This window comes from Oncorhynchus keta, unplaced genomic scaffold, assembly GCF_023373465.1.
Source record: "Oncorhynchus keta strain PuntledgeMale-10-30-2019 unplaced genomic scaffold, Oket_V2 Un_contig_13747_pilon_pilon, whole genome shotgun sequence".
Classification (NCBI taxonomy): Eukaryota; Metazoa; Chordata; class Actinopteri; order Salmoniformes; family Salmonidae; genus Oncorhynchus; species Oncorhynchus keta.
Window position 1 is genome coordinate 58,005 of NW_026278332.1, and position 122,881 is coordinate 180,885.

Here is a 122,881-nt window from a genome sequence, read left to right on the forward strand (position 1 = left end):
AGTATCTGTAAGAGTCTACCTGGTGGTTCATAGTATCTATAAGAGTCTACCTGGTGGTTCATAGTGTCTATAAGAGTCTACCTGGTGGTTCATAGTATCTGTAAGAGTCTACCTGGTGGTTCATAGTATCTATAAGAGTCTACCTGGTGGGTTCATAGTATCGATAAGAGTCTACCTGGTGGTTCATAGTATCGATAAGAGTCTACCTGGTGGTTCATAGTATCGATAAGAGTCTACCTGGTGGTTCATAGTATCTATAAGTCTACCTGGTGGTTCATAGTATCGATAAGAGTCTACCTGGTGGTTCATAGTATCTATAAGAGTCTACCTGGTGTATATCTCCATGGTTCATAGTATCTATAAGTCTACCTGGTGGTTCATAGTATCTATAAGAGTCTACCTGGTGGTTCATAGTATCGATAAGAGTCTACCTGGTGGTTCATAGTATCTATAAGAGTCTACCTGGTGGTTCATAGTATCTATAAGAGTCTACCTGGTGGTTCATAGTATCTATAAGTCTACCTGGTGGTTCATAGTATCTGTAAGAGTCTACCTGGTGGTTCATAGTATCTATAAGAGTCTACCTGGTTGTTCATAGTGTCTATAAGAGTCTACCTGGTGGTTCATAGTATCTGTAAGAGTCTACCTGGTGGTTCATAGTATCTATAAGAGTCTACCTGGTGGTTCATAGTATCTATAAGAGTCTACCTGGTGGTTCATAGTATCTATAAGAGTCTACCTGGTGGTTCATAGTATCGATAAGAGTCTACCTGGTGGTTCATAGTATCTATAAGAGTCTACCTGGTGGTTCATAGTATCGATAAGAGTCTACCTGGTGTATATCCCCATGGTTCATAGTATCTATAAGAGTCTACCTGGTGGTTCATAGTATCTATAAGAGTCTACCTGGTGGTTCATAGTATCTATAAGAGTCTACCTGGTGGTTCATAGTATCTATAAGAGTCTACCTGGTGGTTCATAGTATCTATAAGAGTCTACCTGGTGGTTCATAGTATCTATAAGAGTCTACCTGGTGGTTCATAGTATCTATAAGAGTCTACCTGGTGGTTCATAGTATCTATAAGAGTCTACCTGGTGGTTCATAGTATCTATAAGAGTCTACCTGGTGGTTCATAGTATCTATAAGAGTCTACCTGGTGGTTCATAGTATCTATAAGAGTCTACCTGGTGGTTCATAGTATCGATAAGAGTCTACCTGGTGGTTCATAGTATCTATATAAGAGTCTACATGGTGGTTCATAGTATCGATAAGAGTCTACCTGGTGTATATCTCCATGGTTCATAGTATCTATAAGAGTCTACCTGGTGGTTCATAGTATCTATAAGAGTCTACCTGGTGGTTCATAGTATCTGTAAGAGTCTACCTGGTGGTCATAGTATCTGTAAGAGTCTACCTGGTGGTTCATAGTATCTATAAGAGTCTACCTGGTTGTTCATAGTATCCATAAGAGTCTACCTGGTGGTTCATAGTATCTATAAGAGTCTACCTGGTGGTTCATAGTATCTGTAAGAGTCTACCTGGTGGTTCATAGTATCTATAAGAGTCTACCTGGTGGTTCATAGTATCTGTAAGAGTCTACCTGGTGGTTCATAGTATCTGTAAGAGTCTACCTGGTGGTTCATAGTATCTATAAGAGTCTACCTGGTGGTTCATAGTATCCATAAGAGTCTACCTGGTGGTTCATAGTATCTATAAGAGTCTCCCTGGTGGTTCATAGTATCTATAAGAGTCTACCTGGTGGTTCATAGTATCTATAAGAGTCTACCTGGTGGTTCATAGTATCTATATAAGAGTCTACCTGGTGGTTCATAGTATCTATAAGAGTCTACCTGGTGGTTCATAGTATCTATAAGAGTCTACCTGGTGGTTCATAGTATCTGTAAGAGTCTACCTGGTGGTTCATAGTATCTATAAGAGTCTACCTGGTGGTTCATAGTATCTATAAGAGTCTACCTGGTGGTTCATAGTATCTATATAAGAGTCTACATGGTGGTTCATAGTATCTATATAAGAGTCTACCTGGTGGTTCATAGTATCGATAAGAGTCTACCTGGTGGTTCATAGTATCTATAAGAGTCTACCTGGTGGTTCATAGTATCTATAAGAGTCTACCTGGTGGTTCATAGTATCTATAAGAGTCTACCTGGTGGTTCATAGTATCTGTAAGAGTCTACCTGGTGGTTCATAGTATCTGTAAGAGTCTACCTGGTGGTTCATAGTATCTATAAGAGTCTACCTGGTGGTTCATAGTGTCTATAAGAGTCTACCTGGTGGTTCATAGTATCTGTAAGAGTCTACCTGGTGGTTCATAGTATCTATAAGAGTCTACCTGGTGGTTCATAGTATCCATAAGAGTCTACCTGGTGGTTCATAGTATCTATAAGAGTCTACCTGGTGGTTCATAGTATCTATAAGAGTCTACCTGGTGGTTCATAGTATCTATAAGAGTCTACCTGGTGGTTCATAGTATCTATAAGAGTCTACCTGGTGGTTCATAGTATCCATAAGAGTCTACCTGGTGGTTCATAGTATCTATAAGAGTCTACCTGGTGGTTTATAGTATCTATAAGAGTCTACCTGGTGGTTCATAGTATCTATAAGAGTCTACCTGGTGGTTCATAGTATCTATAAGAGTCTACCTGGTGGTTCATAGTATCTATAAGAGTCTACCTGGTGGTTCATAGTATCTGTAAGAGTCTACCTGGTGGTTCATAGTATGTGTAAGAGTCTACCTGGTGGTTCATAGTATCTATAAGAGTACCTGGTTGTTCATAGTGTCTATAAGAGTCTACCTGGTGGTTCATAGTATCTGTAAGAGTCTACCTGGTGGTTCATAGTATCTATAAGAGTCTACCTGGTGGTTCATAGTATCGATAAGAGTCTACCTGGTGGTTCATAGTATCTATATAAGAGTCTACATGGTGGTTCATAGTATCGATAAGAGTCTACCTGGTGTATATCTCCATGGTTCATAGTATCTATAAGAGTCTACCTGGTGGTTCATAGTATCTGTAAGAGTCTACCTGGTGGTTCATAGTATCTATAAGAGTCTACCTGGTGGTTCATAGTGTCTATAAGAGTCTACCTGGTGGTTCATAGTATCTGTAAGAGTCTACCTGGTGGTTCATAGTATCTGTAAGAGTCTACCTGGTGGTTCATAGTATCTATAAGAGTCTACCTGGTGGTTCATAGTATCCATAAGAGTCTACCTGGTGGTTCATAGTATCTATAAGAGTCTACCTGGTGGTTCATAGTATCTATAAGAGTCTACCTGGTGGTTCATAGTATCTATAAGAGTCTACCTGGTGGTTCATAGTATCCATAAGAGTCTACCTGGTGGTTCATAGTATCTGTAAGAGTCTACCTGGTGGTTCATAGTATCTATAAGAGTCTACCTGGTGGTTCATAGTATCTATAAGAGTCTACCTGGTGGTTCATAGTATCTATAAGAGTCTACCTGGTGGTTCATAGTATAAGAGTCTACCTGGTGGTTCATAGTATAAGAGTCTACCTGGTGGTTCATAGTATCTGTAAGAGTCTACCTGGTTGTTCATAGTATCTATAAGAGTCTACCTGGTGGTTCATAGTATCTATAGAGTCTACCTGGTGGTTCATAGTATCCATAAGAGTCTACCTGGTGGTTCATAGTATCTATAAGAGTCTACCTGGTGGTTCATAGTATCTATAAGAGTCTACCTGGTGGTTCATAGTATCTATAAGAGTCTACCTGGTGGTTCATAGTATCTATAAGAGTCTACCTGGTGGTTCATAGTATCTATAAGAGTCTACCTGGTGGTTCATAGTATCTATATAAGAGTCTACCTGGTGGTTCATAGTATCGATAAGAGTCTACCTGGTGTATATCCCCATGGTTCATAGTAAGAGGGGAACACTCCAAGATGGCAGCCTCTTACAAACTCTTCATAATCCATCGGCAGGAGGGGAGAGGTGGAGGACAGGAACTCTGGGTGGAAGATCACCTAAAAGGATAATGGGTAACACAAATGAAGCAGGGGATGAGGACAGAGTTGACCAGATGAAAGAGATGCACTTCCACCATATTATTTACACCAGTTTTACAAGTCTTCCAATCAGTGCAGAAAGGGGAAGAGAGGAATTATTTTGAAGCAGTTGAACCCATTTGACCCCCAGCTCTGCAGCGGGCTGAGCAATGGTTTCTAGCCCAGACTGGCCTGTGCATCAGTAGTAGGATAGTGTTATAGGAATGACATTTGTGTGACGGGAGGGACCAGAGCAGAGCACAGTGTGACGGTTATGTATTTGTAAGTATAGCCCACATGCCATCTCACTAGCAAATAAGGACAATGGCAATGAGCCTCTGGCCTTGGTGTTTTTATCCTGGAGGATTGTTGACATAGACGACGTTAATAATATAATAATAATATAATATAATAATATATGCCATTTAGCAGACGCTTTTATGTTGTGGGTACAGATGGGAGGCTGGACTTACAGTCATGTGTGCATACATTCTACGTATGGGTGGTACAAACCAGCACAAAGGAATTTTCGTAAAATACAAACCCACTACCCTGGCGTAAAATACAAAGCGCCATGCTCAAACCAGCACTGAGCTACAGAAGGATTTTACGTTACAAGCCAGCACGGCTGGTAAAATACAAACCAGCACTAGATTTTACCTAATACTTTTAATTATCTAATTACTTAAATCAATCAATCTACCTTGTAAAATACAAACCAGCACAAAAGGTCAAGAGGCAGAGCTGTTGAACAAGCCGATGCTCTCTTCCAGTAATAATGGGCGGTGAATGCAAGTGAGGATGGGGATTCATATGAGTTTGCTGTCCTCCAGCATGTTGTGGGTACAGATGGGAGGCTGGCACTGCCTCTGGGTGGCAAAGATGGCACGTTTCATCATGGTGAAGTCGTCCTTACTCAGCATCTTGGACACGTCCGGCAACTGCCCACTAATCCAGCACAAAGGTAGATTTTACTAAGGGTGTAAAATACAAACCAGCACAAAAGCTCTGATGAAGGCCAAGAGGCAGACACATAAGCGTGAATCAAATGTTTGTGGGCTTCCCTTCATTTTAACTAACACAAAGTAATTCATACAAACTGTCGTCTATAAGCTCTCTTCCAGTAATAATGGTTTACAGGACAGTGATTCATATGTGTTTACAGGACAGTGATTCATATGTGTTTACAGGACAGTGATTCATATGGGTTTACAGGACAGTGATTCATATGGGTTTACAGGACAGTGATTCATATGGGTTTACAGGACAGTGATTCATATGGGTTTACAGGACAGTGATTCATATGGGTTTACACCAGCAGTGATTCATATGAGTTTACAGGATAGTGATTCATAGAGGTCCACTTACACCAGCAGTGATTCATAGAGTTTCTTTCCGAAGCGTTCCTTCACTGTTTGAGCGGTATCCCTGCCATGAGGATGTCAAAAACAAAGTAAAGTTATTAGTCACTAGAAATACATACGTTTTATTATTTTCTCACATGCAAGTGTCTCCCTCTGTGGCAGGAAACAGCCGTGGTGGTGTTGTCATTACCAGAGCTGCTTCCTGACTGCTTGGCCTTTCAGCGTCTCCACGTTGAAGTTGTTGGTCCGTGCAGGCATGATGAAGAACGCAACGACAGTCACATCGCTGTGGTTGACCTGGGGGAGAGAGAGGAGGCAGGGAGGGAGTAAATACATCTAACTAACCGACAGACAGGTAGACAATGGACTCACACAGACACACAGTGCATTCAGATCCCTTGACTTTTTAAGTTACAGCCTTGTTCTAAAATGGATTTAAAAAACCCACAATAACCAATAATGACAAAGTGAAAAATAGGTTTTTAGAAATGTTTGCAAATCTATAAAATAATATTTAAAAAATACCTTATTTGAGACTAAACAGAAATAGCTTATTTACATAAGTATTCAGAACCTTTGCTATGAGACTCAAAATTGAGCTCAGGTGCATCCTGTTTCTATTGATCATCCTTGAGATGTTTCTTCAACTTGAAGTTCACATGTGGTAAATTCAATTGATTGGACCTGATTTGGAAAGGCACATACCTGTCTATAGAAGGACCCACAGTTTACAGTGCATGTCAGAGCAAAAACCAAGCCATGAGGTCAAAGGAATTGATTTGGAAAGGCACACACCTGTCTATAGAAGGACCCACAGTTTACAGTGCATGTCAGAGCAAAAACCAAGCCATGAGGTCAAAGGAATTGATTTGGAAAGGCACACACCTGTCTATAGAAGGACCCACAGTTTACAGTGCATGTCAGAGCAAAAACCAAGCCATGAGGTCAAAGGAATTGATTTGGAAAGGCACACACCTGTCTATAGAAGGACCCACAGTTTACAGTGCATGTCAGAGCAAAAACCAAGCCATGAGGTCAAAGGAATTGTTTGTAAAGCTCTGAGACAGGATTCTCTGGTCTGATGAAACCAAGATTGAACTCTTTGGCCTGAATGCGAAGTGTCACGTCTGGAGGAAACCTGCCACCATCCCTACAGTGAAGCATGGAGGTGGCAGCATCCTGCTGTGGGGATGTTTATCAGGGGCAGAGACTGGGAAACTAGTCAGGAACGAGGGAAAGATGAATGGAGCAAAGTACAGAGAGATCCTTGATGAAAACCTGCTCCAGAGCACTCAGGACGTCAGACTGGGGCAAAGATTCAACTTCCAACAGGACAACGACCCTAAACACACAGCCAAGTCAATGCAGGAGTGGCTATTGTAAAATGGCTGTTCCACTGGATGTCATAAGGTGAATGCACCAATTTGTAAGTCGCTCTGGATAAGAGCGTCTGCTAAATGACTTAAATGTAAATGCTTTGGGACAAGTCTCTGAATGTCCTTGAGTGGCCCAGGCAGAGCCCGGACTTGAACCAAATCAAACGTCTCTGGAGAGACCTGAAAATAGCTGTGCAGCAACGCTCCCCATCCAACCTGCCACGCACATACACACAGCTTACTCTCAGTAGATAGTTGAGTCTGGCCAAAGCCTCCAAGAAGATATCAGCTCCTTTGTTGCTGAACTCATACCTCCCAGCGATGAACAGGAACAGACACTTGTCCAGGTTGAAGTCCAGGTGCCTGGCGGGTGCGACAACAACAACCATTCAAGATGAGACCCAATGATGCAATCCTGACATCACCTGACCACATGTCCAGACCAGGGTTGGGGTCCGTTCCATTTCAATTCAGTCAATTCCAAAAGTAAACCGACATTCCATTTGTCCTCAATGCTTCTCTATGAGAATTGATATTGGAATTCAGGTCATTTCCTGAATTGAAATGGAACGGACCCCAACCCACATCCAACCACATCATTAATTTGTTCATGTGTTCTCCAGAATCAAGATTTAAAGCATTAAAATGAAGGGGTATGTAGAATTAGATAACGAGATTGAGAATCTTAGCAAACTAAAGAAAAATACCACAAACTATATTTTGTCATTTGTTTAATTAGTCCACTGTTGATACAGTCTCAAAATGTCAGAAATCAAGTTTTTATTTGGTGTTGTTTGCCTTTAACTCAGGTGAGCACCAGCCAGACAGTTGTGTTTGGCTAACTGTGTTTCTGTAGTCACTTGTGATGCAGTTTTCAAAACAAAGGCCACTGGATTGATGCAAATCATAATGATTCTGCCAGGTGGTTATAGGCTACTTTGTATCGACCTTTTAATAGTCTTTCCATCTACAACAAAACGGTTAGACGCTCATTAGCACCGCTAACGGCTAAGCGCACAGCAGGGCTTGACATTCTGGTAAAGACACACTGGGCCAGTGCCAACTGAAAGCTACTGGCCCGAAGAAAAAAATACAAGATCTGACAGCAGGTGATTTTATATTAAATTTGTGGGCTGAGTAAGTCGCCTATACAGGGTTCATACAGACATTGGAAAGTCAAACTCAAGGACTTTAAATGTTTTTTTTTAAAGCACTTAAATTGTAGGCAAATTTTGAAGGAGCTACATTTTATGTCATTGTTGTAATAGCCTATAGAAGAAGACAATTCCCCCAAAGCGTTTCCACTATGAATAATGCATTCTGTTTTTAATAGGCCTAACCAATAGTATTATGCATTGACATTGACAAAGCTTTTACATTCTAAAATGTCACAATAATGTGGACATTGCCTGACTAAATAGACAGCATGCTCCTGACACAAACACAACAGCGTGTCTGTACATGTGGTAGCTAGTCAGTCTCACCACTTTAAAAATAAATAAGTGAACCTACTAATCGAGTCAGTTAAGAACCAATTCTTATTTACAACACCGGCCAAACTACCTTTGTATAGAAAACCAAGCTGAAGCAAACATAATAACCGCATAGGGTTTTACCGCAACAGGCTTCAATTGAAACAGCGGGAAACAAACAAAAGCAACCGAATCTCATAAAAACTGATCAGAAATTAAATCACGTAATAATTCTATTGGAGCAGTAGAAGTTGTAAATCGGCTCCCATAACCAATGACTTCAACAACCAAATAGTCGAGAAGAAATGTCTGATTTTCAAGGTAGGCTATTCCATGATGACTGAATTGTGCATCGCTAATATTCAAACAAGACTTTGAACGTTTTACCTGGGTTGCATACCCATTTTGGCCTTAGCATTTACTGCTAGATATAACTTGTAACATCTTTCCTACTGCTTTCCTCAACACAACAACCAGCTGTTTCAGAGCTGCGCGTTCTTTCTGCGCATCAGATCATCTATAGGCCGTGTGCAGCGCGAGTGATAAATAACCGACATAACGAACGAAAAGCTTTGGGAATCAATTACATTTTTATATAGCCTAGATTAAAAATAGCATTATTAAAATATGTTTTCCACAGATGGAGGGGTTCTAAACCTCTCCTGTATGTCCTGACACACACAGACAGGGGCTTTCCCGTGACGATGTTGCCTCTTCAGAAACTTCATTTATTTTTGGTCAATTGCACATTACTGTTTGAATAAATCATGATATAAAAAGATATGCAACTGGCACCCTTGCGACCAAAACATGTGTTGCACTGTTTTGGCCACAGTATCAAACCCTGAAAATGACAGTGTCAATAAGGTTCAAGCAACAGCCTGTTTCTATGGTTGTCTATTAATACGATAAGTAACACTCCCATCACTCGGCAAAAACTGGTTAAATTAACATTGTTTCCACATAATTTAATCAAAACAAATGTGATAATGTTGAATCAACAACAACAAAAATCAACATAAGGGTATTTCTTATTTTTTCCACCCAACTTTGAACCTAAATCCAATGTGATGGTGATCATGTTTTGTTGAAATCACATTGAATTCACATTAGTTGACAACTCAACATAATGACAATCAAAAATAGACATTGAAATGACATCTGTGCCCAGTTGGTCAGCAGTATGTATATATAGTATATTTGTGTTTGGGTGGTGACCCCACTGACCCATAGAAGTGACCTCTGATGAACTCCTGGATACGGTTCTTGCTCTGGGCGTGCAGGTTCTGGAACTCATGCATGGCAGAGAACTTCTTCACGTTCAGCCCGTTAGGGGTGATTATGTCTGTGGGGTGGCGGGGGAGAAGGAGAGAGAGGGAGAGAGAGAGAGAGAGAGAGAGAGAACAGGCGACGGAGAGGTAGAGATAACAAGAGGAGAGGTAGAGAAAGAACAGGAGATGAGGGGTAGAGATAACAAGAGAGAGGAGAGGTAGAGATAACAAGAGAGAGGAGAGGTAGAGAAAGAACAAGAGATGAGGGGTAGAGATAACAAGAGAGAGGAGAGGTAGAGATAACAAGAGAGGGGAGGTAGAGATAACAAGAGAGAGGAGAGGTAGAGATAACAAGAGAGAGGAGAGGTAGAGATAACAAGAGAGAGGAGAGGTAGAGATAACAAGAGAGAGGAGAGGTAGAGAAAGAACAAGAGATGAGGGGTAGAGATAACAAGAGGAGAGATAGATAAAGAACAAGAGATGAGGGGTAGAGATAACAAGAGGAGAGATAAATAAAGAACAGGAGATGAGGGGTAGAGATAACAAGAGGAGAGATAGATAAAGAACAAGAGATGAGGGGTAGAGATAACAGGAGAGGTTAGCCAGACAGTCAACTAAGAACAAACAAAGAGGTTAAAAGGTTAAAAAAAAAACAGAGACTTGAGAGGAATTCCTGTGACAGACATGCACACACCTGGTTTCCTCTTGAGCAGGTGCTCTGCCTCAACGGCTGTGATCTGAGAGACGGTGGTGAAGACATGAGCGCAGCGTGCCGCTGTCCTCTCCAGACAATACCGATGGTAGATCTGTCTATCCCCCGCCTCCTTATCCACGTTGAACTGAGACAGAGAGGACAATTCCACATCCTCAATTCCACTCACCAAGTCTAAGCTATTACCTCCTATGAGATAAAGTTAATTGAATAAATAACTTGCAAAAAAAATTATTCTCAATTATTTTTGATCATAAAACAAAGCCTATCTGATCTAGAGTAGTGGCTATGGTGAAGAGGCTGGGAGACACTGACCCACAACGTTCAGCAGTTGTGGGTCAAGTAAATAGCACATCAAATAAGTGTTTCACTGTTTTAGTGGAGCAATCCAGGGTCGATGAAACAGGACAGACTAGATGCTAAAAACCAACATGCTAAAAATGCTAAGGTCCTGCCCGCCCCACCTTCCACACACTTGCATAACTGTGGAAGGATCACATTGTTATCATCAGTCTGGTAACAGTTCTCCACTAACTCTAGAAGCATCAGATTGGTATCATCTGGTAACAGTTCTCCACTAACTCTAGAAGCATCAGATTGGTATCATCTGGTAACAGTTCTCCACTAACTCTAGAAGCATCAGCTTGGTATCATCTGGTAACAGTTCTCCACTAACTCTAGAAGCATCAGATTGGTATCATCTGGTAACAGTTCTCCACTAACTCTAGAAGCATCAGATTGGTATCATCTGGTAACAGTTCTCCACTAACTCTAGAAGCATCAGCTTGGTATCAGTCTGGTAACAGTTCTCCACTAACTCTAGAAGCATCAGCATGGTATCATCTGGTAACAGTTCCCTTTCAGATCTACACTAGTGAATACTAAGTAGGGGACTAGGGGTAAGGGGTTGATTTAGGACCAGGGCAAAAGATACTAGCTAGGGTGATACAACTGACCTTCAAACAACCTAGAATGACCCACAACGCTTACTGTGAGGTCAGTTACCTGTGAATGATGGTGAAGATGCACAAAGACAGAGCAATCAGAACAAGGTAAACATGACATCCCAACCCTGACCAACACACACCACAGATCATGACATCACCACATGTGTACACACAAACACACCCACACAGATACACTCACATCGGCGAGGTTGTTGTAGAAGTCCACGCTGCCGGCACACAGGTAGCGTCCCAGCAGGGTGGCGTGGGTGGTGAAGATGGTTGCCACGGGCAACTGTCTCTGTCTGCATAGCGCCAAGCCCAGGCCTGCCAGCCACTCATGGAAATGGGCCAGGATATGGGGAGGCTCTTCACACTGTGCTGCATACTGGAGGAAGACAATGTGGGGTTAATATAATGGTCCAGCATACTGGAGGAAGACAATGTGGGGTTAATATAATGGTCCAGCATACTGGAGGAAGACAATGTGGGGTTAATATAATGGTCCAGCATACTGGAGGAAGACAATGTGGGGTTAATATAATGGTCCAGCATACTGGAGGAAGACAATGTGGGGTTAATATAATGGGCCAGCATTCTGGAGGAAGACAATGTGGGGTTAATATAATGGTCCAGCATACTGGAGGAAGACAATGTGGGGTTAATATAATGGGCCAGCATTCTGGAGGAAGACAATGTGGGGTTAATATGGAACCTTATACGGAATACTGTTACTAATGAATTGCAACCTTGAACTGACACAAGCCATTATTAATCTGGCTAGAACAGTGGTCGCCAACCGGTCGATCGCAATCTTCAAAACATTCCTAGTCGATGAAATACTTCTGTAGAAAAGCCAACGAACGATAAAGGCTTGCGCTCCTTTTTTAGATCGTGTTGAGCTGTTGCTGGTAGGTGCACTTGATTCAAAAGTCCTGCGCACCGGGTAAGCAAAGTGTTCCCATGAAACAAACTCTGCATACCCGGTGACTAAGTCGAGTGCACCTACTGCGCTGCCCAATCGGAAAGCTCAAATCACCGTGGCTACAGAGCTTCCATGACCCTGGCCAGCGCCAAGTTTAATAGGCTACTAGTCTACGTAAGATTTAATCACTTTTAAAACCATGACAACCGAGACTGTCAACGAATACAGCAAAGAGCTGCTGTTTTTATGAGTGTTTAAGTTTCTATTCAGCTCTGTCACTATTAGAAAACGCACATCTCCGTACTTCTGCTCGGGCTGCAGCTGTAATGAACGAGTAACCAAGTATCAACAGCCCTGCCTTTTATTATTATTATTATTAGCAGCTCGTCCTGTCCATTTTAATATTAAGGAATACTTCACTTTCTCTGGTCATAGGAACATCATGAATTTGTTTATGAGGCAGATGCGATGCGACCAAGTTTCACCATCAGGTGGAAGATGGTGTCCCCTCTCTCTGGTCAGTCTCACCGGAGGAAAGGAAGGAGAAAGCAGGGATCATGAGAGGTGGTTGGGAAAAATCTTTACAACGGTCATCTAACTCAGAATTCCAAGTCGGAAACTCGGGCATCTTTCTAGAGCTCCGACTTTTCGACCTGAAGATCACTGACGTGGTGATTTGACCTCGTTGACCATCAGCTGCAGGTACCATCAGTCCAGTAAAATGAAAAAGACAATTATTTAAATTCATGCTCCACAGTGACTCACAACTGCTAAACCAACTGATCTATTTTGTTATCAAAGCTCGAGTTTTGAAATATAATATGGTCTGATTAACAATATTGGCAGGCCAATCATATAGCCAGTATCCTGTGATAATGTATAAGGCCTACTGCCCAAACCTCATTCCTACAAAACTGTTTGTGTGAGGTTAATGTAAAAAATAAATCTGAGCAGTAGATCTCAGCTTGCTTTGACTGCGAAAGTGATCTTGACTCAGAAAAGGTTGGTGACCACTGGGCTAGAACCAGCTACTTCACCATTCAACCCATTATCCCTGACCCTCCCTGGCAGCAACCCACCTCTCCTAGTAACCCATTATCCCTGACAGCAACCCACCTCTCCTAGTAACCCATTATCCCTGACAGCAACCCACCTCTCCCAGTAACCCATTATCCCTGACCCTTCCTGACAGCAACCCAGCTCTCCCAGTAACCCATTATCCCTGACCCTCCCTGGCAGCAACCCACCTCTCCTAGTAACCCATTATCCCTGACCCTCCCTGGCAGAAACCCACCTCTCCTAGTAACCCATTATCCCTGACCCTCCCTGGCAGCAACCCACCTCTCCCAGTAACCCATTATCCCTGACCCTCCCTGGCAGCAACCCACCTCTCCCAGTAACCCATTATCCCTGACAGCAACCCACCTCTCCTAGTAACCCATTATCCCTGACCCTCCCTGACAGCAACCCACCTCTCCTAGTAACCCATTATCCCTGACCCTCCCTGACAGCAACCCACCTCTCCTAGTAACCCGTTATCCCTGACAGCAACCCACCTCTCCCAGTAACCCTTTATCCCTGACCCTTCCTGACAGCAACCCACCTCTCTCAGTAACCCATTATCCCTGACCCTCCCTGGCAGCAACCCATCTCTCCTAGTAACCCATTATCCCTGATCCTCCCTGGCAGCAACCCACCTCTCCTAGTAACCCATTATCCCTGACCCTCCCTGGCAGCAACCCACCTCTCCCAGTATCCCATTTTCCCTGACTCTCCCTGGCAGCAACCCACCTCTCCCAGTAACCCATTATCCCTGACAGCAACCCACCTCTCCTAGTAACCCATTATCCCTGACAGCAACCCACCTCTCCTAGTAACCCATTATCCCTGACAGCAACCCACCTCTCCTAGTAACCCATTATCCCTGACAGCAACCCACCTCTCCTAGTAACCCATTATCCCTGACAGCAACACACCTCTCCTAGTAACCCATTATCCCTGACAGCAACCCACCTCTCCTAGTAACCCATTATCCCTGACCCTCCCTGGCAGCAACCCACCTCTCCCAGTAACCCATTATCCCTGACAGCAACCCACCTCTCCTAGTAACCCATTATCCCTGACCCTCCCTGACAGCAACCCACCTCTCCCAGTAACCCATTATCCCTGACAGCAACCCACCTCTCCCAGTAACCCTTTATCCCTGACCCTTCCTGACAGCAACCCACCTCTCTCAGTAACCCATTATCCCCGACCCTCCCTGGCAGCAACCCATCTCTCCTAGTAACCCATTATCCCTGATCCTCCCTGGCAGCAACCCACCTCTCCTAGTAACCCATTATCCCTGACCCTCCCTGGCAGCAACCCACCTCTCCCAGTATCCCATTTTCCCTGACTCTCCCTGGCAGCAACCCACCTCTCCCAGTAACCCATTATCCCTGACAGCAACCCACCTCTCCTAGTAACCCATTATCCCTGACAGCAACCCACCTCTCCTAGTAACCCATTATCCCTGACAGCAACCCACCTCTCCTAGTAACCCATTATCCCTGACAGCAACACACCTCTCCTAGTAATCCATTATCCCTGACAGCAACCCACCTCTCCTAGTAACCCATTATCCCTGACCCTCCCTGACAGCAACCCACCTCTCCTAGTAACCCATTATCCCTGACCCTCCCTGGCAGCAACCCACCTCTCCTAGTAACCCATTATCCCTGACAGCAACCCACCTCTCCCAGTAATCCATTATCCCTGACCCTCCCTGACAGCAACCCACCTCTCCTAGTAACCCATTATCCCTGACCCTCCCTGACAGCAACCCACCTCTCCCAGTAACCCATTATCCCTGACAGCAACCCACCTCTCCCAGTAACCCATTATCCCTGACAGCAACCCACCTCTCCCAGTAACCCATTATCCCTGACCCTCCCTGACAGCCACCCACCTCTCCTAGTAACCCATTATCCCTGACAGCAACCCACCTCTCCCAGTAACCCATTATCCTTGACCCTCCCTGGCAGCAACCCACCTCTCCCAGTAACCCATTATCCCTGACCCTCCCTGGCAGCAACCCACCTCTCCCAGTAACCCATTATCCCTGACCCTCCCTGACAGCAACCCACCTCTCCCAGTAACCCATTATCCCTGACCCTCCCTGACAGCAACCCACCTCTCCTAGTAACCCATTTTCCCTGGCAGCAACCCACCTCTCCCAGTAACCCATTATCCCTGACAGCAACCCACCTCTCCCAGTAACCCATTATCCCTGACAGCAACCCACCTCTCCTAGAAACCCATTATCCCTGACAGCAACCCACCTCTCCTAGTAACCCATTATCCCTGGCAGCAACCCACCTCTCCCAGTAACCCATTATCCCTGACCCTCCCTGACAGCAACCCACCTCTCCTAGTAACCCATTATCCCTGACAGCAACCCACCTCTCCCAGTAACCCATTATCCCTGACCCTCCCTGACAGCAACCCACCTCTCCCAGTAACCCATTATCCCTGACCCTCCCTGGCAGCAACTCACCTCTCCTAGTAACCCATTATCCCTGACAGCAACCCACCTCTCCCAGTAACCCATTATCCCTGACCCTCCCTGGCAGCAACCCACCTCTCCTAGTAACCCATTATCCCTGACAGCAACCCACCTCTCCCAGTAACCCATTATCCCTGACCCTCCCTGGCAGCAACCCACCTCTCCTAGTAACCCATTATCCCTGACAGCAACCCACCTCTCCCAGTAACCCATTATCCCTGACCCTCCCTGGCAGCAACCCACCTCTCCTAGTAACCCATTATCCCTGACAGCAACCCACCTCTCCCAGTAACCCATTATCCCTGACCCTCCCTGGCAGCAACCCACCTTTCCCAGTAACCCATTATCCCTGACAGCAACCCACCTCTCCCAGTAACTCATTATCCCTGACTCTCCCTGACAGCAACCCACCTCTCCCAGTAACCCATTATCCCTGACTCTCCCTGACAGCAACCCACCTCTCCCAGTAACCCATTATCCCTGACAGCAACCCACCTCTCCTAGTAACCCATTATCCCTGACAGCAACCCACCTCTCCCAGTAACCCATTATCCCCGACCCTCCCTGACAGCAACCCACCTCTCCCAGTAACCAGGCGGTCAAGAAGCCAAAGAGGACGGCGTCGTTGGCCTCGCGGTCGAACCAGGGCACCCCGATAGAGAAGTTGTCCCACAACTCTTTTTTCCACTTATCCAGGTTCCAGGCAGTGAACGCCACATCTATCAGCACCACGTATGGACTGCCCTCAATCAGCCAACGACCAAAGTACACCTGGGGTGAAGAGAGAGGGGGTGGGGGGGGGAGAGAGAAAGAGAGAGAGAAAGAGACTGGGGTCAGTGTTTTTAAAGTAGCTTGCTAGCCAGGCAGGTGCTGTTAGCCATAGTGTCGCAACACAACTAGCATATTTTCAATGTGGTCACAGTCTGGACATAGAGTGTTTGACATGTAAATGTTTATTTGTCGTGGCCCAGTACAGAGAATTAAAAGACCATTTCCTGTTGTTTATACCATAAAGAACTGGGAGCTTACACAATGATTTACACATATGTTCCACAACTTCCAGTCCTGAAGTGAGGACGAATACAGCACAGTATCGCTCTCATCCAATCAAATGATCTGACCTCACTACACAGGGCTTTCCCATGGTGCACTGCACTGCTATGACAATGCACACCTGGAATGCCAAGGAGTGACTCAGTATGGCGCACACACTTACACATATGAACTACACATGCACACTACACACACGCTACAGACTGCCTACCAGAAATAGACAGCAGTGTGTGTGACACTGATACAGCCTTTAACCTTTTAACAGAAATACCAGAGATTAGAACGACAGGGGCAGAGTGAAGGATAGAGTGAAATAAATAGAGAGAAGGAGGGACACTGTGTGTGTGTGTGTGTGTGTGTGTGTGTGTTCAACTATACTTGTGGGGACCAGAAGTAAACAAATGTATTTTTGACCAACTGGGGACATTTTGTTAGTCCCCACAAGGTCAAATACTATTTCTAGGCGGTTTAGGGTTAAGGTTAGAATTAGTGCTCGGGTTAGAATTAAGGAACTTAGGAACTAGGGTTAGGGTAAGGGAAAATATGATTTTGAATGGAACTGACTTGTGTGTCCCCACAAGGTTAGTTATACAAGACTGTGTGTGTGTGTGTCCTGGGGAAAGGCCAATGCCATGGACCAGTGTTAGGTGGGGTCTTGGGGTGCACAGGGGCTTCTGAGGCAAGGCTGACGTCATCAAGTAACTGATCAAACCTTTTTACAAACTGAAGGACACTGCTTAGAAATGCCTAAAATGGAATAATACTGCTTTTAACCTCATCATAATCCCCAAAAAACTTAAATTGCAAGGACGTGAATAAGTTATGTATTGCTAATGTTTTTTTCTGTTGTTGTCAACGTCACGATCGAGAACCAATGGTAATTCAGGAAGCTGCACACACACAGGCTCGTTGAGGTACGAATTCTAATTAGTAACTTCACACTGGGTTCTAAAAATCACATTTTAGTCTCATGGATTTATGCTCCTTTGTTGCATTTGTTGCTAATGTTACATGCAGCTCCTTTAAAGCGACAATCTGCAGTTTGGTAAAAAGCTGAGGGGTGGGGCTGGGGAAATGTAACCACTCTCAAACAGAGCTATAGACGCAAGGACTGACCATCCACGATATCACACTGATAGTTTTAACCATGTTTGATTTAAATGGTGTTTGTTTATGTTTACAAACATTGGAGTAAATCAAGCTTATATTTTGGGTTGTGGTGGGTTACGACAGTTAAACTAAGCTCATGAGGCATTTATATAAGTTATATTCTTAAAGAATCAAAAATGGATGAAGCAACTGCAGATTTCCCCTTTAAGTACTTTAACAGTGCCAGCAAACTGGTGTGGGTCTGTACCTTACATCCACTGGAATTCATCTTGTCTATGGCTCTCTTAAGGGCAGGGTTGGTGGGCTCAATCAGCTCCACCTGGGTACGGACGTTACTCTCCACGTACGGACCAACCAGGAAATAGTTTTCACCCCACTCTTCTGCTGTCAGACGGGCTTTGGTCTGGATCACTGTGTAAATCCCACCAACTGCACAGAGGCACGGACCAAGAGTTATTACTAATATACTGTCGTTACACACAGAACCAAGAGTTATTACTAATATACTGTCGTTACACACAGAACCAAGAGTTATTACTAATATACTGTCATTACACACAGAACCAGGAGTTATTACTAATATACTGTCATTACACACAGAACCAGGAGTTATTACTAATATACTGTCATTACACACAGAACCAGGAGTTATTACTAATATACTGTCATTACACACAGAACCAAGAGTTATTACTAATATACTGTCATTACACACAGAACCAAGAGTTATTACTAATACTGTCGTTACACACAGAACCAAGAGTTATTACTACACACAGAACCAAGAGTTATTACTAATATACTGTCATTACACACAGAACCAGGAGTTATTACTAATATACTGTCGTTACACACAGAACCAAGAGTTATTACTAATATACTGTCGTTACACACAGAACCAAGAGTTATTACTAATATACTGTCATTACACACAGAACCAGGAGTTATTACTAATATACTGTCATTACACACAGAACCAAGAGTTATTACTAATATACTGTCATTACACACAGAACCAAGAGTTATTACTAATATACTGTCATTACACACAGAACCAAGAGTTATTACTAATATACTGTCATTACACACAGAACCAAGAGTTATTACTAATATACTGTCATTACACACAGAACCAAGAGTTATTATTACACACAGAACCAGGAGTTATTACACACAGAACCAAGAGTTATTACTAATATACTGTCATTACACACAGAACCAGGAGTTATTACTAATATACTGTCGTTACACACAGAACCAAGAGTTATTACTAATATACTGTCATTACACACAGAACCAAGAGTTATTACTAATATACTGTCATTACACACAGAACCAGGAGTTATTACTAATATACTGTCATTACACACAGAACCAAGAGTTATTACTAATATACTGTCATTACACACAGAACCAAGAGTTATTACTAATATACTGTCATTACACACAGAACCAAGAGTTATTACTAATATACTGTCATTACACACAGAACCAAGAGTTATTACTAATATACTGTCATTACACACAGAACCAGGAGTTATTACTAATATACTGTCATTACACACAGAACCAGGAGTTATTACTAATAGACTGTCATTACACACAGTGATACCTTTGTTGGCCACCTCCCATGCGATCTCGAAGAGGACAGCGTCCTCCAAGTCAAACTCCTCATCCCACTCCTCCAACCCCGACAGGGAGGTGATGGACAGGCTGCGAGCCAGAGGCATGCTGGGAAAGAACAACACACATGGTTTAGACATGTCATGAGACACACACATTGTTTTTTGTAAATGAACAATAAAGTAATTTCTTATTCTTATCATTAGCGTACCGCTGTCAGACAGCCTTTAATATCTGCTGGTTGAATATACACTATTTTAAAGCATCATAGCCTAGTGGTTAGAGCGTTGGACTAGTAACCGGAAGGTTGCAAGTTCAAACCCCCGAGCTGACAAGGTACAAATCTGTCGTTCTGCCCCTGAACAGGCAGTTAACCCACTGTTCCTAGGCCGTCATTGAAAATAAGAATTTGTTCTTAACTGACTTGCCTAGTTAAATAAAGGTCAAATAAAAATAAAATAAAATAAATTAGAAGCTATACACAGCTTGTTTACATTGTCTCATATGACAAAGAGTATAATGCAGTGGTGAGAGAAAGATGCAAAAGAAAATGTCAATGTTTGCTGCCTCAAAATGGAAAGGAAGAGTTTACATGAAAACACTGTATGACTTGACGGACTCAACTCACAACCCAGGTCATCTAAGAGCGAGAGAGCGAGAGAGCGAGAGTGTGCACAGTACTGTATCCAAATCTGAAAACTTGATCAAATGACATCAATGATGCTGTAGGCCCATATACCACAGTATTTGGTCAGTGGTACATGGGGAACTTTCTAGACGTACAAAGACATGAGTCATCACCATGTTCTTTACCCCCAAACAACCACCCATAAACAACCAGACCCTGGGAGTGGTCTCCCTAGGCAGATGGGTTGCCTCCCACAATGTGAACAATGTTCCAGCATAGGTCTGGGATTTTTATTTTACCTTCATTTAACTAGGCAAGTCAGTTAAGAGCAAATTCTTATTTTCAATGACGGCCTAGGAACAGTGGGTTAACTGCCTGTTCTGGTGCAGAACGACAGATTTTTACATTGTCAGCTCGGGGATTCGATTTTGCAACCTTCCGGTTACTAGGCCACCTGTCTCCGACCACTAGGCCACCTGTCTCCGACCACTAGGCCACATGTCTCCGACCACTAGGCCACCTGTCTCCGACCACTAGGCCACATGTCTCCGACCACTAGGCCACATGTCTCCGGCCACTAGGCCACATGTCTCCGGCCACTAGGCCACATGTCTCCGGCCACTAGGCCACATGTCTCCGGCCACTAGGCCACATGTCTCCGGCCACTAGGCCACATGTCTCCGGCCACTAGGCCACATGTCTCCGGCCACTAGGCCACATGTCTGCCACATGTCTCCGGCCACTAGGCCACATGTCTCCGGCCACTAGGCCACATGTCTCCGGCCACTAGGCCACATGTCTCCGGCCACTAGGCCACATGTCTCCGGCCACATGTCTCCGACCACTAGGCCACATGTCTCCGGCCACTAGGCCACATGTCTCCGGCCACATGTCTCCGACCACTAGGCCACATGTCTCCGGCCACATGTCTCCGACCACATGGCCACATGTCTCCGACCACATGGCCACATGTCCGACCACATGGCCACATGTCTCCGACCACATGGCCACATGTCTCCGACCACATGGCCACATGTCTCCGACCACATGGCCACATGTCTCCGACCACATGGCCACATGTCTCCGACCACATGGCCACATGTCTCCGACCACATGTCTCCGGCCCATGCCACATGTCTCCGGCCACATGTCTCCGGCCACATGGCCACATGTCTCCGGCCACATGTCTCCGGCCACATGTCTCCGGCCACTAGGCCACATGTCTCCGGCCACTAGGCCACATGTCTCCGGCCACAGGCCACATGTCTCCGGCCACTAGGCCACATGTCTCCGGCCACTAGGCCACATGTCTGCCACTCATGTCTCCGGCCCGGCCACATGTCTCCGGCCACATGGCCACATGTCTCCGACCACATGTCTCCGACCACATGTCTCCGACCCATGTCTCCGACCACATGTCTCCGACCACATGTCTCCGACCACTAGGCCACATGTCTCCGACCACATGTCTCCGACCACTAGGCCACATGTCTCCGACCACTAGGCCACATGTCTCCGACCACATGTCTCCGACCACTAGGCCACATGTCTCCGACCACTAGGCCACATGTCTCCGACCACTAGGCCACATGTCTCCGGCCACATGTCTCCGACCACATGGCCACATGTCTCCGACCACATGGCCACATGTCTCCGACCACATGGCCACATGTCTCCGACCACATGGCCACATGTCTCCGACCACATGGCCACATGTCTCCGACCACATGGCCACATGTCTCCATGGCCACATGTCTCCGACCCATGGCCACATGTCTCCGGCCACATGTCTCCGGCCACATGGCCACATGTCTCCGGCCACATGCGGCCACATGTCTCCGCCACATGTCTCCGGCCACATGTCTCCGGCCACATGTCTCCGGCCACTAGGCCACATGTCTCCGGCCCACTCCGGCCACATGTCTCCGGCCACTAGGCCACATGTCTCCGGCCACTAGGCCACATGTCTCCGGCCACTAGGCCACATGTCTCCGGCCACTAGGCCACATGTCTCCGGCCACATGTCTCCGGCCACATGTCTCCGGCCACATGTCTCCGGCCACATGTCTCCGACCACATGTCTCCGACCACATGTCTCCGACCACATGTCTCCGACCACATGTCTCCGACCACTAGGCCACATGTCTCCGACCACATGTCTCCGACCACATGTCTCCGACCACATGTCTCCGACCACATGTCTCCGACCACTAGACCACATGTCTCCGACCACTAGGCCACATGTCTCCGACCACTAGGCCACATGTCTCCGACCACTAGGCCACATGTCTCCGACCACTAGGCCACATGTCTCCGACCACTAGGCCACATGTCTCCGACCACTAGGCCACATGTCTCCGACCACTAGGCCACATGTCTCCGACCACTAGGCCACATGTCTCCGACCACTAGGCCACATGTCTCCGACCACTAGGCCACATGTCTCCGACCACTAGGCCACATGTCTCCGACCACTAGGCCACATGTCTCCGACCACTAGGCCACATGTCTCCGACCACTAGGCCACATGTCTCCGACCACTAGGCCACATGTCTCCGACCACTAGGCCACATGTCTCCGACCACTAGGCCACATGTCTCCGACCACTAGGCCACATGTCTCCGACCACTAGGCCACATGTCTCCGACCACATGTCTCCGACCACATGTCTCTGACCACATGTCTCTGACCACTAGGCCACATGTCTCTGACCACTAGGCCACATGTCTCTGACCACTAGGCCACATGTCTCTAACCACTAGGCTACCTGGCGCCGAGATTGCTAAGACCATTGAGAGAGTGGATGGTTACAACTACCTCAGTACACTCAGCTTAGAGAGAACTGGGACGTCGTGGTCTAAAAATATGTCAGTCAAAAATGATTATTTATATTTTATTTCACTTGGTCCCCACACCCCCTCAATGGTAATTTAGTCTGCTGCTCTCCCTATGGTCCCCCCCCCCCGACAGTCTTTACTCTGCCTCCACCCCAATGGACATGTATTTATTCATCACTGCTACAGTTGTTACTGTGTTCCTATCTATGCTGCTATAGTCTATGTGGCGGGGGATATATATATTACACACACACCTCTCTCTCGTGGGACTTTTTCCACATTGCTTGCTCTTTGGGGATTTTAGGCTGGGTATCTGTAGAAGTATTTGTGTCAGCTGCTGATGTCAAAAGGGATTTATTAAATACATTTGATTGACTGACTCACTGGTCTACTTTGCAAACTGAGAAGGCTGGATAAAAATTACGTCAGAATGGGAGAGTTGGTTTATGTTCAAATAAGATTTGTTGAGACCAGGATATCGGTTGGAGAGCAGCTGGGCAGCTGAGTGTTTGGCAATCTCCTTCACAGCCCAAAGAACTGCCAGACTGGCACACACCTTCAGTCTTTAAAAAGCCAATGAGAAGAGGCTGTTCCAACTAGCTCCTCTGTGTCTTATGGGGTTCTAGGAGTGTGTGTGAGAATGAGAGAGACAGTATGCAGTGTTGTGTGTGTGCATATGGGTGTGTGAGAGAGAGAGAGAATGTGATTTGTGTGGTGCGTGTGTGAGTGCGTGAGTGTGATCTGTGTGTGTGTGAGAGAGAGTGAAATATTTGTGGAAGTACAGTCATCAACTGTAATGTAAAGTAGTGGAAGACAAGAGGGGGAAGGTAGAAGAGGTGGACGGAGGGAGAGGACAAGGAAGAGAGGGGTAAGGTAGAGGAGGTGGACGGAGGGAGAGGACAAGGAAGAGAGGGGTAAGGTAGAGGAGGTGGACGGAGGGAGAGGACAAGGAAGAGAGGGGTAAGGTAGAGGAGGTGGAGGGAGGGAGAGGACGAGGAAGAGAGGGGTAAGGTAGAGGAGGTGGACGGAGGGAGAGGACAAGGAAGAGAGGGGTAAGGTAGAGGAGGTGGAGGGAGGGAGAGGACAAGGAAGAGAGGGGTAAGGTAGAGGAGGTGGAGGGAGGGAGAGGACGAGGAAGAGAGGGGTAAGGTAGAGGAGGTGGAGGGAGGGAGAGGACAAGGAAGAGAGGGGTAAGGTAGAGGAGGTGGAGGGAGGGAGAGGACGAGGAAGAGAGGGGTAAGGTAGAAGAGGTGGAGGGAGGGAGAGGACGAGGAAGAGAGGGGTAAGGTAGAGGAGGTGGACGGAGGGAGAGGACGAGGAAGAGAGGGGTAAGGTAGAGGAGGTGGACGGAGGGAGAGGACAAGGAAGAGAGGGGTAAGGTAGAGGAGGTGGACGGAGGGAGAGGACAAGGAAGAGAGGGGTAAGGTAGAGGAGGTGGACGGAGGGAGAGGACAAGGAAGAGAGGGGTAAGGTAGAGGAGGTGGAGGGAGGGAGAGGACGAGGAAGAGAGGGGTAAGGTAGAGGAGGTGGACGGAGGGAGAGGACAAGGAAGAGAGGGGTAAGGTAGAGGAGGTGGAGGGAGGAAGAGGATGAGGAAGAGAGGGAAGGTAGAAGATGTGGAGGGAGGGAGAGGACAAGGAAGAGAGGGGTAAGGTAGAGGAGGTGGAGGGAGGGAGAGGACAAGGAAGAGAGGGGTAAGGTAGAGGAGGTGGAGGGAGGGAGAGGACAAGGAAGAGAGGGAAGGTAGAAGATGTGGAGGGAGGGAGAGGACAAGGAAGAGAGGGGTAAGGTAGAGGAGGTGGAGGGAGGAAGAGGACGAGGAAGAGGGGGGTAAGGTAGAAGATGTGGAGGGAGGGAGAAGATGAGAGAGGTGCAGGTGGGCTCTGAGTAGAGCCTAGGACCAGGAAGTTACTACACTAGTTTAGTGACATGTTCTGACCAGACAATCCTGTCATGCCAGAAAAATACTGAATGTGACACACACCCCTCAGCTTTTGTGAAATAGCTTGGACAACAAACGATGCTGGTGACACACAGCACCATGATGAAATATTGCAGGGTGATTTACGACACTAGTTGCAGCAACCCAAGGCTGGTTGACTGTTGGCATGCTGTGGCTCGGGCAAAACCAACTCCTATGGTTTCAGACTGTTGTTGGAAATGTAGAGACATGTCATATAGAGCAGGTCATAATACTGTAGTGTAACACACTTGTGATGATCGAGAGAATGCTCTCCCCCTTTTTTTCACACACACAACACACACACACACACACACACACACACACACACACACACACACGATGAATGATAGAGCTGTAAAAGACAGATGAGACCCACTTAGCCAGGGCAGGGTAATATATATCATACATGATAGTCTGTCACACTGACCATGTCTGAGGCTACTTTCTCTTCCTGACTATGAATGAAGTCCATTATACATCCTAAAGAAGCCTATAGGGCTGCCTGGGAACAGGTTGATGGCTACTAGTACTGTCTGAGGCTACTTTCTCTTCCTGACTATGAATGAAGTCCATTATACATCCTAAAGAAGCCTGTAGGGCTGCCTGGGAACAGGTTGATGGCTACTAGTACTGTCTGAGGCTACTTTCTCTTCCTGACTATGAATGAAGTCCATTATACATCCTAAAGAAGCCTATAGGGCTGCCTGATGGCTACTAGTACTGTCTGAGGCTACTTTCTCTTCCTGACTATGAATGAAGTCCATTATACATCCTAAAGAAGCCTGTAGGGCTGCCTGGGAACAGGTTGATGGCTACTAGTACTGTCTGAGGCTACTTTCTCTTCCTGACTATGAATGAAGTCCATTATACATCCTAAAGAAGCCTATAGGGCTGCCTGGGAACAGGTTGATGGCTACTAGTACTGTCTGAGGCCTCCTCTTCGCTCGTGCCGCTCAGTCACACCTCCAACACAGACACTCCAGCAGCGAACAACACACTATCATTTAGACATATGAAACACCGCTTTGTTACTAATAATGATAACAATGTAACGTGTTTACTGTCATCCGTTACATTGCGACGACACACTGTATCAGGAAAGACTGCTTGCCCAGCCAGAACACAGTGCGACTATGACAGCAAACACATCGCGAAGCAGACGACGCTCTCCTAACCTCGGCAATAATACACGTCCTCATAGGCTATACGTTCCAGAAAACATGGAATTATCATCACTGAGGTGGTGAAGGTTACTTACCCTAAACCGGTGTCGTACCAAGTTCGGTAAAGCAAGCTACGGCAACGTTAGCATCTGTTTCAATCAATCAACAAAACAACTTGAGATAGCAGAGGGGGCGGAAGCCTCATGCGAATGCTGGAGATCCACATTGGTTTAATGCACAGTATGTCATGTTGATGGACAAAATGAAATAACGTCTGTGTGCGGTTACTGCACGTAAGGGGGCGGGGTTGTATCGGCTAAAGTACCTCCTCCTTTCACATTATTCATGAGATGGCGTTCTTGACCCCTTGATTTCTATGGGGTACAGGCCCCGCCCATGGGAAATAGGTCGAGTTCACTAACACGTACTGTGGTTGGTGGACTTTGTTGTCAATCGAAGGAGAGGGAATCGTGAGCAACGTGAGCAACTGGTCTGTCTTTTTTTATTTTTCAAAGAGGAGAGAAAAGGGCAAGCAAGTTATTTATAATGTTCGTTGAGTGTCAGATTGGAGTATAGCGGAAAGTACAACCGACAACGTGACTACAGAATGACATTTGACCATGCAGCAAGCCCCGCTCTCAGTTCTTATATGCTGTGAAACCTTACCGAACTTATAGTTTTTCCTCTTGCATGTCTCTCTGTCTCTCCCCCCCACACACACACACACACACGTCATTGCCCACATGGGGCATGTGCGCCCTCAGATTTGCAGGTAAAAAATTAAAAAAATACTACTAGCCAACTAGCAATTCTATAAAGTTGGCTTTAGCTAGCCCAGATGGGTTCCCAATCTCCCAACCCCCAAGAAGCTAGATGCTTATAGCAACGGTAGTATTTACATACTAGCCTTGTTAGGAATTAGCTTGCAAAGCCAGAAGTTCAATTTCAATTTACTATGTAGGGTCGGTCCTAATGCAGTGGGGAAATTGAGATTTAAAAAAAATAGAACATAAATTAAACAGACTTTTCAAATGTCTGTCTGTTGTATACCCACTTCCTCTCCGCTTATCTTACGTCATAATTAAAGTTCTGCAGGTGCGCCATACCTGCAACAACAAAAAAGTCAGAACTTGTGGGGAACTTTTATTTTGAAATGAGGAAATCCGAAAGGAACTGATTTTTGCTGAGGAACTGCATGGGTCTACAACAGACCCACGTTTGGAAAGTCTGTTTAATTATAAGTTCCACTGATGCAATCTCTATTGCACTCCACACTGCCCTTTTCCACCTGGACAAAAGGAGCACCTATGTGAGAATGCTATTCATTGACTACAGCTCAGCATTCAACACCATAGTACCCTCAAAGCTCATCAATAAACTAAGAACTCTGGGACTAAACACCTCCCTCTGCAACTGGATCCTGGACTTCCTGACGGGCCGCCCCCAGGTGGTAAGGGTAGGTAACAACACATCCGCCACACTGATCCTCAACACGGGGGCCCCTCAGGGCTGCGTGCTCAGTCCCCTCCTGTACTCACTGTTCACTCATTACTGTATGGCCAAGCACGACTCCAACACCATCATTAAGTTTGTCGGTGACACAACAGTGGTTGGACTGATCACCGACAACGACGAGACAGCCTATAGGGAGGAGGTCAAAGACCTGACCATGTGGTGCCAGGACAACAACCTCTCCCTCAACATTATCAAGACAAAGGAGATGATTGTGGACTCCAGGAAAAAGATGACCGAGCACACTCCCATTCTCATTGACAGGGCTGCAGTGGAGCAGGTTGAGAGCTTCAAGTTCTTTGGTGTCCACATCACCAACAAACTAACATGGTCCAAGCACACCAAGACAGTCATGAAGAGGACACGACAAAACCTAATCCCCCTCAAGAGACTGAAAAGATTTGGCATGGGTCCTCAGATCCTCAAAAGGTTTTACAGCTGCACCATCCTTACTGGTTGCATCACTGCCTGGTATGGCAACTGCTCGGCCTCCGACCCCAAGGCACGACAGAGGCTAGTGTGAACGGCCCAGTACATCACTGGGGCCAAGTTTCCTGCCACCCAGGACCTCTATACCAGGCGGTGTCAGAAGAAGGCCCTAAAAATTGTCAAGACTCCAGCCATCCTAGTCATTGACTGTTTACTTTGCTACCGCATGGCAAGTGGTATTGAAGCGCCAAGTCTAGGTCCAAGAAGCTTAGAGGTTAAAAGCTTCTTAACAGCTTCTAACCCCAAGCCAAAAGACTCCTGAACATCTAATCAAATGGCTACCCAGACTATTTTGCATTGCCTCAATCCCCCATCCTCTTTCACACGGCTGCTACTCTCTGTTGTCATCTATGCATAGTTACTTTAATAACTCTACCTACATGTACATATTACCTCAACTAACTGGTGCCCCCGCGCATTGACTCTGTACCGGTACCCCCCTGTATATAGTCTCGCTATTGTTGTTTTACTGTTGCTCTTTAATTACTTGTTACTTTAATTTCTTATCTGCATTTTTTAAAACTGCATTGTTGGTTAGGGGCTCGTAAGCATTTCACTGTAAGGTCTACTACACCTGTTGTATTCGGTGAATGTGAATAATAAAATTAGATTTGATTAGATGTTTTTTCTCTCTCAAATCTCCCCTGCATAAAGACCAAGCCTACAGACAATCAACAAAATAAGTTGAAATGTAATTTTATTAAACTTTTGGCTTTGGCAGATTATTCCGTTTTTTTGCAAGCTAATTCCAAGCAATGCAATTGTGTAAATGCTGGCGTTGCTAAAAGCAGCAACCAAGAAGACATTTCAGGATATCAATCAAGTTAGAGTAGGCAAGGTTGGTTTAGAAAATCAAGTAATAGCTAAATGTATCGAATAAGACTCAAATTCCTTGAACTCTTTTACCTAGATTTGATCAGAGATGCAGAGAAGAATATTTAGTTTCTTTAAAAAAATAACCACCAGTCAGGAGGAGACAGACAGCTTAAGAGGTATGCAAAACATTTGAGATATTCGTTTACACAGAATTAAGATTATGGCTGTAGATTGAGGTGCCCTCCGCACCACCTCCCCAGCCATCTTCACGTACTTTGTGCCCCCTCAGATTATTGCGGTGCATGATGCACACACACACACACACACACACACACACACACACACACACACACACACACACACACACACACACACACACACACACACACACACACAACCCTTTAGTAACGCGCTGCAGCTGTACATAGTCTATCGGTAAATAGCCCACCCATTTTTACCTACCTCATCCCCATACTGTTTTTATTTATTTACTTTTCTGCTCTTTTGCACACCAATATCTCTACCTGTACATGACCATCTGATCATTTATCACTCCAGTGTTAATCTGCAAAATTGTAATTATTCGCCTACCTCCTCATGCCTTTTGCACACAATGTATATAGACTCCCTTTTTTCTACTGTGTTATTGACTTGTTAATTGTTTACTCCATGTGTAACTCTGTATTGTCTGTTCACACTGCTATGCTTTATCTTGGCCAGGTCGCAGTTGCAAATGAGAACTTGTTCTCAACTAGCCTACCTGGTTAAATAAATGAAAAAAAAAATGGAAAAAAATAAACGATAAATATATTACAGTGAACCACATTGCTTGTTAACAATATAATAATTGGAATAAGATCTATTTCACCTATTGGTTTAGGTTATTAGCTTCATAGAGATCTCTCTTCTCTGTGATTAGACTTCAAATTGAGTGTCACCACAATGTAAACATATCGTTATGATAGATATCTAACACAGCTCACACAGAGTTGTCAGTCTCTGAGCCACACCAAATATGGCCGCTGCTTCCATCCCTTTTTTCAGCCACGGGTTTCCGCTCTATTGACCAATCACCACGTGCGCTGTGGAAATCCTCCGCTCTTTCCGGGGGTGGAAGTTCACGAATTAAACGCACAAGTGGCGGGAGTTGTTGTCAAGTAGGATCTGATCGAAGTCACCACATTGAACAAAGGTAGCTACAACATTTTATTGCCAAGTAGCGAGAGCTAGCTAACCATGTCACATGTGTCCGATTGCCAAATACATGCGGATAATAATTAATTGGTATACCCATTTGTTTCTTTGTAACTAGCTATTTACAATTGAAACAGTGCTAGCTAGTTAGCTATAGCTAACCTGCAGGCGTGTTGTTGTTCAACGACGTTGAGAAGTTCACATTGCAGCAAATAAACACCTAAACGGCGGCTTGTAACTATTAATATTGATAGGTACTTACTAATGATGCCTGCTCCTCTTCCAAATGTTACCAGTGTCTCAACCTCATCAGCGGATAGCTAGCTATGAAGTTGGAAAGTGATATTTGGATTCGGTTATTGTAGCTAGTTAACGTTAGCTGTTAAAGACACAGTCCTTCATTCGTGTTTCAGCCAAACGGCTTGGTTCCTATAGTTAGTGGTGTAAAATACTTTTAAGTAAACTACTTAGGTCGTTTTTTTTGTTAGTTACTATTTATATTTGACAACTTTTACTCCATTCCTTAAAAATTGTGCTTTTTACTCCATAAATTTTCCCTGACACCCAAAAGTACTCGTTACATTCAGAATGTTTAGCAGGACTGGAAAATTGTCAAATTGACGCACTTATCAAGCAAACATCCCTGGTCATCCCTACTGCCTCTGATCTGGCGGACTCACTCAACACAAATGCTTTATTTGTAAATAATGTTGGCGTGTTGAATTGTGCACTTGGCTATCCGTAAATTAAAAACACAAAAACACCGTGTCGTCTGGTTTTATCAATATTAGACATTTTAAATGAGTTTTTACTTTTGATACCTAAGTACATTTTATCAATTACATTTGCTTTTCATACTTAAGTATATTTAAAACAAATACTCAGACTTTTCCTCAGCTACTATTTTACTGGGTGACTCGGTTTTATTTTAGTAATTTTCTTTTAAGGTATCTTTACTTTTACTCAAGTATGAAAATGTTGTACTTTCTCCACCACTGTAGTTAGTTCACAGGAATAGCCAGGGCTGGATACATGTAGATAACTTTGTAAAAATGAGGGAGCTACTGTAGCTAGCTAGGTAATACTCAACTTCATAGATGGAGCTATGAACCTAACAAGTCCCAGTCTACATGAGATTAGAGTGATAGCTAGTTTGACACATACTTTGAAGCTATAGCTACATTGTTTAAAAGACATTGTAACAACCTTATATTTTGGATTATGGTGGGGTAAGACCGTTCTACTAAACTCATGAGCCATTTCAAGAATCATTGGGCATTGAAATGAAGTGGCCTAAATATTGAATTCTATGAGGGTAGCTGGCTAGCAAGCTAACACAACAACCTTCACTGTCCACCTGACTGATGCCCAGGCAGCCACTGCGCTAGAAAGCTCACCATAGCTTCATCAGCGACAGTTGAAGTCGGAAGTTTACATACACTTAGGTTGGATTCATTAAAACTCGTTTTTCAACCGCTCCATAAATTTCTTGTTAGCAAACTATAGTTTAGGCTTGTCAGTTAGGACATCTACTTTGTGCATGACACAAGTAATTTTTCCAACAATTGATACATACAGAGTATTTCACTAATAATTCACTGTATCACAAATCCAGTGGGTCAGGCGTTTATATACACTAAGATGATTGTGCCTTTAAACAGCTTGGAAAACTCCAGAAAAATGTTGTCCTGGCTTTAGAATCTTCTGATAGGCTAATTTGCATCATTTAAGTCAATTTGAGGTTTACCTGTGGATGTATTTCAAGGCCTACCTTCAAACTCAGTGCCTCTTTGCTTGACATCATGGGGAAATCAAAACTAATCCGCCAAGACCACAGAAAAAAATTGTAGACCTCCACAAGTCTGGTTCATCCTTGGGAGCAATTTCTAAGCACCTGAAGGTACCACGTTCACCTGTACAAACAATAGTACGCAAGTATAATTTTAATTTTAATTTTACCTTTATTTAACCAGGCAAGTCAGTTAAGAACATATTCTTATTTTCAATGACGGCCTGGGAACAGTGGGTTAACTGCCTGTTCAGGGGCAGAACGACAGATTTGTACCTTGTCAGCTCGGGGGTTTGAACTCGCAACCTTCCGGTTACTAGTCCAACGCTCTAACCACTAGGCTACGCTGCCGCCCCATAAACACCATGCACCGTGCAGCCATCATACCGCTCAGGAAGGAGACGCGTTCTGTCTCCTAGAGATGAACGTACTTTGGTGCGAGAAGTACAAATCAATCCCAGAACAACTGCCAAGGACCTTGTGAAGATGCTGGAGGAAACCGGTACAAAAGTATCAATATCCACAGTAAAGCGAGTCCTATATTGACATAATCTGAAAGGCTGCTCAGCAAGGAAGAAGCTACTGCTCCAAAACCGCCATAAAAAAGCCAGACTACGATTTGCAACTGCCCATGGGGACAAAGATTGTACTTTTTGGAGAAATGTCCTCTGTTCTGATGAAACAAAAATAGAACTGTTTGGCCATAATGACCATCGTTATGTTTGGAGGAATAAGGGGGAGGCTTGCAAGCCAACGAACACCATCCCAGCCATGATGCACGGGGGTGGCAGCATCATGTTGTGGGGGTGCTTTGCTGCAGGAGGGACTGGTGCACTTCCCAAAGTAGATGTTATCATGAGGCAGAAAATTATGTGAATATATTGAAGCAACATCTCAAGACATCAGTCAGGAAGTTAAAGTTTGGTCGTAAATGGGTCTTCCAAATGGACAATGACCCCAAGCATACTTCCAAAGTTGTGGCAAAATGGCTTAAGGACAACAAAGTCAAGGTATTGGAGTGGCCATCACAAAGCCCTGACCTCAGTCGTATAGACAATTTGTGGGCAGAACTGAAAAAGTGTGTGCGAGCAAGGAGGCCTACAAACCTGACTCAGTTACACCAGCTCTGTCAGGAGGAATGGGACAAAATTCACCCAACTTATTGTTGGAAGCTTGTGGAAGGCTACCCAAAACATTTGACCCAAGTTAAACAATTTAAAGGCAATGCTACCAAATACTAATTGTGTGTATGTAAACCTCTGACCCACTGGGAATGTGATTAAAGAAATAAAACCTGAAAAATAATTATCTTTACTATTATTCTGACATTTAACATTCTTAAAATGAAGTGTTGATCCTAACTGACCTAAGACAGGGAATTGTTACAAGGATTATATGTCATGAATTGTGAAAAACTGAGTTTAAATGTATTTGGCTAAGGTGTATGTAAACTTCCGACTTCAACTGTATAATCAAAGTGGCCAGATGACAGTGAATTATATCAATCAGAATGAAATAGGCCTGGCTATATAATACACATGCTATTTAACTAACGTTTTTATCCAAAGTGACTTACGGTTTTGGGTCCATTTTTTTATTGATGGCTTTAGCAACAATCAAACCCACGACCTGATGGTGCCAGCGCCATGCTCTACCAGCTGAACCAGTTGTAGCCTATTTGGTTGAATAGAATACACTGGAATTACTTTAATTTTCCAGAAGGAACTTAAGTTGTTGCAAATCAGATAAGATAAATATATAGTACTAAATATATAAACAACATTCACACGTGACAGATACAAAGTGACAGATACAAATGCTTACAAGGTGTGTAAAGTACTAATCGTTGGCCCATTGATGTCTCCTGCAGATGGATGCTAAAAGGCGGAATAGCGGTCTGCCGAGGGGCGGGGCGTCCCAGGCCAAGCGTGGTAAAACTGCCGGGGATTGGGAAGACAGCCCGTCGATCTTCGAGGAGGAACTCGCCCTGTTCGAAGAAGCCGATATGGAGGCGGAGGAGAGGGAAGGACAGGCGGGGCATGACGTCATCCCTGTTGGTGAGAGGATGAGAGGAGAGTGCATGGTGATGTGCATTGTGCAGGCTTTAGTCTTACCAGGGATTCCTATTGTCTGGAATGACTGACATGTTTAGGATTTCTGCCATTTAATTAGCCTGAAATCCAGAACCTGTTTAAAACCAATCATTCCACTCCATGTAGGCCAACTACATGTTTAGCATGACAAGGAGTGGAATAACTCAACACACTGGTACCCAGGCTACCATTTGACGCCGGTGGTGGAGTTTAATTCATTTTTCACCAACCTGCCTCTTTAACATCACACTGACTGACCAATCTCCTGTCTTCTGCATGTGACCCTTGACCCGGTGGCAGGTGAGCTGTTCTCTGCTGACCTCAACCCCCGATGGCGTAGGCCGCAGGCCGCCCCTCTGAACCCGGACTCTGACACCCTGGTCTTCCAACAGATTGACCTCGACTACTATTTAGGTAAGCTATGTCACTGAAATGTTTAGGGTTTCTGCCGTTTGACTAGCCTGGAATCCAGAACCTGTCTAAAACCATCATTCCACTACATGTTGGCCTACATGGAGTGGAATGTTGCAATAAAGCTCAGGGATGAGGCTGGAGAAATGTAACCACTGTTGAGATCATAGATGGATATATAAAGGCAATGCCTGACAGTCCATGGGACCAACAGGTTCGTTTTAGTTGGAGCATATTTAGGCTGCCATGGACTTTTAAAGGCCATTTTTCTGTCACGTTTTAAGGCAGGAGTGCGAGTCATGACACCGACCTAAACTGTTTGTGATGGTCTGTTCAACAGGGGCTGTTGTGGCTGGCATGCCAGGTCAGTCTCAGGGGAATGTTCCAATCATCCTAAACTGTTTGTGATGGTCTGTTCAACAGGGGCTGTTGTGGCTGGCATGCCAGGTCAGTCTCAGGGGAATGTTCCAATCATCCGCATGTTTGGGGTGACTGACAGTGGGAACAGTGTGTGCTGCCACGTGCACGGCTTTGCCCCCTATTTCTACATCCCTGCCCCCAATGGTGAGTTTTCTCTGAAAATGAGCAATATAATGATACGCAACATTACTCTACATATCAGACCTATTAGTGTGAGCTAAGCATGGCATGAACGTGTGGGATACGTGTTTTCTTGGCATCACAGTAGTAATGTCGTGGTCACTTTAAGAAGCAGAAGACTACATTATTATTTCGGACTAAATCTGAGGGCCAAACACAAATGACATGAAAATAATGACTTTCATTTTGTCCTTCGAGTTGGTGGAATGGAGTAACAATATCAAATTCATCTACCCCTTTTTCTCTCTCACTTTCCTCCTTCCTTCCTCTCTCTGTCTCAGGGTTCACCAGTGATCACTTGAGTGAGTTCAAAAGGGAGCTTAACTCTGCTGTGCTGAAGGACATGCGCTCCAACAAGGACAACATATCGGTCACTGTGCTGGCGGTGGACATCACACGCAAAGAAAGTATGTATAGTGCCCATGTCTGGTCTAGTGGTGGCACTGCAATACGCTAGTAGTGGCACTGCAATAGGCTAGTGGTGGCACTGCAATAGGCTAGTGGTGGCACTGCAATAGGCTAGTGGTGGCACTGCAATAGGCTAGTGGTGGCACTGCAATAGGCTAGCGGTGGCACTGCAATAGGCTAGTGGTGGCACTGCAATAGGCTAGTGGTGGCACTGCAATAGGCTAGTGGTGGCACTGCAATAGGCTAGTGGTGGCACTGCAATAGGCTAGCGGTGGCACTGCAATAGGCTAGCGGTGGCACTGCAATAGGCTAGCGGTGGCACTGCAATAGGCTAGCGGTGGCACTGCAATAGGCTAGTGGTGGCACTGCAATAGGCTAGTGGTGGCACTGCAATAGGCTAGCGGTGGCACTGCAATAGGCTAGTGGTGGCACTGCAATAGGCTAGTGGTGACACTGCAATAGGCTAGTGGTGGCACTGCAATAGGCTAGTGGTGGCACTGCAATAGGCTAGTGGTGGCACTGCAATAGGCTAGTGGTGGCACTGCAATAGGCTAGTAGTGGCACTGCAATAGGCTAGTAGTGGCACTGCAATAGGCTAGTAGTGGCACTGCAATAGGCTAGTAGTGGCACTGCAATAGGCTAGTGGTGACACTGCAATAGGCTAGTGGTGGCACTGCAATAGGCTAGTGGTGGCACTGCAATAGGCTAGTACTGGCACTGCAATAGGCTATTAGTGGCACTGCAATAGGCTAGTAGTGGCACTGCAATAGGCTAGTAGTGACACTGCAATAGGCTAGTAGTGTCACTGCAATAGGCTAGTGGTGGCACTGCAATAGGCTAGTGGTGGCACTGCAATAGGCTAGTAGTGGCACTGCAATAGGCTAGTAGTGGCACTGCAATAGGCTAGTGGTGGCACTGCAATAGGCTAGTGGTGGCACTGCAATAGGCTAGTAGTGGCACTGCAATAGGCTAGTGGTGGCACTGCAATAGGCTAGTGGTGGCACTGCAATAGGCTAGTAGTGGCACTGCAATAGGCTAGTAGTGGCACTGCAATAGGCTAGTAGTGGCACTGCAATAGGCTAGTAGTGGCACTGCAATAGGCTAGTGGTGGCACTGCAATAGGCTAGTGGTGGCACTGCAATAGGCTAGTAGTGGCACTGCAATAGGCTAGTGGTGGCACTGCAATAGGCTAGTGGTGGCACTGCAATAGGCTAGTAGTGGCACTGCAATAGGCTAGTAGTGGCACTGCAATAGGCTAGTAGTGGCACTGCAATAGGCTAGTAGTGGCACTGCTGACTCCTGGATACACTTAGGGTGCATTCCAGTAGTCATTTGAGGCAAAGGAAAGTTCAGAATGGTAACATGGACATGTTTTGGACAGGTAGCAAAGAAAAGAGTGTTTGAATTGGTTGAATGAACGAAGTAAAGACGCTCTATCAGTCCTTACCTCCTTTTACCAAGGATGCAGAGGAGTATCCTGTGTGTAAACAGTTGAACTGTTGTTTTTGGTTGTGTGTGTGTGGTAGCTTGAAGTGCTGTGGTGTTGACTAGGCTGACAAGGTAGTTGATAACTTCCTCCCCATCTCTTCTCCAGGTATGTATGGTTACCATGGGAAACGGATTGCGGACTTCCTGTGCATCACTATGGCAATGCCTCGTCTGATTGCCCCGGCGAAGAGGCTCCTGGAGCAGGGATTTAAGTTTGGACCTTTCCCCATTCAGAGCTTCTCTTCCTACGAGGCTAACATCGACTTTGAGATCAGGTGTGCGTGTGTGCGTGTGCGTGTGCGTGCGCGTGTGTGTGCGTGCGTGCGTGCGTGCGTGAGAGAGAGAGAAGTAAAGAAAGAAGCAGTCCTGGTTTTCCCTTGACATTTTAACCCAGTTCATTCCCTAAACTGCCGGGCCTCTCTTACTGCCTCAACGAGCTGCAACACTCTGACAGTCTAATCAATACAGTTCATATATGCTATCGAAAGAAATGATCACTTGGTTGTGTTTATGACGGTCATGAGTAACATTAGAATACAGAATGTATTTAATTTCAAAGAACTCATTGTCATTAGTTTATGTTACTGTAGGTCATCTGTTGCAGCGTGGTCACTTGTGGAGGGCATGAAACAGCGTTTATTCTTGTTAAACATTTTTATTTTGAAATAGTTGTTCATCTTTTAATTTTGAGAGTTAATTCACAATGGTAAGTGTGTTGGACACCTCCGAATGTGCTCTTTCTGATACTGTATAGAAATCAACACGTCTTACCTGCGTGTGACTCTAGCAGGGTTTGAAAAAGTCACTTTTTGGCGCTCAGTGTAACAAAATGGCGCGTCCTCCTGAAACGGCTTCTAACACTAATGAAATAGACTTATTTAGGATGAGTCTAGGAACTAGTGGAGCAGGACTTTAAAAGGAGATTAACATGTTTTATTGATATGCAGCCAAAATGACTTCCTCAGGGCTTCCAGTGTTAAACTATATAAACCAATTATTGAGACCTTTTTGGGAGAAATGTATTTTCAACCAAATTCACACAGTAAGCAGTTGTTTTTCATGAGAATGAACAAATTAATTTGTACAGATGTTGTTAAATGAGGTCTGCTGTGTCCCGTGGTGCTAGGTTTATGTTGTTAAATGAGGTCCGCTGTGTCCCGTGACGCTATAGGTTTATGTTGTTAAATGAGGTCCGCTGTGTCCCGTGGTGCGAGGTTTGTTGTTAAATGAGGTCCGCTGTGTCCCGTGGTGCTAGGTTTATGTTGTTAAATGAGGTCCGCTGTGTCCCGTGGTGCTAGGTTTATGTTGTTAAATGAGGTCCGCTGTGTCCCATGGTGCTAGGTTTATGTTGTTAAATGAGGTCCGCTGTGTCCCGTGGTGCTATAGGTTTATGTTGTTAAATGAGGTCCGCTGTGTCCCGTGGTGCTAGGTTTATGTTGTTAAATGAGGTCCGCTGTGTCCGGTGGTGCTATAGGTTTATGTTGTTAAATGAGGTCCGCTGTGTCCCGTGGTGCTATAGGTTTTTGTTGTTAAATGAGGTCCGCTGTGTCCCGTGGTGCTATAGGTTTATGTTGTTAAATGAGGTCCGCTGTGTCCCGTGGTGCTAGGTTTGTTGTTAAATGAGGTCCGCTGTGTCCCGTGGTGCGAGGTTTGTGTTGTTAAATGAGGTCCGCTGTGTCCCTTGGTGCTATAGGTTTATGTTGTTAAATGAGGTCCGCTGTGTCCCGTGGTGCTAGGTTTATGTTGTTAAATGAGGTCCGCTGTGTCCCGTGGTGCTAGGTTTATGTTGTAAATGAGGTCTGCTGTGTCCCGTGGTGCTATAGGTTTATGTTGTTAAATGAGGTCCGCTGTGTCCCGTGGTGCTAGGTTTATGTTGTAAATGAGGTCCGCTGTGTCCCGTGGTGCTATAGGTTTATGTTGTTAAATGAGGTCTGCTGTGTCCCGTGGTGCTATAGGTTTATGTTGTTAAATGAGGTCCGCTGTGTCCCATGGTGCTAGGTTTATGTTGTTAAATGAGGTCCGCTGTGTCCCGTGGTGCGAGGTTTGTGTTGTTAAATGAGGTCCGCTGTGTCCCTTGGTGCTATAGGTTTATGTTGTTAAATGAGGTCCGCTGTGTCCCGTGGTGCTAGGTTTATGTTGTTAAATGAGGTCCGCTGTGTCCCGTGGTGCTAGGTTTATGTTGTAAATGAGGTCCGCTGTGTCCCGTGGTGCTATAGGTTTATGTTGTAAATGAGGTCCGCTGTGTCCCGTGGTGCTATAGGTTTATGTTGTTAAATGAGGTCCGCTGTGTCCCGTGGTGCTATAGGTTTATGTTGTTAAATGAGGTCCGCTGTGTCCCGTGGTGCTATAGGTTTATGTTGTTAAATGAGGTCCGCTGTGTCCCGTGGTGCTATAGGTTTATGGTGGACAGCGATGTGGTGGGTTGCTGCTGGATTGAGCTGCCCAAAGGGAAGTACCGGGTGAGGGAGGAGAGGATGTTGGGGGAGACGGACGCTCACCACCCAGGCAAGGTAAGAGAATGGAGACCTCTGGGCCTTTACACACCCAGGGGTGTTCCAGATTTACAATACCTCCCTCCTCTCTCCTAGGTGTCTCTGTGCCAGTATGAGGTTGATGTGGGATGGACCCAGCTGATCAGTCACCCAGCAGAGGGAGAGTACCAGAGGATCGCTCCTCTCAGGGTTCTCAGCTTTGACATTGAGTGTGCTGGAAGAAAAGGTTTGTGCTCTGTACTGCATTGTACTATATTATACTGTATTGTACTGATTGTGTGTCTGTGGACTGGAGAGACTGTGTTTACTGGCTTGTCCTCTGGCTCCTGTCAGCAGAGCCATGTATTTAGAGAGTTGGGACATTGAGGTTTCTGCATTATGATGCATTTACATGACACTACAACATTCTATGACAGCCATGTTAACTCCTCATTTACATGACACTACAACATTCTATGACAGCCATGTTAACTCTTCATTTACATGACACTATATCATTCTATGACAGCCATGTTAACTCTTCATTTACATGACACTATATCATTCTATGACAGCCATGTTAACTCTTCATTTACATGACACTATATCATTCTATGACAGCCATGTTAACTCTTCATTTACATGACACTATATCATTCTATGACAGCCATGTTAACTCTTCATTTACATGACTCTATATCATTCTATGACAGCCATGTTAACTCTTCATTTACATGACACTATATCATTCTATGACAGCCATGTTAACTCTTCATTTACATGACACTATATCATTCTATGACAGCCATGTTAACTCTTCATTTACATGACACTATATCATTCTATGACAGCCATGTTAACTCTTCATTTACATGACACTATATTATTCTGACAGCCATGTTAACTCTTCATTTACATGACACTACAACATTCTATGACAGCCATGTTAACTCTTCATTTACATGACACTATATCATTCTATGACAGCCATGTTAACTCTTCATTTACATGACACTATATCATTCTATGACAGCCATGTTAACTCTTCATTTACATGACACTATATCATTCTGACAGCCATGTTAACTCTTCATTTACATGACTCTATATCATTCTATGACAGCCATGTTAACTCTTCATTTACATGACTCTATATCATTCTATGACAGCCATGTTAACTCTTCATTTACATGACACTATATCATTCTGACAGCCATGTTAACTCCTCATTTACATGACACTATATCATTCTATGACAGCCATGTTAACTCTTCATTTACATGACACTATATCATTCTATGACAGCCATGTTAACTCTTCATTTACATGACACTATATCATTCTATGACAGCCATGTTAACTCTTCATTTACATGACTCTATATCATTCTATGACAGCCATGTTAACTCTTCATTTACATGACACTACAACATTCTATGACAGCCATGTTAACTCTTCATTTACATGACTCTATATCATTCTATGACAGCCATGTTAACTCTTCATTTACATGACACTACAACATTCTATGACAGCCATGTTAACTCTTCATTTACATGCCTCTATATCATTCTATGACAGCCATGTTAACTCTTCATTTACATGACACTACAACATTCTATGACAGCCATGTTAACTCTTCATTTACATGACTCTATATCATTCTATGACAGCCATGTTAACTCTTCATTTACATGACTCTATATCATTCTATGACAGCCATGTTAACTCTTCATTTACATGACACTATGTCATTCTATGACAGCCATGTTAACTCTTCATTTACATGACACTATATCATTCTATGACAGCCATGTTAACTCTTCATTTACATGACTCTATATCATTCTATGACAGCCATGTTAACTCTTCATTTACATGACACTATATCATTCTATGACAGCCATGTTAACTCTTCATTTACATGACACTATATCATTCTATGACAGCCATGTTAACTCTTCATTTACATGACACTATATCATTCTATGACAGCCATGTTAACTCTTCATTTACATGACACTACAACATTCTATGACAGCCATGTTAACTCTTCATTTACATGACACTATATCATTCTATGACAGCCATGTTAACTCTTCATTTACATGACTCTATATCATTCTATGACAGCCATGTTAACTTTTCATTTACATGACTCTATATCATTCTATGACAGCCATGTTAACTCTTCATTTACATGACACTACAACATTCTATGACAACCATGTTAACTCTTCATTTACATGACACTACAACATTCTATGACAACCATGTTAACTCTTCATTTACATGACACTATAACATTCTATGACAGCCATGTTAACTCTTCATTTACATGACACTATAACATTCTATGACAGCCATGTTAGCTCCCCGTTTACATGACATGAGGAGAATTGACACTGTTCTATGTAACTGAATGTCTAGGATCAGAACAGTTTTCACTGTTCTAAAGGTTGGCCCAACTCTCTTGTCTTCTTGTAGGGATTTTTCCAGAGGCAGAGAAAGACCCAGTGATCCAGATCGCCTCCATGGTGCAGCGACAGGGAGAGAAGGAACCCTTCATCCGCACCGTCTTCACCCTCCAGTCCTGCTCCAGCATCGTGGGCTCCCAGGTCCTGTGCTTCACTAAAGAGAGCCAGTTACTACAGGTAACATATACACACACACACAAACACACTTGTGGGGAGTTGAGCTTGGCTGCTTTAAGACCAACAGCAGTGGAGGTTCCCCCCTGATTGGCTCTTTGTATTCCCCCTGCAGAGCTGGGCTGAGTTTGTGAGGACAGTGGATGCAGACATCATCACTGGGTACAACATCCAGAACTTTGACCTTCCTTACCTGCTGAACAGAGCAGCTACCCTGAAGGTCAGTACAGACAAACTGGCCATGGTTCTTTGGAAACTTCTAGAATCAGAACGTCCAGATTCTAAGTCTAACCTGCCAGATTAATGTCTGTTGATGCAGTATTTGTTGTATATTGCCTTGTTGTATGTGGACCTGTCAGTCTAACTACTGGAGCTGTACCTGCCTGTCAGTCTAACTACTGGAGCTGTTAAATGTACCTGCCTGTCAGTCTAACTACTGGAGCTGTACCTGCCTGTCAGTCTAACTACTGGAGCTGTACCTGCCTGTCCGTCTAACTACTGGAGCTGTACCTGCCTGTCAGTCTAACTACTGGAGCTGTACCTGCCTGTCATAAGATACTAGAAACCACTTACATTTACTTAGAAAATAATATATATAAAACAGTACATCATATAACATTATTACACCACTACTTCTCTACAGTACAAAATGTACAGTACAGAATGAATAATACCACCATTCAACAATATTTCAATGTATGTGCATGTCTTCACAGTCCCACTGTATTTATATCCTGCTGTTTACATCTGATTCTACTGCTGCATCAGGTACCTGACGGGGAAAAGACTTCCATGTAGTCATGGCTCTATGTCGTACTGTGGAATAGAGTTCCATGTAGTCATGGCTCTATGTCGTACTGTGGAATAGAGTTCCATGTAGTCATGGCTCTATGTAGTACTGTGGAATAGAGTTCCATGTAGTCATGGCTCTATGTAGTACTGTGGAATAGAGTTCCATGTAGTCATGGCTCTATGTAGTACTGTGGAATAGAGTTCCATGTAGTCATGGCTCTATGTCGTACTGTGGAATAGAGTTCCATGTAGTCATGGCTCTATGTAGTACTGTGGAATAGAGTTCCATGTAGTCATGGCTCTATGTCGTACTGTGGAATAGAGTTCCATGTAGTCATGGCTCTATGTAGTACTGTGGAATAGAGTTCCATGTAGTCATGGCTCTATGTAGTACTGTGGAATAGAGTTCCATGTAGTCATGGCTCTATGTCGTACTGTGGAATAGAGTTCCATGTAGTCATGGCTCTATGTAGTACTGTGGAATAGAGTTCCATGTAGTCATGGCTCTATGTCGTACTGTGGAATAGAGTTCCATGTAGTCATGGCTCTATGTCGTACTGTGGAATAGAGTTCCATGTAGTCATGGCTCTATGTAGTACTGTGGAATAGAGTTCCATGTAGTCATGGCTCTATGTAGTACTGTGGAATAGAGTTCCATGTAGTCATGGCTCTATGTAGTACTGTGGAATAGAGTTCCATGTAGTCATGGCTCTATGTCGTACTGTGGAATAGAGTTCCATGTAGTCATGGCTCTATGTCGTACTGTGGAATAGAGTTCCACGTAGTCATGGCTCTATGTAGTACTGTGGAATAGAGTTCCATGTAGTCATGGCTCTATGTAGTACTGTGGAATAGAGTTCCATGTAGTCATGGCTCTATGTAGTACTGTGGAATAGAGTTCCATGTAGTCATGGCTCTGTGTAGTACTGTGGAATAGAATTCCATGTAGTCATGGCTCTATGTCGTACTGTGGAATAGAGTTCCATGTAGTCATGGCTCTATGTAGTACTGTGGAATAGAATTCCATGTAGTCATGGCTCTATGTCGTACTGTGGAATAGAGTTCCATGTAGTCATGGCTCTATGTAGTACTGTGGAATAGAGTTCCATGTAGTCATGGCTCTATGTAGTACTGTGGAATAGAGTTCCATGTAGTCATGGCTCTATGTAGTACTGTGGAATAGAGTTCCATGTAGTCATGGCTCTATGTAGTACTGTGGAATAGAGTTCCATGTAGTCATGGCTCTATGTCGTACTGTGGAATAGAGTTCCATGTAGTCATGGCTCTATGTCGTACTGTGGAATAGAGTTCCACGTAGTCATGGCTCTATGTAGTACTGTGGAATAGAATTCCATGTCGTCATGGCTCTATGTAGTACTGTGGAATAGAGTTCCATGTAGTCATGGCTCTATGTAGTACTGTGGAATAGAGTTCCATGTAGTCATGGCTCTATGTAGTACTGTGGAATAGAATTCCATGTCGTCATGGCTCTATGTAGTACTGTGGAATAGAGTTCCATGTAGTCATGGCTCTATGTAGTACTGTGGAATAGAGTTCCCTGTAGTCATGGCTCTATGTAGTACTGTGGAATAGAGTTTCATGTAGTCATGGCTCTATGTAGTACTGTGGAATAGAGTTTCATGTAGTCATGGCTCTATGTAGTACTGTGGAATAGAGTTCCATGTAGTCATGGCTCTATGTCGTACTGTGGAATAGAGTTCCATGTAGTCATGGCTCTATGTCGTACTGTGGAATAGAGTTCCATGTAGTCATGGCTCTATGTAGTACTGTGGAATAGAGTTCCATGTAGTCATGGCTCTATGGAGTACTGTGGAATAGAGTTCCATGTAGTCATGGCTCGATGTAGTACTGTGGAATAGAGTTCCATGTAGTCATGGCTCTATGTCGTACTGTGGAATAGAGTTCCATGTAGTCATGGCTCGATGTAGTACTGTGGAATAGAGTTCCATGTAGTCATGGCTCTATGTAGTACTGTGGAATAGAGTTCCATGTAGTCATGGCTCTATGTAGTACTGTGGAATAGAATTCCATGTCGTCATGGCTCTATGTAGTACTGTGGAATAGAGTTCCATGTAGTCATGGCTCTATGTAGTACTGTGGAATAGAGTTCCATGTAGTCATGGCTCTATGTAGTACTGTGGAATAGAGTTTCATGTAGTCATGGCTCTATGTAGTACTGTGGAATAGAGTTCCATGTAGTCATGGCTCTATGTCGTACTGTGGAATAGAGTTCCATGTAGTCATGGCTCTATGTCGTACTGTGGAATAGAGTTCCATGTAGTCATGGCTCTATGTCGTACTGTGGAATAGAGTTCCATGTAGTCATGGCTCTATGTCGTACTGTGGAATAGAGTTCCATGTAGTCATGGCTCTATGTAGTACTGTGGAATAGAGTTCCATGTAGTCATGGCTCTATGGAGTACTGTGGAATAGAGTTCCATGTAGTCATGGCTCTATGTAGTACTGTGGAATAGAGTTCCATGTAGTCATGGCTCTATGTAGTACTGTGGAATAGAATTCCATGTCGTCATGGCTCTATGTAGTACTGTGGAATAGAGTTCCATGTAGTCATGGCTCTATGTAGTACTGTGGAATAGAGTTCCATGTAGTCATGGCTCTATGTCGTACTGTGGAATAGAGTTCCATGTAGTCATGGCTCTGTGTCGTACTGTGGAATAGAGTTCCATGTAGTCATGGCTCTGTGTCCTACTGTGGAATAGAGTTCCATGTAGTCATGGCTCTGTGTCGTACTGTGGAATAGAGTTCCATGTAGTCATGGCTCTATGTAGTACTGTGGAATAGAGTTCCATGTAGTCATGGCTCTATGTAGTACTGTGGAATAGAGTTCCATGTAGTCATGGCTCTATGTAGTACTGTGGAATAGAGTTCCATGTAGTCATGGCTCTATGTAGTACTGTGGAATAGAGTTCCATGTAGTCATGGCTCTGTGTCGTACTGTGGAATAGAGTTCCATGTAGTCATGGCTCTATGTAGTACTGTGGAATAGAGTTCCATGTAGTCATGGCTCTATGTAGTACTGTGGAATAGAGTTCCATGTAGTCATGGCTCTATGTAGTACTGTGGAATAGAGTTCCATGTAGTCATGGCTCTATGTAGTACTGTGGAATAGAGTTCCATGTAGTCATGGCTCTATGTAGTACTGTGGAATAGAGTTCCATGTAGTCATGGCTCTATGTAGTACTGTGGAATAGAGTTCCATGTAGTCATGGCTCTATGTAGTACTGTGGAATAGAGTTCCATGTAGTCATGGCTCTGTGTCGTACTGTATGCCTCCCATAGTCTGTTCTGGACTTGGGGACTGTGAAGAGACCTCTGGTGGCATGTCTTGTGGGATATGCAGGGGTGTCCAAGCTTTGTTGTAGTATTTTAAACAGACACCTCTGTACATTCAGCCAGTCAACACTTCTTACAACAACAAGTAGTGATGAAGACAACCTCTCTTCCACTTTGAGCCAGGAGAGATTGACATGCATGTCATTAATGTTCGCTCTGTGTTCTTTTAAGGGACAGCCGTGCTGCCCTGTTCTGAACCAACTGCAATTTTCCCAAGTCCCTCCTTCTGGCACCTGACCACACGACTGAACAGTCGGCAAGTTGCGACAAAAATAATAATTGGATCTTCCTCAAATGAAATTCACAAAAATGTTGTTTTCATAAACAATGACCTTTAAAAAGGCTGATGGAGTAGCGTGGCTGTCTCTCCTACCTGCCACGTCTGTCCTCTATTAAAGTCATGGAAAGAGACATCTGGAGTCTGTCTCTGTGCTTCTGTCTCTGTGCTTCTGTCTCTTTGTCTCTGTGCTTCTGTCTTTTTGTCTCTTTGCTTCTGTCTTTTTGTCTCTGTGCTTCTGCCTGTGCCTCTGTGCTTCTGTCTCTGTGCTTCTGTCTTTTTGTCTCTGTGCTTCTGTCTCTGTGTCCCTGTGCTTCTGTCTCTGTGCTTCTGTCTCTTTGTCTCTGTGCTTCTGTCTTTTTGTCTCTGTGCTTCTGCCTGTGTCTCTGTGCTTCTGTCTCTGTGCTTCTGCCTCTGTGTCCCTGTGCTTCTGTCTCTGTGTCCCTGTGCTTCTGTCTCTGTGCTTCTGCCTCTGTGTCCCTGTGCTTCTGTCTCTGTGTCTCTGTGTCTCTGTGCTTCTGCCTCTGTGCTTCTGTCCCTGTGCTTCTGTCTCTGTGTCTCTGTCTCTGCTTCTGCCTCTGTGTCTCTGTGCTTCTGCCTCTGTGCTTCTGTCTCTGTGCTTCTGTCCCTGTGCTTCTGTCTCTGTGTCTCTGCCTCTGTGTCTCTGCCTCTGTGTCTCTGCCTCTGTGTCTCTGCCTCTGTGTCTCTGCGTCTCTGCTTCTGCCTCTGAGTCTCTTGCTCTTTGGGGTTTTAGGCTGGGTGTCTGTGATGCACTCTGTGGCTTTATAAAAGGGCTTTCTAAAAATGTATTTGATTGCTATGTCTGATTCCAGGTCAAGCTGTTCCCCTACCTGGGCAGAGTACAGGGCATCAAGTCAGTCCTGAGAGACTCCAGTTTCCAGAGCAAACAGATGGGCCGCAGAGAGAACAAGATCCTCAACATGGAGGGACGAGTTCAGTTTGACCTGCTCCAGGTAACTGGCCGGCCGCTGACCTCTGACCTTATGTATAGGAACATATAACATACTCTCATCCAGTGTTGGAACCCACAGAACCATACGTTGCGTGCTGTCCAGCTACTAGATTATCTAGGTTCTGGGAGTAGAGGTTTTCAACTGTAGACCAGCGGAGCAGACAAGACGGAGTCAATATTGTGAGTGTTCTATCTGACTGATCCTGGACCATAGTTAGAGGACTCATCATGGATTCATGTTCTATCTGACTGATCCTGGACCATAGTTAGAGGACTCATCATGGATTCATGTTCTATCTGACTGATCCTGGACCATAGTTAGACTCATCATGGATTCATGTTCTATCTGACTGATCCTGGACCATAGTTAGACTCATCATGGATTCATGTTCTATCTGACTGACCCTGGACCATAGTTAGACTCATCATGGATTCATGTTCTATCTGACTGACCCTGGACCATAGTTAGACTCATCATGGATTCATGTTCTATCTGACTGACCCTGGACCATAGTTAGACTCATCATGGATTCATGTTCTATCTGACTGACCCTGGACCATAGTTAGACTCATCATGGATTCATGTTCTATCTGACTGACCCTGGACCATAGTTAGACTCATCATGGATTCATGTTCTATCTGACTGACCCTGGACCATAGTTAGACTCATCATGGATTCATGTTCTATCTGACTGATCCTGGACCATAGTTAGACTCATCATGGATTCATGTTCTATCTGACTGATCCTGGACCATAGTTAGACTCATCATGGATTCATGTTCTATCTGACTGATCCTGGACCATAGTTAGACTCATCATGGATTCATGTTCTATCTGACTGACCCTGGACCATAGTTAGACTCATCATGGATTCATGTTCTATCTGACTGATCCTGGACCATAGTTAGACTCATCATGGATTCATGTTCTATCTGACTGATCCTGGACCATAGTTAGACTCATCATGGATTCATGTTCTATCTGACTGACCCTGGACCATAGTTAGACTCATCATGGATTCATGTTCTATCTGACTGACCCTGGACCATAGTTAGACTCATCATGGATTCATGTTCTATCTGACTGACCCTGGACCATAGTTAGACTCATCATGGATTCATGTTCTATCTGACTGACCCTGGACCATAGTTAGACTCATCATGGATTCATGTTCTATCTGACTGACCCTGGACCATAGTTAGACTCATCATGGATTCATGTTCTATCTGACTGACCCTGGACCATAGTTAGACTCATCATGGATTCATGTTCTATCTGACTGACCCTGGACCATAGTTAGACTCATCATGGATTCATGTTCTATCTGACTGACCCTGGACCATAGTTAGACTCATCATGGATTCATGTTCTATCTGACTGACCCTGGACCATAGTTAGACTCATCATGGATTCATGTTCTATCTGACTGACCCTGGACCATAGTTAGACTCATCATGGATTCATGTTCTATCTGACTGACCCTGGACCATAGTTAGAGGACTCATCATGGATTCATGTTCTATCTGACTGACCCTGGACCATAGTTAGACTCATCATGGATTCATGTTCTATCTGACTGACCCTGGACCATAGTTAGACTCATCATGGATTCATGTTCTATCTGACTGACCCTGGACCATAGTTAGACTCATCATGGATTCATGTTCTATCTGACTGACCCTGGACCATAGTTAGACTCATCATGGATTCATGTTCTATCTGACTGACCCTGGACCATAGTTAGACTCATCATGGATTCATGTTCTATCTGACTGACCCTGGACCATAGTTAGACTCATCATGGATTCATGTTCTATCTGACTGATCCTGGACCATAGTTAGACTCATCATGGATTCATGTTCTATCTGACTGACCCTGGACCATAGTTAGACTCATCATGGATTCATGTTTTGTCTGACTGACCCTGGACCATAGTTAGACTCATCATGGATTCATGTTCTATCTGACTGACCCTGGACCATAGTTAGACTCATCATGGATTCATGTTCTATCTGACTGATCCTGGACCATAGTTAGACTCATCATGGATTCATGTTCTATCTGACTGATCCTGGACCATAGTTAGACTCATCATGGATTCATGTTCTATCTGACTGATCCTGGACCATAGTTAGAGGACTCATCATGGATTCATGTTCTATCTGACTGACCCTGGACCATAGTTAGAGGACTCATCATGGATTCATGTTCTATCTGACTGACCCTGGACCATAGTTAGAGGACTCATCATGGATTCATGTTCTATCTGACTGACCCTGGACCATAGTTAGACTCATCATGGATTCATGTTCTATCTGACTGACCCTGGACCATAGTTAGACTCATCATGGATTCATGTTCTATCTGACTGATCCTGGACCATAGTTAGACTCATCATGGATTCATGTTCTATCTGACTGATCCTGGACCATAGTTAGACTCATCATGGATTCATGTTCTATCTGACTGACCCTGGACCATAGTTAGACTCATCATGGATTCATGTTCTATCTGACTGATCCTGGACCATAGTTAGACTCATCATGGATTCATGTTCTATCTGACTGACCCTGGACCATAGTTAGACTCATCATGGATTCATGTTCTATCTGACTGACCCTGGACCATAGTTAGACTCATCATGGATTCATGTTCTATCTGACTGACCCTGGACCATAGTTAGACTCATCATGGATTCATGTTCTATCTGACTGATCCTGGACCATAGTTAGAGGACTCATCATGGATTCATGTTCTATCTGACTGATCCTGGACCATAGTTAGACTCATCATGGATTCATGTTCTATCTGACTGATCCTGGACCATAGTTAGACTCATCATGGATTCATGTTTTGTCTGACTGATCCTGGACCATAGTTAGAGGACTCATCATGGATTCATGTTCTATCTGACTGACCCTGGACCATAGTTAGACTCATCATGGATTCATGTTCTATCTGACTGACCCTGGACCATAGTTAGACTCATCATGGATTCATGTTCTATCTGACTGACCCTGGACCATAGTTAGACTCATCATGGATTCATGTTCTATCTGACTGACCCTGGACCATAGTTAGACTCATCATGGATTCATGTTCTATCTGACTGACCCTGGACCATAGTTAGACTCATCATGGATTCATGTTCTATCTGACTGATCCTGGACCATAGTTAGACTCATCATGGATTCATGTTCTATCTGACTGATCCTGGACCATAGTTAGACTCATCATGGATTCATGTTCTATCTGACTGATCCTGGACCATAGTTAGACTCATCATGGATTCATGTTCTATCTGACTGATCCTGGACCATAGTTAGACTCATCATGGATTCATGTTCTATCTGACTGATCCTGGACCATAGTTAGACTCATCATGGATTCATGTTCTATCTGACTGACCCTGGACCATAGTTAGATTCATCATGGATTCATGTTCTATCTGACTGATCCTGGACCATAGTTAGACTCATCATGGATTCATGTTCTATCTGACTGACCCTGGACCATAGTTAGACTCATCATGGATTCATGTTCTATCTGACTGATCCTGGACCATAGTTAGACTCATCATGGATTCATGTTCTATCTGACTGATCCTGGACCATAGTTAGACTCATCATGGATTCATGTTCTATCTGACTGATCCTGGACCATAGTTAGACTCATCATGGATTCATGTTCTATCTGACTGATCCTGGACCATAGTTAGACTCATCATGGATTCATGTTCTATCTGACTGACCCTGGACCATAGTTAGACTCATCATGGATTCATGTTCTATCTGACTGACCCTGGACCATAGTTAGACTCATCATGGATTCATGTTCTATCTGACTGATCCTGGACCATAGTTAGACTCATCATGGATTCATGTTCTATCTGACTGACCCTGGACCATAGTTAGAGGACTCATCATGGATTCATGTTCTATCTGACTGATCCTGGACCATAGTTAGACTCATCATGGATTCATGTTCTATCTGACTGACCCTGGACCATAGTTAGACTCATCATGGATTCATGTTCTATCTGACTGATCCTGGACCATAGTTAGACTCATCATGGATTCATGTTCTATCTGACTGACCCTGGACCATAGTTAGACTCATCATGGATTCATGTTCTATCTGACTGATCCTGGACCATAGTTAGACTCATCATGGATTCATGTTCTATCTGACTGATCCTGGACCATAGTTAGACTCATCATGGATTCATGTTTTGTCTGACTGACCCTGGACCATAGTTAGACTCATCATGGATTCATGTTCTATCTGACTGACCCTGGACCATAGTTAGACTCATCATGGATTCATGTTTTGTCTGACTGATCCTGGACCATAGTTAGACTCATCATGGATTCATGTTTTGTCTGACTGATCCTGGACCATAGTTAGACTCATCATGGATTCATGTTTTGTCTGACTGATCCTGGACCATAGTTAGACTCATCATGGATTCATGTTTTGTCTGACTGATCCTGGACCATAGTTAGACTCATCATGGATTCATGTTTTGTCTGACTGACCCTGGACCATAGTTAGACTCATCATGGATTCATGTTCTATCTGACTGACCCTGGACCATAGTTAGACTCATCATGGATTCATGTTTTGTCTGACTGATCCTGGACCATAGTTAGACTCATCATGGATTCATGTTCTATCTGACTGACTGTCCTGGACCATAGTTAGACTCATCATGGATTCATGTTCTGTCTGACTGATCCTGGACCATAGTTAGACTCATCATGGATTCATGTTTTGTCTGACTGTTCCTGGACCATAGTTAGACTCATCATGGATTCATGTTCTCAGGTCTGACTGACCCTGGACCATAGTTAGACTCATCATGGATTCATGTTCTGTCTGACTGATCCTGACCATAGTTAGACTCATCATGGATTCATGTTCTGTCTGACTGACCCTGGACCATAGTTAGACTCATCATGGATTCATGTTTTGTCTGATCTGTCCCTGGACCATAGTGCTAGGGACTCATCATGGATTCATGTTTTGTCTGTTCTGTCCTGACCATAGTTAGACTCATCATGGATTCATGTTTTGTCTGACTGATCCTGGATCTGTCCATAGTTGGGTCCTTCATCATGGAGGGACTTCATGTTTTTGTTCTAAGGGTTCTGACTCCAGACTGTTCTGACCATGTTTAGTTCTGTCTGACATCATGGATTCATGTTTTGTCCTGACTCAGGTCCTGAGGGACCATAGTTTAGAGGACACATCATGGATGTTCATGTTCTTTGCTGACTGGACATTGCCATTGAGGGCTGCTGAGGGACCACTGTTCTGTTTTTAAGGGTTCTGTTCTGAGTCAACTGGGTTGGGGTTCTGTCTGACTGACAGATCTGTCCATAATGGAACACATGCAAAGATGAGGCCTGTAACTGTTCTGTTGTTCTAAGGGTTCTGTCCTGACTACAGACTGTTCTGACTGTTCCAAGTGTTCTGTCTGACTGACTGGATCTGTCCATGTGGGTCCTTCAGGTGCTGCTGAGGGACTACAGACTGTTCTGTTGTTCTAAAGGTTCTGTTCTGACAGACTGTTCTGACTGTTCTAAGTGTTCTGTCTGACTGACTGGATCTGTCCATGTGGGTCCTTCAGGTGCTGCTGAGGGACTACAAACTGCGCTCGTACACACTCAACGCTGTCAGCTTCCATTTCCTGCAAGAACAGAAGGAGGATGTTCAGCATTCTATCATCACAGATCTGCAGGTACATCTCTCTTTCTCTATCTCCTCTCTCTGCTCTCTCTCTCCTCTCTCTGCTCTCTCTCTCCTCTCTCTCCTCTCTCTGACAGACTCTCTCTGACTCTCTCTCTCTCTCTCTACAGACTCTCTCTGTTCTCTCTCTGACTCTCTCTGCTCTCTGCTGCTCTCAAACTCTCTCTCTGCTCTCTCCTGCTCTCTCTCTCTCTCTCTGCTCTACATCTCTCTGCTCTCTCTCTCTCTCTCTCTCCTCTCTCTGCTCTCTCTCTCTGCTCTCTCTCTGATCTGTACATCTCTCTTTCTCTCTCTCTGCTCTCTCTCCTCTCTCTCCTCTCTCTGCTCTCTCTCTCCTCTCTCTCCTCTCTCTCCTCTCTCAGGTACATCTCTCTCCTCTCTCTGCTCTCTCTCTGCTCTCTCTGCTCTCTCTCCTCTCTCTCCTCTCTCAGGTACATCTCTCCTCTCTCTCCTCTCTCTGCTCTCTCTCCTCTCTCTGCTCTCTCTGCTCTCTCTCTCTCTCTCTCCTCTCTCTGCTCTCTCTGCTCTCTCTCTCTCTCTCCTCTCTCTGCTCTCTCTCTCCTCTCTCTGCTCTCTCTCTGCTCTCTCTCTGCTCTCTCTCTGCTCTCTCTCTGCTCTCTATCTCCTCTCTGCTCTCTCTCTGCTCTCTCTCCTCTCTCTGCTCTCTCTCTCCTCTCTCTCCTCTCTCAGGTACATCTCTCTCCTCTCTCTGCTCTCTCTCTGCTCTCTCTCTGCTCTCTCTCTCTCTCTCTGCTCTCTCTCTGCTCTCTCTCTTCTCTCTCTCCTCTCTCTCCTCTCTCAGGTACATCTCTCTCCTCTCTCTGCTCTCTCTCTCTCTCTCTGCTCTCTCTCTGCTCTCTCTCTCTCTCTGCTCTCTCTGCTCTCTCTCCTCTCTCCTCTCTCAGGTACATCTCTCTCCTCTCTCTGCTCTCTCTCCTCTCTCTGCTCTCTCTCTCTCTCTCTGCTCTCTCTCCTCTCTCTCCTCTCTCAGGTACATCTCTCTCTCCTCTCTCTGCTCTCTCTCTCCTCTCTCTGCTCACATTCTGTCAAGTGGAGGCCTATTAGTTCCTATTAGGACTTTCCCCCAGATACTGACAGCGTCTCATTCATGTTTCTTCTCTTTCCCTCCCTGTCGTCCTTCTATCCCAGAATGGTAATGAGCAGACCCGGAGGCGCCTGGCGGTGTACTGCCTGAAGGATGCCTACCTGCCCCTGCGTCTGCTGCAGAAGCTGATGTGTGTGATCAACTACATGGAGATGGCCAGAGTCACCGGGGTTCCCCTCACCTACCTGCTCTCCAGAGGCCAGCAGATCAAAGTGGTGTCCCAGCTATTGCGGCAGGTGAGACACACACTCTTTCTCTCAATACACATTCCTAGAACACACGTTCTCACCTAAATGCTTGGGACCGAGGAAATAATGTCAACTCTGTGTGCGTGTTAGGCAATGAAACAGGGTCTGGTCATGCCAGTGGTGAAGCCTGAGGGAGGTGAAGACTACACTGGAGCTACAGTCATTGAGCCAGAGAAAGGGTGAGTAACACTGCTCTGTGTTTTAGGGTGTGTTCTGACATGGTTTTTACTTGTGATTTTAGCTTGAATGTTTTGTTTGTGTATTAATGTAATCTAATATTGATTAGATTTTTATTTGACAATTCAACAAATATACACACAGTACATACATGCTGTCAGCGATATCACAGTACATACATGCTGTCAGCGATAACACAGTACATACATGCTGTCAGCGATATCACAGTACATACATGCTGTCAGCGATATCACAGTACATACATGCTGTCAGCGATATCACAGTACATACATGCTGTCAGCGATAACACAGTACATACATGCTGTCAGCGATAACACAGTAAAGTCAATGACTTATTTCCATTGTGGTCCCTTTATGTATTTCACTGTCTATGACTGCTATGTGGGTAAAAACATCATCTTGACGTAATCTCTCTCTGGGTTCTCCAGATACTACAGCGTCCCCATCGCCACCCTGGATTTCTCCTCTCTGTATCCCTCCATCATGATGGCCCACAACCTCTGTTACACCACCCTGCTTCAGAATGGCTCAGCGGAGAAGCTGGGGTGAGAGAGTCACTGTTGTTGTCCCACTAACCAGGGCTCACCAACCCTGTTCCTGGAGAGATACCTTCCTGTAGGTTTTAACTCCAACCCTTGTTCCTGGAGAGATACCCTCCTGTAGGGTTTAACTCCAACCCTGTTCCTGGAGAGATACCCTCCTGTAGGGTTTAACTCCAACCCTGTTCCTGGAGAAATACCCTCCTGTAGGTTTTAACTCCAACCCTGTTCCTGGAGAGATACCCTCCTGTAGGTTTTAACTCCAACCCTGTTCCTGGAGAGATACCCTCCTGTAGGTTTTAACTCCAACCCTGTTCCTGGAGAGATACCTTCCTGTAGGTTTTAACTCCAACCCTGTTCCTGGAGAGATACCTTCCTGTAGGTTTTAACTCCAACCCTGTTCCTGGAGAGATACCTTCCTGTAGGTTTTAACTCCAACCCTGTTCCTGGAGAGATACCTTCCTGTAGGTTTTAACTCCAACCCTGTTCCTGGAGATATCTTCCTGTAGGTTTTAACTCCAACCCTGTTCCTGGAGAGCTACCCTCCTGTAGGTTTTAACTCCAACCCTGTTCCTGGAGAGATATCTTTCTGTAGGTTTTAACTCCAACCCTGTTCCTGGAGAGATACCCTCCTGTAAGGTTTTAACTCCAACCCTGTTCCTGGAGAGATACCTTCCTGTAGGTTTTAACTCCAACCCTGTTCCTGGGAGATACCTGTAGGTTTTCCTCCTTCCTGTAGGTTTTAACTCCAAGATCCAACCCTGTTCCTTCCTCCTGTAGGTTTTAACTCCAACCCTGTTCCTGGAGAGATACCTCCTGTAGGTTTTAACTCCAACCCTGTTCCTGGAGAGATACCTTCCTGTAGACTCCAACCCTGTTCCTGGAGAGCTACCTCCTGTAGGTTTTCATTCCAACCCTGTTCCTGGAGAGCTACCCTCCTGTAGGTTTTAACTCCAACCCTGTTCCTGGAGAGATACCCTCCTGTAGGTTTTAACTCCAACCCTGTTCCTGGAGAGCTACCCTCCTGTAGGTTTTAACTCCAACCCTGTTCCTGGAGAGCTACCCTCCTGTAGGTTTTCATTCCAACTCTAATCTAGCTACGACAGGGCTCTGCAACAGGTGGCTGTGAAAACCTCAGCCAGTTTTGCATGACTGCATCCTTTATTTGGTCGACCAAGGTTGATTTTGTAAGTGACATGGGTGTCTTGTCTCCTTAGTCTGACCCCAGAGGACTTCATCAAGACTCCCACAGGAGACCTGTTTGTTAAGAGCTCGGTGAGGAAGGGACTTCTGCCTGATATCCTGGAGGACCTGCTCTCTGCCAGGAAGAAGTAAGCACTGACCTGGAGTCAGCTGAAACGAGGGTCTATGCACATCTCCTAGGTTTCTCAATCTGATCTAGGATCAGTAACACTGCTATAGAGTATATGAGGGCTGTCTTTATGCCTCTTATAATTTTGGGTTTGTTTGCTTCTTTGTGTTTCCTGTCTTGATTGAACTGTTTCTGTTAGTAACTTAATGTGTAATTGCTTGCTGGGTTTGAGATGCAGGGCTCCCTTGCCAAATAGACTTGTTTCTCTATGGGACTCCCTGCTTAGATAAAGGTTACATAAATATAATGGCCAAAAGATGGCCTGGGGATGACAGGTGGTTCTTGTATATTTCTGACATTTTAAGTGTGCTCCTAAACCATTTCACTCGCACAAAAGATAATTCAACTGTTGTGTCGTCAAGTGACCAAAGCTGAGTTGTGTATGAACCAATTCATCCTGGACAAAAGTCAGTCCATGCAAACAGTGAACAGACAGTGAATGAACCGTGCTTAACAAACAGTGAACAGACAGTGAATGAACCGTGCTTAACAAACAGTGAATGAACAGGGCTTAACAAACAGGGAATGAACAGTGCTTAACAAACAGTGAATGAACCGTGCTTAACAAACAGTGAATGAACAGGGCTTAACAAACAGTGAATGAACAGTGCTTAACAAACAGTGAATAGACAGTGCTTAACAAACAGTGAACAGTGCTTAACAAACAGTGAATGAACAGTGCTTAACAAACAGTGAAAACAGTGCTTAACAAACAGTGAATGAACAGTGCTTAACAAACAGTGAATGAACAGTGAATGAACAGTGCTTAACAAACAGTGAATGAACAGTGCAGTGATTAACAAACAGTGAATGAACAGTGCTTAACAAACAGTGAATGAACAGTGCTTAACAAACAGTGAATGAACAGTGCTTAACAAACAGGAATGAACAGTGCTTAACAAACAGTGAATGAACAGTGCTTAACAAACAGTGAATGAACAGTGCTTAACAAACAGTGAATGAACAGTGCTTAACAAACAGTGAATGAACAGTGCTTAACAAACAGTGAATAACAGTGCTTAACAAACAGTGAATGAACAGTGCTTAACAAACAGTGAATGAACAGTGCTTAACAAACAGTGAATGAACAGTGCTTAACAAACAGTGAATGAACAGTGCTTAACAAACAGGGAATGAACAGTGCTTAACAAACAGTGAATGAACAGTGCTTAACAAACAGTGAATAGACAGTGCTTAACAAACAGTGCTTAACAAACAGTGAATGAACCGTGCTTAACAAACAGTGAATGAACAGTGCTTAACAAACAGTGAATGAACAGTGCTTAACAAACAGTGAATGAACAGTGCTTAACAAACAGTGAATGAACAGTGCTTAACAAACAGTGAATGAACAGTGCTTAACAAACAGTGCTTAACAAACAGTGAATGAACCGTGCTTAACAAACAGTGAATGAACAGTGCTTAACAAACAGTGAATGAACAGTGCTTAACAAACAGTGAATGAACAGTGCTTAACAAACAGTGAATGAACAGTGCTTAACAAACAGTGAATGAACAGTGCTTAACAAAAGTGAAAACAGTGAATGAACAGTGCTTAACAAACAGTGAATGAACAGTGCTTAACAAACAGTGAATGAACAGTGCTTAACAAACAGTGAAAACAGTGCTTAACAAACAGTGAATGAACAGTGCTTAACAAACAGTGAATGAACAGTGCTTAACAAACAGGGAATGAACAGTGCTTAACAAACAGTGAATGAACAGTGCTTAACAAACAGTGAATGAACAGTGCTTAACAAACAGTGAATGAACAGTGCTTAACAAACAGGGAATGAACAGTGCTTAACAAACAGTGAATGAACAGTGCTTAACAAACAGTGAATGAACAGTGCTTAACAAACAGTGAATGAACAGTGCTTAACAAACAGTGAATGAACAGTGCTTAACAAACAGTGAATGAACAGTGCTTAACAAACAGAATGAATGAACAGTGCTTAACAAACAGTGAATGAACAGTGCTTAACAAACAGTGAATGCTTAACAAACAGTGAATGCTTAACAAACAGTGCTTAACAAAATGAATGAACAGTGCTTAACAAACAGGGAATGAACAGTGCTTAACAAACAGTGAATGAACAGTGCTTAACAAACAGTGAATGAACAGTGCTTAACAAACAGTGAATGAACAGTGCTTAACAAACAGGGAATGAACAGTGCTTAACAAACAGTGAATGAACAGTGCTTAACAAACAGGGAATGAACAGTGCTTAACAAACAGTGAATGAACAGTGCTTAACAAACAGTGAATGAACAGTGCTTAACAAACAGAATGAATGAACAGGAATGCTTAACAAACAGGAATGAAATGAACAGTGCTTAACAAACAGGGAATGAACAGTGCTTAACAAACAGGAATGAATGCTTAACAAACAGAATGCTTAACAAACAGGGAATGAACAGTGCTTAACAAACAGTGAATAGAACAGTGCTTAACAAACAGAATGAACAGTGCTTAACAAAGTGCTTAACAAACAGGGAATGAACAGTGCTTAACAAACAGTGAATGAACAGTGCTTAACAAACAGTGAATGAACAGTGCTTAACAAACAGGAATGAAATAACAAACAGTGAATGAACAGTGCTTAACAAACAGGGAATGAACAGTGCTTAACAAACAGTGAATGAACAGTGCTTAACAAACAGGGAATGAACAGTGCTTAACAAACAGGGAATGAACAGTGCTTAACAAACAGGGAATGAACAGTGCTTAACAAACAGGGAATGAACAGTGCTTAACAAACAGGGAATGAACAGTGCTTAACAAACAGGGAATGAACAGTGCTTAACAAACAGGGAATGAACAGTGCTTAACAAACAGGGAATGAACAGTGCTTAACAAACAGTGAATGAACAGTTCTTAACAAATGAAGGTTGTTGTGGTGGTTGTTATTTCTGACCCCCTTTCGATGTCTTCAGGGCCAAAGCGGAGCTGAAAAAGGAAACAGATCCTTTCAAGAAACAGGTCCTTGACGGTCGACAGCTCGCTCTCAAAATCAGCGCCAACTCCGTCTATGGCTTTACAGGGGCTCAGGTGGGCAAGCTGCCCTGCCTTGAGATCTCACAGGTGAGCACCCTGCCCAGTTTCCTCAAGCATAGTGTCTCAAAGTGGAAACTGGGACCAGGACCCCAGGCCAGTGGAGCTGTAGGACTCCAGACAATGTCCTGTTTGTATTTACATACCCAGCCAACACCATGTCTTCAGACCTCTTAAGACATAAACATGTCTTGATGTCTTTGGACAAATCTTAAGACGTCTTGGAAATACCAGTGTTCCTAACCTCTCCCTGTGTTTCCAGAGTGTCACCAGTGTTCCTAACCTCTCCCTGTGTTTCCAGAGTGTCACCAGTGTTCCTAACCTCTCCCTGTGTTTCCAGAGTGTCACCAGTGTTCCTAACCTCTCCCAGAGTGTCACCAGTGTTCCAACCTCTCCCTGTGAAGTGTTCCTAACCTCTCCCTGTGTTTCCAGAGTGTCACCAGTGTTCCTAACCTCTCCCTGTGTTTCCAGAGTGTCACCAGTGTTCCTAACCTCTCCCTGTGTTTCCAGAGTGTCACCAGTGTTCCTAACCTCTCCCTGTGTTTCCAGAGTGTCACCAGTGTTCCTAACCTCTCCCTGTGTTTCCAGAGTGTCACCAGTGTTCCTAACCTCTCCCTGTAACAAACAGAATCACCAGTGTTCAAACAGGGAATAACAGTGCTCCCTGTGTTTCCAGAGTGTCACCAGTGTTCCTAACCTCTCCCTGTGTTTCCACAGTGTCACCAGTGTTCCTAACCTCTCCCTGTGTTTCCAGAGTGTCACCAGTGTTCCTAACCTCTCCCTGTGTTTCCAGAACAGTGTTCCTAACAGTCTCCCTGTGTTTCCAGAGTGTTAACAACCCAGCCAACACCTGTGTCTCCAGAGTGACCTCAGTGTTCCTAACCTCTCCCAGTGTTTCCAGAGTGTCACCAGTGTTCCTAAACCTCTCCCTGTGTTTCCAGAGTGTCACCAGTGTTCCTAACCTCTCCCTGTGTTTCCAGAGTGTCACCAGTGTTCCTAACCTCTCCCTGTGTTTCCAGAGTGTCAGTGTTCCAGTGTTTCCAGAGTGTAAGTGTTCCTAACCTCTCCCTGTGTTTCCAGAGTGTCACCAGTGTTCCTAACCTCTCCCTGTGTTTCCAGAGTGTCACCAGTGTTCCTAACCTCTCCCTGTGTTTCCAGAGTGTCACCAGTGTTCCTAACCTCTCCCTGTGTTTCCAGAGTGTCACCAGTGTTCCTAACCTCTCCCTGTGTTTCCAGAGTGTCACCAGTGTTCCTAACCTCTCCCTGTGTTTCCAGAGTGTCACCAGTGTTCCTAACCTCTCCCTGTGTTTCCAGAGTGTCACCAGTGTTCCTAACCTCTCCCTGTGTTTCCAGAGTGTCACCAGTGTTCCTAACCTCTCCCTGTGTTTCCAGAGTGTCACCAGTGTTCCTAACCTCTCCCTGTGTTTCCAGAGTGTCACCAGTGTTCCTAACCTCTCCCTGTGTTTCCAGAGTGTCACCAGTGTTCCTAACCTCTCCCTGTGTTTCCAGAGTGTCACCAGTGTTCCTAACCTCTCCCTGTGTTTCCAGAGTGTCACCAGTGTTCCTAACCTCTCCCTGTGTTTCCAGAGTGTCACCAGTGTTCCTAACCTCTCCCTGTGTTTCCAGAGTGTCACCAGTGTTCCTAACCTCTCCCTGTGTTTCCAGAGTGTCACCAGTGTTCCTAACCTCTCCCACCAGAGTGTCACCAGTGTTCCTAACCTCTCCCTGTGTTTCCAGAGTGTCACCAGTGTTCCTAACCTCTCCCTGTGTTTCCAGAGTGTCACCAGTGTTCCTAACAGAGTGTCACCAGTGTTCCTAACCTCTCCCTGTGTTTCCAGAGTGTCACCAGTGTTCCTAACCTCTCCCTGTGTTTCCAGAGTGTCACCAGTGTTCCTAACCTCTCCCTGTGTTTCCAGAGTGTCACCAGTGTTCCTAACCTCTCCCTGTGTTTCCAGAGTGTCACCAGTGTTCCTAACCTCTCCCTGTTTCCAGAGTGTCACCAGTGTTCCTAACCTCTCCCTGTGTTTCCAGAGTGTCACCAGTGTTCCTAACCTCTCCCTGTGTTTCCAGTGTCACCAGTGTTCCTAACCTCTCCCAGTGTTTCCAGAGTGTAACCAGTGTTCCTAACCTCTCCCTGTGTTTCCAGAGTGTCACCAGTGTTCCTAACCTCTCCCTGTGTTTCCAGAGTGTCACCAGTGTTCCTAACCTCTCCCTGTGTTTCCAGAGTGTCACCAGTGTTCCTAACCTCTCCCTGTGTTTCCAGAGTGTCACCAGTGTTCCTAACCTCTCCCTGTGTTTCCAGAGTGTCACCAGTGTTCCTAACCTCTCCCTGTGTTTCCAGAGTGTCACCAGTGTTCCTAACCTCTCCCTGTGTTTCCAGAGTGTCACCAGTGTTCCTAACCTCTCCCTGTGTTTCCAGAGTGTCACCAGTGTTCCTAACCTCTCCCTGTGTTTCCAGAGTGTCACCAGTGTTCCTAACCTCTCCCTGTGTTTCCAGAGTGTCACCAGTGTTCCTAACCTCTCCCTGTGTTTCCAGAGTGTCACCAGTGTTCCTAACCTCTCCCTGTGTTTCCAGAGTGTCACCAGTGTTCCTAACCTCTCCCTGTGTTTCCAGAGTGTCACCAGTGTTCCTAACCTCTCCCTGTGTTTCCAGAGTGTCACCAGTGTTCCTAACCTCTCCCTGTGTTTCCAGAGTGTCACCAGTGTTCCTAACCTCTCCCTGTGTTTCCAGAGTTCACCAGTGTTCCTAACCTCTCCCTGTGTTTCCAGAGTGTCACCAGTGTTCCTAACCTCTCCCTGTGTTTCCAGAGTGTCACCAGTGTTCCTAACCTCTCCCTGTGTTTCCAGAGTGTCACCAGTGTTCCTAACCTCTCCCTGTGTTTCCAGAGTGTCACCAGTGTTCCTAACCTCTCCCTGTGTTTCCAGAGTGTCACCAGTGTTCCTAACCTCTCCCTGTGTTTCCAGAGTGTCACCAGTGTTCCTAACCTCTCCCTGTGTTTCCAGAGTGTCACCAGTGTTCCTAACCTCTCCCTGTGTTTCCAGAGTGTCCCAGTGTTCCTAACCTCTCCCTGTTTCCAGAGTGTCACCAGTGTTCCTAACCTCTCCCTGTGTTTCCAGAGTGTCACCAGTGTTCCTAACCTCTCCCTGTGTTTCCAGAGTGTCACCAGTGTTCCTAACCTCTCCCTGTGTTTCCAGAGTGTCACCAGTGTTCCTAACCTCTCCCTGTGTTTCCAGAGTGTCACCAGTGTTCCTAACCTCTCCCTGTGTTTCCAGAGTGTCACCAGTGTTCCTAACCTCTCCCTGTGTTTCCAGAGTGTCACCAGTGTTCCCTGTGTTTCCAGAGTGTCACCAGTGTTCCTAACCTCTCCCTGTGTTTCCAGAGTGTCACCAGTGTTCCTAACCTCTCCCTGTGTTTCCAGAGTGTCACCAGTGTTCCTAACCTCTCCCTGTGTTTCCAGAGTGTCACCAGTGTTCCTAACCTCCCTCCCTGTGTTTCCAGAGTGTCACCAGTGTTCCTAACCTCTCCCTGTGTTTCCAGAGTGTCACCAGTGTTCCTAACCTCTCCCTGTGTTTCCAGAGTGTCACCAGTGTTCCTAACCAGTGTTCCTCCCTGTGTTTCCAGAGTGTCACCAGTTCCCAGTGTTAACCTCTCCCTGTGTTTCCAGAGTGTCACCAGTGTTCCTAACCTCTCCCTGTGTTTCCAGAGTGTCACCAGTGTTCCTAACCTCTCCCTGTGTTTCCAGAGTGTCACCAGTGTTCCTAACCTCTCCCTGTGTTTCCAGAGTGTCACCAGTGTTCCTAACCTCTCCCTGTGTTTCCAGAGTGTCACCAGTGTTCCTAACCTCTCCCTGTGTTTCCAGAGTGTCACCAGTGTTCCTAACCTCTCCCTGTGTTTCCAGAGTGTCACCAGTGTTCCTAACCTCTCCCTGTGTTTCCAGAGTGTCACCAGTGTTCCTAACCTCTCCCTGTGTTTCCAGAGTGTCACCAGTGTTCCTAACCTCTCCCTGTGTTTCCAGAGTGTCACCAGTGTTCCTAACCTCTCCCTGTGTTTCCAGAGTGTCACCAGTGTTCCTAACCTCTCCCTGTGTTTCCAGAGTGTCACCAGTGTTCCTCACCAGTGTTCCTAACCTCTCCCTGTGTTTCCAGAGTGTTCCACCTCTCCCAGTGTTCCTAACCTCTCCCTGTGTTTCCAGAGTGTCACCAGTGTTCCTAACCTCTCCCTGTGTTTCCAGAGTGTCTAACCAGTGTTCCTAACCTCTCCCTGTGTTTCCAGAGTGTCACCAGTGTTCCTAACCTCTCCCTGTGTTTCCAGAGTGTCACCAGTGTTCCTAACCTCTCCCTGTGTTTCCAGAGTGTCACCAGTGTTCCTAACCTCTCCCTGTGTTTCCAGAGTGTCACCAGTGTTCCTAACCTCTCCCTGTGTTTCCAGAGTGTCACCAGTGTTCCTAACCTCTCCCTGTGTTTCCAGAGTGTCACCAGTGTTCCTAACCTCTCCCTGTGTTTCCAGAGTGTCACCAGTGTTCCTAACCTCTCCCTGTGTTTCCAGAGTGTCACCAGTGTTCCTAACCTCTCCCTGTGTTTCCAGAGTGTCACCAGTGTTCCTAACCTCTCCCTGTGTTTCCAGAGTGTCACCAGTGTTCCTAACCTCTCCCTGTGTTTCCAGAGTGTCACCAGTGTTCCTAACCTCTCCCTGTGTTTCCAGAGTGTCACCAGTGTTCCTAACCTCTCCCTGTGTTTCCAGAGTGTCACCAGTGTTCCTAACCTCTCCCTGTGTTTCCAGAGTGTCACCAGTGTTCCTAACCTCTCCCTGTGTTTCCAGAGTGTCACCAGTGTTCCTAACCTCTCCCTGTGTTTCCAGAGTGTCACCAGTGTTCCTAACCTCTCCCTGTGTTTCCAGAGTGTCACCAGTGTTCCTAACCTCTCCCTGTGTTTCCAGAGTGTCACCAGTGTTCCTAACCTCTCCCTGTGTTTCCAGAGTGTCACCAGTGTTCCTAACCTCTCCCTGTGTTTCCAGAGTGTCACCAGTGTTCCTAACCTCTCCCTGTGTTTCCAGAGTGTCACCAGTGTTCCTAACCTCTCCCTGTGTTTCCAGAGTGTCACCAGTGTTCCTAACCTCTCCCTGTGTTTCCAGAGTGTCACCAGTGTTCCTAACCTCTCCCTGTGTTTCCAGAGTGTTACTGGGTTTGGCAGACAGATGATTGAGCAGACCAAACAGCTGGTGGAATCCAAGTACACCATCGCCAACGGTTACCAAGCCGATGCCAAGGTGAGAGGAGAGCGAGGAGGACAGTCATTTCATCATCCTAACCTGTTCTTTCTTCTTCTTCTCTTTTAGTTGTTCTACTTTCACAACCCTCCTTGATTGTCTGTGTGTGTGTCAGGTCATCTACGGGGACACGGACTCCGTCATGGTCAAACTGGGCGTGGACACTGTGAGCAGGGCCATGGAGGTTGGGAGGGAGGCAGCAGAGTGGGTCTCCTCCCACTTCACCCCTCCCATCAAACTGGAGTTTGAGAAGGTACCAGTTCACCATTTAAAACACAGTTGCTAATAGCCCTGGGTCATGTTCAGTTGATGGGAAACGTTTTAAAACGGAGTGAAACTATTGTTTGAAAACCCTAACCCCTGGGGGGGAAATGATGAAACCAGAAGGTACTACCACGGAGACCCTATTAAAATACTAAATTATATTATTTAATTATATGGGTACAACCTGGAGTTGTCCAATTAGGAAAAACAACATTTTTGATGTTGCATCGACAGTGTTCCCGAATGAACATAACCCAGGTCAAGTGCTAGAGCCAGCTAGCTTGTACTACTTTGTCTTTTGTTTAGTCTGGAATAAAGCTATGCTCATCCTCTCTTGGATGGTCAAATAACTAACATCCATACTCTCTCCTCTCTTCTCCCTTCAGGTGTACTACCCCTATCTGTTGATCAACAAGAAGCGCTACGCAGGCCTCTACTTCTCCTCCAGCGCCGACACTCACGACAAGATGGACTGCAAGGGTATCGAGACGGTCCGCAGAGACAACTGTACCCTGGTGGCCAATCTGATCAACACCTGCCTGCAGACCATTCTGATAGACAGGTAGGTACCATCTAGAACAGTCTGATAGACGGGTATGTACCATCTAGAACAGTCTGATAGACGGGTAGGTACCATCTAGAACATCCTGATAGACAGGTAGGTACCATCTAGAACAGTCTGATCAACACCTGCCTGCAGACCATTCTGATAGACAGGTAGGTACCATCTAGAACAGTCTGATCAACACCTGCCTGCAGACCATTCTGATAGACAGGTAGGTACCATCTAGAACAGTCTGATCAACACCTGCCTGCAGACCATTCTGATAGACAGGTAGGTACCATCTAGAACAGTCTGATCAACACCTGCCTGCAGACCATTCTGATAGACAGGTAGGTACCATCTAGAACAGTCTGATCAACACCTGCCTGCAGACCATTCTGATAGACAGGTAGGTACCATCTAGAACAGTCTGATAGACGGGTAGGTACCATCTAGAACATCCTGATAGACAGGTAGGTACCATCTAGAACAGTCTGATCAACACCTGCCTGCAGACCATTCTGATAGACAGGTAGGTACCATCTAGAACAGTCTGATAGACGGGTAGGTACCATCTAGAACATCCTGATAGACAGGTAGGTACCATCTAGAACATTCTGATAGACAGGTAGGTACCATCTAGAACAGTCTGATAGACGGGTAGGTACCATCTAGAACATTCTGATAGACAGGTAGGTACCATCTAGAACAGTCTGATAGACGGGTAGGTACCATCTAGAACATCCTGATAGACAGGTAGGTACCATCTAGAACAGTCTGATCAACACCTGCCTGCAGACCATTCTGATAGACAGGTAGGTACCATCTAGAACAGTCTGATAGACGGGTAGGTACCATCTAGAACATCCTGATAGACAGGTAGGTACCATCTAGAACAGTCTGATCAACACCTGCCTGCAGACCATTCTGATAGACAGGTAGGTACCATCTAGAACAGTCTGATAGACGGGTAGGTACCATCTAGAACATCCTGATAGACAGGTAGGTACCATCTAGAACATTCTGATAGACAGGTAGGTACCATCTAGAACAGTCTGATAGACGGGTAGGTACCATCTAGACTTCAGTTGATGGGAAACTTTAAAAACCCCTGAACATCCTGATAGACAGGTAGGTACCATCTAGAACATCTAGAACACCTGCCTGCAGACCATTCTGATAGACAGGTAGGTACCATCTAGAACAGTCTGATAGACGGGTAGGTACCATCTAGAACAGTCTGATAGACAGGTAGGTACCATCTAGAACAGTCTGATAACAGGTACCATCTAGAACATTCTGATAGACAGGTAGGTACCATCTAGAACATTCTGATAGACAGGTAGGTACCATCTAGAACAGTCTGATAGACAGGTAGGTACCATCTAGAACAGTCTGATAGACAGGTAGGTACCATCTAGAACAGTCTGATTAGACAGGTAGGTACCATCTAGACCATTCTGATAGACAGGTAGGTACCATCTAGAACAGTCTGATAGACGGGTAGGTACCATCTAGAACAGTCTGATAGACAGGTAGGTACCATCTAGAACAGTCTGATAGACAGGTAGGTACCATCTAGAACATTCTGATAGACAGGTAGGTACCATCTAGAACATTCTGATAGACAGGTAGGTACCATCTAGAACATTCTGATAGACAGGTAGGTACCATCTAGAACATTCTGATAGACAGGTAGGTACCATCTAGAACATTCTGATAGACGGGTAGGTACCATCTAGAACATTCTGATAGACAGGTAGGTACCATCTAGAACATTCTGATAGACAGGTAGGTACCATCTAGAACATTCTGATAGACGGGTAGGTACCATCTAGAACATTCTGATAGACAGGTAGGTACCATCTAGAACATTCTGATAGACAGGTAGGTACCATCTAGAACATTCTGTTAGACGGGTAGGTACCATCTAGAACAGTCTGATAGACAGGTAGGTACCATCTAGAACAGTCTGATAGACAGGTAGGTACCATCTAGAACAGTCTGTTAGACGGGTAGGTACCACCTAGAACATTCTGATAGACGGGTAGGTACCATCTAGAACAGTCTGATAGACAGGTAGGTACCATCTAGAACATTCTGATAGACGGGTAGGTACCATCTAGAACAGTCTGATAGACAGGTAGGTACCATCTAGAACATTCTGATAGACAGGTAGGTACCATCTAGAACATTCTGTTAGACGGGTAGGTACCATCTAGAACAGTCTGATAGACAGGTAGGTACCATCTAGAACAGTCTGATAGACAGGTAGGTACCATCTAGAACAGTCTGATAGACAGGTAGGTACCATCTAGAACAGTCTGATAGACAGGTAGGTACCATCTAGAACAGTCTGATAGACAGGTAGGTACCATCTAGAACATTCTGATAGACGGGTAGGTACCATCTAGAACATTCTGATAGACGGGTAGGTACCATCTAGAACAGTCTGATAGACAGGAACCATCTAGAACATTCTGATAGACAGGTAGGTACCATCTAGAACATTCTGATAGACAGGTAGGTACCATCTAGAACAGTCTGATAGACAGGTAGGTACCATCTAGAACAGTCTGATAGACAGGTAGGTACCATCTAGAACATCTGATAGACGGGTAGGTACCATCTAGAGAACATTCTGATAGACAGGTAGGTACCATCTAGAACATTCAGGTTCTGATAGACGGGTAGGTACCATCTAGAACATTCTGATAGACAGGTAGGTACCATCTAGAACATTCTGATAGACAGGTAGGTACCATCTAGAACATTCTGATAGACAGGTAGGTACCATCTAGAACATTCTGATAGACAGGTAGGTACCATCTAGAACATTCTGATAGACAGGTAGGTACCATCTAGAACATTCTGTTAGACAGGTAGGTACCATCTAGAACATTCTGATAGACAGGTAGGTACCATCTAGAACATTCTGATAGACAGGTAGGTACCATCTAGAACATTCTGATAGACGGGTAGGTACCATCTAGAACATTCTGATAGACGGGTAGGTACCATCTAGAACATTCTGATAGACAGGTAGGTACCATCTAGAACATTCTGATAGACGGGTAGGTACCATCTAGAACATTCTGATAGACAGGTAGGTACCATCTAGAACATTCTGATAGACAGGTAGGTACCATCTAGAACATTCTGATAGACAGGTAGGTACCATCTAGAACATTCTGATAGACGGGTAGGTACCATCTAGAACATTCTGATAGACAGGTAGGTACCATCTAGAACATTCTGATAGACAGGTAGGTACCATCTAGAACATTCTGTTAGACGGGTAGGTACCACCTACTACAGAACGTTCTCATAAACCAGGTTTCCATCCAACCATTTCATGCGGATGAATTACCGGGCTCAGGAAAGAAGTCATGACGCGGCTGATGGAAACAGGAAATGCCGGTACAATTTTATTAATGCCGACAGACAATGTGTTTATTCAACATGGAATCTTTTTGTGTCTGTAAAATGAATTGTGTGATAAATTGCGGTGGGAAGTCTTTACCCAAACATATGTCGTGTGGTCCTCCCACTATGACTCAGGAAAGCATGCAGTTTATTAGTGTCCAGATGCACTATGTGATGAACTTCACAGGGTGCTGACAGTACAAGGTGATGAGCTTGATGCTGCTTTCCAATAAATAACTAAATGTTTTACCCAAATTAAACAATTTAAAGGCAATGCTACCAAATACTAATTGTGTGTATGTAACCTTCTGACCCATTGGGAATGTGATGAAAGAAATACAAGCTGAAATAAATCATTCTTTCTACTAATATTCTGACATTTCACATTCTTAAAATGAAGTGATCTTAACTGACCTAAAACAGGGAATTTCTACTAGGATTACATGTCAGGAATTGTGAAAAACTGAGTTTAAATGTATTTGGCTAAGGTGTATGTAAACTTCTGACTTCAACTGTATGTAACAGAGTTGTTGTCCTGGGTCCTGTTCAGTAGGTCTGGAACAGAGTGAAACTGGGAGGCACTATCTTAACGTGTCCAATAAGAAACTTGTAGATCTAGATATTTTTGTTGTGTACATGTTTGTTACTGACATGCTGCTTGTTGTATTGATGTAAGTTTTGCCTGGTTGATGTCATGTCTGAATCTGATGTTGCTTCTGTCTTGGTCCAGGCCCCCTGAAAAAGTTTTATTTCAACGAGACTAACCTGGTTAAATGAATCAAATAATTCACTCTGCTCTTTCTCTCCCTCATCTCTCTACCCTCCCTCCTGGTCTCTCTACCCTCCCTCACTCCACTCCCTCCTGGTCTCTCTACCCTCCCTCACTCCACTCCCTCCTGGTCTCTCTACCCTCCCTCACTCCACTCCCTCCTGGTCTCTCTACCCTCCCTCACTCCACTCCCTCCTGGTCTCTCTACCCTCCCTCACTCCACTCCCTCCTGGTCTCTCTACCCTCCCTCACTCCACTCCCTCCTGGTCTCTCTACCCTCCCTCACCCTCCCTCCTGGTCTCTCTACCCTCCCTCACTCCACTCCCTCCTGGTCTCTCTACCCTCCCTCACTCCACTCCCTCCTGGTCTCTCTACCCTCCCTCACTCCACTCCCTCCTGGTCTCTCCCCCCCTCCACTCCCTCCCTCCTGGTCTCTCTACCCTCCCTCACTCCACTCCCTCCTGGTCTCTCTACCCTCCCTCACTCCACTCCCTCCTGGTCTCTCTACCCTCCCTCCTCCACTCCCTCCTGGTCTCTCTACCCTCCCCCTCTGGTCTCCCTCCCTCCTGGTCTCTCTACCCTCACTCCCCTCCCTCCTGGTCTACCCCCTCTACTCCCTCCCTCCTGGTCTCTCTACCCTCCCTCCTCCACTCCCTCCTGGTCTCTCTACCCTCCCTCACTCCACTCCCTCCTGGTCTCTCTACCCTCCCTCACCCTCCCTCCCTCCTGGTCTCTCTACCCTCCCTCACTCCACTCCCTCCTGGTCTCTCTACCCTCCCTCACTCCCTCCTCCACTCCCTCCTGGTCTCTCTACCCTCCCTCACTCCACTCCCTCCTGGTCTCTCTACCCTCCCTCACCTCCCTCCACTCCCTCCTGGTCTCTCTAACCTCCCTCACTCCTCTCCCTCCTGGTCTCTCTACCCTCCCTCCTCCACTCCCTCCTGGTCTCTCTACCCTCCCTCACTCCACTCCCTCCTGGTCTCTCTACCCTCCCTCCCTCCACTCCTCCCCCTCACTCCACTCCCCTCCTGGTCTCTCTACCCTCCCACACTCCACTCCCTGGTCTCTCTACCCTCCCTCACTCCACTCCCTCCTGGTCTCTCTACCCTCCCCTCCACTCTCCCTCCCTCCTGGTCTCTCTACCCTCCCTCCTCCACTCCCTCCTGGTCTCTCTACCCTCCCTCACTCCCTCCCTCCCTCGTCTCTCTACCCTCCCTCCCTCCTGGTCTCTCTACCCTCCCTACCCTCCCTCCTGGTCTCTCTACCCCCACCCTCCTCCCTCCCTCCCTCGTCTCTCCCTACCCTCCCTTCCTCCTGGTCTCTCTACCCTCCCTCCCTCCTGGTCTCTCTACCCACCCTCACTCCACTCCCTCGTCTCTCTTCCCTCCCTCCCTTGTCTCTACCCTCCCTCCCTCGTCTCTCTATCCTCCCTTCCTCCTGGTCTCTCTACCCTCCCTCACTCCACTCCCTCGTCTCTCTTCCCTCCCTCCCTTGTCTCTCTACCCTCCCTCCCTCGTCTCTCTACCCTCCCTCCCTCCTGGTCTCTCTACCCTCCCTCACTCCACTCCCTCCTGGTCTCTCTACCCTCCCTCCCTCCCTCCCTCGTCTCTCTACCCTCCCTCCGTCTCTCTACCCTCCCTCCCTCCTGGTCTCTCTACCCACCCTCACTCCACTCCCTCGTCTCTCTTCCCTCCCTCCCTTGTCTCTCTACCCTCCCTCCCTCGTCTCTCTAACCTCCCTCCCTCCTGGTCTCTCTACCCTCCCTCCCTCCTGGTCTCTACACAGAGATCCCCAGGGTGCGGTGGCCCACGCCAAAGAGGTCATCTCTGACCTGCTGTGTAACCGCATCGACATCAGCCAGCTGGTTATCACCAAGGAGCTGACCCGCACAGCCCAGGAGTACACTGCCAAGCAGGCGCATGTGGAACTGGCCGAGAGGTAAGGAGGGAGAGATGGAGAGAGGCACAGAGAGAGGAGGAACATTGGAGGCTGTTACAGGGAGAAATGGGGTGGAAAGGCTCATTGTAATGGCTGGATTGGAACGGTTGATGGAAGCCCATCCAAATAAGTTGTTCTTTACCCTTGTTACCAGTTGATAACCTCTGACCCCTCTGCAGGATGAAGAAGAGAGACGCGGGTAGCGCCCCCCAACTGGGAGACAGAGTTCCCTATGTCATCATCAAAGCTGCCAAAGGAGTAGCAGCATACATGAAGTCTGAGGTTAGAACTGTGTGTGTCTGTCTATTGGAGGCTATTGGAAATATTCATGTGATTGTCGGTGTGTCGTGTAAAGGTATACATTAATTAACATTCACACAAATCATTACTATTGTGTGTGTAGGATCCAATCTATGTTCTGGAGAACAACATTCCCATTGACACCCAGTACTACCTGGAACAACAGCTCTCCAAGCCACTGCTCCGCATCTTTGAGCCCATCCTGGGAGAGAGCAAAGCAGAGAGCGTCTTACTGAGTGAGTCAACACACACACACACACACACACACACACACACACACACACACACACACACACACACACACACACACACACACACACACACACACACACACACACACAGGGTCTCTTCCTTTCTCTCGGCCCTCTCACTCACACACCCACACATGCACAAATACATACACCATCACTGCTGCTGCTATTAGACTAATTTCAGAAATAAAGTTGATTTGATGTGTGTTTCAGAGGGGGATCACACGCGCTGTAAGACTGTGTTGACCTCCAGGGTGGGGGGGCTCATGGCCTTCGCCACCAAGAGGAGCGCCTGTATCGGTTGCAGAGCAGTGCTGAAGGACGATGGTGAGAGAGAGTAATAATGTACTGTGTGTGTGTGTGTGTGTGTGTGTGTGTGTGTGTGTGTGTGTGTGTGTGTGTGTGTGTGTGTGTGTGTGTGTGTGTGTGTAAGTAATTTATCAGTTTGATGGATGGATTAGTGGGAACACACAGCCACAGTAGAAAGAGGATATTCCCACTGTGTGTTCCCACTAATCCATCCTCTTTCTATAGTAGCTGTGTGTTCCCACTAATCCATCCTCTTTCTATAGTAGCTGTGTGTTCCCACTAATCCATCCTCTTTCTATAGTAGCTGTGTGTTCCCACTAATCCATCCTCTTTCTACTGTAGCTGTGTGTTCCCACTAATCCATCCTCTTTCTATAGTAGCTGTGTGTTCCCACTAATCCATCCTCTTTCTACTGTGGCTGTGTGTTCCCACTAATCCATCCTCTTTCTATAGTAGCTGTGTGTTCCCACTAATCCATCCTCTTTCTACTGTAGCTGTGTGTTCCCACTAATCCATCCTCTTTCTACTGTAGCTGTGTGTTCCCACTAATCCATCCTCTTTCTATAGTAGCTGTGTGTTCCCACTAATCCATCCTCTTTCTACTGTAGCTGTGTGTTCCCACTAATCCATCCTCTTTCTACTGTAGCTGTGTGTTCCCACTAATCCATCCTCTTTCTACTGTAGCTGTGTGTTCCCACTAATCCATCCTCTTTCTACTGTAGCTGTGTGTTCCCACTAATCCATCCTCTTTCTATAGTAGCTGTGTGTTCCCACTAATCCATCCTCTTTCTACTGTAGCTGTGTGTTCCCACTAATCCATCCTCTTTCTACTGTAGCTGTGTGTTCCCACTAATCCATCCTCTTTCTACTGTAGCTGTGTGTTCCCACTAATCCATCCTCTTTCTACTGTAGCTGTGTGTTCCCACTAATCCATCCTCTTTCTACTGTAGCTGTGTGCTGTAGCTGTGTGTTCCCACTAATCCATCCTCTTTCTACTGTAGCTGTGTGTTCCCACTAATCCATCCTCTTTCTACTGTAGCTGTGTGTTCCCACTAATCCATCCTCTTTCTACTAGTAGCTGTGTGTTCCCACTAATCCATCCTCTTTCTACTGTAGCTGTGTGTTCCCACTAATCCATCTTTCTAGCTGTTGTTCCCACTAATCCATCCTCTTTCTATGTAGCTGTGTGTTCCCACTAATCCATCCTCTTTCTATAGTAGCTGTGTGTTCCCACTAATCCATCCTCTTTCTACTGTAGCTGTGTGTTCCCACTAATCCATCCTCTTTCTACAGCTGTGTGTTCCCACTAATCCATCCTCTTTCTGTAGCTGTGTGTTCCCACTAATCCATCCTCTTTCTACTGTAGCTGTGTGTTCCCACTAATCCATCCTCTTTCTACTGTAGCTGTGTGTTCCTAATCCATCCTCTTTCTACTGTAGCTGTGTGTTCCCACTAATCCATCCTCTTTCTACTGTAGCTGTGTGTTCCCACTAATCCATCCTCTTTCTACTGTAGCTGTGTGTTCCCACTAATCCATCCTCTTTCTACTGTAGCTGTGTGTTCCCACTAATCCATCCTCTTTCTACTAGTAGCTGTGTGTTCCCACTAATCCATCCTCTTTCTACTGTAGCTGTGTGTTCCCACTAATCCATCCTCTTTCTACTGTAGCTGTGTGTTCCCACTAATCCATCCTCTTTCTACTGTAGCTGTGTGTTCCCACTAATCCATCCTCTTTCTACTGTAGCTGTGTGTTCCCACTAATCCATCCTCTTTCTACTAGTAGCTGTGTGTTCCCACTAATCCATCCTCTTTCTACTGTAGTCCCACTAATCCATCCTCTTTCTACTGTAGCTGTGTGTTCCCACTAATCCATCCTCTTTCTACTGTAGCTGTGTGTTCCCACTAATCCATCCTCTTTCTACTGTAGCTGTGTGTTCCCACTCCAATCCTAATCCATCTTTCTTCTGTAGCTGTGTGTTCCCACTAATCCATCCTCTTTCTACTGTAGCTGTGTGTTCCCACTAATCCATCCTCTTTCTACTGTAGCTGTGTGTTCCCACTAATCCATCCTCTTTCTACTGTAGCTGTGTGTTCCCACTAATCCATCCTCTTTCTACTGTAGCTGTGTGTTCCCACTAATCCATCCTCTTTCTACTGTAGCTGTGTGTTCCCACTAATCCATCCTCTTTCTACTGTAGCTGTGTGTTCCCACTAATCCATCCTCTTTCTACTGTAGCTGTGTGTTCCCACTAATCCATCCTCTGTGTGTTTTCTCCTCTTTCTGTAGCTGTGTGTTCCCACTAATCCATCCTCTTTCTACTGTAGCTGTGTGTTCCCACTAATCCATCCTCTTTCTACTGTAGCTGTTAAAAAATGATTAAAAATCCATCCTCTTTCTACTGTAATAATTTCTGCTGTATTCGGGGCTGTTCCCACTAATCCATCCTCTTTCTATAGTAGCTGTGTGTTCCCACTAATCCATCCTCTTTCTATAGTAGCTGTGTGTTCCCACTAATCCATCCTCTTTCTACTGTAGCTGTGTGTTCCCACTAATCCATCCTCTTTCTACTGTAGCTGTGTGTTCCCACTAATCCATCCTCTTTCTACTGTAGCTGTGTGTTCCCACTAATCCATCCTCTTTCTACTGTAGCTGTGTGTTCCCACTAATCCATCCTCTTTCTACTGTAGCTGTGTGTTCCCACTAATCCATCCTCTTTCTACTGTAGCTGTGTGTTCCCACTAATCCATCCTCTTTCTACTGTAGCTGTGTGTTCCCACTAATCCATCCTCTTTCTACTGTAGCTGTGTGTTCCCACTAATCCATCCTCTTTCTACTGTAGCTGTGTGTTCCCACTAATCCATCCTCTTTCTACTGTAGCTGTGTGTTCCCACTAATCCATCCTCTTTCTACTGTAGCTGTGTGTTCCCACTAATCCATCCTCTTTCTACTGTAGCTGTGTGTTCCCACTAATCCATCCTCTTTCTTTAGCTACTAATCCAGCTGTGTGTTCCCACTAATCCATCCTCTTTCTACTGTAGCTGTGTGTTCCCACTAATCCATCCTCTTTCTACTGTAGCTGTGTGTTCCCACTAATCCATCCTCTTTCTACTGTAGCTGTGTGTTCCCACTAATCCATCCTCTTTCTACTGTAGCTGTGTGTTCCCACTAATCCATCCTCTTTCTACTGTAGCTGTGTGTTCCCACTAATCCATCCTCTTTCTACTGTAGCTGTGTGTTCCCACTAATCCATCCTCTTTCTACTGTAGCTGTGTGTTCCCACTAATCCATCCTCTTTCTACTGTAGCTGTGTGTTCCCACTAATCCATCCTCTTTCTACTGTAGCTGTGTGTTCCCACTAATCCATCCTCTTTCTACTGTAGCTGTGTGTTCCCACTAATCCATCCTCTTTCTATAGTAGCTGTGTGTTCCCACTAATCCATCCTCTTTCTATAGTAGCTGTGTGTTCCCACTAATCCATCCTCTTTCTACTGTAGCTGTGTGTTCCCACTAATCCATCCTCTTTCTACTGTAGCTGTGTGTTCCCACTAATCCATCCTCTTTCTACTGTAGCTGTGTGTTCCCACTAATCCATCCTCTTTCTACTGTAGCTGTGTGTTCCCACTAATCCATCCTCTTTCTACTGTAGCTGTGTGTTCCCACTAATCCATCCTCTTTCTACTGTAGCTGTGTGTTCCCACTAATCCATCCTCTTTCTACTGTAGCTGTGTGTTCCCACTAATCCATCCTCTTTCTACTGTAGCTGTGTGTTCCCACTAATCCATCCTCTTTCTACTGTAGCTGTGTGTTCCCACTAATCCATCCTCTTTCTACTGTAGCTGTGTGTTCCCACTAATCCATCCTCTTTCTACTGTAGCTGTGTGTTCCCACTAATCCATCCTCTTTCTATAGTAGCTGTGTGTTCCCACTAATCCATCCTCTTTCTATAGTAGCTGTGTGTTCCCACTAATCCATCCTCTTTCTACTGTAGCTGTGTGTTCCCACTAATCCGTCCTCTTTGTGTATGTGTTTAACTATGCCACAAGAATAGTAAACAAACATAGTCACAGGGTCAAATGCTATTTCTAGGGGGTTTAAGGTTAGGGTATGGGTTAGGGAAAATAGGATTTTGAATGGGTCTGAATTGTGTGTTAGGTTAGTTGTGTGTTTTGTAATCTCTGCTTTCCTCCCCACAGCGGCTGTGTGTGATTTCTGTAAGAAGAAGGAGTCGGAGCTGTACCAGAAAGAGGTACAATATATCAACCTGTTGTGTTAATCTGGGTCCTGTTCATTAGGCACTAATATATCAACCTGTTGTGTTAATCTGGGTCCTGTTCATTAGGCACTAATATATCAACCTGTTGTGTTAATCTGGGTCCTGTTCATTAGGCACTAATATATCAACCTGTTGTGTTAATCTGGGTCCTGTTCATTAGGCACTAATATATCAACCCTGTTGTGTTAATCTGGGTCCTGTTCATTAGGCACTAATATATCAACCTGTTGTGTTAATCTGGGTCCTGTTCATTGGGCACTAATATATCAACCTGTTCTGTTAATCTGGGTCCTGTTCATTAGGCACTAATATATCAACCTGTTCTGTTAATCTGGGTCCTGTTCATTGGGCACTAATATATCAACCCTGTTATGTTAATCTGGGTCCTGTTCATTGGACACTAATATATCAACCTGTTCTGTTAATCTGGGTCCTGTTCATTAGGCACTAATATATCAACCTATTCTGTTAATCTGGGTCCTGTTCATTAGGAACTAATATATCAACCTGTTCTGTTAATCTGGGTCCTGTTCATTAGGAACTAATATATCAACCTGTTCTGTTAATCTGGGTCCTGTTCATTAGGCACTAATATATCAACCTGTTGTGTTAATCTGGGTCCTGTTCATTAGGCACTAATATATCAACCTGTTGTGTTAATCTGGGTCCTGTTCATTGGGCACTAATATATCAACCTGTTCTGTTAATCTGGGTCCTGTTCATTAGGAACTAATATATCAACCTGTTATGTTAATCTGGGTCCTGTTCATTAGGCACTAATATATCAACCTGTTATGTTAATCTGGGTCCTGTTCATTGGGCACTAATATATCAACCCTGTTCTGTTAATCTGGGTCCTGTTCATTAGGCACTAATATATCAACATGTTCTGTTAATCTGGGTCCTGTTCATTAGGAGCAAATATATCAACCCTGTTCTGTTAATCTGATGCTAAATATTTAATGTAACAGGGATAATAGATGCGTACATTGGGGTGTGTCAAGGTGACGTGGTGATAACTACTTACTAATGGTGAATCCATCTGATAACTACACTGAACAAAAATATTAATTCAACATGGAAAGTGCTGGTCCCATGTTTCATGAGCTGAAATAAAAGATCACAGAAAAACCTTATTTCTCTCAAATTTTGGCCACCATTTTGTTTACATCCCTGTTTGTGAGCATTTCTCCTTTACCAATATAATCTATCCACTTGACAGGTGTGGCATATCAATAAACTGATTAAACAGCATGATCATTACACAGGTGCACCTTGTGCTAGGGATAATAAAAGGCCATTCTAATATATGCAGTTTTGTAAGTCGCTCTGGATAAGAGCGTCTGCTAAATGACTTAAATGTAATGTAAATGTCACACAACACAATGTCACATGGAGCGTGCAATTGGCATGATGACTGCAGGAATGACAACCAGAGCTGTTAGCAGAGAATTGAACGTGCATTTCTCTACCATAAGCCAAAGTTGTTTTTTATAGAATTTGGCAGTACATCCAACCGGCCTCACTACCGCAGACTACGTGGAACCACGCCAGCCCCCCGGGGGAGGGGTTTTAGTCTGTAATTAAGCCCTTTTGTGGGGAAAAACTCATTCTGATTGGTTGGACCTGGCTTTGCAGTGGGTGACCCTATGCCCACCCATGGTTGTACCCCTGCCCAGTCATGTGAAATCCATAGATTAGGGCCTAATGAATGTATTTCAATTGACTGATTTCCTCATATGAACTGTATCTCAGCAAAATCTTTGAAATTGTTGCATGTTGCGTTTTATATTTTTGTTCAGTGAACTTTAATGGTGAATTTCTCCTGATTTGTACTTACTAATGTTGAATCTCTCTGATTAATACTTACTAATGTTGAATCTCTCTGATTAATACTTACTAATGTTGAATCTCTCTGATTAATACTTACTAATGTTGAATCTCTCTGATTAATACTTACTAATGTTGAATCTCTCTGATTAATACTTACTAATGTTGAATCTCTCTGATTAATACTTACTAATGTTGAATCTCTCTGATTAATACTTACTAATGTTGAATCTCTCTGATTAATACTTACTAATGTTGAATCTCTCTGATTAATACTTACTAATGTTGAATCTCTCTGATTAATACTTACTAATGTTGAATCTCTCTGATTAATACTTACTAATGTTGAATCTCTCTGATTAATACTTACTAATGTTGAATCTCTCTGATTAATACTTACTAATGTTGAATCTCTCTGATTAATACTTACTAATGTTGAATCTCTCTGATTAATACTTACTAATGTTGAATCTCTCTGATTAATACTTACTAATGTTGAATCTCTGATTAATACTTACTAATGTTGAATCTCTCTGATTAATACTTACGAATGTTGAATCTCTCTGATTAATACTTACTAATGTTGAATCTCTGATTAATACTTACTAATGTTGAATCTCTCTGATTAATACTTACTAATGGTGAATCTCTCTGATTAATACTTACTAATGTTGAATCTCTCTGATTAATACTTACTAATGTTGAATCTCTCTGATTAATACTTACTAATGTTGAATCTCTCTGATTAATACTTACTAATGTTGAATCTCTGATTAATACTTACTAATGTTGAATCTCTCTGATTAATACTTACTAATGGTGAATCTCTCTGATTAATACTTACTAATGTTGAATCTCTCTGATTAATACTTACTAATGTTGAATCTCTCTGATTAATACTTACTAATGTTGAATCTCTCTGATTAATACTTACTAATGGTGAATCTCTCTGATTAATACTTACTAATGGTGAATCTCTCTGATTAATACTTACTAATGTTGAATCTCTCTGATTAATACTTACTAATGTTGAATCTCTCTGATTAATACTTACTAATGTTGAATCTCTCTGATTAATACTTACTAATGTTGAATCTCTCTGATTAATACTTACTAATGGTGAATCTCTCTGATTAATACTTACTAATGGTGAATCTCTCTGATTAATACTTACTAATGTTGAATCTCTCTGATTAATACTTACTAATGTTGAATCTCTCTGATTAATACTTACTAATGGTGAATCTCTCTGATTAATACTGACTAATGTTGAATCTCTCTGATTAATACTTACTAATGGTGAATCTCTTTGAATTCTAGATCTTACACTTAAGTACTCTGGAGGAGCGCTTCTCTCGACTGTGGACACAGTGTCAACGCTGTCAGGGCTCTCTCCATGAGGATGTGCTCTGTACCAGGTACACACACACACACACACACACACACACACACACACCACACACCACACACCACACACACAGATGTGTGTGTTTGAAAGTTACTTTCCCGGTACATTGTTAATGTGACTCTCACAGGGTGATGTCAAGCTCCAAGTTTGTTTACAATCTGAAGATAACTTCAGTAAATAAATACATAGGTGACATTTCTGAAACAGGAGATACTCTATATTCACTTCTGACATGGGAGATACTCTATATTCACTTCTGAAATGGGAGATACTCTATATTCACTTCTGAAATGCGAGATACTCTATATTCACTTCTGACATGGGAGATACTCTATATTCACTTCTGACATGGGAGATACTCTATATTCACTTCTGACATGGGAGATACTCTATATTCACTTCTGAAATGGGAGATACTCTATATTCACTTCTGAAATGGGAGATACTCTATATTCACTTCTGAAATGCGAGATACTCTATATTCACTTCTGAAATGGGAGATACTCTATATTCACTTCTGAAATGCGAGATACTCTATATTCACTTCTGAAATGGGAGATACTCTATATTCACTTCTGAAATGCGAGATACTCTATATTCACTTCTGAAATGCGAGATACTCTATATTCACTTCTGACATGGGAGATACTCTATATTCACTTCTGACATGGGAGATACTCTATATTCACTTCTGAAATGCGAGATACTCTATATTCACTTCTGAAATGGGAGATACTCTATATTCACTTCTGAAATGGGAGATACTCTATATTCACTTCTGAAATGGGAGATACTCTATATTCACTTCTGAAATGGGAGATGCTCTATATTCACTTCTGACATGGGAGATACTCTATATTCACTTCTGACATGGGAGATACTCTATATTCACTTCTGACATGGGAGATACTCTATATTCACTTCTGAAATGCGAGATACTCTATATTCACTTCTGACATGGGAGATACTCTATATTCACTTCTGACATGGGAGATACTCTATATTCACTTCTGAAATGGGAGATACTCTATATTCACTTCTGACATGGGAGATACTCTATATTCACTTCTGAAATGGGAGATACTCTATATTCACTTCTGACATGGGAGATACTCTATATTCACTTCTGAAATGGGAGATACTCTATATTCACTTCTGACATGGGAGATACTCTATATTCACTTCTGACATGGGAGATACTCTATATTCACTTCTGACATGGGAGATACTCTATATTCACTTCTGACATCAAAAACATTGTAACCAAGCTGTCAGAGCAGCAGTCCCTTATAAAGCATGGGCTGAGGCACACCCAAACCTTTTTGTAGGTTCTGACGGACGGTAAACTGTATAAAAAGAAAGTTGCACACTGTATTGGTTGCATTACGTTTCTGGGAGCATATCTCCTGTGAAAATAGCAAAAATTGTCCCATAACAAAGATCCACTACAATATTTTACAGTAGGTATGGGGTTCTGTTCTGCTGATGCATTCTCATTTAGACGCCTCCCCTGGTGGGCGTGGCCAAAGAGCTCTATTTTCATGGATCTTTGATGTTATGAGGCTATTTTGCTTCCACTGTTCTTGGGGCCCCTTGTTAAGGCCAGGGGGATAATGTACTTCACCAAGTACCAGGATATTTTTGGCAAAAACCTGGTTGCCTCTGCCAGGAGGCTGAAACTTGGCCACAAGTGGATCTTCCAGCAAGACAAAAACCACAAGCACACATCAAAATCCACAAATACATTTTTATTGGCCACTAAATCAACATTTTGCAATGGCCATCTCAGTCTCCAGACTTCAAAGCCATTTGAAAACCTGTGGTTTGAATTGAAGAGGGCAGTCCATATGCACAGACAAAGGATATCAGGGATCTGGAAGCATTCTGTCTGGAGGAATGGTCTAAAATCACTCATATTGGATTCTCCAACTCATAAAACCTTTTAGAAAAAGGCTCAGTACCTTTAACCCTCATGAGGTATTGTAAAGGGGAGAAAAAAACCTATTACCTAAATCAAAATCTCTTTCTCTGAGCAATGATATAAGCATAAAATAATATTAATCCCCATGTTTATGGAGCATACAGCATTTTAATTATTTTATACATTTTTGCTCATCTTTATCAAGGTTGTCAATAATTTAGGACCCCACTGTATATATGATATTATTTATAAGTAAATGTTGCTGTGTCTCCCTCTATCTAGCCGGGACTGTCCCATATTCTACATGAGGAAGAAGGTGCAGAAAGATCTGGATGATCAGGAGAAGCTGGTGTCTCGCTTTGGATGGTGAGAGGCAGAACCAACCGAGACTCCATATTCACCGGCTCCCCTCTCTCTCTCCCCACTCTTTCTCAGACTCTCTCCCTCTCCTTGAAAGGATTTGTACTGTATTTTCTTCTTGTAAGAATTGTAAATGTTACACTTTTTTCTTGAATTATGAATCTAAATAAATTACATCTTTTTGTAGAAATGTGTCTTACCATAGTTGTCTGTCTTCAGTCTAGAAGATCTCAGTTGCATTGAACTAAAAGTATGGTGGTGGATGTTGTAGTATGTTGAGTACGAAAAGTGAATAACCAATGCAAAGCAGCAGTCGTTTTTTACTAAACACTTCTAATAGGCTACATTCCCATGCCATGTGTTATGATAGACTGTATTTCTGAAGCATCTCCGTAGGAGTTGTGATCCAGGATAGGGTTTGCAAAGGGAGGGTATACAGTACTCAGACGTTTTACAGTCTTATTCTAAAATGGTTTAAATCGTCCCCCGCCTCAATCTACACACAATACTCCGTAATGACAAAGCAAAAAAACAGTTTTCATACAAATGTATACAAAATAAGAAACTGAAATATCTCATTTATATAAGTATTCAGACCCTTTACTCAATACTTTGTTGAAGCACCTTTGGCAGAGTTTACAGCCTCGAGTCTTCTTGGGTATGACACTACAAGCTTGACAGCTGTATTTGGGGGCTTTCTCCCATTCTTCTCTGCAGATCCTCTAAACCTCTGTCAGGTTGGATGGGGAAAGTCGATGCACAGCTATTTTCATGTCTCTCCAGAGATGGATCAGGTTCAAGTCCGGGCTCTGGCTGGGCCACTCAAGGACATTCAGAGACTTGTCCCAAAGCCACTCCTGCGTTCTCTTGACTGTGTGCTTAGGGTCATTGTCCTGTTGGAAGGTGACCCTTTGCCCCAGTCTGAGGTCCTGAGCGCTCTGAAGCCGATTTTCATCAAGGATCTCTGACCTCATCTTTCCTGACTAGTCTCCCGGTCTCTGCCGCTGAAAAACATCCCCACAGCATGATGCTGCCACCATGCTTCACCGTAGGGATGGTGTCAGGTTTCCTTTTATCAGACCAGAGAATCTTGTTTGTCATGGTCTGAGAGTCCTTTCGGTGCCTTTTGGAAAACTCCAAGAGGACTGTCATGTGCTTTTTTACTGAGGAGTGGCTTCTGTCTGGCCACTCTACCATAAAGGCCTGATTGGTGGAGTGCTGCAGAGATGGTTGTCCTTCTGGAATGTTCTCCCATCTCCACAGAGGAACTCTGGAGCTCTGTCAGACTGACCATCAGTTTCATGGTCACATCCCTGAACAAGGCCCTGCTCCCCAGACTGCTCAGTTTGCCGGGCAGCCAGCTCTTGGAAGAGTCTTGGTGGTTCCAAACTTCTTCCATTTAAGAGTGATGGAGGCCACTGTGGTCTTGGGGACCTTCAATGCTGCAGTAATATTTTGGTAGCCTTCCCCAGGTCTGTGTCTCGACACAATCTTCTCTCTGAGCTCTACCAACAACTCCTTTGACCTCATGGCTTGGTTTTTGCTCTGACATGAACTGTCAACTGTGGGATCTTATATAGCCAGGTGTGTGCCTTTCCAAATCATGTCCAATCAATTGAATTTACCACAGGTGGACTCCAAGTTGTAGAAACATCCCAAGGATGATCTATAGAAACAGGATACACAAGCTCTCATAGCAAAGGGTGTAAATACTTCTGTTTTTTATTTGTAATAAATTAGCAAAAAATCTAAACCTGTTTTTGCATTGTCATTACGGGGTATTGCATGTAGATTGAGGACATTTTTGTTTGATACATTTCAGAATAAGGTCGTAACCTTCAAAATGTGGAAAAAAGGAAGGGGCTCTGAATACTTAACAAATGCACTGTATTACGGATAACTTTCTAAATTTACCAGTAAACTACCAGAATGTTGGTATTTTTCAAGGATTATATGTAATCTATCACAAGACCTATAGTGGCCCTTTTGGGTACTTCAGATTATCACGAGTCTAACTATCTCTGGCCCTTGTTGAAATTGTTAAATGAGATGATTTTCACATTTTTTAAAATCATGACAAAGCTGTAAAATATCCTAAATATAAACCATTTATTTAGTAAATACCATTATTTGTGTTTAATGAAGGTTTCAGCGTGAAATATCCTTTATAGTTTCTATGACGCCCATTTATTTGACAGTGTATTTCTTTTGTCAATATTTTGGCATCAAACTGGTGGCAGTTGGGGGGAAAAGTAAATAGTTGCAGAAGTAATTGAAAATAATGTCATTGTTGATTAGATATTTTGAATTAGGCTATTTTCTCTTGAACGATATGGTCCATCTACTACAAACTAATGGACCATATGGACATAGTACTTCAGTCTGTTTTTTCACTGACAGCTGTAAGCTGCTGTATTGTCAAGCAGCGGTGCTGTTCTAGTGATTTATTCCAGGAAGGCTGCACACTACACTTTCACTTTAGTATCTTACCTAAATGTTTTCTGATCTAAATTCCCTTTTGTAGCTTTGGGAGGTACAGTGCCTCCAGAAAGTATTCAAGCACCTTTACTTTTTCTACATTTAGTTACAGCCTGAGAGAAAAGAAAAACCTGCACACTGCTCTTCTGAGTATCGGCCTTAAGGCCTTTGCCAGAGCTTTTGAGTGTTTTTCATTTGCACTCTTATGTAGACATTGCTCCACCCACATCTGTTGAATGGGGTTGGAGTCTAGGGAAAATAAACATGTTTCGTTACCAAATATAACAGTGTGCACATAAAATATATTAAACACGTCTGTAAAACCACAATGAGGACATCGACCTATTAAGTAAGTGAATAATCCATGTCGTTTCTCCTGATTGTTCACTAATTCTCTGTTTGGGTGTGTCGTGAAAAGTCTACACAGGGACCCTAAATCAATTTGAAATGAATAATTATTTATCAGTGCGCTGGAGAGGTTTCAACCAACTCAATGGACCAAGTACACATGTCAATCAGGAGCTCCCCCGGGGCAGTCTCGTTAGTTCTTTATAGTACACATGTCAATCAGGAGCTCCCCCGGGGCAGTCTCGTTAGTTCTTTATAGTACACATGTCAATCAGGAGCTCCCCCGGGGCAGTCTCGTTAGTTCTTTATAGTACACATGTCAATCAGGAGCTCCCCCGGGGCAGTCTCGTTAGTTCTTTATAGTACACATGTCAATCAGGAGCTCCCCCGGGGCAGTCTCGTTAGTTCTTTATAGTACAGACAAGTCATATTTGTGTGATTTAGCTAATTAATTCATTATTGACGTTTGCTTCATGTGACCTAACAATACTGGGTCATACATGTGACTGACCAATACCTCACAAGGCTTCTCTAAAACGGAGACCTTGAAACTGATTTTACATTCTCAAAAACAGGGTTTGGGCGTACTGCCAAATTGCAGATACTGATAGTGAGGATTTGTTCAGTCACTTGCATGAACACAGAAATTGGTTAAAATTGGTTATTAGAAAAGCACATGAATAGAACACAAACATAAAATGTTCCGTCACATGAGAACGAGAGGTTTTACCTACATAACACAACCCACATGGACATTTAATCATGTAGATAACAACATGGGTGGAGGTGCACATAATGCCATTTATTTGGAACCTTTTTCCTGTGTGTGTTTGGCAGAAATATTCACACTTCATCACATTGTTGCACTGTGCTGTATGTTACCCTTTCTATCAGCTTATAATATAAACTACAATGTGAAAGCTACTGTTTACGTGACTGTTAATCATGTCAGCACATGTAACAGCAGTTTCTATCAGCTTATAATATAAACTACAATGTGAAAGCTACTGTTTACGTGACTGTTAATCATGTCAGCACATGTAACAGCAGTTTCTATCAGCTTATAATATAAACTACAATTGAAAACTGTTAATCAAGCACATGTAACAGCAGTTTCTATCAGCTTATAATATAAACTACAATGTAAAGCTACTGTTTACGTGACTGTTAATCATGTCAGCACATGTAACAGCAGTTTCTATCAGTTTATAATATAAACTACAATGTGAAAGCTACTGTTTACATGATAATGTCAGCACATGTAACAGCAAACTACACATGACATTTAAAGCATGTACTAAACTACAATTTACTGTTTAACATGACTGTTAATCATGTCAGCACATGTAAGCCAGCTTATAATATAAACTTGGCTACCTGTTTTGACTGTTAATCATGTCAGTTTTATGTGTCAGTGTAACAGCAGTTTCTATCAGCTTATAATATAAACTACAATTCACTGTTCACATGACTGTTAACATGTCAGCACATGTAGTTTCTATACTTATAATATAAACTACAATGTGAAAGCTCCTGTTCTATCAGCTTATAATATAAACTACAATGTGAAAGCTACTGTTTACATGACTGTTAATCATGTCAGCACATGTAACAGCAGTTTCTATCAGCTTATAATATAAACTACAATGTGAAAGCTACTGTTTACGTGACTGTTAATCATGTCAGCACATGTAACAGCAGTTTCTATCAGCTTATAATATAAACTACAATGTGAAAGCTACTGTTTACGTGACTGTTAATCATGTCAGCACATGTAACAGCAGTTTCTATGAGTTTATAATATAAAGTACAATGTGAAAGCTACTGTTTAACATGACTGTTAATCATGTCAGCACATGTAACAGCAGTTTCTATGAGTTTATAATATAAAGTACAATGTGAAAGCTACTGTTTAACATGACTGTTAATCATGTCAGCACATGTAACAGCAGTTTCTATGAGTTTATAATATAAACTGTACTGTTAATCATGTGCACATGTAAAGCTACTGTTTACAATGAAAGCTACTGACTGTTAATCATGTCAGCACATGTAACAGCAGTTTCTATGAGTTTATAATATAAAGTACCATGATGAAAGCTACTTTTTACGTGACTGTTAATTATGTCAGCACATGTAACAGCAGTTTCTATGAGTTTATAATATAAAGTACAATGTGAAAGCTACTGTTTACGTGACTGTTAATCATGTCAGCACATGTAACAGCAGTTTCCAGACCCTTTTTTTGTTCCTTATACTTCCTCTCCCCAATTCACTTAAACTATACTGCTTTATTTCCTATGAGCTTCACCAGAGTACCACCTAGTGGCTGGGATACAACTCTATGGGCTTCACCAGAGTACCACCTAGTGGCTGGGATACAACTCTATGGGCTTCACCAGAGTACCACCTAGTGGCTGGGATACAACTCTATGGCTTCACCAGAGTACCACCTAGTGGCTGGGATACAACTCTATGGCTTCACCAGAGTACCACCTAGTGGCTGGGATACAACTCTATGGGCTTCACCAGAGTACCACCTAGTGGCTGGGATACAACTCTATGGGCTTCACCAGAGTACCACCTAGTGGCTGGGATACAACTCTATGGCTTCACCAGAGTACCACCTAGTGGCTGGGATACAACTATGGGCTTCACCAGAGTACCCCCTAGTGGCTGGGATACAACTCTATGGGCTTCACCAGAGTACCACCTAGTGGCTGGGATACAACTCTATGGCTTCACCAGAGTACCCCCTAGTGGCTGGGATACAACTCTATGGCTTCACCAGAGTACCACCTAGTGGCTGGGATACAACTCTATGGGCTTCACCAGAGTACCACCTAGTGGCTGGGATACAACTACCCCTAGTGGCTGGGCTTCACCAGAGTACCCCTAGTGGCTGGGATACAACTCTATGGGCTTCACCAGAGTACCACCTAGTGGCTGGGATACAACTCTATGGCTTCACCAGAGTACCACCTAGTGGCTGGGATACAACTATGGGCTTCACCAGAGTACCCCCTAGTGGCTGGGATACAACTCTATGGCTTCACCAGAGTACCACCTAGTGGCTGGGATACAACTCTATGGGCTTCACCAGAGTACCACCTAGTGGCTGGGATACAACTCTATGGCTTCACCAGAGTACCACCTAGTGGCTGGGATACAACTCTATGGGCTTCACCAGAGTACCACCTAGTGGCTGGGATACAACTCTATGGGCTTCACCAGAGTACCACCTAGTGGCTGGGATACAACTCTATGGGCTTCACCAGAGTACCACCTAGTGGCTGGGATACAACTCTATGGGCTTCACCAGAGTACCACCTAGTGGCTGGGATACAACTCTATGGGCTTCACCAGAGTACCACCTAGTGGCTGGGATACAACTCTATGGGCTTCACCAGAGTACCACCTAGTGGCTGGGATACAACTCTATGGGCTTCACCAGAGTACCACCTAGTGGCTGGGATACAACTCTATGGGCTTCACCAGAGTACCCCCTAGTGGCTGGGATACAACTCTATGGCTTCACCAGAGTACCACCTAGTGGCTGGGATACAACTCTATGGCTTCACCAGAGTACCCCAGAGTCACCACCTAGTGGCTGGGATACAACTCTATGGGCTTCACCAGAGTACCACCTAGTGGCTGGGATACAACTCTATGGGCTTCACCAGAGTACCACCTAGTGGCTGGGATACAACTCTATGGGCTTCACCAGAGTACCCCTAGTGGCTGGGATACAACTCTATGGGCTTCACCAGAGTACCACCTAGTGGCTGGGATACAACTCTATGGCTTCACCAGAGTACCACCTAGTGGCTGGGATACAACTCATGGGCTTCACCAGAGTACCACCTAGTGGCTGGGATACAACTCTATGGGCTTGGGATACAACTCACCAGTACCCCTAGTGGCTGGGATACAACTCTATGGGCTTACCAGAGTACCTAGTGGCTGGGATACAACTCTATGGGCTTCACCAGAGTACCACCTAGTGGCTGGGATACAACTCTATGGGCTTCACCAGAGTACCACCACCAGAGTACCACCTAGTGGCTGGGATACAACTCTATGGGCTTCACCAGAGTACCACCTAGTGGCTGGGATACAACTCTATGGGCTTCACCAGAGTACCCCTAGTGGCTGGGATACAACTCTAGTGGCTGGCTTCACCAGAGTACCACCTAGTGGCTGGGATACAACTCTATGGGCTTCACCAGAGTACCACCTAGTGGCTGGGATACAACTCTATGGCTTCACCAGAGTACCACCTAGTGGCTGGGATACAACTCTATGGGCTTCACCAGAGTACCACCTAGTGGCTGGGCTGGGATACAACTGGGATACAACTCTATGGGCTTCACCAGAGTACCACCTAGTGGCTGGGATACAACTCTATGGGCTTCACCAGAGTACCACCTAGTGGCTGGGATACAATCTATGGCTTCACCAGAGTACCACCTAGTGGCTGGGATACAACTCTATGGGCTTCACCAGAGTACCACCTAGTGGCTGGGATACAACTCTATGGCTTCACCAGAGTACCACCTAGTGGCCAACTCTATGGGCTTCACCAGAGTACCACCTAGTGGCTGGGATACAACTCTATGGGCTTCACCAGAGTAGTGGCTGGGATACACTCTATGGGCCTAGAGTACCACCTAGTGGCTGGGATACAACTCTATGGGCTTCACCAGAGTACCACCTAGTGGCTGGGATACAACTCTATGGGCTTCACCAGAGTACCCCCTAGTGGCTGGGATACAACTCTATGGCTTCACCAGAGTACCACCTAGTGGCTGGGATACAACTCTATGGCTTCACCAGAGTACCACCTAGTGGCTGGGATACAACTCTATGGGCTTCACCAGAGTACCACCTAGTGGCTGGGATACAACTCTATGGGCTTCACCAGAGTACCCCCTAGTGGCTGGGATACAACTGTATTAATCCCCTGACATATAGCTACCATTTGGAACAGAGTGTAAAAGAGCCTGGCTCATTTTCTTTTGTGGCGGACAGTTGGCATGGCCTACTTGTGCGTAAATTGCGACCTCTTCTATATACAAAAGTGGTGGGTTCTTAAATTCAGCTGGCAAAGCTGGGACCCATTGTAAAACATGCCAGTGTTTCTCGACAGCATCTCCACCTTTGCGCGAGTTCAAAGTATATGTGTTGGTGAACAGTGTTCTTTAGCGCTAGTGACGAAGGCCTTCAGGCCGATACATAAAGCAGTGTGTGGGTTTCTTCAGTTGTTAGTTACCATGCATCTGCAACAAAGATAGCCCAGATGTGCAGGTGCCTTTTGAGTTGTGTTACAGACTCAATTTCAAATGGATTAAATTGATTTGTCACTGGCCTACACATGATACCCCATAATATCAAAGTGGAATAATATTTTTTGAAATATGTACAAATGAATTAACAGTAGAACCACTAAAGCAGTCATTGTGGCTGCTCGTAAATTGTATTTATTTACTCTGCCATTTTTTGTCATGCTCCCTCCATCCTTGACTTTTCCTAAAAATAAATCTATACAACACGCTGTGTTATAATCTTAATATTACTAGCAGAACTGGAGTTATAGCCAGTTTTAGGAGGGCTTGTCATTTGTCTGGATGGTTTTGCCCTCACCAGGCGACAAACACTGCCATAAATGCATGGAAAGAAGGTTTCACAATTTTGGACACATCTGTCAAGAATGAAAGCATTAAACAGGTTCTAAATTTGTGAATTTTATTGAATGTTCTCCCTTGATGTCATAACATGAAAATCATTTTCAGATTTTGGCAAAGATATAATTAACAGCTGGATGGGAGTGTTCCCCGATGTGTTCTGGATCTCTTCACACTGGGCAAAGATATAAATAACAGCTGGATGGGAGTGTTCCCCGATGTGTTCTGGATCTCTTCACACTGGGCAAAGATATAAATAACAGCTGGATGGGAGTGTTCCCCGATGTGTTCTGGATCTCTTCACACTGGGCAAAGATATAAATAACAGCTGGATGGGAGTGTTCCCGATGTGTTCTGGATCTCTTCACACTGGGCAAAGATATAAATAACAGCTGGATGGGAGTGTTCCCGATGTGTTCTGGATCTCTTCACACTGGGCAAAGATATAAATAACAGCTGGATGGGAGTGTTCCCCGATGTGTTCTGGATCTCTTCACACTGGGCAAAGATATAAATAACAGCTGGATGGGAGTGTTCCCGATGTGTTCTGGATCTCTTCACACTGGGCAAAGATATAAATAACAGCTGGATGGGAGTGTTCCCGATGTGTTCTGGATCTCTTCACACTGGGCAAAGATATAAATAACAGCTGGATGGGAGTGTTCCCGATGTGTTCTGGATCTCTTCACACTGGGCAAAGATATAAATAACAGCTGGATGGGAGTGTTCCCGATGTGTTCTGGATCTCTTCACACTGGGCAAAGATATAAATAACAGCTGGATGGGAGTGTTCCCCGATGTGTTCTGGATCTCTTCACACTGGGCAAAGATATAAATAACAGCTGGATGGGAGTGTTCCCCGATGTGTTCTGGATCTCTTCACACTGGGCAAAGATATAAATAACAGCTGGATGGGAGTGTTCCCCGATGTGTTCTGGATCTCTTCACACTGGGCAAAGATATAAATAACAGCTGGATGGGAGTGTTCCCCGATGTGTTCTGGATCTCTTCACACTGGGCAAAGATATAAATAACAGCTGGATGGGAGTGTTCCCCGATGTGTTCTGGATCTCTTCACACTGGGCAAAGATATAAATAACAGCTGGATGGGAGTGTTCCCCGATGTGTTCTGGATCTCTTCACACTGGGCAAAGATATAAATAACAGCTGGATGGGAGTGTTCCCCGATGTGTTCTGGATCTCTTCACACTGGGCAAAGATATAAATAACAGCTGGATGGGAGTGTTCCCGATGTGTTCTGGATCTCTTCACACTGGGCAAAGATATAAATAACAGCTGGATGGGAGTGTTCCCCGATGTGTTCTGGATCTCTTCACACTGGGCAAAGATATAAATAACAGCTGGATGGGAGTGTTCCCCGATGTGTTCTGGATCTCTTCACACTGGGCAAAGATATAAATAACAGCTGGATGGGAGTGTTCCCCGATGTGTTCTGGATCTCTTCACACTGGGCAAAGATATAAATAACAGCTGGATGGGAGTGTTCCCCGATGTGTTCTGGATCTCTTCACACTGGGGACAGGTCACATGGACACGTACTGCAGGAAAAAGAGAGAGAGCGACATTATAAAATCCCTTTCTATGAGCTTATTACACATTCCCACAAAGAATTATTAAACAAATCCAATTTCGATAAACTCATATTTATTGGGTGAAATACCACAGTGTGCCATCACAGCAGCAAGATGTGTGACATGTTGCCACAAGAAAAGGGCAACCAGTGAAGAACAAACACCATTGAAAATACAACTTATATTTATTTTGATTTATTTTCCCTTTTGTACTTCAACTATTTGCACATCATTACAACACTGCATGTCTACCTGTTAGTCTACCTGTTCGAGGAGAAAGGCTGGTCCTCATATCTACGACTACAGAACCTAACCACAGACAGTCGTGGTATTGCCAGGTTCTCCGTCAACACAACCAGTCTGCCCAAAGAGAATATTAACCTCGTAGTGAGCGACTCCCCACAAGTGGTGAAAAAAATAATATGACATTTGAAATGTCTATTCTATTGGAACTTTTGTGAGTGTAATGTCTACTGTTCATTTAAATTCTTTATTTCACTTTTGTTTAATCTATTTCACTTGCTTTGGCAATGTAAACATAGCTTTCCCATGCCCCTTGAATTGAGAAAGAGAGACCCTTCAATGGAACGGTTTAACCACAACCTCACATGGTCATCCTCAGTCACCAAGGAGGAACTAAATATACAGTAGAGAAATCCTGCACCGGGCCTCACATGCTCATCCTCAGTCACCAAGGAGGAACTAAATATACAGTAGAGAAATCCTGCACCGAGCCTCACATGGTCATCCTCAGTCACCAAGGAGGAACTAAATATACAGTAGAGAAATCCTGCACGGGCCTCACATGGAGAAATCCTGCACCGAGCCTCACATGCTCATCCTCAGTCACCAAGGAGGAACTAAATATACAGTAGAGAAATCCTGCACCGAGCCTCACATGCTCATCCTCAGTCACCAAGGAGGAACTAAATATACAGTAGAGAAATCCTGCACCGAGCCTCACATGGTCATCCTCAGTCACCAAGGAGGAACTAAATATACAGTAGAGAAATCCTGCACCGGGCCTCACATGCTCATCCTCAGTCACCAAGGAGGAACTAAATATACAGTAGAGAAATCCTGCACCGGGCCTCACATGGTCATCCTCAGTCACCAAGGAGGAACTAAATATACAGTAGAGAAATCCTGAGAAATCCTCAGTCACCGAAAGCCTCACATGCTCATCCTCAGTCACCAAGGAGGAACTAAATATACAGTAGAGAAATCCTGCACCGAGCCTCACATGCTCATCCTCAGTCACCAAGGAGGAACTAAATATACAGTAGAGAAATCCTGCACCGAGCCTCACATGCTCATCCTCAGTCACCAAGGAGGAACTAAATATACAGTGGAGAAATCCTGCACCGGGCCTCACATGGTCATCCTCAGTCACCAAGGAGGAACTAAATATACAGTAGAGAAATCCTGCACCGGGCCTCACATGCTCATCCTCAGTCACCAAGGAGGAACTAAATATACAGTAGAGAAATCCTGCACCGAGCCTCACATGCTCATCCTCAGTCACCAAGGAGGAACTAAATATACAGTAGAGAAATCCTGCACCGGGCCTCACATGCTCATCCTCAGTCACCAAGGAGGAACTAAATATACAGTAGAGAAATCCTGCACCGGGCCTCACATGCTCATCCTCAGTCACCAAGGAGGAACTAAATATACAGTAGAGAAATCCTGCACCGAGCCTCACATGCTCATCCTCAGTCACCAAGGAGGAACTAAATATACAGTAGAGAAATCCTGCACCGGGCCTCACATGGTCATCCTCAGTCACCAAGGAGGAACTAAATATACAGTAGAGAAATCCTGCACCGGGCCTCACATGCTCATCCTCAGTCACCAAGGAGGAACTAAATATACAGTAGAGAAATCCTGCACCGGGCCTCACATGCTCATCCTCAGTCACCAAGGAGGAACTAAATATACAGTAGAGAAATCCTGCACCGGGCCTCACATGCTCATCCTCAGTCACCAAGGAGGAACTAAATATACAGTAGAGAAATCCTGCACCGGGCCTCACATGCTCATCCTCAGTCACCAAGGAGGAAATAAAGATACACTGGGGAGAACAAGTATTTGATACCTGATGATGCAGGTTTTCCTACTTACAAAGCATGTAGAGGTCTGTCATTTTTATCATAGCTACACTTCAACTGTGAGAGATGTAATCTAAAACAAAAATCCAGAAAATCACATTGTATGATTTTTAAGCAATTCATTTGCATTTTATTGCATGACAAGAATTTGATACATCAGAAAAGCAGAACTTAATATTTGGTACAGAAACCTTTGTTTCCAATTACAGAGATCATACGTTTCCTGTAGTTCTTGACCAGGTTTGCACACACTGCTGCTGGGATTTTGGCCCACTCCTCCATACAGACCTTCTCCAGATCCTTCAGGTTTCAGGGCTGTCGTTGGGCAATACGGACTTTCAGTTCCCTCCAAAGATTTTCTATTGGGTTCAGGTCTGGAGACTGGCTAGGCCACTCCAGGACCTTGAGATGCTTCTTACGGAGCCACTCCTTAGTTGCCCTGGCTGTGTGTTTCGGGTCGTTGTCATGCTGGAAGACCCAGCCACGACCCATCTTCAATGCTCTTACTGTTGGCCAAGATCTCGCGATACATGGCCCCATCCATCCTCCCCTCAATACGGTGCAGTCGTCCTGTCCCCTTTGCAGAAATCATCCCCAAAGAATGATGTTTCCACCTCCATGCTTCACGAACATGCGCTGGCTTGAGCAGGGGGACCTTGCGTGCGCTGCAGGATTTTAATCCATGACGGCGTAATGTGTTACTAATAGTTTTCTTTGAGACTGTGGTCCCAGCTCTCTTCAGGTCATTGACCAGGTCCTGCCGTGTAGTTCTGGGCTGATCCCTCACCTTCCTCATGATCATTGATGCCCCACGAGGTGAGATCTTGCATGGAGCCCCAGACCGAGGGTGATTGACCGTCATCTTGAACCTCTTCCATTTTCTAATAATTGCAGTTGTTGTTCTCACCAAGCTGCTTGCCTATTGTCCTGAAGCCCATCCCAGCCTTGTGCAGGTCTACAATTTTATCCCTGATGTCTTTACACAGCTCTCTGGTCTTGGCCATTGTGGAGAGGTTGGAGTCTGTTTGATTGAGTGTGTGGACAGGCGTCTTTTATACAGGTAACGAGTTCAAACAGGTGCAGTTAATACAGGTAATGAGTGGAGAACAGGAGGGCTTCGTACTGGTTACCCCCAGTAACCAAGCTGTCAGATTAGCAGTCCCTTAAAAAGCATGGGCTGAGGCACACCGCTAAATATTGGTAGAGGTGCTGAGTAAGGAGGGTAATCTGTATTTAAAGAAAGAAAGGAAGTCTCTCTCAACAATGGTTGTATTAAATAGTTGGGATCATGTGACGTGAGACTTCCTTCCTTTATAGAACAGTAGCCTCTGTCCATCCGTCTGAAACGTATCCCTTCAGATAGCACTTGAATAACTGATCCTTCAGATAGCACTTGAATAACTGATCCTTCAGATAGCACTTGAATAACTGATCCTTCAGATAGCACTTGAATAACTGATCCTTCAGATAGTACTTGAATAACTGATCCTTCAGATAGCACTTGAATAACTGATCCTTCAGATAGCACTTGAATAACTGATCCTTCAGATAGCACTTGAATAACTGATCCTTCAGATAGCACTTGAATAACTGATCCTTCAGATAGTACTTGAATAACTGATCCTTCAGATAGCACTTGAATAACTGATCCTTCAGATAGCACTTGAATAACTGATCCTTCAGATAGCACTTGAATAACTGATCCTTCAGATAGCACTTGAATAACTGATCCTTCAGATAGCACTTGAATAACTGATCCTTCAGATAGCACTTGAATAAATGATCCTTCAGATAGCTGCTATTTTTACTTGCAATGATTGTGATGTGTGGTTGTTTTTGCCTACTTTTGTTGAATGCAAAGTCAGTGTGTAGTTGAAGAGAAATGTGTAGTTGAATGGAAGTCACTAAATGTAGTTTAGTTTGTAGAGCGTGGTGCTTGCAATGCCAGGATAGTGGGTTTGATTCCTGGGACCACCAGTACGTAACATGTATGTTTTGGATAAAAGCATCTTCAAAATGGCATATTGTTATTATATATTATTATTAAGTTAATGTAAATGTTGCTGTGTCTCCCTCTATCCAGCTGGGACTGTCCATTATTCTAAATGACAAATCCACTATAATTGAGAATTTCAATAAGCATTTTTCTACAGCTGGCCATGCTTTCCACCTAGCTACCCCTACCCCGGTCAACTGCCCCGCACCCTCCACAGCAACCCGCCAAAGCCCCCACCATTTCTCCTTCACCCATATCCAGATAGCTGATGTTCTGAAAGAGCTGCAAAATCTGGACCCCTACAAATCAGCCTAAATGCATGCTATTCAACCGATCATTGCCCGCAACTGCCCGCCCATCCAGCATCATTACTCTGGACGGCTCGGACTTAGAATACGTGGACAACTACAAATACCTAGGTGTCTGGTTAGACTGTAAACTCTCCTTCCAGACTCACATTAAGCATCTCCAATCCAAAATTACATCTAGAATCGGCTTCCTATTTCGCAAACAAAGCTTCCTTCACTCATGCTGCCAAATATACCCTCATAAAACTGACCATTCTACCGATCCTTGACTTCGGCGATGTCATCTATAAAATAGCCTCCAACGCTCTACTCAGCAAACTGGATGTAGTCTATCACAGTGCCATCTGTTTTGCCACCAAAGCCCCATACACTACTCACCACTGCGACCTGTACGCTCTTGTTGGCTGGCCCTCGCTTCATACTCATCTCCAAACCCACTGGCTACAGGTTATCTACATGTCTCTGCTAGGTAAAACCCCGCCTTATCTCAGCTCGCTGGTCACCATAGCAGCACCCACTCGTAACACACGCTCCATCAGGTATATCTCACTGGTCACCCCCAAAGCCAATTCCTCCTTTGGTCGCCTTTCCTTCCAGTTCTCTGCTGCCACTGACTGGAACGAACTACAAAAATCACTGAAGCTGGAGATTCCCATCTCCCTCACTAGCTTTAAGAACCAGCTGTCAGAGCAGCTCACAGATCACTGCACCTGTTCATAGCCCATCTGTAACAGCCCACCTCATCCCCATACTGTATTTATTTATTTTGCTCCTTTTGCACCACAGTATCTCTACTAGCACATCCATCTTCTGCACATCTACCATTCCAGTGTTTAATTGCCATATTGTAATTACCTCGCCACCATGGCCTATTCATTTCCTTAACTCCCTTATTTGACCTAATTTGCACTCACTGTATATAGACTTTTTCTTTTTTTTCTACTGTACTATTGACTATGTTTTGTTCATTCCGTGTGTAACTGTGTTGTTGTATGTGTCGAACTGCTATGCTTTATCTTGGCCAGGTCGCAGTTGCAAATGAGAACTTGTTCTCAACTAGCCTACCTGGTTAAATAAAAGGTGTAGAAAGACCTGGATGATCAGGAGAAGCTGATGTCTCACTTTGGATGGTGAGAGACAGAACCAACAGACTCCATATTCACCGGCTCCCCTCTCTCCCTCGCTCCCCACTACCCCTCTCTCCCTCGGCCCCCTCTTTTGCTCCCCACTACCCCACTCCCTCTCCCTCCTCCTCTTTCCCTCTTCCCCTCTGCTGGAAAGGATTTGTGTTGTCTTGAGTGTTTGTAAAAATGCTAAATGTTACACTTATTCTCTATTTTCTTGAAATATGAATCTAAATAAATGGCATCTTTTTTTGTAGATGTTGTCTGTCTTCAGTCTAGAAGACCTCAGTTGCATTGAACCAAAAGTAGTTGTGGTTTTGTACTATTTTGAGTACTAAACGTTGTGTAGTGCTCATTTTGTGATAACCGATGTGTTACTGAGGACTGTATATGCATTTATATTCCCTCAACTCAGTCTCCCTGCTTCTGCTCCTAACCTGTCATAGATATATATACATATACATAATCAATAGAAGGTTGTGTGTATAATCAGTTGGAGTTTATAATCTGGTCTAGAAGGTTGTGTGTTTATACCTCTATCTGGTCTAGAAGGTTGTGTGTTTATACCTCTATCTGGTCTAGAAGGTTGTGTGTTTATACCTCTATCTGGTCTAGAAGGTTGTGTGTTTATACCTCTATCTGGTCTAGAAGGTTGTGTGTTTATACCTCTATCTGGTCTAGAAGGTTGTGTGTTTATACCTCTATCTGGTCTAGAAGGTTGTGTGTTTATACCTCTATCTGGTCCAGAAGGTTGTGTGTTAATACCTCTGTCTGGTCCAGAGGGTTGTGTGTTATACCTCTGTCTGGTCCAGAAGGTTGTGTGTTTATCCACCAAATTCACTTCAATATTCACCACCAACATTGACCAATATCAGTCAATGCTAAAATTAAATGAGTGTCTAAACCAAAGCTTTATTTCTCTTGAGAAACTCTGGCCTACTGTACACAGACAGACGGGTGTGTTGTGGTTCCTGTTTGAAGCAACACATATTTAACAAACTAATATTTACAAAGTATTTGATCACACTTAACAATAAATTGTATCCTATTCAAAGTCAAAAGCATTTCACATAACTGCACTAACATTACAGAATATGGCTGTACAGTCACAGGAATATAATATAATCATCTGATGTATTAGTGTCCATATCTGAAGTCATGACCACTGTCAACCTAATCAAGTCACACGGTTGTGTTAGAACCAAAGGGTGTGTGTGTGACTTGTCATGGAGACCCAGGTGTTCCTCCAGGACCGAGAAGGCTACTCTACCTGGCACAAGGACACTGAGCAAGGGTTACAGCCATCTAGTCCAAAAGCTGGATAGAGGGGCTCAGTGAATGTGGTGTGGAATGTGTACATATGGGTCAATGTTTCAGAGAAGACGGTGTAGAAGGACAGAGTGCCGGCCGGCCAGTCCAGATACATTCCTATTCTGTGCCTAGAGTGGTTCCTAAAGGGGGGGAATGTAATATCTGCGCCATTATGACAAAAATGTGTTTTGTACTCCATACACCAGGACTTGTCATTGTGTCCAATGACAACGTCGTTGGAGATGCTGCCTTTTCTTTTGATTCCTTTGTACGTCACTCCGAGAACAACGTCATCACTTGACTCCGTTTCCCAGTAATGGCGCTCAGTCAGACCCTCTCTACAAAGAACCTGAAAAGCGTCATAAAATCTCTCTGGGTGATCAGGATATGGCTGTTTCTTAATCTCATATCTCACCACTCTGTTTCCTTCAGACAGAGAGAGGTGTTTGTTTGCTGTGTTTGGGTCCAGTGTGAGATCACAGGCGTCTGTAGACAAGAGGTAAGAGGAGAGGATCAACTGGATTAAATCAGGAGTGTATTGTTACCAGGGCTGTCAAACTATTTAAAAAATATGTTTATGTGTAGTATAATACTGTATTATGTACCATATCAAGTATAATGTATTCTTACATTTCTTCAGCAGCTCCAGTTTCACCCAGCACTCATCGTTCTGGTCAATACTGTGCGAGAGGCAGGAGAACAGATAGTGTGAATATACTCAAAGGCCTTACGAGAGTATGTTGCATTACTTTCATCAACTGCACTTACTTGATGTTCAGTCTACAGGCTGGATCTTCCATAGTAGCAGAGAGCATCTTCCCTCCTGAGTCTCCTGGGTAATTGTAGCTCAGGTCCAGCTCTCTCAGGTGGGAGGGGTTTGACGTTAGTGCTGAAGCCAGAGAATCACAGCCTTCCTTTGTGACTCTACAGAATGGTAGCCTGCAAAGAGGTAATGACGATCATTGGCGCATAAATCCTGCTTTTATTACTCACAGCAGATTCAGACATGAGACCAAATTACAAGGTTCAAGACACGCCAACTTTATGATACACCCATCTGCCATAGGATTGCTTTCGAAATAGACCATATTCATAGGATTACCTTTGCAAAGCACCTTTTCTCCTGTACTTTACTATCGGGGAAAAGTGTGAAACGATGTCTCAAAAGGATGGGGGGTATCGTTGGAAATTGTAGACATGGAACAAAAAGTTCGGACCCACGTGTTTATTTATCCAAGTTGATATATCGATGGGGATAGAACATACTGACACTGAAACTACACGCCAAGAGAAAACGGTCTACTTACAGTAACGTTAAGTGTTCCCCTTGGTGGGATTAAACATACTGACACGGAAACTACACGCCAAGAGAAAATGGTCTACTTACAGTAACGTTAAGTGTTCCCCTTGGTGGGATTAAACATACTGACACGGAAACTACACGCCAAGAGAAAACGGTCTACTTACAGTAACGTTAAGTGTTCCCCTTGGTGGGATTAAACATACTGACACGGAAACTACACGCCAAGAGAAAATGGTCTACTTCACAGTAACGTTAAGTGTTCCCCTTGGTGGGATTAAACATACTGACACGGAAACTACACGCCAAGAGAAAATGGTCTACTTACAGTAACGTTAAGTGTTCCCCTTGGTGGGATTAAACATACTGACACGGAAACTACACGCCAAGAGAAAACGGTCTACTTACAGTAACGTTAAGTGTTCCCCTCATTTGGGTTGGCACGGCCTGGGTTTATGGTTTGCCCAACATTGTAACCTATGTTTGAGACCAACGCATGGTCGTGGCTGTGTGAGAAGAGTGCCAGTATCTCTCACAGAACTAGAATGAGATTCACTTTCTATGTTCTCTCTCCCTCTCTCTGCTCTGATAGACATGAGCCTGCAACTCACCTCTCCAGCGTTGCACTTCGTTTATTTCCTTATAAAATCATTGCTGCGCGAAGGGTTCTGAACGAACTGCAGCACCACTGATAAATTGAAATACATTTGACTGTTCAGAAATAAATGAAATCATTCAGAATAGTCTACTACACCATGAGAAGGCCTTTAATTTAGCGACAGAGGATCAATAGTTAAAACATAAATATATATATATATATAGTTTCGTAGCTGAATCAGAATTAGTTGGGTAACATAGATAAATAAGATGTTTTATTGTTACATCATAATATGCTCATGTGAGATACTTGTCATTAGAATGTCTCTTTACTTTCGGCAGTTGCATTTTCCTTTCTTCTCTAGGGAAAAGTCACTTGGGGCCCAGAGAGGGGAGAGGTCAGGCTTGTCCTTTCCATGTCTGGTAATATCCAGAATATCAGAATGGAACATTGTCTTCATATGTAAATGTATCTGTTAAACCATGAGAAGGGCTCCACAATGTCTGTACTCCAGTCACTCCCTCCTTTTCCCATTGGGGGGAGGAGTATAGCAGTGTCTGGAACCATTGTATTACCCCTCTGATGTTGCACTAATCTTGAGATAGTATACAACCTAGAAGTCACTCCCCTCAGCGAGCTTGTCCAGGGGTGGGGTGTATTTGAGATGGGAGTATCTAGAATTGACAATTGATATATGCCATTGGATGAGGTAATGTTTTGGTACTATGAAGTACCAAGAACGAGATTAGAACCTTGTTTTAGAGAGCAAACTGAACGATAATTAATAGCTAATGCTACCTGGCTATGGGATACTCCTCTCTCAAGTAAAAGGCCCTTTGTGAAGTTTCTGAGATCTGTGGTTCGTCATGTAAGTTGAGAGGGGTGTATCTTGGCTATAAAAGATCTTTGTATTCTCTTATAGGCACTCTCAGAATTCATCTGAGAGTCAAAGGGCTATGGTGAAGCTCATTTGATTAAAGATGAAGTTTAAATATAACTCTGACTTGTGTGTGGTTTGTAAACTCTCCTCATTTAGTAATACAGAAAATTACCACGACATTAGCCTAGCTGTGGATTGTAGCCAAATAACAAGGAATAACCTACAGTCAGGAACACGCAGGAAATCTGCCAGGGAAAAAACAGAATGCAGACAAAACAGGCCTTTCGCGATATTTCAAATACAAAAGAGAGAAAACAGGTTGGAAAGCAAATGGCTCCTGCTGAAAAGAGAATACTCTAGACGTCCTGAGTGGCACAGCAGTCTAAGGCACTGCATCAAATCAAATTGTATGGTCACATACATGTTTTTAGCAGATGTTATTGCGGGTGTAACTAAATGCTTATCATCTCAGTGCTAGAGGCGTCACTACAAACCCAGGTTCGATCCCGGGGTGTATCACAACTGGCCGTGATCGGGAGTCCCATAGGGTTGCGCATAAATGGCCCAGCATCGTCCAGGTTAGGGGAGGGTTAGGCTGGGCAGGCTGTCTTTGAAAATAAGAATTTGTTCTTAATTGACTTGCCTCGTGAAATATATCAAATCAAATTTTATTTGTCACATACACATGGTTAGCAGATGTTAATGCGAGTGTGGCGAAATGCTTGTGCTTCTAGTTCTGACCATGCAATAATATCTAACAAATTCACAACGTATACCTTGTACACACAAATGTAAAGGAAGGAATAAGAATATGTGCATATAAATATATGGATGAGAGAGATATATATATATTTGGCACGAGCAAATCGCCATCACCAGCGAGTGATGGGTGAAACTAGAAAACATGTTTAGGTCTCTAATTTCCTCCTCATATTGTAGCCTACAATACGTGTCTCACACACCTGTTGATGGACTCAAGACAAGGTCGTCTTTATTTACATCAGATTGTCACAGAGGTAAAGTTGGTTTTATATTCGGACAATCAACAGACATTCGCCATTTAAAAATGTAAAAATCAATAACTAATTCACCGTTTGTCACAGAATCATCAAACTAGATATGATTTGTTCTAGAAATGTCTAGTATACTTTTACAAGTTTTGTTGTGTGGAAAAATTCCAGTTTTGATTTGATAGAGGGCATGCGGTCAAAGTTCTAACTAGTCTGCTATACCCAGTTAGAAGGGGCCTGGCATAAAATTATGCATTATGCATATTAAATTAGATTACAGGAAAAAACACAGGATGAAGGGGTCAGGTCTGACTAACAAAGAAGACAGGTGGATGATCAAGAGGACCAAGACAACCAAGAGGATCAACATGGACACAGTGGAGATAAGGAAAACTAAGGGTGAACCATAACATACACTACTGTACAAAAGTTTAGGTCAATTAGAAATTTCCTTGTTTTTGGAAGATTTTATTTAAAATTGTCCATGAAAATAACATCAAATTGATAAGAAATACAGTGTACACTGTTAATGTTGTATATGAATATTGTAGCTGGAAACGGGAGATTTCTTATGGAATATCTACATAGGCGTACAGATGCCCATTATCAGCAACCATCACTCCTGTGTTCCAATGGCACGTTGTGTTAGCTAATCCAAGTTTATAATTTTAAAAGGCTAATTGATCATTAGAAAACCCTTTTGTAATTATGTTAACACAGCTGAAAACTGTTGTCCTGAATAAAGAAGCAATAAAACTGGCCTTTAGATCAGTTGAGTATCTGGAGCATCAGCATTTGTGGGTTCGATTACAGGCTCAAAATGGCCAGAAACAAATAACTTTCTTCTGAAACTCATCAGTCTATTCTTGTTCCGAGAAATGATGGCTATTCCATGCATGAAATTGCCAAGAAACTGAAGATCTCGTACAACGCTGTGTACTACTCACTTCATAGAACAGTGCAAACTGGCCCTAACTAGAGGAGTGGGAGGCCCCGGTGCACAACTGATCAAGAGGACAAGTACATTAGAGTGTCTAGTTTGAGAAACAGATGCCTCACAATTCCTTAACTGGCAGCTTCATTAAATTGTACCCTTAAAACACCAGTCTCAACGTCAACGTGCTTGCTTGCTAACCCCGGTCTGCTAACTGCTAGCTTGCTAGCCCCAGTCTGCTAACTGCTAGCTTGTTAGCCCCGGCCTACTAACTGCTAGCTTGTTAGCCCCGGACTGCTAACTGTCTGAATCGCCGTGTCCACAGCCAGCCAACCACTCACTGGACCCATATGATCACTTGGCTATGCATGCCTCTCTCTAATATCAATATGCCTCGTCCATTACTGTCCTAGTTAGTGATTACTGTCTTATTTTACTGTAGGGCCTCTCGCCCTGCTCAATATGCCTTAACCAACCATGTTGTTCCACCTCCTACATATGCGACGACATCACCTGGTTTAAACGTCTCCAGAGATAAAATCTCTCTCATCATTACTCAATGCCTAGGTTTACCTCCAATGTATTCACATCCTACCTTACCTTTGTCTGTACACTATGTCTTGAATCTATGCTATCATGCCCAGAAATCTGCTCATTTTACTCTCTGTTCCGAACGTGCTAGATGGCCAGTTCATATAGCCTTTAGCCGTACGCTTATCCTACTTCTCCTCTGTTCCAATGGTGATGTAGAGGTTGATCCAGGTCCTGCAGTGCCTAGCTCCACTCCCACTCCCCAGGTGCTCTCATTTGTTGACTTCTGTAATCGTAAAAGCCTTGGTTTCATGCATGTTAACATTAGAAGCCTACTCCCTAAGTTTGTTTTACTCACTGCTTTAGCACATTCTTCCAAGCCGGATGTCTTAGCCATGTCTGAATCCTGGCTTAGGAAAACCACCAAAAACCCTGAAATCTGCATCCCTAACTATAACATTTTCCGCCAATATAGAACTGCCAAAGCGGGCGGTGTTGCAATCTACTGCAAAGATAGCCTGCTGCGTTCTGTCTTACTATCCAGGTCTGTACCCAAACAATTCAAGCTTCTACTTCAAAAAATTAACCTTTCCAGAAACAAGTCTCTCACCGTTGTCACTTGCTATAGACCACGCTCTGCCCCCAGCTGTGCCCTCAACACTATAGGTGAATTGATTGCCCCCCCCCCACCTATCTTCTGAGCTTCTGCTACTAGGTGACCGAACTGGGACATGCTTAACACCCCGGCCATCCTACAATGTAAGGTTGATGCCCTCAATCTGACACAAATTATCAATGAACCTACCAGGTACAACCCCAAATCCGTAAACACAGGCACCCTCATAGATATCATCCTAACTACCTCGCCCTCCAAATACACCTCTGCTGTTTTCAATCAAGATCTCAGCGATCACTGCCTCATTGCCTGCATCCGTAATGGGTCTGAGATCAAACGACCACCCCTTATAACTGTCAAACGCTTCCTAAAACACTTCTGCGAGCAGGCCTTTCTAACTGACCTGGCCGGGGTATCCTGGAAGGACATTGACCTCATCCCATCAGTAGAGGATGCCTGGTTATTCTTTAAAAGTGCCTTCCTCACCATCTTAAACAAGCATGCTCCAATAAAAAAATGTAGACCCAGGAATAGATATAGTCTTTGGTTCACTCCAGACCTGTCTGCCCTTGACCAGCACAAAAACATCCTGTGGCGTTCTGCATTCGCATCGAATAGCCCCCGTGATATGCAACTTGTCAGGGAAGTTAGGAACAAATATACATTCACAGTTAGGAAAGCTACGGCTAGTTTTTTCAAACAGAAATGTGCATCCTGTAGTACAAACTCAAAAACGTTCTGGGACACTGTAAAGTCCAGGGAGAATAAGAACACCTCCTCCCAGCTGCCCACTGCTCTGAGGCTAGGAAATACTGTTACCACAGATAAATCTATGATTGAGAATTTCAATAAGAATTTCTCTAAGGTTGGCCATGCTTTCCACCTGGCAACCCCTACCCCGGTCAACTGCCCAGCACCCTCCACAGCAACCCGCCCAAGCCCCCACCATTTCTCCTTCACCCAAATCCAGATAGCTGATGTTCTGAAAAAGCTACAAAATCTGGACCCGTACAAATCAGCCGGGCTAGACAATCTGGACCCTCTCTTTCTAAAATTATCTGTAGAAATTGTTGCAACCCCTATTACTAGCCTGTTCAACCTCTCTTTCGTATCGTCTGAGATTCCCGAAAGATTGGAAAGCTGCCGCGGTCATCCCCCTCTTCAAAGGGGGTGACACTCTAGACCCAAACTGCTACAGACCTATATCTATCCTACCCTGTCTCTCTAAGGTCTCTGAAAACCAAGTTAACAAATAGATCACCGACCATTTCGAATCCCACCGTACCTTCTCCGCTATGCAATCTGGTTTCAAAGCTGGTCATGGGTGCACCTCAGCCACGCTCAAGGTTCTAAACGATATCATAACCGCCATCGATAAGAGACATTACTGTGCAGCCGTATTCATCGACCTGGCCAAGGCTTTTGACTCTGTCAATCACCACATTCTTATTGGCAGACTCGACAGCCTTGGTTTTCTAAAAATGATTGCCTCGCCTGGTTTACCAACTACTTCTCTGATAGAGTTCAGTGTGTCAAATCGGAGGGCCTATTGTCCGGACCTCTGGCACTCTCTATGGGGGTGTCACAGGGTTCAATCCTCGGGCCTGACTCTCTTCTCTGTATACATCAATGATGTTGCTCTTGCTGCTGGTGATTCTCTGGTACACCTCTACGCAGACGACACCATTCTGTATACTTTTGGCCCTTCTTTGGACCGTGTGTTAACTAACCTCCAGACGAGCTTCAATGCCATACAACTCTCCTTTCGTGGCCTCCAACTGCTCTTAAATGCAGGGAAAACTAAATGCATGCTATTCAACCGATCCCTGCCCGCACCTGCTCGCCTGTCCAGCATCACTACTTTGGACGGCTCTGACTTAGAATACGTGGACAACTACAAATACCTAGGTGTCTGGTTAGACTGTAAACTCTTCTTCCAGACTCACATTAAGCATCTCCAATCCAAAATTAAATCTAGAATCGGCTTCCTATATCGCAACAAAGCATCCTTCACTCATGCTGCCAAATATACCCTCGTAAAACTGACCATCCTACCGATCCTCGACTTTGGTGATGTCATCTATAAAATGGTCTCCAACACTCTACTCAACAAACTGGATGCAGTCTATCACAGTGCCATCTGTTTTGTCACCAAAGCCCCATACACTACCCACCATTGCAACCTGTACGCTCTCGTTGGTTGGCCCTCGCTTCATACTCTTCACCAAACCCACTGGCTACAGGTTATCTACAAGTCTCTGCTAGGTAAAGCGCCGCCTTATCTCAGCTCACTGGTCACCATAGCAGCATCCACTCGTAGCACACGCTCCAGCAGGTATATCTCACTGGTCACCCCCAAAGCCAATTCCTCCTTTGGTCGTCTTTGCTTTCAGTTCTCTGCTGCCAATGACTGGAACGAACTGCAAAAATATCTGAAGTTGGAGACTCACATCTCCTTCACTAGCTTTAAGCACCAGCTGTCAGAGCAGCTCACAGATCACTGCACCTGTACATAGCCCATCTGTAAACAGCCCATCTATCTACCTACCTCATCCCCATACAGTATTTATTTATTTATGTTGCCCCTTTGCACCCCAGTATTTCTACTTGCACATTTATCTTCTGCACATCTACCATGGCCTATTTATTGGCTTTACCTCCCTTATTTTACCTAATTTGCACACACTGTATATAGACTTCTTGTTTTCTTTTTTCTACTGTATTATTGACAGTATGTTTTGTTTTACTCCATGTGTAACTCTGTGTTGTTGTATGTGTCGAATTGCTACGCTTTATCTTGGCCAGGTTTCAGTTGTAAATGAGAACTTGTTCTCAACTAGCCTACTTGGCCAACTAGCCTACCTGGTTAAATAAAGGTGTTCTCAACTAGCCTACCTGGTTAAATAAAGGTGTTCTCAACTAGCCTACTTGGTTAAATAAAGGTGTTCTCAACTAGCCTACCTGGTTAAATAAAGGTGTTCTCAACTAGCCTACCTGGTTAAATAAAGGTGTTCTCAACTAGCCTACCTGGTTAAATAAAGGTGTTCTCAACTAGCCTACCTGGTTAAATAAAGGTGTTCTCAACTGGCCTACCTGGTTAAATAAAGGTGTTCTCAACTAGCCTACCTGGTTAAATAAAGGTGTTCTCAACTAGCCTACCTGGTTAAATAAAGGTGTTCTCAACTGGCCTACCTGGTTAAATAAAGGTGTTCTCAACTAGCCTACCTGGTTAAATAAAGGTGTTCTCAACTGGCCTACCTGGTTAAATAAAGGGGTTCTCAACTAGCCTACCTGGTTAAATAAAGGTGTTCTCAACTAGCCTACCTGGTTAAATAAAGGTGTTCTCAACTGGCCTACCTGGTTAAATAAAGGGTTCTCAACTAGCCTACCTGGTTAAATAAAGGTGTTCTCAACTAGCCTACCTGGTTAAATAAAGGTGTTCTCAACTAGCCTACCTGGTTAAATACAGGTGTTCTCAACTAGCCTACCTGGTTAAATACAGGTGTTCTCAACTGGCCTACCTGGTTAAATAAAGGTGTTCTCAACTAGCCTACCTGGTTAAATAAAGGTGTTCTCAACTAGCCTACCTGGTTAAATAAAGGTGTTCTCAACTAGCCTACCTGGTTAAATAAAGGTGTTCTCAACTAGCCTACCTGGTTAAATAAAGGTGTTCTCAACTAGCCTACCTGGTTAAATAAAGGTGTTCTCAACTAGCCTACCTGGTTAAATAAAGGTGTTCTCAACTAGCCTACCTGGTTAAATAAAGGTGTTCTCAACTAGCCTACCTGGTTAAATACAGGTGTTCTCAACTAGCCTACCTGGTTAAATAAAGGTGGGGAAAACCAACATAAAAACCAGTGAAGAAGTGACTCGGGATGCTGGCCTTCTACGCAGAGTTGCAAAGAAAAAGACATATCTCTGTCCAGTGTCTGTGTTCTTTTGCCCATCTCTTTACTTGTTATTGGCCAGTCTGAGGTATGGCTTTTTCTTTTTTCAGAAGAAAGATCTTTGTTTCTGGCCATTTTGAGCCTGTAATCGAACCCACAAATGCTGATGCTCCAGATACTCAACTAGTCTAATGAAGGCCAGTTTTATTGCTTCTTTAATCAGAACAACAGTTTTCAGCAGTGCTAACAAATTGCAATAGGGTTTTCTAATGATCAATTAGCCTTTTAAAATGATAAACTTGGATTAGCTAACACAACGTGCCATTGGAACACAGGAGTGATGGTTGCTGATAATGGGCCTCTGTACGCCTATGTAGATATTCCGTTAAAAATCAACCGTTTCCAGCTACAATATTCATTTACAACATTAACAGTGTCTACACTGTATTTCTGATCAATTTGATGTTATTTTCATGGACAAAACAATTGCTTTTCTTTCAAAAACATTTCCAAGTGACCCCAAACTTTTGAACGGTAGTGTACGTATATATATATATATTAGCATGGGTATTGAAATATACCAGAGGGTGGATAAGAATAAAAACACTAATATAAGAAGTGGACAGTACATGTTGATTTTTCTCTGAACTGTATGTGAACCCCTCTGCAATCTACTGGCACTATTAAAACTAGGACTTCAACCAGGCTGTCCCTATGCTATTTGCTCTCTTTCTCTCTTAAACTGCTAGCACAAAGCCTCTGTGAAAATGTGGTTTTTCACAAAAGAGCATGAAAAAAATATAAACGGGCTCAAATCAGCTCTACATAATTCAGCAGGGATGTGTGCATCTACCACACATTATACCCATTATACCTGTGTAGAAACTACGTCACCTTCATAGCTATTACCAAATACCTTTCAATTCACATTCCTTGCAGAAATAACTACTTGCAAACCTTTCAAAACATCCAGAAAGACAGTGGTCTTAGAAGGGCATTTATACTTTAAAATACATATTGTATGTGGATGAAAGAATTCTGCCAGTGTTTTAATGTCCTAGTCAATGATTATTGATTTTTACATTTTTAAATGGCTTTTGGTGAATGTGTGTTGAACGTCTGTTGAATGTCCGAATGTGTGAATGTAAAGCCAACTTTACCTCGGTCAGTTTGTCAGTGTCAAAGTAGCCTGCAATTTCGATCATTTGTGCGGTATAAAATAAAACGTTTTTGCCAAAGTCTCCAGTCATGCAAAATGACGTAGAATTGCATGAAATGCGTTTATAAAAGGCTCAAGTTTTACCCGACGATAGGCTACTAAACATGTTACCAGCAGGGTTGAAATGGCAAGGCTTGAGCGGATAATGCATTCACGTTAAACGCTACATGTCAGCGGAATCGCAAATTACCTTCACATTTCTTTCAAGGAATCTGTAAGGCTTCAGTTTGAATAGAGCCCTGGATGACACCAATCATGGATAAGTAGGTTATTGTCGCATGTCTTTGGGTATAAGCCATAGTAAAAGTTGACGGGAGATTGTGATGGGGAGTTAAAAATTCTATTTGGGCCGATACCTTAGAAAGAGTTGGTTGGATAGAGAGAAATGACGTGCTAATTTATTAAATTAAGCTCATATGTATATGCAAATGAGTTGTTATTTTAAAATGTTATTATTCAATCAATATAATAACAAAACATAGAAAAGAGAGTAGCCTACCAACCTCAGAGTCTCCAGTTTACAGTGGGGATTCCCCAGTGCAGTAGACAGCAGCTTTACTCCTGAGTCCTTCAGGTCATTGTTACTCAGATCCAGCTCTCTCAGGTGTGAGGGGATGGTCTGAAGAGCTGACGCCAGTGCTTCACAACTTTCGTTATTGAGATTACATTGATAGAGCCTAAATGAAACATTTCAAAGAAACACATGAAGACAGAAACTCCCCAGTCCCTGCCAGCCACCATCACGATTGAAACTGTTTTACTCAGCGACCTGTTTAGTTGGATTTGGCCCAAACCTTTTATCCTGTGCCCCAGATCTGTTTTTGATCCAGGCACCGTTTTCTCCTATATCAGCTGGTGAACTCTGTAGCTGTCTTAAAATCAACATTGGCCTCTTAATGACATCCCTGTTAACCTGTTATGTTGACCTTGCTCCAAGGAATATGTACTTAGTGTCTTGGAATTTGGTAGAACCTCCCCCTGATCACTGCCTGTCCACCATATCCATGGGATGTTTTAGAAATACTCCATAATATTTATTTAACATTGAAAGTGTGGAGTTGATTGTGGAGATCAGTGAAAATAATCAGGCTATATCCTTCAGAAAATACAAACCTGAGAACAAGAAACATACTGACCTCAATTTCTCCACTTTACAGTGTGGACTTTTGAGTCCAGTGGAGAGCAGCTCCACTCTTAAATCGATCAGGTCACAGTGAACAATGTCCAGCTCTTTCAGATGAGAGGAATTTGAGCTGATAGCTGAGACTAGTACTTCACAGAAGTCGTCTGTTAGTGTATTTCGATTCAGCCTGTACACAAGATTTAATTCATTTTATTATAACATGCATTTTGTTTGTAATTCAAAGATCCCAACATGCTAAATCAAAACGCCTGCATTTATTTAGTAAATCAAACAACCCCTGACAAAGAAATGAATGACTTTGAATTCACAGTCCAAATTGATGTACTAACAGAAAAACTACTGACCTCAGTATCTCCAGTTTACAGTGTTGACTCCCTAGTCCAGTAGAGAGTACCTCAACTACAGAATCCCGCAGTGTGAAGTTACTCAAGCCCAGCTCTCTCAGGTTGCAGCTGAGAACTGTTTTTATAGAGGAGACCAAATTATCACGTCCCTTTTTTACGAGTCCATTCCCGCAGAGACTGCAATTGCAGATATAATGCATTTTAAGGCAGCTTGTTTCATCAACACATTGAGGCAGGTTGTTTCATCAACACATTGAGGCAGATTGTTTCATCAACACATTGAGGCAGCTTGTTTCATCAACACATTGAGGCAGATTGTTTCATCAACACATTGAGGCAGCTTGTTTCATCAACACATTGAGGCAGCTTGTTTCATCAACACATTGAGGCAGATTGTTTCATCAACACATTGAGGCAGCTTGTTTCATCAACACATTGAGGCAGCTTGTTTCATCAACACATTGAGGCAGATTGTTTCATCAACACATTGAGGCAGCTTGTTTCATCAACACATTGAGGCAGATTGTTTCATCAACACATTGAGGCAGCTTGTTTCATCAACACATTGAGGCAGCTTGTTTCATCAACACATTAAGGCAGCTTGTTTCATCAACACATTGAGGCAGCTTGTTTCATCAACACATTGAGGCAGATTGTTTCATCAACACATTGAGGCAGCTTGTTTCATCAACACATTGAGGCAGCTTGTTTCATCAACACATTGAGGCAGATTGTTTCATCAACACATTGAGGCAGATTGTTTCATCAACACATTGAGGCAGATTGTTTCATCAACACATTGAGGCAGCTTGTTTCATCAACACATTGAGGCAGATTGTTTCATCAACACATTGAGGCAGATTGTTTCATCAACACATTGAGGCAGCTTGTTTCATCAACACATTGAGGCAGCTTGTTTCATCAACACATTGAGGCAGATTGTTTCATCAACACATTGAGGTAGATTGTTTCATCAACACATTGAGGCAGATTGTTTCATCAACACATTGAGGCAGATTGTTTCATCAACACATTGAGGCAGATTGTTTCATCAACACATTGAGGCAGATTGTTTCATCAACACATTGAGGCAGCTTGTTTCATCAACACATTGAGGCAGATTGTTTCATCAACACATTGAGGCAGATTGTTTCATCAACACATTGAGGCAGATTGTTTCATCAACACATTGAGGCAGATTGTTTCATCAACACATTGAGGCAGATTGTTTCATCAACACATTGAGGCAGATTGTTTCATCAACACATTGAGGCAGCTTGTTTCATCAACACATTGAGGCAGCTTGTTTCATCAACACATTGAGGCAGCTTGTTTCATCAACACATTGAGGCAGCTTGTTTCATCAACACATTGAGGTAGATTGTTTCATCAACACATTGAGGCAGATTGTTTCATCAACACATTGAGGCAGCTTGTTTCATCAACACATTGAGGTAGATTGTTTGATCAACACATTGAGGCAGCTTGTTTCATCAACACATTGAGGCAGATTGTTTCATCAACACATTGAGGCAGCTTGTTTCATCAACACATTGAGGCAGCTTGTTTCATCAACACATTGAGGCAGCTTGTTTCATCAACACATTGAGGCAGATTGTTTCATCAACACATTGAGGCAGATTGTTTCATCAACACATTGAGGCAGATTGTTTCATCAACACATTGAGGCAGATTGTTTCATCAACACATTGAGGCAGATTGTTTCATCAACACATTGAGGCAGATTGTTTCATCAACACATTGAGGCAGATTGTTTCATCAACACATTGAGGCAGATTGTTTCATCAACACATTGAGGCAGCTTGTTTCATCAACACATTGAGGCAGATTGTTTCATCAACACATTGAGGCAGATTGTTTCATCAACACATTGAGGCAGATTGTTTCATCAACACATTGAGGCAGATTGTTTCATCAACACATTGAGGCAGATTGTTTCATCAACACATTGAGGCAGATTGTTTCATCAACACATTGAGGCAGATTGTTTCATCAACACATTGAGGCAGATTGTTTCATCAACACATTGAGGCAGCTTGTTTCATCAACACATTGAGGCAGCTTGTTTCATCAACACATTGAGGCAGCTTGTTTCATCAACACATTGAGGCAGCGTGTTTCATCAACACATTGAGGCAGATTGTTTCATCAACACATTGAGGCAGATTGTTTCATCAACACATTGAGGCAGCTTGTTTCATCAACACATTGAGGTAGATTGTTTGATCAACACATTGAGGCAGCTTGTTTCATCAACACATTGAGGCAGATTGTTTCATCAACACATTGAGGCAGCTTGTTTCATCAACACATTGAGGCAGCTTGTTTCATCAACACATTGAGGCAGCTTGTTTCATCAACACATTGAGGCAGATTGTTTCATCAACACATTGAGGCAGATTGTTTCATCAACACATTGAGGCAGATTGTTTCATCAACACATTGAGGCAGATTGTTTCATCAACACATTGAGGCAGATTGTTTCATCAACACATTGAGGCAGCTTGTTTCATCAACACATTGAGGCAGCTTGTTTCATCAACACATTGAGGCAGATTGTTTCATCAACACATTGAGGCAGCTTGTTTCATCAACACATTGAGGCAGATTGTTTCATCAACACATTGAGGCAGATTGTTTCATCAACACATTGAGGCAGATTGTTTCATCAACACATTGAGGCAGATTGTTTCATCAACACATTGAGGCAGATTGTTTCATCAACACATTGAGGCAGATTGTTTCATCAACACATTGAGGCAGATTGTTTCATCAACACATTGAGGCAGCTTGTTTCATCAACACATTGAGGCAGCTTGTTTCATCAACACATTGAGGCAGATTGTTTCATCAACACATTGAGGCAGATTGTTTCATCAACACATTGAGGCAGATTGTTTTGTGAGACATGCTGTTATATCTTGTGGACAGATACACGTAACATAACTGGTATCGATGCCAGACTGGTGCGACGACTAATGAGAAAGTTTGTTTCGGTGTGGCATTAGCACATGGTTTGCAGTAATATGTCATCCTGGACACCCAGAACTAAGATCTTGCGTAATTGCATCAGATGCTCGATTAATGCCGCATTCACGTGCCAATTTGTAAGTCGCTCTGGATAAGAGCGTCTGCTAAATGACTTAAATGTAAATGTAAATGTAGTTAGAAGAAGGAAACTATTACATTTCCGACTTGCTAACTAATTGAACGCGGCACGCGTAAAACTACAACCAGTTAGCAAGTCAAAGATTTCAGAGTTTCCTAGTTGCGACTAGCACGTGAACACGGCATAAGTCAATTTGAGGCAAATGTTTGCCTAAATGGTCATAGTAGTGACAAAGAAAATATGAACACATACAAGAAAGAAAATGTTACCTCATCATTCAACGGCACTTGCTGACATAAAATGTATTTTTCTATTTTAAAAAATCTCTTCAATTACCTCAGTGCTTCCAGTTTACAGTCTTGGCTAGACAGTCCAGTACAGAGCACATCCACATCTGAATCCATCAAGATTGAATCTATCAGGTGCAGTTCTCTCAATGGTGAGTTTGGTAACTGGAGAGCTGAGGCCAACGCTGCACAGTACCATCTATCCAGATAAACGCCTTCAATTCTGCAGAAACAGAGGAAAATTACATTTAGTCTACATTTGAGTCATTTAGAAGACTTACAAGAGCAAATAGGGTTAAGGGCCTTGCTTTTCATCTAGTCAACTCAGGGATTCGAACCAGCAACCTTGCAGTTCCTGGCCCATTTGGTCTTAACTGCTAGACTACCTGCTGCCCTAATTATTCCTGTGAGGATTTGGATCTGCACAGTTCTCCATCATTTCTGTTTGCACACAGGCCCCGATTCTGACCTGAGTTAAGCTTAAATGTAATTTATGTGATTTTCTCTGAGTATTTTTGACCTTGAATACTATTCACCCACTATTCATTTGAGGTGGAGCTTGATCAAATGAAGGTGTGGTGGAGGTGTGTCTACAAATATTTTGTATTCTGCCCTTGACTTAATTCCACCACCTTTATGCGTGAGGAAACCATGAATAAGGTCGAGCGAACCTGACGGTTCAAGGTGGAATTTTCGTATTTTATTTAACCTTTATTTAACTAGGCAAGTCAGTTAAAATGTATTATGGCCTCAGGGCAGTATTGAGTAGCTTGGATGAAAGGTGCCCAGAGGTGCCCAGAGTAAACGGCCTGCTCCTCAGTCCCAGTTGCTAATATATGCATATTATTATTAGTATTGGATAGAAAACACTGAAGTTTATAAAACTGTTTGAATGATGTCTGTGAGTATAATATAACTCATATGGCATGCAAAAATCTGAGAAGAAATCCAAACAGGAAGTGGGAAATCTGAGGTTGGTCAATTTCAACCCAGCCCCTATTGAATACACAGTGGGATATTGGTTATGATGCACTTCCTAAGGCTTCCAACCATCTCTAGAATGAGGCTTCTACTGTGATGTGGGGCCGGATGGGAGCTCTTTGAGTCAGTGGTCTGGCGGAGAGCCAGGTCCTGGTCACGCGCATTTCACATGATAGCGACCTGCGTTCCATGGCTTTTCTACAGACATAGGAATTCTCCGGTTGGAATGTTATTGAAGATTTATGATAAAAACATCCTAAAGATTGATTCTATACTTAGTTTGAAATGTTTCTACGACCTGTAATATAACTTTTGGAAGTTTTTGTCCGACGTTATGCTGGACCTGCACGAGTGTTTGGATTTGTGTACCTAACGCCCTAACAAAAGTAGCTACTTGGACATAAATAATGGACATTATCAAACAAATCAAACATTTATTGTGGAACTAGGATTCCTGGGAGTGCATTATGATGAAGACCATCAAAGGTAAGGGAATATTTATAATGTTATTTCTGATTTCTGCTGACTCCAACATGGCGGATGATTTCTTTTCTTTTTCTGAGCGCCTTCTCAGATTATTGCATGGTTTGCTTTTTCCGTAAAGCTTTTTTGAAATCGGACACAGCGGTTGCATTAAGGAGAGGTATATCTATATTTCCATGTCTAACAATTGTATTTTCATCGACATTTATAATGAGTATTTCTGTAAAATGATGTGGCTCTCTGCAATATCACCGGATGTTTTTGGAACTAGTGAACGTAACGCGCCAATGTATACTGAGATTTTTAAAAATATAAATATGAACTTAATCAAACAAAACATACATGTATTGTGGAATATGAAGTCCTATGAGTGTCATCTGATGAAGATCATCAAAGGTTAGTGATTCATTTTATCTCTATTTGTGCTTTTTGTGACTCCTCTCTTTGGCTGGAAAAATGGCTGTGTTTTTCTGTGAGTTGGTGGTGACCTAACATAATCATTTGTGGTGCTTTCGCTGTAAAGCCTATTTGAAATCGGACACTGTGGTGGGATTAACAACGAGATTACCTTAAAACGGTATAAAATACATGTAATTATGAGATTTCTGTTGTTTTGAATTTGGCGCCCTGCACTTTCACTGGCAGTTGTCATATCGATCCCATTAATGGGATTGCAGCCATAAGAAGTTTTTAAGAACAAATTCTTATTTACAATAACAGCCTAGGGACAGTGTGTGAACTACCTTGTTCAGGGGTAGAACGACATATTTTTACCCTGTCAGCTCAAGGATTTGATCTAACAACCTTTCGGTTACTGGCCCAACGCTCTAACCACCAAATGCCGACTTTATGGGGGTCCGGAGAAACTCAGCTACACCAGTGTATATGTTCCATACTAACAGCCATCCAAATACAGACTGCTGATTTCTCAACAGCATGCTTATTGCATTTCGGGTCAAAGAGGTAATGGGTAATGAAAACAATAACAATTCAGTATATTCATTGTTATTTGGTATGTGTGAATTTTGACGATCTTTCTTACATTGCCTTTCTGCAGTTCCTCACAGCTGGAAGAAGTCTGAAAAACCCCTTTTGGGAGGTTTTATATTTCTTCAGGACAAACTCATCCAACACCTTCTCTGACATCAGAAGTACATAGGCCAGTACTGAGCAATGAGCGGGTGAGAGCTCTCTGTCTGCTTCCTTTTCTGATAGATATCTCTGAATGTCTTCATGTAGGGAATGGTCTTTAACTTCTTCAGTCAAAGAGAAGAGATTGAGGCACCTCTCAGGGGAGACATCAATTAGATCCATCTCCTTAAGTATTATCTTAATTTCTTTAACAATCTCTGAACTGTTCTCTGTCTTTGGCATCAGGCCTTGTAGGAGGCACTGAACGGATTCCATAGACATTCCAAGAAGGAAGCGGAGGAACATGTCCATCTCTCCATTCTCTCTGGACACAGAATTGTACATGGTAATCTCCATCAACTCATCCAAGGGAAGGTCTACAGGCTCGTTCTCCAAGATAGCTTTGAGATATGGTTCTGAACCTTCCATCAGGAAAGACTTGAGGCTCGATGACGTCTTGAGGCTCTTGGTTGTGAAACAGTGGAAAACAAAGAGGGCAGCAATAAACTCCTGAATGGTCAGATGCATGAAGCAAAACACCTTCTTTTTGTACACCTTCTCTTCTTTAAAGATTTCTGTGCACAACGCAGAGTAGACTGCAACTTCACTGATGTCAATGCCATATTCATTCAGGTCTTCCTCATAGAACATGAGATTGCGTTTCTCCAGATGTTCAAACGCTAGCTTTCCCAGCTTCAGAAGGAAGTCTTTATTTGATTGCCAGATCTTCTGTTTATCCCTCTCATGCCCAGGATCCTTTTGTGCCAGTTGTATTTGAATGAGAAGGAAGTGAGTGTACATCTCAGTCAGAGTTGTAGGGATTTCTCCATTCACATTTTCTCTCAACAGTTCCTCAAGAACCTTAGCGGAAATCCAACAGAAGACTGGTATGTGGCACATGATTTGGAAAGTTCTCGATGTTGTAATGTGTGCGATGATTCTTCTGGCAACTTCCCCATTCTTGACTCTCTTTTTGAAGTACTCCTCTTTCTGTCGCTCATCGAACCCTCTTACTTCTGTCACCAGGTTGATGTATCTACGGGGAATCTGATTGGCTGCTGCAGGTCTAGAGGTTATCCAGATCAGAGCTTTGGGAAGCAGCTTCTCCTCGATGAGGTTTGTCACCAATACATCTACATTGTTACCTGTCTTTGTAACATCAGTCACCCTCTTGGTATTAAACTTGAGTTGATGTCGCTTTTCATCCAGACCATCAAAGATGAACAGAACTTTGCTGGTAGCATATATCTTTGCATCTTTTATCTCTGTAAGTTCAGGGTGGAAGTCATTTATAAGTCCATGAAGACTTAACTCATCATCTTTGATCGAATGCAGCTCTCTGAAAGGGAGGACAAAGATGAAATCCAAATCCTGATTGGCTTTTCCTTCGACCCAGTCAAGGACGAACTTCTGCACGGAGACTGTTTTTCCAATGCCAGCAATGCCCTTTGTCAGCACAGTTTTAATGGGTATCTTCTCTTCTTTCTCTTGTCCAGCTAAGGGTTTGAATATGTCATTAGAGTTGATTGGAGTGTCTGACGATGTTTCTCTCCTGGATGTATATTCAATCTGCCAAACCTCATGTTCTTTATTAACTCCTTCATTCTCTCCCAGCGTGATATAGAGCTGCGTGTAGATGCTGTTGAGGGGAGTTTCTTCCTCTGCAGTGCCTTCAAACACAAACCTAAACTTCTTCTTCAGACTGGCTTTATGTTCCTCTTTAACTCTCTGTATGAGTTCTGTAAGGACAGAGTCAGAATAAAACAGCTTTGTTATTAGAGCATAAGATGAAGAAGAAGTCTTATCCACCTTTCACTCATACGGTTGAGACTGTCTACTAATAAACCACTATAAGGTCTAGTGAGGTGCTGTGGGGTTTTCATGAGACTGTCTACTAATAAACCACTATAAGGTCTAGTGAGGTGCTGTGGGGTTTTCATGAGACTGTCTACTAATAAACCACTATAAGGTCTAGTGAGGTGCTGTGGGGTTTTCATTGAGACTGTCTACTAATAAACCACTATAAGGTCTAGTGAGGTGCTGTGGGGTTTTCATTGAGACTGTCTACTAATAAACCACTATAAGGTCTAGTGAGGTGCTGTGGGGTTTTCATTGAGACTGTCTACTAATAAACCACTATAAGGTCTAGTGAGGTGCTGTGGGGTTTTCATTGAGACTGCCTACTAATAAACCACTATAAGGTCTAGTGAGGTGCTGTGGGGTTTTCATTGAGACTGCCTACTAATAAACCACTATAAGGCCTAGTGAGGTGCTGTGGGGTTTTCATTGAGACTGTCTACTAATAAACCACTATAAGGTCTAGTGAGGTGCTGTGGGGTTTTCATGAGACTGTCTACTAATAAACCACTAAGGTCTAGTGAGGTGCTGTGGGGTTTTCATAGTTTTTTTCTTAATTTGTCAGTAGTCAACAAATTATTCACCATTCCTCATCATACTCCGTTATCAGTAGTCTTCTTATTCAACTCATTCCATTCCTCATCCTACTCCTTTTGAGTCCACACTTACTTATACTGTATCTATGGTAACATCTCCTATCTCCATCTCCTACCCTCTTCATAATGCATTATATGTGCATGCATATGCACAATACACAATGCAATATAACCTATTAGCTCCTATGTCATACATCATAATAATGCATATGTGCTTATAAGTAAATATGTATTTAGTCTTCTTTGTCTTTATCTTCATATTGTGGTGGTAGTGGATAGCAGTTTGTGTTCCTCGACACGCTCTGGGTCTCTCTGCACTCTGGGGACAGGTAGAATAGATCACCATGCAACTCACTGCAGAAAGAGAGAGAGGGTTCAACCACAAAACTTTTATTTTAAACACACACACACACACACACACACACACACACACACACACACACACACACACACACACACACACACACACACACACACACACACACACACACACACACACACACACACACACACACACACACACACACACACACACACACACACAGACACACACACACTCTCTCTAAAGTAAAATGTTTGACACCTTACCTTTTTTGTGTGTCACTGCATTGTGCAACCTGGGAGGAGTGATCTAGAATTTGAACAAAAAAGGAAAATATATGATATTCTCCTACAGTTCTGAAGGTGACTTGATTGAATACAGTATGAATTTAATGTGCAGGTGGATACCTTTTCCTCACAGTTATGTAAAGAAGGAGGAAGAGTTATGTTTTTACCGTTGTTCTGAATGACGTTCTGAGTGATGTTCTGAGTGATGTTGATGCTACCTCCTACTTCATTATTGCTGATCACTGGGGCACATAGATTGCTTCCACCCTCAGCTGTGAGGGAAAACTGGGGATTGTATGCTGGTGAGAACGGAGATTGTAGGCTAGGAAGACTAGGAGAGACAAAGAGATAAATAGAGGTAACACTGGCCCCTGTGTCCTCACCCTTGTACTACAACACAAGGCAAAACCAACAAACCCTTTCAGGGAAATTGGTCTCACCTTTGTTGACAGGGCGTTTCTCCACCAATGAGACTGTTGCCCTCTGCGATCCTCCCTTCAGTGTACCCCTTTTTTCTTCCACAAGACAAACTCTCTTTGGAGAAAGCGGTTGTGTCCCCATCTTCTCTCCTCCCTTTGGAGCAATTGCTCCCCATCTCTTTCTCTCAAGTCTCAATCTATGGAACATGAGTGAACTCATGAAAACATATTGTTGTATTCTTCAGAACTCCTAATATCTAAAACGCTAAATGTGTTCTAAACCATACCAAATTAAAGACAATAGCTGTTACCTAGAAAACAGATACAAATATATTTTACTCTTATGTATTGCAAATCCATTTGAGTTTGATAAATTGTCGAGAACACTTAAACCTTCTGTTCCACCATATCAGTAGCATCTGATTTAAAGGGGAATGGAAACAGTTTAGGAAGTAAATCTAAGCACTAAACATGTTAATTTAACATAAAAACATCTATATTTTTTGTATTTTGATCGCCGACAAGGTTTATTTGAGCTATGGTCAGCGCCATTTTAAATTGCCATAGCAAATTGTCTGTGGTATTGAGCTTTCGCGCGGAGAGTGAATTGAAGAGAGTGAGGTCAAGGTGCGGACAACGAAGAAGGCAACAACAAGTAGTCATTCAAACATGAACTGTATAGCGCCAGGCTGTAGGAATTGGCTCCAAAAGAATCCCTACCATCGGCTGCCCAAGGACCCACAACTTTTGAAGAAGTGGCTTCATGTCCCAAAGAGGAAGGACATGCCAGCTTGAGCTTGTAGGATGTGCAGACAGCACTTCGTGGCCTGACTTCACCGATTGAAACGCTATTAGCGCGCACCACCGCTAACTAGCTAGCCATTTCACATCCGTTACACTCACCCCCCTTTTGACCTCCTCCTTTTCCGCAGCAACCAGTGATCCGGGTCAACAGCATCAATGTAACAGTATAACTTTACTCCGTCCCCTCGCCCCTACCCAGGCTCGAACCAGGGACCCTCTGCACACATCAACAACTGACACCCACAAAGCATCGTTACCCATCGCTCCACAAAAGCCACGGCCCTTGCAGAGCAAGGGGAACCACTACTTCAATGGTCTCAAAGCGAGTGACGTCACCGATTGAAACGCTATTAGCGCGCACCACACTTGAACCTGTTGTTAATACCGGACAAGCTAACTAATACTATTTTTACATATGGAAGAAACGACACACTCAGGGATGAGATTCCGTACACCTCGTCCCTTTTGCCCATAGAGTGAACTGGAAAAATCATAAGAAAAGTTAGTGTGATATCGAAACTAACACACATAATGAGCACGCCCCATAATTGGTTAGAAAGAGATTTCATGAATCATGATGTCTGCGATTCCAAATCCGGTCGTCTAATCTAAATGTAAATGTGTTACCATAGCGCCAAACAGCGCTGATGATTAAACATCTTTATAGGATACTGGAACCTCTGACTGGATG

At 43.8% G+C, this 122,881-nt stretch overlaps 3 protein-coding genes and 5 long non-coding RNA genes across 27 annotated transcripts in view; 4 read left to right on the forward strand and 4 right to left on the reverse strand.

Annotated features, from left to right (window-relative positions):
• LOC127918200 (uncharacterized) overlaps positions 1 to 2,247 on the reverse strand; it is a 3,650-nt gene extending 1,403 nt beyond the window's left edge. For 2 of the 4 annotated variants that reach the window (XR_008099440.1, XR_008099439.1), the window contains exons 1-4: positions 2,042 to 2,247; positions 1,186 to 1,216; positions 833 to 875; positions 267 to 462 (exon numbers count right to left, since the gene is read on the reverse strand). This is a non-coding gene — a long non-coding RNA (uncharacterized LOC127918200). Of the gene's footprint in view, positions 1 to 52; positions 207 to 266; positions 463 to 832; positions 876 to 1,185; positions 1,217 to 2,041 lie in introns of those variants that run through there. The other 2 variants (XR_008099441.1, XR_008099437.1) reach the window with 2 other exon arrangements.
• Positions 1 to 26,291, reverse strand: part of gys1 (glycogen synthase 1 (muscle)) — a 29,812-nt gene extending 3,521 nt beyond the window's left edge. The window contains 12 exon segments of the mRNA XM_052501471.1: positions 3,876 to 4,002; positions 4,749 to 4,971; positions 5,392 to 5,451; positions 5,578 to 5,684; positions 7,006 to 7,126; positions 9,463 to 9,580; positions 10,201 to 10,345; positions 11,365 to 11,550; positions 16,211 to 16,402; positions 18,042 to 18,223; positions 19,407 to 19,525; positions 26,104 to 26,291. Coding sequence (XP_052357431.1) covers positions 3,876 to 4,002; positions 4,749 to 4,971; positions 5,392 to 5,451; positions 5,578 to 5,684; positions 7,006 to 7,126; positions 9,463 to 9,580; positions 10,201 to 10,345; positions 11,365 to 11,550; positions 16,211 to 16,402; positions 18,042 to 18,223; positions 19,407 to 19,524 — 1,579 coding nt within the window. The 5' untranslated portion in view covers position 19,525; positions 26,104 to 26,291.
• Positions 26,292 to 29,854: 3,563 nt separating this feature from the next.
• Positions 29,855 to 84,618, forward strand: pold1 (polymerase (DNA directed), delta 1, catalytic subunit). 2 transcript variants are annotated; one of them, XM_052501472.1, is made up of 27 exons: positions 29,855 to 30,017; positions 33,679 to 33,865; positions 34,202 to 34,315; positions 34,736 to 34,876; positions 35,194 to 35,319; positions 36,915 to 37,083; positions 39,204 to 39,318; positions 39,397 to 39,526; positions 41,767 to 41,933; positions 42,046 to 42,150; positions 47,208 to 47,348; positions 52,983 to 53,093; positions 54,251 to 54,442; positions 54,545 to 54,633; positions 55,081 to 55,197; positions 56,409 to 56,522; positions 59,501 to 59,648; positions 64,789 to 64,884; positions 65,000 to 65,137; positions 65,535 to 65,710; positions 71,673 to 71,825; positions 72,005 to 72,107; positions 72,229 to 72,361; positions 72,590 to 72,703; positions 76,880 to 76,932; positions 80,110 to 80,207; positions 82,401 to 84,618. In XM_052501472.1, the coding sequence occupies exons 2-27, from the start codon at positions 33,679 to 33,681 to the stop codon at positions 82,486 to 82,488; spliced, it is 3,318 nt and encodes a 1,105-aa protein (XP_052357432.1). In that variant the 5' UTR covers positions 29,855 to 30,017; the 3' UTR covers positions 82,489 to 84,618. The 2 variants fall into 2 exon arrangements, with proteins under 2 accessions (XP_052357432.1, XP_052357433.1); XM_052501473.1 differs by lacking the exon at positions 29,855 to 30,017 and having other exon boundaries at positions 33,830 to 33,865; positions 34,653 to 34,876.
• Positions 37,149 to 39,196, forward strand: LOC127918203 (uncharacterized). 4 transcript variants are annotated; one of them, XR_008099457.1, is made up of 4 exons: positions 37,149 to 38,391; positions 38,606 to 38,650; positions 38,693 to 38,782; positions 39,043 to 39,196. It is a non-coding gene; the product is annotated as an uncharacterized LOC127918203 (long non-coding RNA). The 4 variants fall into 4 exon arrangements; XR_008099458.1 differs by having other exon boundaries at positions 38,150 to 38,213; positions 38,347 to 38,650; XR_008099455.1 differs by having other exon boundaries at positions 37,149 to 38,650.
• On the forward strand, positions 67,263 to 70,169 carry LOC127918202 (uncharacterized). 10 transcript variants are annotated; one of them, XR_008099451.1, is made up of 5 exons: positions 67,263 to 67,487; positions 67,520 to 68,091; positions 68,216 to 68,279; positions 68,639 to 68,766; positions 68,831 to 70,169. It is a non-coding gene; the product is annotated as an uncharacterized LOC127918202 (long non-coding RNA). The 10 variants fall into 10 exon arrangements; XR_008099452.1 differs by having other exon boundaries at positions 68,639 to 68,738; positions 68,771 to 70,169; XR_008099454.1 differs by having other exon boundaries at positions 67,520 to 67,739; positions 67,964 to 68,091; positions 68,639 to 70,169.
• On the reverse strand, positions 76,949 to 78,943 carry LOC127918204 (uncharacterized). Its single transcript, XR_008099459.1, has 3 exons — positions 77,844 to 78,943; positions 77,184 to 77,419; positions 76,949 to 77,088 (listed from the first exon to the last, which is right to left on the reverse strand). It is a non-coding gene; the product is annotated as an uncharacterized LOC127918204 (long non-coding RNA).
• Positions 84,619 to 92,241: 7,623 nt separating the features above from the next.
• LOC118381648 (NACHT, LRR and PYD domains-containing protein 12-like) lies at positions 92,242 to 121,621 on the reverse strand. Of its 3 annotated transcripts, XM_052501475.1 has the most exons (12): positions 121,408 to 121,621; positions 121,135 to 121,298; positions 120,948 to 120,989; positions 117,817 to 119,644; positions 115,360 to 115,533; positions 111,894 to 112,070; positions 111,542 to 111,715; positions 110,909 to 111,082; positions 100,199 to 100,369; positions 100,061 to 100,110; positions 99,846 to 99,916; positions 92,242 to 92,547 (listed from the first exon to the last, which is right to left on the reverse strand). In XM_052501475.1, exons 1-12 carry the CDS (start codon positions 121,560 to 121,562, stop codon positions 92,533 to 92,535), a joined length of 3,195 nt encoding a protein of 1,064 aa, XP_052357435.1. In that variant the 5' UTR covers positions 121,563 to 121,621; the 3' UTR covers positions 92,242 to 92,532. The 3 variants fall into 3 exon arrangements, with proteins under 3 accessions (XP_052357435.1, XP_052357434.1, XP_052357436.1); XM_052501474.1 differs by lacking the exon at positions 92,242 to 92,547 and having other exon boundaries at positions 99,002 to 99,916; positions 121,408 to 121,620; XM_052501476.1 differs by lacking the exon at positions 92,242 to 92,547 and having other exon boundaries at positions 99,780 to 99,916; positions 100,036 to 100,110.
• On the forward strand, positions 112,286 to 114,507 carry LOC127918205 (uncharacterized). Of its 2 annotated transcripts, none has more exons than XR_008099462.1 (3): positions 112,286 to 112,853; positions 113,166 to 113,269; positions 114,180 to 114,507. It is a non-coding gene; the product is annotated as an uncharacterized LOC127918205 (long non-coding RNA). The 2 variants fall into 2 exon arrangements; XR_008099463.1 differs by lacking the exon at positions 114,180 to 114,507 and adding an exon at positions 113,400 to 113,939 and having other exon boundaries at positions 113,192 to 113,269.
• Positions 121,622 to 122,881: the final 1,260 nt, after the last annotated feature.

What these genes read in the sequence shown, in the direction of transcription:
- LOC118381648 (XM_052501474.1), bottom strand. Translation starts at nt 121,562, where the DNA reads ATGGGGAGCAATTGCTCCAAAGGGAGGAGAGAAGATGGGGACACAACC. An exon ending in TGTAAACTGGAAGCACTGAG is followed by an intron (nt 112,071 to 115,359) that starts GTAATTGAAGAG and finishes CTGCAATTGCAG; the next exon opens with TCTCTGCGGGAATGGACTCG. An exon ending in TGTAAAGTGGAGAAATTGAG is followed by an intron (nt 111,083 to 111,541) that starts GTCAGTATGTTT and finishes TGTTTCATTTAG; the next exon opens with GCTCTATCAATGTAATCTCA.
- pold1 (XM_052501472.1), top strand. Translation starts at nt 33,679, where the DNA reads ATGGATGCTAAAAGGCGGAATAGCGGTCTGCCGAGGGGCGGGGCGTCC. An exon ending in CTACATCCCTGCCCCCAATG is followed by an intron (nt 34,877 to 35,193) that starts GTGAGTTTTCTC and finishes TCTCTGTCTCAG; the next exon opens with GGTTCACCAGTGATCACTTG. An exon ending in AACATCGACTTTGAGATCAG is followed by an intron (nt 37,084 to 39,203) that starts GTGTGCGTGTGT and finishes GTGGTGCTATAG; the next exon opens with GTTTATGGTGGACAGCGATG.